Source organism: Bufo gargarizans, chromosome 7, assembly GCF_014858855.1.
Source record: "Bufo gargarizans isolate SCDJY-AF-19 chromosome 7, ASM1485885v1, whole genome shotgun sequence".
In the NCBI taxonomy this organism is placed as follows: Eukaryota; Metazoa; Chordata; class Amphibia; order Anura; family Bufonidae; genus Bufo; species Bufo gargarizans.
In genome coordinates, this window is record NC_058086.1 from 23,809,313 (window position 1) to 23,925,486 (window position 116,174).

A 116,174-nucleotide genomic window follows, 5' to 3' on the forward strand; every position below is an offset into this window, starting at 1 on the left:
TGCTGGGGTCCTGGGTTCGAATCTGACCATGGACAACATCTGCATGAAGTCTGTATGTTCTCGCTGTGTTTGTGTGGGTTTCCGCCGACACTCCAAAGACAGACTGATAGGGAACTTAGATTGCAAGCTCCTGGGGACAGCAAGTGATGACAAGAGCTGCGGAATATGTCAGCGCTATATAATAAGGAAAATAAATGAATATCTGCTGCAGCAAATACTCGTCTGATTTTTCCGCTGTGTGAATGTGGCGACGGCGTGGATTTTGAAATGTGCGGCACGTCAATTCTTTCTGCGGCTTTCACCCAGTGCAATGCAAAAGTGAAATCCGGGGCAAATCTGCGATGTAACACATGCGGATTCTGCAGCAGATTCACTGAGGAAATCTGCATAAAATGCATTCCGTGTCCATATTATCCGCTAGTACAGGGGTCGGCAAAACCTTTGGCACGCCAGCTGTTGTGAAACTGCAATTCCCAGCATGCTCCACTGAGAAGAGCAGAGCAAGTATGCATGCTGGGAGTTGTAGTTTCACGACGGCTAGAGGTTGCCTACCCCTGCGCTAATAAGTGCAATCTCTGCCGTCCTCCTCTCCTCCCAGCTGCTTTATCCAATCCATAGTTTCACCCAGTGACAGTGAAAGCAGATGCATCCGATATCAGTGAATTAATTGACAGTGCAGCGTTCAGACTAATCACATGAGGTGTTATTCTAAAGCAGGATATCTAGCAGACTGTTAATGGCATGGTGTCACCAGCACTGCACAGCGAGGAGGCGGGGGGCTAAAACCCTGCACGAATAAGGAAGGGCAGGAAAGGATTTTATTTCCATCCTAAACCAGGGCAGAATATGGATTGTAGTAATATAGCGGCTGCAGAAAGATCTGGAGCGAAACTACAACTCCTAGCATGACCTCATAGCTTAGGACTGTCAAGGCGTGCTGGGAGTTGTGGTCTCACAGCAGCTTGGCTCACCACACCCCTTCTCTGGGGAACACATACCTATTAATATGTATGTGGAAATCCACCCTGAATGGGAATGAATTCATCAAAAATCTATATTCTTCATTCTAAGGTCGTGTTTACATGTTGCAATTCTCCCCCTGTCAGACCGACGTCCGGATGATTAATTATCGGGCTGACCGCTGCAATTATAGGCGGAGATATTTTGCCAGGATGGAAACAAGATGTTGCCATTATAGCAGAAAAAAACCTAATAATATAGGAGCGCCCCCCCAATTACACTACCATGAGGACGGGGACTGGATCTGATGGACTGTCCATTTAATAGGATTGCTGATTAGATCCTACTAGATCATACATGCACTAAGGTTATATTTACACCAACAGTATTTCTGACCAATCAGACCAATAGTTGGTGTGTACAAAAGATCTGTGTGTGAACGGCCATCTGACCAATGATTGGTCAGAAAATATGTCAATCTTGCTGTAAATGCACCCTAAGGCCTCATGCACACGGCCGTTGTTTGGGCGGCTCGGATCAATGGGGCCGCAAAAGATGCGGACAGCACTCCGTGTGCTATCTGCATCCGTTGCTCCGTTCCGCGGACCCGCAAAAAAAATATAACATGTCCTATTCTTGTCCGCAAAACGGACAAGAATAGGCGATTATATCAATGGCCGCCCATTCCGTTCCGCAAATTACGGAAGGCACACGGGCGGCTTCCGTTTTTTGCAGACCTCAAAAAACGGCACGGTCGTGTGCATGTAGCCTAAGGCTGGGTGCATACAGTGCAGTTATGGTGCTGCATGCACGGGTCTGTATAAGTACCGTGAGCACCATATCAGGGATCCATGCAGCACAGATCTATAATACATGCATGCGACATTCCACTTATCTTTTTGGACCTGATCCTAACTTTGCACGCAGCTGCTTTATGGATCCTTGTAGTATGGTGATGTAGTAAAGCATCAACAGAATTCTATAGATCCGTACCCCGAATTTACATGGAGGCACGCTATATATGATGTCATCAAAAGTATTCTCCCCTTGCTGCGTATCTCCCCTAAAAACAAATAGATTGGGCATGTTGAAATCCAACTGCACAATCTTTCTCTCTCCCAACATCTCCTGTCGGGAGGCTACCATGCACATTAGCTGATCGGCTGGGTCCTGCTTGTTCGGCCAACATTAAAAACGTATTCCCTATCCACAGTGTCCGATTGGCAGGGTTCACCCACTTAGGCCCCCGCCAAACACGAGCCCGTGCTCTCTGTTTGAATGGAACGTCAGAGGCACAAGCATGTTTGCCGCTCCATGCAACTCCATGGGGCTGTTGGAGATAGCCGAGAACAAGCACTCATGCGTGAGCGCCGCTCCATTCAAGTGGGGGAGCATGGGCTCCCCGTTCTGGTGATTGGCAGGAGCCCCAGCAGTCCGACCCTCGCTAAACAGACGCTCATCCCCTAGATAGGTTGACTTACTGGGACAACCCCTTTATAATCTAATGTGCATTGATTAAGGCTACGTCTACACGGTGACAATAAGTCGCGCGACAATTTTTATAATGGCAGTCTATGGTGTTGCACTGCAACATGCTGCGACTGCGACGCAACAGTCGCAAAAAAATCCATCTCGAATGGATTTTCTGCGTGGTCGCAGCATGTTGCAGTGCGACACCATAGACTGCCATTATAAAAATTGTCGCGCGACACATATCGTCGTGTAGATGTAGCCTTAGTCTCTGTGCACATGTCACTGCTGTGTGCATGATTCCACATACAAAATGCAAAAGGATCAATAGTCAAACTGATTAGGTTCATTGGTTTCCCATTTTTTTAGTGTGAAATTAGATTGTCAGCCCTGCTGCCCGCTGTGGAATAGGTTGGCGCTATATTAATAACTGTAACAAGCGTACATATACCTTAGATTGTGAGCCCCATTGGTGACAGTTGGATGCTAATGTCTGCAAAGCGCTGCGGAATATAGTAGCGCTATATAAGTGCATAAAAGTAAATACATATAAAACTACCAACACTTAGCGCAAGGATTGGGGGGGTAGAAAACAACCCAATGACCTACAGGGAACATACTGTACATATGGCCAGTGCCATGCATTTTTCCCTACGGCACATGAATGATACCTTTTCAGTGGGTCCACTGGGGGAGGGTACAAAGGGTGCTGTTTTCTTGCCGAGTCCCTGCAAACCAGAGCAGGAAACCCCTTACAATAAAAAAAAAAAAAAAAAAAAGCTGTGACATCTGCTCTGGACTCTGCAGAGTCACTAGGAGACTGGAACCGTATGGCGTAGCATCCATTGGTATACCCATGTGCACAAAGAAATATAAGCTAAAAGAGCGGCTCTAATGATTTATTACAGGAGACCTCGTTCTCTACACAGCAAACATTAGGGGGATCATCGAACAGGAGACATACGGACATAGGGGTTGTTTCATGGGGGGCAAACTGACTGGAAATGGAAGTTCCTGCATTGCTTTTAGAGACATCATACACATAAAAGGAAGAGTCATTTATTATATGATATAATAATACAATATTCACAAAACTCCCATAAGTGATGTGGCAGCGGACTGGCATGCTGGTGTCTTCCTATGGGATTGAACGGATTAAACATTTTATTGACAATGGTTGCAAAAAAAGAAAAAAATATCCGTACGCGATACAAAAATAAGTTATTGCATATTACCCATGCGGAGAATCTGGATCAGCACAGATTTACTGGGGGGGTTGGGGGGGTCTCTGCATGTAAGGGAAGTAACAGGGCAGATCATTGACACAAGATGACGACCCAGTGCTAGCTATGGGAAGGAAAGATCTGGACACTGCAGGTCAGACCGGGGAGGTGGTAGGGTGGGGGTTAACGGTGCCTCACCCGGTGGAAGCCATGCCTCTTCCTGCCACGTAGACCTTCTCATGTCGCCCAAAACCGGATTTCCAAACCCGGTATAGAGGCGAAATACACATAAAAGAATATGAAAATGATCTGTGGAGATCAACAGTGCAAGCAAAGCAATATCCAGACGGCGATATTCCAGTGGAAGGAAGGAGGAGGAAAAGCTGGCCGTCTATCTGTCGGACAGTCCGTCCGTCTGCCTGTCACCACCCGGGGAGGAGGAGGTTCTGAGCGGCGCTGTGCCAAGCACGTCCTTATGAGGATCGTAAGGAGAGGTTCTGTGCCCGGATATAAAAAGCTACATTGTAGCCACTGCATTCATGCCACAAGGTTACTGTTGCAGCAACCCTGCGCAGCGCAGAAATGCAGTCACCCCCTTCCCTGCCCCTGCTGCGCTGCCTCGGAAACCCTGCGCCGATGGATGCTGAAAAGCCAAGCAAAGCTTGATATCCATAAAGGTGACCGGACAGTGCCATCCTCAATAGAGGGAGGTGGTCACTGACCCCACGCAGAACCCCATTTTGTCGTCCTCCTCCTCATCATATAGATGTTGCAGCAGGTTCCCTTTCAGAGCCCCCCCAACTCCTGCGTCCAACAGGGGAGGGGGAGCTGTGAGGAAGTGTGAGAAAAACACAGCGCTGGAGAAGGAGGAGGCGTTACATGAGAACTTCCCTCTAAGGTCCCCCACCCCCTCCTTTCCAGTCACCCATACTCCCTCCCGTACCAGGAAATTAGGGAGGGAGGGGGGTGGTGGGTGAGATCTTGCAGTTTACAATCCCAGTCTGGGGGTTTATGATAAGATCCATGGCTGTCAAGCCTCATGTTTTTTTCAGAGCAGGGCAGAGATTGCGGTATTTTCTGGAGTATGTGCTGCGGTGTGTTTTATTAGGGCTCTAATGTATGAAAATTATGTGTTATACAATGTATCCAGTCCGCTATTGTTCCTGCAATTATTTACCAATAATCAGACCATTTAAAAAAAATATATATGTTACCAAAATGACATCCTGAGGGAATAAGACGGATTGCGTCCGGCCCGGGACCCAGGGTGACGGCGTTTTGTCCTTCCATAGACTCTGCAACATACAAGATGATTACTTGCACCCTCCAGGACGATTCCTGGATAAAACTGATATTTTTCAGTAAAATAAAAGGATAAAATCATTGTATTCAAGAAAACCACCGTATTTAGCCACACTCACTCTTCCTGAAAATTCGCCACCCTGATCCTGCAGACGTACGTGCAGTTTTTGGAACCAAATTCGGGGTAAATTCAAAAGCAACAGGAAATGGAAAGGATGGACCTATACGTTTCCTTCCTGCCGGATCCGCTTCCGGTTTCTCTAAAAAAAATAAAAAATAATGTTTCCAGCCTTACAAATTTAAAGGTGTTATCTTTGATACTGATGGCCTATCCTAAGGATGGGTCAACAATATCCGATTTTTGGGGGTCCAGATTCCCACCACCCCTGCCATCATGGAGCTCTGCCGACCTCTGTCACATGGCCTAGGCGCAAATGGGGCTGAGCTGCGATACCAAGCACAGCCACTATACAATGTATGGCGCTGTGTTGGGTGACCGGAGAGAAGGCTGCGGCACTTACCGATGTGCCCCAGCCTCCTAAAACAGCTGATCGACAGGGGGTGCTGGGTGTCGGACACCCACCAATCAGATATTGATGACGACTCCTGAAAATGGGCAGCACGGTGGCTAGCACTGGGGTCCTGGGTTTGAATCCTACCAAGGACAACATCTGCATGTAGCTTGTATGTTCTTCCCGTGTTCGCATGGGTTTCCTCCCGCGCTCCAAAGACATACTGATAGGGAACAGATTGTGAGCTCCTGGGGACAGAGCGATGATAATGTCTGTAAAGCGCTGCGGAATATGTCGGCGCTATATAAGCAAGTATAATAATAAACCCTTTAAGCCTCAGAGTCCCTATGGTTCTGTATGAACTGACCCAGTCTGTGTGGCACAGAATATTGCCCCCATAAGGCACTGTACCCCAGCCTCCCCCCAAGAAGGATTCCTCCATTATATATAGTGTGTGATGGTGTGACTTGCACATTCAAAGTCTCCTCAAGAAAAGAGCACTTTTACAGGACACCCCTTTAGACGCAGGCCTGGCACTGTAATATACCAGTGCAGATACCAGCTGGGTGATAGGCCATAAAATGGGTCTATCCTCACGACCATAACCTAGCTCCCACAGTATCAGGTGCCATCGCTGAACCCCTATTAGGAGATACTTACACCGGATAGGTGACCACCCACCGTAAGATAGAATGGACAGCCCCTTTAAGGGACTCTAAGCTATACATGGACGGTCATTTAAAGCCCCGACCAGTCAGTCGCTCACCTATGAGGGGTTGTCTACCTACGGTAAGGCCTTTATTTCATGCTGTGGACTGGTTCATACAGAAATGATAGTATATAATCTATACACATGAACACAGGATGGTATAAAGCTGGTCCCCAGCAGCAGGCCATATGTCTGTCTACCTAAGGTGGAGGGTATTACATAAATAATTATATAATAGTTGTAAAATGGCAATATCATTATTATCAAAGACTACATTTCACAGCCAATGTATTATACAATATAGCAAACGAGAACATATACCTCCAAAGTACCTATATGTGTATATATACACGTATTCACACGATACATGGGCGTGAGGCCGCAGCAGAGGAGCAACAGCCCGTGCGCCTTCCTCGCCGCCTCTCCTCCTACTGTGGGAAAACAGCTCTCAGCGCGGGTACTCACTGCATCGCGTGACAGCCCTGGGATGATTGACACCGTCTGCCGCCCAGTAGGCGGCGAGCTGGGCTCCGTCCAACCAATAGGACGAAAGCCTATGGGCGTGGCCGCGGTCTCCGCCCCCCGTTCCCGCCGCCCCTGCCGCCGGAGCCGGGGATCCCCGTGTGGTCAGTCGCGTTTCCGCCCGTGGAGGTAGCAAGTCGGCGGGGGGAGGGGAAGCCGTGTGGAGCCGCTGTCGATGCGGATTGAAGGGGGTCGGGGAGAAGTTGTATTGTATCACACCCCCGAGCAACGCGGAAGAAGAAGGAGTCGGAGCCGCGTCAAGGCACTTTGCACCGACAACGGATATACAAAGTCTGGAAGTCGCCGAGCGCTGTCCCCTGCTGGAGTTTGTGTCAGGCGCTCGGCAGAGGCGCTCAGGAAACACCGCTGCTTCGGTTGAGGCCTAGTGTGTTTTGGGACTTTGGGACGTGCGGACGCGTTCCTGGCTCCGTCCATTGGGGCAGGCCTGGTCCTGCCAAGACGGGTAAGTGCAGCAGACGTTTCCCTGAGGAGACTTTGCCTTATTTTTGGCACTTTTCGCCTGGGTTTTCGTGCTTCGTCCTGAGGACGCTGCTGGAAGTGGCTGCTTGTTCCTGGCTGTCCGGGCTTCCCCGGCGGGCCGCTATAGGACGGGCTCGGGGGCTTTTCTGGAAGCTTTTCCACTCTTTTCTCCGGGATACGTTGCTTGGTGTTGGACATGGCTACCTGGAAGGGGCGGAGGGGGCCTCCTGTGCACCAGATACCGACTTCTACCGTGTGGTTTACCCCAAATCTGCCACCTTCTCCACACACAGCTGCCCTGCTACATGGGGTAGGCTCACAGGCAATGCAGCAGGGGGACTTCAGAGCAGATCACATGGGGAACTCATAGGGTGTCAGATCAGACACCACACAGGGTCCCAGAGCCCCAAACATGGCTCTTTAGGGTCCCAGACATCCTACCCCATAATATCTCACTGCCCCCTCCATAGAGACGAAATACTCCTGCTATTGAAGTAAATACCCCCATCATAGATATTACCACCCTCTCCACCATAGAGGTTCTTACCCCTCCACTGTGGAGAATAATGCCCCCTCCACTGTGGAGAATAATGCCCCCACCATAGAGATTCTTACCCCTTCACCAGGGAAAATAATGCCCCCACCATAGAGGTTCTTGCCCCCTTCACCAGGGAAAATAATGCCCCCACCATAGAGGTTCTTGCCCCCTTCACCAGGGAGAATATTGCCCCCTCCACAGAGGTTCTTACCCCTCCACCAGGGAGAATATTGCCCCCTCCACAGAGGTACTTACCCCTCCACTGTGGAGAATAATGCCCCCTCCACTGTGGAGAATAATGCCCCCTCCACTGTGGAGAATAATGCCCCCTCCACTGTGGAGAATAATGCCCCCTCCACTGTGGAGAATAATGCCCCCATCATAGAGATTCTTGCCCCCTTCACCAGGGAAAATAATGCCCCCACCATAGAGGTTCTTGCCCCCTTCACCAGGGAAAATAATGCCCCCACCATAGAGGTTCTTGCCCCCTTCACCAGGGAGAATAATGCCCCCACCATAGAGGTTCTTGCCCCCTTCACCAGGGAGAATAATGCCCCCACCATAGAGGTTCTTGCCCCCTTCACCAGGGAGAATATTGCCCCCTCCACAGAGGTTCTTGCCCCCTTCACCAGGGAGAATATTGCCCCCTCCACAGAGGTACTTACCCCTCCACCAGGGAGAATAATGCTCCCCTCCACCATTGAGAATTATGCCCCCTACACTGGTGCAGAATGCCCCCACCATAGAGGTTCTTGCCCCCTCCACCATTGAGAATAATGCCCCCTCCGTAGATTTTAATACTCTCTCCACCATAGAGGTTAATACCCCCACCATACAGGTTCTTATCCTTCCACCTTGACCCATAATACCCTACCATAGATGTGTTTACCCCCTCCACCACAGAGCATGATACTCCCTCTCTAGAGGTTAATACCTCATCCTCTATGGCATTAAATACCACCAACCTAGAGGTCAATACTCCCCTCCCTCACCATGGAGCTTAATACCCCCTCACATGAAGTTTTTTTTTATTACCCCCCCTCCCCGAGGCAGTAAAGTACTTTATGAAATCAGACGTGTCTTTGCTTCTACACTGTTACTTGTATTAGAGCTGATACTACTCCAAATCAGACTACTACCCCCATTATAGCAATGTAAACCCTTGAACATCTGTTACATAGGAGTCCAGAGTTGGGGGTAGATGGTCTTGTTTGTGAGGGATAATATTTCTTATGCCTCCAGTTCACTACAGGCTTGTGCTACGTAGACAGTTCTACATGGGTGATCTGTGTATACAATGGCACTACTGTATATAGGAGCTTAGGCTTCTAGTTTTAGGTTTGGGCACTCTATGGGGTCTTAGATTCTTACAGAGTGTATTGTATTGGTGAATTTTGGGCTTTTGAACAAGCACTGGGTATAGTTGTTATAACATTGGTGAGATTTGCTGCTGCTCCATAAGGCAGCTCTATGTAGGGGTGTGTGGAGGGGGGGAATATGATGGTCCCTGCAGCCTGTTTCATATGGTCCCTGCATTTGCTGATTTTTATGGTCCCCATGTAATGGGTTTGCATTGGGAGCTACATTAGACTAGGGGTTTGCCCCATAGTAGATCTCATGATTGCTGAGAATCCTATAGAGTCCATAGACTGGTTTACTCTTTACAGTATATTTAAAGGGCATGCTCGCAAATATATCGCTACGATGAGAACCGGCCATAGTTTAGATTAGCATCATTGAATTCTAGTGTTTTTGCATTGCCCCACAGGGGCGATCCTTGTCCGGCTGTTGTCAGATGGCACCATAGTAACAATAATGAGCACGAAAAATTTTGGAAAAGTATCTGAGATTTTAATACAGACCCAGTTTGGGGTGAGGGATGCTGTTTGGCAGGACTCATCAGCAACACACTGGTTCGGAAAGGGATTAAGCAGGAGTTTTGGGGTACCCATGTTCCCTGTGTTATACCATGGTGTATTGGCCGCAGAGGCAATGAATATAGGACTGGTCTGTTAGAGGATCCTTCCATGCTGTTGTGGTCCCTAATTCCCCATCATCCCCCATGGCTGTGATCCTCCCTAGTCTCCCTGTCTGTACCTAAAGGCTGCAGGGAATTCACCCCTCCTCTCCTCCTCCTCCTCCCTCTCCCTCCCCTCCTCCATCCTTAGCACAAGTATCCAAGAGGAAGAATCCCCTTTAACCACCATTTCTATTGTAATAGCAGCAGGGTCGGAGGGTGGAGTTCGGGCCTTGCATTCAGCTCTGTACTGTCTTTAAGAAAGTGATTTGCATGGTTAAAAAGTGCTGCAAAAGAATACAGAATGCGCCATTGTTCCTCCTCTGCTTTTGTTTTTGGCAACATAGTCACCTGTAAAGTTGTACATTGTTGGTCCGGGGCTGCAGAGTTGGAAGGTTTTACAGTTTGTTGTGTCCATTGTGAAGCATTTAGTGGAGTTTTTTTTCCTTAAATTCAATCTTTGCAGTTTTAATCTCAGTGCTGGTCCCCCCTGATCTCCCCTCCCAGCCAGTTCTCATGCCTAGGAATTCCTTTCATGCTCGCTCTGCCTGCTCCTTCTCAGCTTACATGCTACAGTCTCTGCTATATTTTTGGTTTCCCCCCGAAACTCAGCGTAAGAGAGTTTTCTGTTTGCTTAAGGGATTCTCTAGCCTTCTCTCCTCCGAACCCCTGGTTACCACCCTCTGTAGTACTGCAGGCTGCACGCTTACTGCTCCCAGCTGGAGGAGCCCCATTAGGAGGACTGGTGGGTGCTGGGGGTGTATTATGAAGCCTTTCTTCTGCAAATTAGCTCATATCGGCAAAACCATAGACCCCCTCCGAAAACTAGAGTGATGTGTAGACAGCTGTTTTAGGGTTCTCGTCCCCTTGTATGTGCAGAGCGGGGTGGTGTCTTAGATGCAACTCTACGGGGAATGGGGGGGGGGGGTACTGGTCTCGTTGTATGGAGACTTTTTATTTTAAGTTTTTCTTTCAGGCAATGCTCTATTCAGTTAAAGTATGACGCTTTTGGGTATAAAATGCAGATCGCCCAACCTTCCCTAAAGGGGAAATATGTTCTTTATGATCAGTGGAAAAGGACGTCCTCGGAATAACTTGCCTTTGTGGGTCAGGCAAGCCTTTCCTGAAATACAGTGTCTGATCCTTCATCCACAATTCCCCCCCCCTTGCTGGGGATACACTACCTGGCCACTAGATAACATTGTCTTGGCTGTGTAGGGGTTAATGTGTGGAAAGTAGACGTCTTGTAGCCAGGTGTTTTTCATTGCTGGTGGATTAGATAGAAGGGGGAAGCATGAGAGGTATCCAGGGTTAACCATTCACAGTCTGGGATTGTTTAGAACGGCCACTGGGTTTCCTTCCTGGTGGATTGCACGTGTTATATCCTGGGATATATATGTTTTATCTGCTTAAGGGGGAAAAACCCCACACGATTTCCTTTTCCAAGGTCGTGCAAAGCAGTGAAGTTTGCACTGGTGTGATTAGCTGTCCCTTGGAGCCGCCGGTAGGTTACCTCTTGCTAATGCCTGGGGTTTAGATTAGTATATGGGTACCTGTACCTGTTCATCTGGATTATGGTGAATATATGGGGGTTCTAGCTCAGTAGTGCGCCCTCGTGGCTATTTTTGGGGGACATGGTGCTTATTTTTTTTATATTTTGCTCTTCATATCCTTGTACTTTATATTTTTTATCTATAGAGTAATTCGTTATATTGGTCATATCTCTACAGGAACTGATCGCAGTTATGACCGTGGTGTGATCTCCGTTCGTTCAGTATGTACTTGTTAGGTGGTCACTACACCCCAGGACTGAGTTGTTTTGAGCTCTTGGTTTTCTAGTAATCTTAATATTTGCCCCTGCATTATTTTCCTGCTGTGATAAGTGCCGTGAAATATCTACTGTCCCTCTATGGAATGGACCTTGTGGTTTTCACAGGATGTGAGTAGAATCTGGGATCAGTCCTGTGAAGTGCGCATTACTATCCATACCATGCTTCTCCGGGAGATAAATGAGGAGCAGAAGGCTTGGTGCGCCGCCGCGGAGCTGCTGTTGCTACGTGAGACTCTCTAGCGGTGCTGTCCATCTCCAGGGATAGACACCACGTCCATTAGCCGAGGCTGCCTGCTCCTTGGAGAAAGGCAGTGGCTGAGCCTTAGTAATGAGATGGCTGTCTTGTTTTTCTTTTTTTTTCTTAACCATATTTCCTGTCATTCATTTTCAGCTGATTGTTTCTGGTTGAAATTAGTTTTGGTCTTACTCATTTCACTTTATGAACAATATGTTGGCTCATTCACTTTGAGACGTTGTTCTTTCAAGATGCTCAGTGGGTTGTACCAGAACTGGTTTTGGCACTGACTATAGGGGGAAAAACTGCATTACACTATATATATATATATATATATCCATATATCCATAAGAAAAGGTCTGGCAGCACTCCCTTGAAGTTTAGGATGTAGGGTGCCCGCGGTTATCCCTCGATTCAGGACGGCCAATAAGCAATAAAAGATCCGCAGCACTCCTTGAAGAATGGAAAAATGTGCTGTTTATTCACACATATCAAGTGACAACGTTTCGGTTCTCTCGCAGAACCTTTTTCAAGTCAGGTGACTTGAAAAAGGTTCTGTGAGAGAACCGAAATGTTGTCACTTGATATGTGTGAATAAACAGCACATTTTTTCATTCTTCAAGGAGTGCTGCGGATCTTTTATTGTGTGTGTGTGTATATATATATATATATATATATATATATATATATATATATATATATATATATATATATATATATATATACACATATATATATATATATATATATATATACACACACACACACACACACACACACACACACACACACACACACACGGCATTGGTGTACATTTTGGCCAAAGCGTAATAAGCCACTCGCCACGTCAAGGTCGCCTCCATGAGTGGTCCCTAACACTAGTTCCTACCTGTTATGGGCCATGACAGCCACACAAAGTCCAGGGAGCGCAGGTACAGCATGCACGCCAAGCACACTCTGCTTTTAACCACGTCCGGTGCCATTACAGCTTTCATCGGATGCCCCCCCACATAAACATACAAAAGCATAGAATTTCTATAAAGCTGTTCTCGTTATATAGTTAGATTAATAACTGCAGGTTCCACATACACTTTAAAGGGGTTATCCCATCTCAGACAATGGGGGCATATCACTAGGATATGCCCCCATTGTCTGATAGGTGCAGGGTACCAGAGGTGGAGAATGGAGCTGAGAAATTTGAGGAGGGCCGCCCTCCATTCATTTCTATGGAGCCAACGAAAATAGCCAAGCGCTGGCACGGCTATTTCCGTCGGCCCCATAGAAATGAATGGGAGCGGTGGCCGCGCATGCGTGGTGCACTCCTATTCACTTCAGTGGGTGAGGCAGGGAGCTGCGCCTGGTGGTGGACGTACCCCGGAAAACCCGGGGTCCTCCAGCCACAGCTCTCCCTGGCTCCATTCTTGTAGGTGGGACGCGCACCTATCAGACAATGGGGGCATATCCTAGCGATAGGATGGGATGGGAATACCCCTTTAAGTAGCTGTCACTGTTCTTCCCGACTTCCCAATACACATGCGTACTTGGCTGGTCCGGGTGTGCATGTGTTCTCAATGGAGACACTTCTGATGGTAAAATTATCTCCTGTTCTGAATATATACACAGCGTGCCCAATACTCCATTCTCCACCTACACATAATGAAGCTGCCTGGACCTGTTGAAATTGGGTTTGGATGACTTTACTGTTGTGTACGGGCACCTTTTAGGGCTCATGCACACGGCTGTAGTTTTGGTCCGTATCCATCCCGCTATTTTTGCGGATCAAATGCGGACCCATTAATCTCAGCAAAAAATGCGGACAGCAGACCATGTGCTGTCCGCCCCTGTAAGTCTGTTTCGTGGCCCAGCAAAAAATAGAACATGTCCTATTCTTCGTTTAACCGACAAGAATAGGCGTTTCTAACAGAGGGTAGGACATATCGTTCTATAAAATTTGGAACTCACACGGCCGGTATCCATGTTAAATGGCCTAAGGCTGGGTTCAGACCTGAGTGTTTTACAGCGCGTTCCTACGTGCTGTAAAACGCTCAACAGGCAAGAACCATGGGAATGGTTCTCACCTGAGCCTTTTACAGCGCGTACAGGAGCTTCTTTGGGGCGTCTTGTCGCGCGTTCCCGTACATAGACTTCAGCGGGAACGCGCGACAATGGGCGTTCGCTTTTTCCGGAGCCGCGATTGTAAACGCGCATACAATCGCGCGCCATCCCGAACGCTCAGGTCTGAACCCAGCCTAAATGCTGCATAGATGGCCACAAAAGACTGGACCGGATCTCTTTAGGGGACTGCTTTTGTGCTTTTCCCTTCCGAGATCCTGTTTTTGTAGATCCTTACACAGCTCCCACAGAAGTAACGGGCTGGATTCCCAGATTACATTTTTATTTTATTTTTTGCCAAAGCCAGTATTGGTTACCTAAAAAGTAAAATCCCAAAGGAAAGACTTAAGGGTTTTAGTGATAGTGAATATCGTTAGAATTTTCATATAATGTTTGAGCAGTTAGGCTCATGTAATGGCATGCAGTCATTGAATGACGATCAATAAATCATTTTCTATATATATATATATTTTTTTTTTTATTGGACAAATCTGCCTGACAGAAATATTATTAGTCGCTGCCACGTCCTCTCGTCTTACCAAAAATTCACCAGTCGTCAGGAACAACAGTCGTGATAACGAGTAAATGGCAAAAAATAATAGGGATATATTTGTGTTTGGATGTCTTTTGAATGTAAACGACTCAGTAAATTGTCAATTGCTGCTCAGTAATGAAATAACATAGCTGTGCATCTAATCAAGGGGTGCACAACCTGCGGCCCGGGGGCCACATGCGGCCCTCAATACCATTCTATGCTGCCCCCAAACATCTGGTAGCAGACATGTATGTCTCGTGGCTGCTCACATGAATCTTTCATGTATTGTCCCATTAGATGGGAGTACTAGAAGTGCAACTAGACATTTATGATATATACTGTAAGTTCAATATGACATAAATATAGTATTTCACTTGGTAATACCCCTTTAAAGTTTATTGTCGGCACTTGGAATTGGTTCAGGTTGACTATGTGGCCCCCAACCAGAAAAGGATTGTGCGCCCCTCATCTAATCGGACCCCTACCCATCATCTCTTTTGGATCTACTCCTAGCTCTGGCTTGAAAAAAATCCCATCAAAAATGGCGCGGTGACTCCAGCCATATGGCTTTCTGTAGAAACCTATTTCTAAGTCTTTGGCACTTGGGATTTCAAAGTGCGGTTGAATGTGATCCTACAATTGCTCTGTGTGTTTTGGTCAGCCCCTCGCTATACACACTCAGATTAGAAAGTCTCCCATTGATGAGCCCATTCTTTCCTTTTCCCATGACAAAGAAAGGCCAGAACTCCTGCCAGCTTCTAGCACATTGGGGGGTCTGTAAGGCATCTGCGTCTGTATGGCTGGACTTGAAACTTTTATCATACTTTGTCAATGGCTTACCTTGGGGTGGGTTTCAGGAATTGTGCAAGGCAGCATGCTGCTTAGGGAAGAGACCTGGATTTTCTTTGGAAATGTTTCGCTCGTAACTTGGCAGTCCTATACCAGTTTGCTTGACGTGGTGATGGCCACGAGCCGGTCTGAAACAAATGCGGTCACCGGGAGCAGGCAGTTCCGAGAACAGCCGCCGGGGGTTTTCATCAGGCTGTTCTCTGAACGGCCTACTCCCGGTGACCGCATTTGTTTCAGACCTGCTCACGGTGCAGGCACAGGTAAGGGCTTACCTGTGCATCGGCAGACTTGTGATTTAAGATGGCAGCCCACATGTGTTCGTTGGTGAACACTACGAACTGGCAATCACTAGCGATGGCTAATCATGTCTCTCGTACCAGCGACCTACATTGCCGTACCTGGAAGGTAAATAGTGATACACCTACATATGGCAGAAAATACCCCCCCTCCCCCCTTCCCCCCCCCCCAATCCCATTAATACTATTCTGTGAGGAAACAGAGCTCCCTGTTAGATAGAAGATGTACCCGGCCTAAGAGCTTGGCAAAGTTCTAATTGCATTTTTTTTATTTACCAGTAATGTGTATAGATGCAGACACACTGGGCCGTGTTCACATCTGCATCGGAGGCATCTTATGTAAAAAAGACACTGGAGAAATGCTGCATACAGGACTGTTATGTCTGGTAAAATGCCACTCCCGAACATAAACCAGACAGCCCCCGTTATCGTCAGTCGGGTCCATCTGGCACCCATTTTCTCAGTTATGTTCTGGGTCACCCGCTTCCATTTTTTTTTTCATAGTTATGCTTTTATAAAGGTGCATTAGCGCCGAATTGAACAAGACCAAACCTTTTGGCCTATTTCACACAAGTACGTTTTCTGTCTGGATGCGATGCGTGTTGTGAACGGACCTCATCCGGACCGAATGAGCGTTGTTTTTCACTGATCATCTCTGCAGCATGTCTCAGATTGTGCGTTTTTCACACAGCCCTGGTCCCGTATAAATTAATGGGGCTTGTGTGAAAAAACAAAAGGCATTTGTTATTCATTGATTGCTGCTTGGAGATGTTCAGTGTTAAGCCTCATGCACACGTCTGTGACACACGGACCGTATGATACCGGCCTGGATTTTTTCTGAGTGCAGGAGCGCACGGCGTCATTGGTTGCTATGACGCTGTGCGCTTCCTGCTGCCGCCGCAGTACAGTAGTACACTGATATGATCTATACCAGTGTATTACTGTACTGCGGCAGCAGGAAGCGCACAGCGTCATAGCAACCAATGACGCCGTGTGCTCCTGCACTCGGAAAAAATCCAGGCCGGTATCACACGGACCGTGTTTCACGGACGTGTGCATGAGGCTTTATTCTTCAGTTTTTCTTCATGCGTGTGAAAAACGCATCAAAAACTCATTGCAGCCGGCCTGAAAAACCGAAACGCTGAACGCTTAAACTTGTGTGCAAAACCACCAGTTTTTCCCTGAACCAACCCTGACTCATTCCTCATTGCTTGTATGAAATAAGCCTTATAGGGGTTGTGCTTAATGTCAGATAGGGGTGGGTTCCAGAGGTGAGACCTGCACCTTTCTCTAGAACGGAGCCCCCAAAGTGAAACGGAGCGCACCGTGCATGTGTAGCCGCCCTCTATTCATTTCTATGGAAGTTCGGAAAATAGTCGAGATCGGATGGAGAGGTGGCTTCACTTGCATGGTGCGCTCAACATTAATTTCTATTGGGCTTCGAAAGTAGCTAAGCATGCTTGCCTGGCTATTTTCGGAACTCTCATAGAAGTGAAAGGAGAGCAAACCCCGCATGCGCAGTGCGCTTTCGTTCACTGAGGGCCCCGTTCTAGAGATAGGTGCAGGTCCCACACCTATCTGACATCGGTGGCATATTCTAGCGCAGTGGTAGGCAACCTCCGGCTCTCCAGCTGTTGTGAAACTACAACTCCCAGCATGCTGCTCTGCTCTTCTCTGCTCACAACTTTCATAGAAATGAATGGAGCCTGCTGGGGATTGTAGTTTCAGAACAGCTGAAGGTTGCTGTCCCCTATCCTAGCAATATGCCACCAATGTGTAAGATGACACAACCCCTTTCAGAATATACTAGATAGAAATGCTACTCGATTAATAGTGCACCAGAGACAGAAGCGGCTTCTTGGCTTGTACTGGTGATGGGCCTGGAGAAGGCCTTGTGCACAATACAGTTGATCCGTGTGCTACAGATCCTTAATACAGCACCCATATTGTACCTCTGTATGCCTCCAATGTATTATTTGGAAGTACATAGATTCCATTAGGGGCCATCACACCTTCTTGGTGACAGTATGGTTGTGGCATCATCTAAGGGCACATTGGACTGTAACGTGAACCTCTAGTGGCCCCTCTGCAGGGTTTGTACATGTGGCTTTGCTCTGAGGAGCGTGTCCTGGACGCCCCATGCAGGAAGTTGCTTCCTCTGTGTGTATACGCCCTTGTGCTTCTGTGCAGCAAGAGCACATCCCCGACAAAATGGATTCCTGTCTTTTAAAACCTCTTTAAAGTTGCTCATGCACATTAGACTTACATCAGAGAGACTGGCAGATCACCCAATTCAATGTTGTCTGCGTAGCTTTCGTGTTTGTTAATTTTGTCATATTAGTGAAATTGGGGAGAACTGTTTAATAGCTATAGTTGCAATTCTTGTATTGCCACTTCATCTAAATACTTATACACTTGTATTAAAAGACATTTGCGTGTCAATCTCCTGGCCGTCTGTTAGGCTTCAGTCCACATTGCTGTCTTTTATAGCGCTCACCTATTGTTTTATGAAATGGGTGTGTGTGGGCTCGGTCATGTTGTGGCTTAAATTCATACCATTTGTTTCTCCTTTTATCCAGTTAAAGGGGTACTGTACCTATCTTTTTTTTTTTTTTATGTCGTATCGCATAACAGGCGCTCAATGGTTAGCACGGTCGCCTTGTAGCACTGGGTTCAAATCTCTGCATGGAGTTTGTATGTTTTCTCCGTGTTTGGGTCGGTTTCCTCAGATTTCCTTCCACACTCCAAAGACATACTGATTGAGAACTTAGATTGTGAGCTCCTGGGGACAGACGGATGATGATGTCTGTATATCGCGAATATGTTGGCGCTATATAAGTAAAATAAATACTTAAGCCACGTAAAAGCTGTATTTGGCCTTCGGAGATCCTTTGCATTTACATTTGGAAGTTGTGTTTTGAGAAGTGACCTAATGCCTAACTATTAGGGTACGACCACACGGCACAGTTATGTGGTGTTTGGGCGGTGGTCATACAGCTACAAGAACCCAGCGACCATACGGACCATGGCAGATCCTAAATAAATTAATTAGATCACTGTTTAAGCTGGTCTACATGGTTAATGGCCACACGGTATGACAAGGGCTAAACAGAGCGTTCTCGTTAGTTTACGTGTGACACGTTTGGTTGCGCGGTTCTTGATCGTAGCACAGCCATGTTCTGAACGTCACATGACCCCTCCATGTGACCATACCCTAAGCCAGTGTTTTCCAACCAGTGTGCCTCCAGCTGTTGCAAAACTACAACTCCCAGCATGCCCGCACAACCAAATGCTGTCCGGGCATGCTGGGAGTTGTAGTTTTGCAACAGCTGGAGGCACACAGGTTGGGAAACACTGCCCTAAGCCATATTGCTACCAGTGCGGGAGTGATGCAACTAACAGAATCTCATGCATCCGAAAAATAAATCTCTTGCAATTGCTCTACCTGGTGCCATCAGCAGAAGGCATCTACCGCTTGTGACAACGCTGTTCTTTCTGCTATAAGATGAGCACTTACATCAGGGAAAACGTGACCACGTGAAGCTTCATTATTGAGTCGAAGTTCATCTGTTTCTTCTTAACTGCAGATAAACTTGACTAAGTAGACCCTTAGTACAATCACTATAGGTCAGAGCTGTTGGAGTGGAACTAAGGTCCCAGCGGTCCTGGGCTCCATGCGTTTTGGGTATGCTCAGGGAATTTGCATCTGTGTTTTTAATTCTCTGCCGGATTTCCAAACCCGATTTAAACTGTTCAGTTTTGTCCCGATTCATTGTCAATGGGGACAAAACTGATCAGGATGCATAAGTATGCGTCCGTTCCGTTTTGTTACCAGCTAGCTGCAGTGTTGTTTGGTTTGCGAATTGGATTCGGCATGAAAATCGATGTAAGTCAATGATGCCGCATCTGGTGCCATTGACTTGGAGTACTTTCACACTAGCGGTTTTCTTTTCCGGCATAGAGTTCCGTCACAGGGGCTCTATACTGGAAAAGAACTGATCAGGCATATCCCTATGCATTCTGAATGGAGAGTAATCTGTTCAGGATGTATTCAGTTCAGTCGTTTTGACTGATCAGGCAAAAGATAAAACCGTAGCATGCTACGGTTTTATCTCCGGCCGAAAAAACTGAAGACATGCCTCGATGCCTTTTCCCATAGGAATGTATTAGTGCCGGATCCGGCATTCAAAATACTGGAATGCTGGATCCGTCCTTCCAGCCTGCGCATGCGCAGACTGGTAAGGCTACTTTCACACCTGCGTTCAGGTGTCCGCTCGTGAGCTCCGTTTGAAGGGGCTCACAAGCGGCCCTGAACGCAGCCGTCTGGCCCTAATGCATTCTCAGTGGAGGCGGATCCACTGAGAATGCATCCGTCTGCCAGCGCTCAGCCTCCGCTCCGCTCAGTGAGCGGACACCTGAACGCTGCAAGCAGCGTTCGGGTGTCCGCCTGGCTGTGCGCAGGCGAGCGGATCCGTTCCGACTTATAATGGAAGTCAATGGGGACGGATCCGCTTGAAGATGACACCATATGGCTCAATCTTCAAGCGGATCCGTCCCCCATTGACTTTCAATGTAAAGTCTGAACGGATCCGCTCAGGCTACTTTCACACTTAGAAATTTTTCTAAGTTATAATGCAGACTGATCCGTTCTGAACGGAGCCACCGTCTGCATTAATATGAGCGGATCCGTTCAGAATGGATCCGCTCGAACGCTAGTGTGAAAGTAGCCTAAAAATGTGAAAAAAGATACAAGACGGATCCGTCCTTGAAATGCATTTGTGAGACGGATCCGTCCTTGAAATGCATTTGTGAGACGGATCTGGATCAGTCTCACAAATGCTTTTAGTCAGCGGCAGATCCGGCAGGCCCGCCGGATCACACTGCTGCAAGTGTGAAAGTAGCCTCATGCCGGATCTGGTTTTCATTTAATACAACTGGATCTGGCCGAAACGGATGCATCCACATGTATTAAATTGCATGGATCCATTTAATTCCAGTTTTGAGGTCCTTTGACGGATCTCAATACCGGAATTGTAAAGGCAGATGTGAAAGTAGCCGTAGGATGGATGGGCCACTGCTGTGTGCTCTCATCTGCTATAGTCTTATACATTGTTACATTTCTCATCTTTAATGCCTCAGATAGTTGCAGACGCTCTCCCCTGTAGATTTCTGGAAAAGAGCGTCCTGTATTGTGTGCAGTCTCTTCCGTGGCCGCCATGTTTTGCTGTTGCATCATCTTTGCTTTTCTCTCACGCTCCCCTCCCTGAGCAGGACTGTACTTTCTATCCTGTGGATTGAACTCTCTTGTAATTGTTGGCACGCCCCTCCTTGCGGCCTGTGCTCTGTGTCACTACCCCCCACCACCACCCTGATTCATAGCAAAAGCAGTCAGGATGAGATCACCAGTCCTGGCTCCTCTGAGATAACCTGCAGGCTGGGTGGTGGGGGAGGGATCCTGACTTGTCGCACTTTTCTCCGTCCTTTTGTTGCTCTAGGAGGACAATGCAGCTCCTCACATGTCGCTCAGGCCTGTGTGTGTGCGCGTTTCTTGTGCTCGAGTTCAATGTGAAGAAAATGGTTTTAAGCTGAGATTACAGAACAGTGCTACTCGGTGACCTGAATTCTTTTTTATTAACTTTACCCTTCCCCTTTATAAAAATAAGCCTTTTGTTCCATCGGCTCTCCCTCTTTGAGGCTTTTCGTGACTCAACATTTTGCTCAACACTGTACAGTACATGTGGGGTTTGGTTGTTTTCCATTTTGAAATGCTTTACATCTGATAGTGTACATGGCCAGCTGAGATTCGGGAGAATGATGTGTAGCTTTTGTATGGTGCAGTTTTTTAGCCTAAGAAATAAATCCAAAGTAGTTTAATTTATTGTCCACTTTTCCTTTTTTTTTGTCCCCTCCCTGGTTTAAGCGCTGTGGTTCCTGTGATGTCTTCACAGCTATTCTGGACCCTCATATGTAAACTTCCTTCAAATGGTATCACATGCAGTGCTGCAGCCGGTGTATGGCCTCAGCGGTGACGTGTCCCTAAGTGGCGGCATATGACCCAGTTCTTCCCCTTATTACTGTAGCGCCGTAGCCAATGTAAGACATCCTGCATGGAGGTAAATGGATTCTCTGCTGCTTCACACTACATAGTCATAGGTACTGTGTGTACAGTGGTATAGTGCCTCCATAAAGCTCCATATTAGGGCTCAGTTACATGACCATATCCATTTATGCGGATCCGCAAAAAAACACAGTACTTTTCACATTTTGCCGATTGGAACCTCCTTCTCCACGATAGAAATGCCTGTTCTTGTCTGCAAATATGGACAAGAATTTCAGGGCCATGGAACGGAAGTGTAGCTGCAGACAGCACACAGTGTGTTGTCTGCATGTTTTGCGGTCCAATTGGAATGAATGGGTCTGCACCCAATCCCCCAAAAATGTGTACAAAATCAAATAACTCTGTGATCCCACATGAAGGAAGGCAGCTTATGTACCAGCTCTGCTTACTCTTCAAACAGATGATCAGCGCCGATCTGAGGATAGGTCATCAGTATAAAAAAAAACAGACAACTCCTTTAAAGGAGTGTGAGCTGCTTCACCTTAGTCTCTGTGAGATAGGAAGCTACCGAGCATGTCCGTCCACCTATGAATGCAGAGAGGAAAATATAACGTACATATGCAATAAAAATATATATTTTTTTTATATGTACTGTAGTAATTAATACTTTATTTGCAATGTCCACTTGATAAGGGTACTTTCACACTTGCGGCAGAGTATTCCAGCAGGCAGTTCCGTCGCCGGAACTGCTTGCCGGATCCGGCAATCCGGACGCAAACTGGCATTTGTCAGACGGATCCGAATGCAGATCCGTCTGACAAATGATTTAAATACCGGATCCGTCTCTCTGGTGTCAACTGTAAAAACGGATCCGGTAAAATTTTTTTTGCATTTTTAAAGGTCTGCACATGCGCAGACCGGAAAGCCAGATCTGTTTTTCCGGATCCGGCACTAATACTCTTCAATGTAAATGAATGCCGCATTCGGCATTCCAGCAAGTGATCAGTATTTTTGGCCGGAGAGAAAACTGCAGCATGCTGCGGTATTTTCTCAGTCCAAAAAAATTAAAAGGGACTGAACTGATGTATCCTGAACGGATTGCTTTCCATTCATAATGCATTAGGATAAAACTAATACTTTTCCAGTATTGAGCCCCTAGGACGGAACTCAATACTGGAAAACAAAAATGCTAGTGTGAAAGTACTCTTACATAGTAATATTTTTCATGGGATATCTCCTGTAATAAGGGATGGGCCTAACTTTGGAGCCAGACCTTTTGACGTGTGGTGTAAAGATTATTTTTTTTTCTTATGGCCATTTGAAAGTGGCCTTATTCCCGTTTTTTGTATTTTGCATTGGAAATAGGGATTTTTTTTTTTACTGTGCCAAGTAAACAAGATGCTAATCTTTGTATTAGTCAAGGAGCCCACAGTACATCTGTGATTTCTTCACAGCTGTCCCTAGTTTGTTTCCCTTTATTCTATGTCCCTAACTATCTGCAGGTAACATAATGGCGAGGCCGAGTGACACGGACATTAGAATGATGTACCAGACGTTGGTGCCAGCTCGTTACTTTGAGCCCTCCCTGTTGATGTCAATGAGATCACATCTTCCATGGGTCCTTGAAAGATACAGTTGGCTCCTGAATTATACATTACTTTGTCTATCTATGAACTTCATTAGACTCTTTTAATTTCAGCAGCCCTTGCTTTCAAGCAAGCACTACGACTGTGCAGCTCCCAGGGGGCATGTGCCTGCGGAAGCAGCTGCTGGTGCCTAAATTTAAGCTGCATGTCTTTTAAGGGGAGAGATGCCAGTCTGCCGTAGTCTGTTTTCCCCCCCCCCCCAGTGTTTTGTTGTTTTAAACGTTGCAAAGATTTAGGCCTTAAACAGGACTATAGCTTTTCATCTGCGTGCTGTCCGTGCACGCATCCGTATATATTGCGCAGATCTATGCTGCCCTTCTGCATGTTATAGAACTTGCATTCTTGTCCCTATTGATGGGAGTGAGGAACATGCGGGGAGTGCACATGGAAGATATCTGTAATGTGTGTGTTTTATTGCACAGGGTACTTGTGTAATAAGCTTTTGTTCAAATTTTTTTTTTTTTTATGTGACATATTAGCTTTGATCCATTCACTTGAATTGTGCCAAGCTGCCATAACGAACAAGTGCTATTGCCGCTGGAGAAAAGTACCATACATAATTTCTTTAAACGGGTTGTCCTATTTTGGACATTGGCGTTATATATCGTTAGAATATAAATTGCGGGTTCAAGTTGAAAGAGGAGGATATCCAGGATCTGTATATGACGGCTACCATGCCAGAGCGGCAACCTGTACGAAGCAGAGGGCGCTTGGTGTGACATACCCGTCTGCATCAATCACTATTGGGTAATACGTTTCCTTAGTATTCTTATGTTGAGCCAAAGCAAGATATTTCAATGGATCCATAGCATTTTTGGTTACTTATTGACATCTGTGTAAATTCCTATTGTCAGGTTGTTACAACTGGCCCTGGAATGAGCATTTGGCTGAAGGCTAACATGGGTGTATGGGAAAGGCAGCTTTGAAGAGATCTCCTTTTTAAGAAACGCTCATTTTGTTTCTGCTGCATGTATGCCTGTCTTTTATGTTTTATCTTGTTTCTTGCATTGCAAATATTTTTTTTTCCTATTTTTGCTGTTGCCATATAATTGATACTGTTATGTAACCGATGCACTAAATGCCTCGACCTTCGTTCTAGTGACGGCCCTGGTATCTGTGATAAATTATTGGAAATAATTATGGCAGAAATAGATGGAGATGTTGGGCTTGCCTGCGGTATTCACGTGACCCGTCGGCTCAGTCCTCCGTTCTTCCACTGCATTGTTACTATAGCAATATGAAGTTAAGGATCCCACTTTGCATCATGTTACGTTGCCCGTACGCTATGCTGGTTGCAGGCAGCCTATGTGACTACGTATATATCTGTAGGGAAATGGAAGTTTTACAACAGAGAAGTGATCAGCTTCAGAGAGACACTCTGTCCTAGATGTAAATGAAACGTGCCATTTCCTAAAAATGGAATAAGGAGTTAAAGGTCATCAGTGTCTGATCGGTGAGGGTCCGACTCCCGGCACTTCGCCCTCTTCTTAGACTGGTGACATTACATTCATCCTTCACATGGCCTAGACGCAGCTTAGTCCCGTCCAAGTGAATGGGTCTGAGCTGTAACATCAAGCATAGTCGCTATCCAGTGGACGGCGCTGTGCTTGGTAAGCTGTCAGGAGCCTGCAGCGGTCAGCCTCGTCCCTGCGGCCTCCTCAAAGAGCTGATCGGCGAGGGTGCCAAGTGTCTGACTCCTGACGATCTGATATTGATGACCTATCCTAGGAATAGGACCCTCACACCATCCCTCTCACACTATCTTATTTCTTGCAAGAGCGCTTTTCTTCCATGAACCTCAAGGATGCAGATTTTTTGTGTGTCACTTATTAAAACACTTGTATCTACGCAGCTCTGTCTGTATATTCTGATATCTGCGGAAAGTGAAGCTTGTACTCGTTGCACAAAACTTTGTAGACATTATTGGGATGTAGATGATATTGCGAGAGAATGGTTGACCCTGATGATAGATATTTGAGGGATTCGGTTATCTCGTACAGATTAGCCCTGTGCAAAACCTGTCCATGCCCTAGAACAGTGTTTGATAGACGTATTTGACTTTTTACATACAGCTTGACTGTCCTGTTTTGTGGGTTAAATTTTTTTTTTTTTTTTGCATAGTCTGGAAATTCTTTAAGTGGTTTTTCAGGCTCTTCATGATGGCCTATCCCGAGGATAGATTATCAATACCTGATTGGTCGGGGTCCGGTACCTGCACCCCCACTGATTAGGTGTTTGAGGAATCCGCAGCGCCCCCTAGAGCTCCTGTGACCACCGCAGCCTACCAAGCACAGCAATACCCATTTGATAGCTGCTGTATCGTGGATCAGCCCTACTCACTTGAATAGGACTGAATTGCGCCTGATGAAAGTGACATCACTTGGCTTAGTAAGAGGCTGGAGCGCCACTGCCTCTTCATACGGCTGGTCAGATCTCTGCTGATCTCATATTGATGGCCCATCCTGAAGATAAGCCATCACTATGAACATTTCTGAAAACTCCTTTAAGTAATTCTGATGTCATGAAAGGGGAAAGGACACTGACGTGGGTTTTCAATTTGTGGACTGTGCTTCCTTTCTGACCTCTTCCTTGCAGCTTTATTTTTAACTTGGAATCTGGTTTTATTGTCTGTGTTCATCCTGTTTCCTGCAAGGTTGATCCAGAGGAAGGCAAAAAAAATATAATAAACTCTATGAGGTGGATGCCAATCTTCCTGATCTCAGGGACATCATTCCTGCATCCATCATAACTGCAGGCACGGTGAGCTGATCGTGTACTACTTGCCTTTCTATATTGGTGTACAAACCTTCCTTCCGCCTACTGGTTCTTCTACTTTCACACTTGCGTTATGTGCGGATCCGTCATGGACGGATCTGTTCAGATAATACAACCGTCTGCATCCGTTCAGAACGGATCAGTTTGTATTATCTGTAACATAGCCAAGACGGATCCGTCTTGAACACCATTGAAAGTCAATGGAGGACGGATCCGTTTTCTATTGTGTCAGTGAAAACGGATCCGTCCCCATTGACTTACATTGTGTGTCAGGACGGATGCGTTTGGCTCAGTTTCGTCAGACGGACACCAAAACGCTGCAGGCAGCCTCCAGAGCGGAATGGAGACTGAACGGAGGCAAACTGATGCATTCTGAGCGGGTCCTTATCCATTCAGAATGCATTAGGGCAAAACTGATCTGTTTTGGACCGCGTGTAAGAGCCCTGAACAGATTCACACATAGAAAGCCAAAACGCGGGAGTAAAAGTAGCCTTATAGCTACAGACATGAGTATGTATAGATCTTGGGAAAGATCCCTGTATTAAAGGGGTTGACCAGTTGCCTATATTGTGCGCCCACAATCCCCCCCCCCCCCCCCTTTGGCGTACATGGAGTGGATGGGGAAGAAGTTGCAGATTCGGCCTGCAAATCCCCTTTGCCTCCAATTCTGCGACAGATATACGCCAGAAAGTGGCGTATATCTATTCATAAATGACTCCCACTGTCTTTACTGCACAGGCGCCTCCAGTGAGCACTTTCTGAAACACACAGGAACAATATGGTTGCAGGTAAAAGATATATCATGTTTTTTCGGCTAGTGACGACTACATACATGACCTCCTCTGTACTTGAATCTGTGCATGTGCTGGAGGCTTTGCCTTCAAGATGCGGTGATAGACTAGATCCTTGGTGGACAATTGCATGTGATGTTTGTAGCCTTTACCTGGATTTGCGGCTGATCATGTCCATGAAATTTGCTAAAGCCTCGTGTGAGGTTCAGAACTCGGGACTATTTTTTCTAGCATGGGATTACAGTACTTGAGATCTGTCCTTCGGTTCCTCCTTAGCGTGTTTTCGCAGGCTGCACATGCACACGGGTATGTCATCTGTTTCCTCTTGTCTGGAGCAGCGGCGCTGCAGCCGCTCAGCTAATGCTTCCCAGACCCGTCCTGAAGCTGATGAGTCATCCTCACGCTCCAAGTCTCTGTGTGCGCAGCCATCTTGTAATTTCCTTCCGTGTATCCCTAGTCAGCCATGACCCTAAAAGCAAGGAAATGGTGCCAGAGTCTTTTATGTACAGGCTCCTCGCCATATTCACCATTATTGCACCTGTGAAATGTTGCATTACACTTACAGTTTAATGTAATCAAAGGTTTTCAATGGATATGACCGGGGTTTGCATGTTCACATTATTTGAGTTTATATGCCGTGAGAAAAACGCAGTATTGTATGAAAAGTATAATGAAATAAAATATATTTTAACATAAATTGGGTTCATGAATTTCTGCAGTCCCTGCACGCTGCTGCCGGCTTGTTTTATTGGATCATGTGCCTATAAATTGCAGAGATCTGGTTCACATTAGTGTGAATTCACATGTGGCAGGTTTATTGCAGAAATGTCTGCAGCCGAGCATCAGTTCCATACATGTGAATGGGGTATTTTTCTGCAGCCATCAGATGGATTTCTGCGAGCCCTATTCAGGGGTGTCAGAAACTTCTGCGACAACTCGGCCAGGTGTGGACGCCCCCTTAGGGTACTTTCACACTTGCGTTAAACTTTCCTGGGATTGAGTTCTGTCCTAGGGGCCCAATACTGGAAAATAACTGATCAGTTTTATACTTATGCATTCTGAATGGAGAGCAATCCGTTCAGGACATCTTCAGTTCAGTCACTGTACGGTTTTTGGATGGAGAAAGTACCGCAGCATGCTGCAGTATTTTCTCTGTCCAAAATTCCGGAACAGTTGCCGGAATGCTGGATCCGGCATTATTTTACATTAAAATGCATTAATGCTGCATCTGGCCCGAAAAACGGCTCCACTTTTGTGGTTTGCGCATGCTCAGACCTTTTAAAAATGTGAAGATAAATACCGGATCCGTTTTTCCGGATGACAACCTGAGAGACGGATCCGTTCTTGCAATGCATTTGTGAGATGGATCCGTCTATAAATGGTATCCGTTTGCATACGGCAGGAAGTTCCGGCGACGCAAGTGTGAAAGTACCCTAAAGCGTCATAGTGACTGTTATAGATGAGATGAGCAAATTGAAATGTGTTCCTCAGCTCCGATGGGCTGAATAAGATTCCTCCAAATCCTCCCCCCGCCTCCCTCCCCGCTTCATTGACATGGACGGACAGCTTGCCCGGCACTGCCAATTTTCACGTCTGCGCTGCTCCTGCATGTACTTGCGCAAACGCAGAAGCTCTGCTCCCAGAGTAGCGACTGTGCGATGCTACCTGGAAATGTGAAACAAAAAAAATTGGCCTGGTCTTTAAGGGGTTAATTAAAAAAAAATAAAAGTATATGGCTATTATTATTAATGAACATTACATCTTGTCTTCCTGAAAAAGCATCATAAGACATGGCAGCGAGCGGATGGTTTTAGCAGTTTGCTCAGGAGCCGACTGCAGCATAAAACAGGACATTGCGTAGTGTTATCCACATGAGAGGCTGTCAACATGACTGTTACCGTGGAAACAGAGCGTGTTGCTTCTCCCGAGCAGCTCTCACCGATGTGGCACATCGCCATACGGTTCCAACCTTAATGTATATGTGCTTTTAATGGAATCTGCGCTTGAGGTGCGGGTCACCTATTATACCTGAGATCCTGCAACAAATCGTGGAAGAAAAAATAAAAAAAATGTTCCCCCTCTAAATGAAAATTCAGCATTTTATAATCTGGGTGACGGCCAGTATGACCACAAAGTCTGTGCTGCTCCTAGAGCTAATGGTGAGGAATGTACGGCTATGGTTTGTGTTAGAGCGGAGGATTTTTATTTTATTTATTTTATGCACTTAGCCTTGGTCTGATTTGAACCTAGGACCCCAGAGCTGCAAGGCACCAGTGCTAACCACTGAGCCACCGTGCTGCCCGACTTGCTTTATGACCTGTGTCGCTCTTAGGGTCCATTCACATGTCCGTTGTTTCTTTCCTGATCTGTTCCGTTTTTGCGGAACAGATCTGGACCAGATCTGTACCCATTCATTTTCAATGGGTCCTGAAAAAAAATCAGACATTGTGCTGTCCGATTTTTTTCAGGACCCATTGAAAATGAATGGGTCCAGATCTGTTCCGCAAAAAACTGAATAGATCAGGAAAGAAACAACGGACGTGTGAATGGACCCTAATATCTTTGCTCTTTATATAATTTATACAAATTATGTTCATTTTACGTTTGCTTGACCATGGAAGCGGTCATTTTGGTGCATGGGCCTTTAGTGGGTTCAGTCCTGTCTACGGGTTGTCGATGTCACAAGTTCCTAAGCTGTAAAGGGCTGACTGCTGTACGCACGATTATGCCTCGTGCATACGACCGTGGGTCCATAAAAAACATGAATGGTATCTTTATTTTGCAGACTGCAAAATGCATGCGATTGTACCTTATTTGACCGCCCCTTTAATTAAAGGAATATATGCAAGCACCTATGTAAGGTGCACCCATTACACAATTTGGGCTCACGAACATGAACATATTTCTTTCCCGTTTTTTTTTTTTTGTTTTTTTTTTGCGGCCTGTATTCACTCCAATGGGTCCGCATAAACGGAATTTACTCTGTGTGTATCCTGTTTCAGTATGTCCTATTATGGACGAGGATAGGACTGTCCTATCATGGGCCATATGTTCCGTTCCTCAAAATGCGGAACGCACACACCCGGTATCTGTGTTTTGTGAACCGCAAAACGGGCCATGGTTGTGTGCATGTGCCCTTACCAAGTCTCTTCACCTGTTCACTGTGTTGTCACCAGAAGTTTAGACATTATTGCAGGTCGGAGTCCTGTACCTGAACTGGTTGTGAATGCGGACCTACAAGCACACATTCAGCGATACTATATTATTTCTATCTGATCGGAACACGAAGGGTCCATTCTTCCCAGTGACATAACACGTAACCTCCTAGAAGACCTTGCTGACGGGTATTGGCATGCAGAGGGCGAGCGGGCAGATCGCAGCGCGTTTGTGTCCATAGCTACCTTGGCACATTGATCTGAGTGATTCACTTTGTTGTTGCAACAGGTACTATGTGAAAGGTGACATTCATGAAGGTTTAGACCTGGTTGCTTAGTTAAAAGGAGGCCTTGTGTGAGTCTCGGCCTGTGAACAGGTCTCTTAGGGCCCAGGAAGCACTGTCTGTGTGTCTGCCGATTCTCCCCCACCGGACCGCGGCTGACCTCGCCTGGACTGACTGTAACTTAGTGTTTTATAATGCAGTCAGTTCATACCTGATGGCCCCTGATGAGAGTCCAGTACAAGAGATCCACCATCAGATATGAACTGACTGCTTCATAAAACACTGAGATACAGTCCGTTCAGGGGAGTGTGGTCATGTGCATGAGCCCCAAGTCTACTTTCACACTGGCGTTTTCGCTTTCAGTTTGTGAGATCCATTCAGGGCTCTCGCAAGCGGTCCAAAACGGATGAGTTTGCATTCTGAATGGAATAAGATCCGCTCAGAATGCATCAGTTCAGTCTCCGTTCCACTTTGGAGGCGGACACCAAAACGCTGCTTGCAAACGGATCTGTCCTGGCACACAATGTAAGTCAATAGGGACGGATCAGTTTTCACTGACACAATCTGGCACAATAGAAAACAGATCCGTCCTCCATTGACTTTCAGTGGTGTTCAAGACGGATCCGTGTTGACTATGTTAAAGCTAATAGAACCGGATCTGTTCTGAACAGCTGCAGACGGTTGTATTATCCGAACAGATCTGTCCATGACGGATCTGCACAAAATGCGAGTGTGAAAGTAGCCTTACTCTGTAAGTGTGCTCTCACACGCTGTGGCAATTTCGGACAGAAAATCTGCAGGATTGGAGCAGATCTTTTAGTGCAGATTTCCTATATGATAATCTCTCCATTCAACTCAATGGCAGACGGACAAATCTGTATGAATTTTGTTGCCAGATTTTTTTTCCGCAGCGTTTTCCACTGCCTTAGATAATATGGTGGAAGCAGATTGTATGGTTGTTTTTTCCGCAGTGTGTGAAGGCACCGTAACAGTCTCAAAATCCAGGTGTATGTCAATACAGTAGACGCTCCCTCTGATGTCTGCCACCTTCCTTCCTGCTTTACTTTTTATTCCAGCTCTGACTTGCCTTTATTACTGTGTGATGTGTGCTCCGAAACTCATTGTGCTCGTCCCATTCTATTTTAAATGTCCTGTAATGGTCACATTGGACCTGTCACGGGTGTTGTCCTGCACACTGATACCATCATGAATTGAGTGTATATCCCACAACTCATTGCACTTACCCTAACCCTGGCCTTGCTGCTCAAGTTAGAAGAGCAAGGGCAAAAGCTCAGATTCTGCTTTAAAGCAGTGACTGCTCAGGCCCCCTACTCAGCAGTGTAGTGGCACCTGCGCAGTCGTTGCTGCAAAGCAGAGCCTCTGTCCTTGCTCTGCTACTTGGAGCAGTGGCGCAGGCATAAAATTCAGGGTCAAGCTAGATATCCGGCCCTGTCAATCTTGCAGCAGGTGGGCGCTTCTTCACCTGCGGGGACAGCCCCTCACAGGTGAAGTCCTGCTACTGAGACCCATTGATTTGCTTATCTCTAGAACAGCACCTGTGTATGAAGCAAAAGCACACAGGAGGTAGGTGATTGTCACCCCAGAAGCCAATGACCACACAGGACACGTCTGCTGTGCTAAATCCGTAGCTGCCCGAATTGCAAAAACCGGTGTGGCTTTTGCGGCAGATTTCATGGCGCACATCATGTCGGTTTCCCGTAGATTTCAACCCCTGCATCGCAAAGGTTGAAATCTGCATTGAAATCCCTCAACATTGTGCAGGTTCTGATGCAGAATTTTCCGCAGCGTGTGGATGATGATTTTTAAGATCTATTCTACTCACGCAGGGCCATATGCTGCCGACAGAAGGGGACGTTTGTACTTGCGCCTTCCCACGTGGCAGATTTTGTTGCAGGACCATTCATCCATGTTCTTGCCCCCAAAACAAGCCCCCGCTCACATACATGGAGCTGATTTTCACGTACAGTTTCTACAGCTAAATCTAACACGTGTAAAGGCACCCCGACACATGGGCCAGTTATTGGATTCGCTCCCAATATTTGTGCTCCTAGGCCCATAGTAAAGGGCCCTAAGATGGACGTTTCAGTGATTTATGTGTCTTGAAAATTCTTCATTTATTTCAAAGGGAAACTTTCCTTCTTGCATCATATTTAATAGCCACGGTAAAAGTAATATTTCATGCAGTGGTTTTATCGGACAGGATTCAGCTGACTGTTTGGATATCTGCTGTTAATTGCTGCCAAGAGTTGACTTCACAGTCTTAACCCAATATGCGCTGCCGCATATCAGCTTCCATATTCTCCATTTTGCTTGTTAACGATCCCCCATATTTTCGGATGAATATTGGTGGCTGTAGTTGCTTTTTCAAACCTATTTTAGGCCTCGGTATAAATGACTTATTGATGTTTTCTGTAGTGTTAGATTTTAGTATTGGAGGAGCATGTACAGATGTTCAGTAGCATTGCTGCAGAAAGACTATCCATTGTAAAAAGCACCTCTTAAATTTCCATAAATTATAATAATTTTTTATATATATATTCTTTGCATTCCTACTACTATGGAAAACGAGGCTGCAGCATTTACCTGGGGTCTTTTAGAAGCTTAGTCTGAGCTGGAAGAACGTGTGGATACCTGCACGTCTAATTGTAGCTTATTGAATTATCTGCTCCAAGCAACTGCCAAAGGTATGGCCTGATAAGGCTTTTCTAAGGATGCAGTCCGTGGCCATTTACTCATTGATTTTAAATGTTTATTTTTTTTTGTTTGTTTTTTATACTCCTCAGTGATTTTAAAGCACTATTGTGTTCTGTGATGCACCCATTGAAGTCTTTGGGTCCATGAAAACACAGGTGGCCTCCATGTTTGATCATTGGTTTTCACAGACCATTGGTAGGCGATGCTTTGGAAATCCCATTTTAGCCTTAAAGTGTCCGTGGAATACGGATGACATGGAGGGAAAAAACGGATCCTACACAGGCATCTTCGCTGATTAACCACTGACCATCTTGTCACGCTTGTCGACGCGGTCGTGTGGAAGAGGCCCATGTCAGAAAGCCTCTTAGGTACCTCCATATGCCTCTGGTGGTTTAATTCGGAAGTGTAAGGAGCCTTTTTTTTTTCTCTCAAATTCTGTACCAGGCAGAGAAATGAAATATTGTTCCAGCGTGTGATCTATGTATGGAGCAGCCGCGTCGTGGCCGTCCGGCATAAAGCAGCCGGCCTGGATAAATCACACGTATAAGGAGGAACTTGTTAATTCCACTTTACAGCAAAATGATTCTGAATAAATCCAGCGCAAAAGCTCTAACTCTTGGCCGTTGTCTGGTTTTTGCTATAATGAAAGGCGACTGATTTGCCAAGCGCAGTAAACGCCTATTCAGTCGTCGTCTTGTGTTCTAGGTTTCCACTTATTGGATAGGAATCCCTTTATCCTGATAATATCGCGGCGGGTCGGGGTCCGGTCACACTTCTTGCTTTTGCATCCAGCTCAAAAACTCGTGGAAATTAAACAGCGGTGTTTCCTATGGTCTTGTTCCTGCCCTCCCTTCATACAGTGTTGCATCAGCCATGTACTGTTTTCACATGTGAAGACTTAATGTACTTAAGTTTTTGAATATATATATTTATTTTTTTCAGCAGACAGGGGCTTGCAAAACAGGAAGCAGATTGTTTTATAGACTCGTCTTCGTATAGTCTAGGAAAAGAGAATTTCAACATAAAATTATGCAAATGACATAGAAATATGAGCACTTGGGCTTTCTTTAAGCGCTATGATTATAGTTAAAGGGGTTGTCCGAGATTTTGATATTGCATCAGTCGGGGTCAAACTCCCAGCTCCCCTGCCCGTTGAGCTCTGCGGCCTCTTCCTAGGGGTACTGAAAGGGGCTGAGCTGCAGTACCAAGCACAGCCACTATACAGTGTACGGCGCTGCGCTTGGTAAGCTGCGAGGAGCCCACACCGGAGCGCCGCAGCCTCTTCAAATAGCTGATCGGCGAGGGTCCTGGGTGTCAAACCCCGCCAATCTGATATCAATGGCCTCATCCTGAGGATAGGTTAACAACATCAACAATCTCGGAACCCCCCCTCTTTTAACTTGGTCCGGCAGTGGGTAGCAGCATATACTGTGTGACAACCACCGACGGCCACTTTTGTTATTCCAGTAGTCACCATTCCTTTCACACATCCTGAATGGGTAATAAGTCAGTGCTGCAGGTAGAGGTATCTGTACACTGGTATTTTCATATATTTTTTTTCTGTATTCTGCCAGAAAATCTGTGGCCCATTGTTTTTAGTGGGAATTCATGTTGCCACTTACCGGTATACGACTTCATTTTTTATTTTTATTTTCTGTGGGTCTAATCCACATTCAGACTCCAGATCCGTGGCAGAAATACGAGGGTCTGACTCGGTTTCTACCACGGCTTCTGGGTCGGATTTTCCATACATTTCGGCAGTTATATTTCTTGCATAACATCTGTTAGGTGCCCGGGCGGCCAGCGAGTGCTTTCCCCTAAGCATAAATGCATATATTGGTTGGTCGTGTGCCATGCACGCAGGTAATTCCCCTCCCCCGCCTATTAAATACACCACGATCAGCCGTTTTAATTGGCACCAGGACAGATGCAGCAGTGTCACACAAACAGGTTGAAGTGCTCAGCGCCGCAGTTATGTGAAAAGATCCAATTGATTAAAATTCCTCCCCGCCCCCCTGCTCCTCACTGCCGAGGACTCCCAACTGTGCCTCTCCCTGCGTTTTATAGAGGTCACGTATGGCGCAGAGCCTCCATGATAAGACTGGCAATCAGAAATGCCTTCTCCTGACTGTACGGCGCACGGGAGGAGGATGGGCTGTCAAGGGATGCTGTGAAAATGGAGAAGGCTGTTTGTCTCCACCGTGAGATTACATGTATGTTCTAGTAACCCCCTGACAAGCGCTGCCTTCTGTGTCCTGTCTCCATGGCAACACGGACCAAATCTTGGCAGTCTCTTCAGTGTGCACTTCTTTTTTTTTTTTTTTGCATTGATTTCCAGGGTAGATGAGACCCACCGCACCACAGATCCCTGTCCCCTCTGCCATTGTCGTCTCTGCCTAATGCAGCTTTACATTATCAGGCAATTTTTATTTTTGTTTTTGTTTTGTTTTTTGTTTTTTAGCGGGCACGTTGTATTACTCAATGTACAAGTCTGAGTTATACAGCATGCTGTATTGGGGTGCCTGCACACAGGGGAGGCGCAGAAGATCTGTGCAAAATTCCGTGAGCATTTCTGTGTGTTTCTGCACCCAAACCAAACCAAAAACAGCAATTTCTAAGATCGGGTATTGGTGCAGTTTTGCCGCAGATCTCGCCCTTCATTTGAAAAGGATCAAATCCGCAGCTAAAACTGTAAACATAATTGACATGCGGTTTTGTGAATTCACACGGCAGGGCTATTCCTGCGCAGAAAAAAATCCATGAAGTGCGCTTAAAATTTGTTTCATCTGTACGCTAGGGTTGGGCAATAACAAAAAATGTTCCTACGCTAACAATGAAGAAACTGAGACCTAATACTGTATAATCCTCATATGGTGTAATGTCTCCTTGTGGCCCCCATACAATATAATGTCTCCCCGATGGCCCCATACAGTATACAGTAATGTCTCCTTGTGGCCCCCATACAATGTTTCTCTGATGCCCCCATACAGTATACAGTAATAGCTCCTTGTGGCCTCTATACTATGAGGGCCACAAGGAGACATTACTGTATACTGTATGGGGGCTACAAGGAGACATTACAGTACGGCGGCATCAGGAAGACATACTGTATGGGACCTCAAGGAAATATTATACTGTATGGGGCTTATACAGTATGTCTCCCTGTTGCCCCTATACATTATAGTAATGTCTCCTTGTGGCGCCAATGTCTCACACCCTGTAATAAGGATCGGGCCGGGGAGTGAGCGGTGAACAGGGCTTTCACTCGCCAGCATCACCGCTGTTTTGGGGTTCATGCACACGACCGTATGTATTTTGCGGTCCGCAAAAAAACAGAATGCGTCCGTGTGCATTCCGTATTTTACGGAACAGCTGGCCCCTAATAGAACAGTCCGTAATGCTCACAATAATAGGACATGTTCTATTTTTTTGCGTAACGGAAATACGGAAACGGAATGCACACGGAGTACCTTCTGTTGTTTTTTTTGGGGACCCATTGAAATGAATGGTTCCGCATACGGTCTGCAAAACTAAACGGAACGGACACTGAAAGAAAATTCATTCGTGTGCACGAGCTCTAAGTCTGAACTCCCCATTCCTCTTGTGCAAAGTGTGTTGTGACACGAACTGACGTGTAACGTACACCTAACGCCGCGGCCGGGACGTGTTGTGTGTTGGCGCACGTAACAAAGTCAGTACTCGACACCTGTTTAGAAGAGGTCGGTGCTATCAAGTGTGACCGCCCCGATGACATCACTAAAGTACTGAGGTAATTAATAAATGATGATATTGCTGTTTCATAATACCTCGGTATATCATAGATACTGGTGTTTTGCCCAACCCTATACTACGCTGTGGTTTTTGCGCATAGTGAATCTTCGCATATTCCACAACGTGTGTGCAGGTTCCCTTGGTACTCAATATCAGGGCTAGCAGAGTTAAGGGTCCATTCACACGTCCGCAAAATGGGTTTGCATCCGTTCCGCAATCTTGCAGAACAGGTGCGGAGCCATTCATTTTCAATGGGACTGGAATGTGCTGTCCGCATTTGCGGATCCGCAAAAAAAATAGAACATGTCCTATTCTTGTCCGCAATTGCAATTGGCATACTTCTATTGCACGTCATCTATTGCTCCCTGTTATCAACCACCGGAGGACGGGGAGGCTGGCGGACAGGCAGGGATTTTCCTGTTTTTATTTTGTTTGTAAGCCCAGATGCGCTGCAGGAGTAAGATCAGTTGCACAGTGTAATGATCTTGATCTACTTACTAAACCACATATAGGTGTTATTCGGGGAGGAGGCTGCATAGCCTTGCATGGCGGCGCTGGGAGGAGGAGTGATTAGATTGAGGTCGCGGAAGGGATCACCAGAGCGGTTATCCATTATATTCCTGTACGTGTTTGGAACAGAAAGCAGCCAGTGAACCTTTGCGGTTCGAGCCCGTGCTGCATTTTTTAACTTGGGAAATAAGATTAATGCTTTCTGCATCTAGGACAGAAATAGGGCAGCGCGGGGAGACGGATGATTCCAGAAGTTGCCTGACTGATTCATGAGGCTGGAAGTTTGCTGCACCAAAGTATTTGGTGGATTTAAAACTGAAATGGGGGGGGGGGGGGGGGGGAGGAGAGAGAGAGAGAGAATCTAGGATCCAATTGTCTACATTTGCAGAATAGGTGGTGGTCGTTGCCTTCACACCCTACTGATGCATGGATCTTAGAGCCCGATCCTGTTGATGGTCACAGTTGTGTAGTGTTTACTCCTTGTGGGATCTGTAAATATATATATATATATATATATATATTATTAGATTCCGTATGCGGAACCATTCATTTCAATGGTTACACAAAAAAAAAATAACCGGAATGTACTCCGTATGCATTCCATTTCCGTTCCGCTGAAAGATAGAACTTATTGTGTGCAAATAACGATCCGTGTCTTTAAATAAGTCAATGGGTCTGCAAAAAATAAGGAATGCATATGGAACACATCCGTATGTCATCAGTTTTTTGCGGGTCCATGCCCACTTTGCCCATGTGTATACTGTTAAATACATTACATTAATGATTAGAAATGTTATGTTTCCATTTGCGATCCGCAAACAATGGATTGCATACAGAGATTTTTTTTGCCGAACTACGGAATGGAAACGCAACGGATCCTGTGAAAAACTGACCAAAAAATACAGAAAAAGCCATGCGGTCATGTGCAAAAGGCCTAAAGCTGTAGAAATAATGGGGTACAGATCAGAGTCAGGTTCACTAGAAGGGATGATTTGAGCAAAGCATTAGGAGCTCCTCTAACTCCGGAAACTCCTTTTATAATAGACCCCCTCAAAAAAAAAAAAAAAAGCATGACTTGTGCTCATATAGCTTGTTTCAGCATCTGTGTTTTTTTTTTTTTTGTCTTGCATTTATATACAGTGTATGTCTGTCTGTCACTTCCTGTGTAGAGCAGCATGGGCAATATTCATTGCTATAAAAAATAAAAAAAATAAAAATGCAACACACGTTGGTGTGATTTATTTTAACTTTTTTTAAGCAGTGCAAAAACCAATGGCTGGCTGTGGGACAAAAAACGCCAGACCTAGAGCATGCTGCAATAAAAACAAAACAAAAAAAAAACTCCAGGGACAGAAAATGCCACCACAAACCTGTTTGTTCTGCATGTCAAATTTCCCATAGACTTCCATGTATCATCTGGGGCTAAAATATCCTGCAAAAAGAGACAAACAAAATGTACCAAAAGCTGCAAAACATTTCAAAAATGCCAAAAAACCTGTGAAACCTGCCTTAGTCCAGCTCTTAGTTATAAGAGCTTTAGTTCTAGCCTTTGACTGCACATTCTGCGCTCTGCCCCGGCCGCTGGTTTGGTTATTTGTGGCTGCAGTAGGTAGACACAGTTATGACTTTCCTAATGAATGATAGATGAGTTTATTAGGGTGAAAATAGATGTTATACCAGTGTAATCTGGGCAGAGGGGTAGCGCTTTATTCTTTTCTACCTTGTAGTTCAGTTCCTATGAGCTTGACCTAGAAACCCACAACACTGTCACATAGGATGACGTGGACTCGGCCATGTGGCAGTGAAAGCCATGGATCAATGCCTCATTTTTTAAACATTCCACTTGCCAATTGGATTTTTTATTTTATTTTTTTGTGTGATCCTGATGGGATTTAATTGATCGCCTGCAAGTCGTCTTTACAGCATGAGCTGGTTGTAAGCATGCGGGCGCCTCCACATGCTGCAAGTTTTACTGCAGAAATATCTGCTTGGTAGCAAGCACATGGATTTTCACAAATCCAATTTAGGCCTCTTCCACACGACCGTATATGGCTTTTTCTGTATTTTGCGGTCCGTTTTTCACGGATTCGTTCCGTTTTCCTTGGGTTTCCGGTCCATTTTTCCGTTCTGTTTTTCTGTATGGCATATACAGTAAATTACATAGAAATAATTGGGCTGGGCATAACATTTTCAATGTATGGTTCAGCAAATATGGAACGGATATGGAAGACATACGGAGTACATTCCATATGTGTTCCGTGTTTTTTTTTTTGTTTTTTTTTTCCCATGGTAATGCAAACGGATCCGTTCTGAACGGATACAAGCGTTTGCATTATAGGTGCGGATCCGTCTGTGCAGATACCAGAAGGATCCGCACCTAAACGCAGGTGTGAAAGTAGCCTTGGATGAACGAAACTAATGCTCAGTCGCCGATGTTTCTGCAGGGTGTGAAGGCGCCCTGCTTCTCTGTGGTTGAGGCGGGATAAGTGGCTGCTAGACACCTCTGGTACAACTTGTCTTCATTGATAGTTTAGGATTGATGCACTTTAGGGGTGCCTGCACATAATTCGTATTCCATGCAGATTTTCGCAACGTAATACGGTATCAGCAAAGTATATGAGACTAGATAAGTCTCATGTACACTTTGCTTTTTCTTCAGCGGATTTTGAAATTTGCAGCATGTCGGTTCTTGTTGCCTTTTTTTCTTGTGCGGATTTCACCCCTTTTTAATGGAAGGGTGAGACCTGTGGAAAATCTGCACCATGTGCAGCCACCGTAAATCTGCACCGTGTGCAGGCTGCAGCCACCCCACAGGTGTGAGCTGTCTGCACAAATATCGGGAAGATTTCTGTGGGTTTCCACGCCAAAAACCACGTGTTACCTATGTTTTTTTAAATGGGGGGCATGCAAAGAATTGACATGCTGTAGATTTCACAATTCAACCGGCAGGTCAATTTCCACAGAACAAAAAAGCACAGTCTACATGAGGTTTGTGTACTCTCATACACTTTGCTGGTATTGTATATTACGCTGCAGATTGTATGTGTAGAGACATATGGCGTTTTGATCTGTGCGGTTCGGAGTGCAGAGGCCCCCCAGAACGAGGGGAGAGGAGCGCTCGCAGGGGGTGAAATAGAGAGACTTTCTGATGTTTGTCTCCATCCCCCTCCTGCAGTGAGGCTGATATGCGAGCGCTTCCCTCTCCTCATTGTAGGGATTGGTGAGCGTCTCGGCACTCAGACTTCCACTGATCAAAACTTTCAATGTGTCAATGCCCCTTTAATTCTATTCGACTGACGGAGGTCATCGTCTCATCACCATAGACGTGATGGATGCAGCCTCAACCCACGGTGTCCACTGATACATCTCATGGCTATGGCCAGGCAACACTTCAGGCCCAGTGATTTGCTTTACCATTATCTTTGGCTTTGATAAGACATACTTTACTGGTTCCATTAAACCAGTTTAGTAGGGCCTGCTGCCCTCCACAGGCACATAAACCAGCTGTTTGAAGTAAATCAGTCTCGGCGGGGACTGGACGGGTCCCAGGGGCCCCGTGGACAGTGCACTTAGAAATGTCAATAGTGAGTGTAATATTTAGCTGCCAGACTGACCTTATATCAACTATCAAACATGACCTGCAACAGGACAGGGAGGAAAAAAGTGTGTATTTGAGCGTGGGGGTGGGGGGGGGGGGAGAAAAAATGTTTTCCCTGCTAGCAGGCCACAAATAAGCGGTGCTTTAGTGCACAAGTCTCCAGTTCACATGGAATTTACCATCGGGTAGTGTCTTGCAAAGGAAGTAGTCGTAGAACAGGAAGGAGGACGTGTACGACTGATTGACAGCCCGTGGGGGGAGGTGCTGCCTAATGGTGGAAATAGCCTACGGGCACATGTGACGATAGGAGGTTAAAGGGAGACCTGCAGATTGTCCAATTCTCAGCTGAACGTGCGTAAAACGATAAATGATCCAATGTTTGTCACACACATATAGTGCACTTAGGGGTGATCTATAGGGAGCTCAGTCTATGGTGTTAGGAACGTCACCGGTGAAGCATTTTGCAGGTTGAGGCAGAGAAATCAAAATGTGGTTTAGCCCCTATGCTGCACCACTGGTTTGCCACCTGTATATATTGTCACAGTACATGACAGGACCCCGCGCTTAGGGAAAGGTTTAAGGAAACGCGTGAAGAACCCGGGGTTTCTACTGGATTATTGATCCTGATCTGTCTGCCGTGCACCAGGATTGCATCATCCATAGCAGCACCGCCGGCTCCTCGTCGCTGTACAGAGAGGGAGCAGACAAGGCCTCGTCTCTTCACAGGATTCCCCCCATCCTCCGGCCTCTTCAGGAAACCTCACTAAGCCCAGAGGCTCCTAAGAGTCACCTTTGTTCTGACGTTGCCCCTCCCTCATCTGCCTTATTCCAGTGCCATATTCAGATGGCTCATTTCCTGTTAACCCTTTGGCAGATGTGTTAAAAATTTTAATATTACTATTAAAAAAAAAAAATCTGCACAGTACACATACAGCTTTTTTTTTTTATAATGGTGCTGTCATAATGGTCATGCTTGGTATTTCCATCTGCCACATTTGAAACATACAGGAACATTATAGGATATATGTGAAGGGTGCAGCATGGCGGTTACCTGACTAGGTGTTGAGGGTAGTGTATTTACATTACTCACTTATATAGCGCTGACCTATTCCGCAGAGCTTTACAGGCATGATCATTACCTGCTGTCCCCAGGAGCTCACAATCTAAGTTCCCTATCAGTATGTCTTTTGGAGTGCGGGAGGAAACCGGGGAGAACATACAAACTCCATGCAGATGTTGTCCTTATTTGAATTTTAACCTAGGACCCCAGCATGGCACCAGTGCTGCCCCTTGCACATAATTTTGCAGAATCCCTACCATGTTGCTTGGACTCTTCAGGTATGGCAGCACTGATTGCGGCCAGGATTGCAGAGTGGTTATGATCTCATAAAAAATTAGTAGGATTGCTGTGCGATTCGCCCAGAAGTCCAGCAGTGTAGGATTTCTTGCGGCTCGTGTGACGAACCTTTTCATTTCTATGGGATCGCCGCTACTCTTCGACAATGGCCTCTGTAGCACACTCGGCACAGCAGGTGTTTTACCAAGGACTCCACCATCTATGTAGAAAATTGGCGGTTTTCTACCAAAGCGAGATTTCATGCTGACAAGATGTGTGCCATGTCCAGTCTAGCAGAAAGCTGGCCAGTGTGACCAGAAAATCGAATGTGTGCGGTCATTGGCCTGTAATGGGGCCGCCTGCCCCTTCGAAGGGGAGGTTCAGTGTTTGCTGCTGATCACATCTATTCATGTAGAGAAAAAACGGATATTGCCTATACGTATGGCTAACAGAAAATGCATCGCCCCGACGAGGTCTGCAGATATGTTTGCACGTCTGCGAAATTTTACAGTGTACGTGCTTTTGTATTAATCAAGAGAACTGCCTGCAGTAGGCCTGTCTTTTCACACATCTCTCTTCACATGCAAGAATAGTTCACATTGTTAACACTGTTCCTTCGTTCGTGCGGCTTGGGCTACTTTCACACTAGCGTTTCTATTTTCCGGTATTGAGATACGTCATATGGACTATATGAATACCGGGAAAGAACGCTTCCGTTTTGTCCCCAGTCATTGTCAATGTGGACAAAACGTAACTGAACAGAACGGAGTGCTCCAAAATGCATTCTGTTCCGTTCTCATACTGGAGAGCAGCATTCTGCCGTTTTCGTTCCATCCTGGGATGTGGAGCAAAACGGATTCTCTGACACAATAAAAAAACGGATCCGTTCCTCATTGACTTTCAGTCGGATCCTTCTTGGCTATGTTACAGATTATAATATCGGATCCGTTCATAACGGCTGCAGACATTTGTATAATCGGTAACGGAAGCGTTTTTCTGAATCCTGCTGGATCCAGCAAAAACGCTAGTGTGAAAGTAGCCTAAGGTGCTGTTCACATTTGCATTGGAGGATCAGTTGCAGATTCAAAAATGCCAGACAAAATAGTGCAACGAGATAACAAGCACCATTACAGGCAATGGGGTCTGCCGGGCACCTTTATCATCCATCATGAGATGCATCCGGCACGGCCGTCATTTTCATTATTCTGCTCCTGTGATGCAACAGACCAGTGGAAAAGATGAGTGCAGATGTGAACAGAACCTTACATCTGGTTCTTTGTTTTTTTTCCCATTAGCCAGACAATCCATCTGACTGATCCAGATTATAATATATTCCACGTCAGGTTATACTGTCTGACCGGGGCGTCTGTTTGGCAGACATCTGAGAAAGCGTTCATCTTACGGCTTTTAGATGGCCATTTTTGTATAGGTGGGGCAGGATAAATATGGCTGCAGCAGTATAATATTAGGGCGAGTCTGCACATCTGAGGGTTTGCTGCATTGGTATCCAGTCTAGACAATATTCCCTACATTTAGCAGTCTGGACTCCGAGCTGATACTTTGTACCTGCACTGATACATGGTAGCAGACTATCAGGACTAAGTTCTGTAGGTCTGGCAGGATTTCCTAGACTGGGTAAATTTGTAGCAAATTCTCAGCTCTGAGAAGTTATTTAAAGGGGTATTCCGGTTGGTTAAAGTTATCCCCTATCCACAGGATAAGGCATAACTATCAGATCGCACTATCTACTGCTGGGACCTTCACCAACCACGAGAACAGGGGCCCCGTACCCCCTGCAAAGAACGGATCGGCCGGTCGCACATGCACGTGGCCGCTACATTCATTTCTATGGGAATTCTGGAGATGGTGTAGCCCTGTACTTGGGTGGTATTTTCACGGGAATTATTGCACTTATTCCATGTTGAAATCTGCACACCATTCTTTTGCAATCAGATTGCACGTTGTTGTGCACGCAGCCCCGAATTTTGAAATGTGTGTGTCACTTCATGATGTGGTTTCCGAGCAGACACCACCGCAGTTCAGCTGCACACAGATTATCTCCATGGGAATGGGGCTAATCCATATGTGGACCTGGGACTTAGTATAATATTGACCTGTCTTTAGTATAGGTCATCAATATACTCCTGGTACCCCGCCGATCAACTGTTTTGAAGAGGAGCCACAGCACTTGGATGAGCACTACAGCCTCTGCATAGTGTACCCATCACAGCGCCCTACCTTGTATAGTGGCTGTGCTTGGTATTGCAGTTGATTTGAATGGGACTGAGCAGCACAAAGGCCATTTGACCAATGGACGTGGTGTCCTAGGTAGAGTGACAGGGGTCAGACCCTTACTGATCAGATATTTAATGAGCTATCCTGAGGATTGATCATCAATATCGAAGTCCTGTAAAACCCCCTATAATGCAAATCTCTGGCAGGAATCTGAGGCTCAGCTTCTGAAATATTTGCTATGTACGTACTCTAAGGGTTATCAATCAATGCACATAAATGGGAATATTTTCCATTCACACGGACAGCAAATAGATCTTGAAAATGAAAAATAGAATTATAAAGTTGCTGAACTTACTGTCGTACATTTATTAAAGGGGTGTCCAACTCCTGCAGGATAAATGGATGGCTGACGGCAGCTTCACCAGCTTTATGAGGCTGGGTCTGTGGTGGGCAGCAAATCGCAGGGGCAGCTTCAGCTGAATACATATAGAAATGTGTTTTTTCTTTTGATTGTGCAGATTCTGTATGATTTCTTTCTTTCTATATGCTTAAAAGACAGACTCCTAATTTAAAGGGGTTTTCCAGAATTTTGATATTGATGACCAATCCTCAGGCTAGGTCATCAATATCAGATCACTGGCAGATCAGCTGGATAAAGGCAGGCCAGCGCAGCCTTCCCTTCATAATTTATCTGCTCGACATCGCAGCGGTGAGCAGGTGTAATTACAAGAAGCCGTCCCATTATTTTCTATGGCGCGGCTCCTTCCTATACACTAGCTGTCTTAATAAAGTGAATAGGACGGCTTCTTGTATTACCTGCAGGTAAACCATGAAGGTAAGGCTGCGCTGGCAAGGTGCGTGGCCTTCTCTTCAAGCAGCTGATCGGCAGGGGTGCCGGGTGTCAGACCCCCGCCGTTCTGATATTGATGACCTATCCGGAGGATAGGTAATCAATATTAAAATCCCAGAAAGCCCCTGTAAGTACTGCACAGTGGATGAGGCTTAAAGCCTATGAAATGTCCTATAAACCCATTCACAATATCCCTGCTTTAAGGGGCATTTTCGGTCCAATCCACATTTTTTTTCAAACTAGATAGAAACCCATTCATTTCAGTGGGGCTTCAAAAGATGCGGACAGCGTGCCGTGTGGCCCCACAATATATATTTTTGGGTGGGACATGTAGATCCGCAAAATGTACACGGTCGTGTGAATGCCTCCTTATATATGCGCAATATATTGTGCATCCTTCTCAATAAGCAGACCTGTTTTAATGCTCTGCTTTCTGCACATTTTTCCTTCCTGTGCATCACTTGCTATTCATCCACAGAGGGATTGACTGACCTTTACCAGCCAGGTTGATGTGTTTCTTCTTGGATCGGTATCTTTTAAAGTGACAGGCTCATTTACTGAGAAAATAAAGCTAATGAATTCTGCTTCCCTCTTCTGACTCTTCTTTACTCCTTACCTTATGCAGGTGTTTCTGACTGGAGCGTCAGTTGTGTGCTCCTTGCCGTGCACAGAATCCCCTCTATACATTTTATGTTTTTTCCATAGGCTGGCTGAACCTCACTACCGCACAGCAGTTTTTTGTTTTTTTTTCTCCCTCTTCCCCAATCCCACACACTGCTGGAGAACGTGTTGTGATATGAAACCATCTGAGTATGTCTTGGTGGTAAGAGAGCACACAAGGAGGAGAGGGTGTGACGGAGCCGGCGAGAAAATCCTTCTACGTGGTAATGCAAGGGACGCCTCTGGTAGTGACATTAATACCAGCTCACTTGGATCTCTAATATGTCACACAGGCCAGCAGTGTAAAAATATCCTTTACCTGTCATGTATGTAAAAGGTGAAATTGGCCGCACAGTTTTGTATAAAATATCTTTATCAAATTTGAATGCTAATAATCAAGTGCTTATTCATGTCTCCCCTCTTGTAACCTGTCACATCTTTCTTTTTATTGCAGACTTCCAGAGGAACGCTGGAAGAAAAGATTATCGGACCCTTGCGGCCACGGGCCTGTCTAAAGGTAAATTTTACCGGATTGCACGTTGCATATCGTATCCTCCTCCTTTTGGTGTGCTGTTACAGGCCTTGCATGGGTTAATGCGTGCTCTCGGAATGAGATGCTCTGTTTAATTGAGCCACCTAGATGGCAGAGAATCCTCCACGGGAAGAGTTGGGGTCAATAGCATTTCCAGCCACACCAAGGTGTCTGATAAATCGCAGTGCCTCCTGGGGGACGGGATGAGGGAGGCAGTCCAGCCTGTCTGCCATTAGCACAGGCTGTCAGCAGCGCTGCAAATCTTACTATTGATTTAGAAGGAGCCGGGAGGTTAGGACGTGCTCGCCTTGTTAGTGCTGGGAGCCTTGCTGCAGAGTGCCAGCTGTGGACAGAAGCAGAGGAGGGGGAATCGATGAGGAAGAGCACAAGTGGTTTGGTGCATATTGCAGGAGATATAAAGGATATCTCTGTAATACGCACTGCACTAAACAGACAAAACTACATGGCATTAATGTTGCGATTCCTTATTTATTTATTTTTTCCCGGAAGATGAAAAAGAACCCCATTTTTTTCCAGCTTAAATATTCAGTGCAGACAACGGAGAAGACACTTCAGTCTAATATTCCTCTTATCCGTATGTTGCCTTTTATAAAGGAGACGTCAAGGGAGATTTATATAAACTGGTGGTCTCCAACAGTTATTTTGGAACTACATATTCCAGTATGCTGGAAATGATAGTTTTGCAACAGTTGAAACCTACAGATGTCAGACCCTTAGGGTGCAGATTACACGCTGATTTTGTGCGGAAAAAGCACAGCGTAATACAGTACCAGCAAAGTGTGTGTTGTTTTTTTTAGCTGCTTCTTGACCTGCTGTGCAGATTTAAAATGTCAGTGTCAATTGTTGCAGTTTTTTTGTGTGCAGATTTCACCCTTTTCAATGGAAGAGTGAGATGTGTGGCAAAACTGCATTAAATCTGCACTAAAAACCAAACAAGAAAACGGGCCAGACCGCAATAAATAGTGAGGGTTTTGGTGCAGATTTCTTGCATATTTTCTGCACTCAAATCTTCATCTTGTGCAGACACTGTAAGGGTCCATTCACACGTCCATATGTGTTTTGCGGATCCACAAAACACGGACACTGGCAATGTGGGTTCCGCTTTTTGCCGACCGCACATCGTCAGCCTTCTCATAGAAAATGCCTTTTCTTGTCCACAACTGCGGAGAAGAATAGGACATGTTCTATTTTTTTCCTGGACGGAAGTGCGGATCCGCAAATGCTGATGCGGACAGCACATTCCAGCCCCATTGAAAATGAATGGCTCCGCACCTGTTGCGGACCCATTTTGCGGACGTGTGACTGGACCCTTAGAGGCAGATTTGGCAAAGCAACATTTTAGTGGAATGGCCACGTTAACAAAACATTGCCTTCATGAAAAGATTGGTGAGTCGGCGGTATTCTGGTGCAGTGGTGGATGGACCAGCTTTGTACATAATTTCGGTAATCTAGTTGGTTTAATGCAGACTTGTGGGCCAAAGATGTATTCGTGTAGTGATGTGTAGTTCATGGTGTGGAGTTCAATTATCTTTATTTCCCATTTTGGGCTGGACAGATACGAGAAAGATGCTTCCAGCCGCTCCTTTTTAGGTGCTGTTTTAGGTTGATGCGTATAAACCCTCACCAGTAGACCATTAACTAGGCAAACTGGTCCAACTGGCATCTTAATGTCTTCAGTATATTGTCTGTATTTGGCTTCATTGATCTGACGTGATACAGCATAGTTTTGATCCTTAAGACCTACATCTCTGGTTAACGAACGTGTGATGGCCATGCCCATGCTGCGGACCGCAATTTGCGGTCCACAATGCACGGGCACCAACCGTGGGCCAGCTGCATGCGGATCGCGGACCCACTCACTTGAACGGGGTCCGCAATCCGTTCGTTCCGCAAAAAGATAGGACAAGTTCTATCTATTTGCGGAACGGAACCCCACGAAAGCACTCTGTAGTGCTTCCGTTCCGCACCTCATCTCCGTATTTGATGAACCATTCAAGTGAATGGGTCAGCATCCGTGATGTGGAATGTACACGGCTGGTGTCCCGTGTATTGCGGACTCGCTGTTATGTGGGCCGCAATATGGCCACGGGCGACACGGTAATGTGAAAGAGGCCTAAGGCAGTGTTCACACCTGTGTAACAGAGCCTGTCACAGATTCTATCACACACTTGATGGAAACAAAAAGCATTAAGTGCAGCACTGTCTTTTCCAGCAGAACCTGAAGAGCCCCATTATAATTCGGTGGGGTTCTTTGGGCACTGTTGGTGTCTACCGTGTGACAAATCTGGCACTGTGCGAACAGAGCCTTAGGTGCAAAGTGCATCAGCTCATTTTAAAACCCAATCGCTGACCAGAATGCAATTCTGAATGGTGAATAGTTAACATCTATGACAAGTGAAGATGGTGCCGCCATCCTGCTGTACCTTTCTTATGTTATTGTGTGGGCCGTTGGTTTTCAGTGAGTGTCGTCTTGCTGCTGTGTGAAGGCTGAATGGGTTTGCCTTTAACTTATATAAAGCAGCAGGAAGCTTTTCATAGGTGGACGGTGCACTGCTATACTGCATAGCAACTGATAACACAAGGTATAACCGCATTACCCTCATAGCAGTATAGAAATTACAATACATATGTAACACTATAAGGACACCTGCACTGCAAGATCTGCGTGGATTTGTGTGCATTTCTGCACCATATCCACACCAAAATCTGCAATTTCTAACAGCAGATTTGATGCACTTTTGCTGCAGATCTCACCCTTAATTGGCATGCTGCAAATTTGGAAATCCACACTACAAGTCTGCAAAGTGTACATGTGATTTGTGTAATCTCGTACACTTTGCTGGTAGTGCACTACGCTGTGGATTTTTCTCAGGGGAATCCACGTGGAAAAGTGCACGTATTCCGCAACGTGTGTAGGCGGCCTAACAGTGCAAATTAAAAAAATGACATCTGCAAGTTCTCACCAACTATGCGTGATCTGAAAGTGCCTGCCCACGGGTGCGGGTTTACAAACAGAAATTCCACATTGAATTCCAATGGGATCTCTCTGCATTTCCGCACCAAAATCCGAATATGTAACTTGTGTATTTGATGCGGTTTTGCAGCAGATGTCCCCCTTTGCATTGCAATGGGTGAAATCCGCACAGAAAATCCACCCAAACAATCGACATGTCGCAATTTCAAAATCTGCTCAGCCGATCAGTTTCCACACAGAAAGAAAAAGCAAATTGTACATTGTAGATTTATCGTTCACACAAGAATCTGCATGGAAAATTCGCACGTAATCCGCAACCTGTGCAGATAGCCTTAGGGCTGTATTGCACCAACCAATTTCTGTCCAGTCGAACCAATAGTTTGTGTGTGTATAACAAAAAGATCTGTGTGCGATTGGTCAGAAGATCTGTCAGATAATCTGTTGGTGTAATACAGCCTTTAGACTGAACACCTTTGATGTATGTGCAAACAAGGTCCCGGCTCCTTAATGATATTCATGTGACCTACATAAAACTGATCACAATCCCCTATTACTCCACTAGCAGAATGTGAATGGTGCTTTTGCTGAGGTCCCTTAATGGGAATAAGTACTGTTATATTAAGTTAGCATTCAGGCCTGAGATCCTGAGCGAGATACGGTACTTACCTGCATCTCGGTCTGATTAGGAAGAGGGTCCTATACCAAATGGAAGCAGAAGCAGCACTTTTCCTGCCCATCTTCTGTATTGTATTCCCAGACATTTATCACCGACCAGAAAATAACACTGCATCTAATTTTTGGGAAATATAGAGGGATTGTTTACCAGAACATCATCATGGGTCCCAGGATGTAATATATTATAGGTTAGGGTGGGTGGGAAGTGCTTTGTGTAACCTCACCTGCGGCAGCCATTGGCCACACGATTTAGCATTTAAATCTTGCATTTGCTGGCTGCCTCATGTGGGCATAGCTTTGGCAGATGAGCTGTTCCCTTACCCCTGTTTGCTAGTTAGGTGGGGTTGTTTCATGGGCATTATAAACAGGACATGGATTCTGATTTCATAGATGTTTTTTTTTTGTTTTTTTTTGTCTGAATTGAATCCGTGCGAACAGTGGATGATCACTATTATCATTGGCAGAATGATCCTGAGAATAAAGGGGTCAAAGCTTTCTTTTACTTCTGCGTCCCATTGACTGTTTTTCTTGCACACTGGTGCCTAGATCACCTTTTGCACATGTAACTGCAGCATCGATTCGCCACACTTAGGGTCCATTCACACGTCTGCAAATTGCAGATTTGCAAAACATGGACAACCAGCCATGTGCGTTCTGCATTTTGCGGACCGCACATGGCCGGCACTATAATAGAAATGCCCTTTCTTGTCCATGGCTGCGGACAAGAATAGGACATGTTCTAATTTTTCACGGAACGGAAGTGCGGATGCGGACAGCACACAGTGTGCTGTCCACATCTTTTGCGCACCAATTCCGCAAAATTGCAGAACGGGTGCTGGCCCATTTTGTGGACGTGTGAATTGGACCCTTAGGCCTCTTTCACACCGGCTTCACGGATTTGGTCCGGATAAGATGCGGGTGCGTCGCGGGAAAATGATAAACATTTTAATGCGTTTTGCACACGTGTGAGAAAATTGGCATGTTTGGTACCCGAACCCGGTGTTGTGTAGATTTTATTACTCTTCGTAGGCCAGTGGCGTGGCCTGAGGACTGGAGTTGAGGAACCCTGGTCTAAGTCATTGTTCACCTTAAGGTTACAGTGTTCCCTGAATTTCCTTGTGTTGGAGAGTGAGGGATTGTCCCAGATATGATGTCAGCCACTCTCCAGAAGGAAATGACGCCCTGGGCACCATGATCAGATCTTCTGTCCTGGGCCCTTTCTAAGGCTACTTTCACACTGGCGTTTCTGGGTCCGCTTGTGAGATCAGTTTCAGGGATCTCGCAAGCGACCCAAAACTGATCAGTTCAGCCCCAATGCATTCTGAATGGCTAAGGATCCGTTTAGAATGCATCAATTTTTCAGCGTTTGGTCTCCGTTGCGCTTTTCAGGCGGACACTAAAACGCAGCTTGCAGCGTTTTGGTGTCCGCCTGATGATGCGGAGCCAAACGGATCCGTCCTGACTTACAACGTAAGTCAATGGGGACGAATCCGTTTTCACTGACACGATATGGTGCCATTGAAAACGGATCTGTCCCCCATTGACTTTCAATGTAAGTCAAGACGGATCGGTTTGGTCTTAGACTTTTTTTATTTTATTTTTATGAATAATGCAAACTGATCAGTTATGAACAGATGCAAGCGTTTACATTATCGGTGCGGATTCGTCTTTGAATTAAGACTGATCCTCACCAAACGCGAGTGTGAAAGTAGCCTTACACTGCTTTTACTTTGTGAACATTTGTTTCCTCTTCGCTAGTTACTCATTTACTGGAACTTGTTACTAAAGGAGCAGTGAGGCTTCAGCTTGGCCTCGTGAATTTCTAGGCCTCAGTTTTCAAGCACCGTAAAGAAGGGTGTATCACCATTACAACATGTTTCTTCTTGATGCCTGTGGTATTTTTTTATTTTTTTAATAAAATAATCTTGCCTAATCAAGGTAAAGGTTATCGACTACGCCTGCAATGAAGGATGAGGCCAGGATTCCTGTGGGCAAACCGCTTTATAGATTTATAGTTACAGCAAAATGTGCGTCCTGCTGATTCCGGACAAGTTCTTTCTCTCTCGCTCGCTCTCCCCCTCCCTTGCCTCTTTTTTTTTTTTTTTTTTTTTTTACATAACGAAGTGTTAAATTGTTTTAAATGGTTTCTGTCACCTAAAAAATGGGTATTAAGCTGGCTGACATTAGCGATGTGCTAATGTCAGCTGAACATAACTATATTAGTGCAATCTCACTGCCTGCCGCCATTATTGAGAAAAACAAACTTTTATAATATGCTAAATAGCTTCTAGGAGCTTTGGGGGGGGGGGGCAGGGGGCGTTGCTAGAGGCTCCCTTCTCCCACCTCTGGCCCTGCTACACTAGATTGACAGGGGCAGGCAGCACTGGTCTCCTACCTCCAGCCCAGTCTGCAGTGTATTCGGCGCAGGCGCTGTGAGTCATGGGCGCTCGCCGGCTGCCAGCTTCCTCACTGCGCCTGCGCCAAATACCGAACAGCGCGAGATTTACACTGTAGACAAACGCTGCCTGTCAATGTAGTGTAGCAGGGCGTGGCCAGAGGTGCCCCCCCTCCTCCTAGAGGCTAATTAGCATATTATAAAAGTTTGTTTTTCTCAAAGGCTTCAGGCAGTGAGATGGCACTAATATAGTGTTATGTTCAGCTAAAATTAGCGCATTGCTAATGTCTGCCAGCTTAATACCCATTTTTCAGGTGACAGAAACCATTTAATGCGAGAAAAAAGTGCTTTTGGCTTTTTGTGTTTGTTTTTACTTGGATTGTTTCTTGGTTTACAAACTAGGAGGAGATTTGTAATAGCAGAGAAGAATTGCAGGCTGCCTGTTTGAGGCACAGAATGGGGGACCAAAGATGGAAGTGCATTAGAGAAACCTGTCTGCTTCTTCCCAGACACAGCCATGTCTTTCTATTATCGATCTAACCTCCGTAATCAACTGATATTTGTACAGAAAGCACGTCATCGCACAAGCTCAGTAAAAAGTTGTGTACTCAGTCTATGGTTAAAAAATATGTCAGCTTCCCTCTATAAACTGTAACACATCTGTCCATAGGTTGTCTGGTATTGCAGATCAGCTCCTTTGAAGTGAAGCTCCTATTAAGGCTACTTTCACACTAGCAGCACGGACCTCCGGCAGGCTGTTCCGTCGGGTAACCAGCCTGTCGGATCCGTCCTGCCGCTAGTGACCGTGTGCCCCCGGACTGCCGCTCCGTCCCCATTGACTATAATGGGTGGTGCGGTGTTTGCGGGGAGGCACAGCAGCGCACGGCCACAGGATGCCGGAATAAATGTCAGACATGTCGTAGTTTTATTCCGGCAGCCTCTCACCGGAACTCCGCCCCCACCCCCATTATAGTCAGTGGGGACGGAGCGGCAGTCTGGGGGCACACGGTCACTAGCGGCAGGACGGATCCGACAGGCTGTTCACCCAACGGAACAGCCTGCCGGAGGTCCGTGCCGCTAGTGTGAAAGTAGCCTAAGCCTTTGGTTACTAATTATTAGTGTTTAGGTGGTCATAAGTTGCATATTGAGTGTCTCTAGTATGCATGTCTTTTATATGAAGATGAGGCCGCTCATAGCCCTCACCTAGCCCTAGCCCTCATTTCTAATGTGTTTTGTATTGCTGGAGGATGGCCCGTTTATGGATCCTGCAGCTTAAAGGGAATCTGTCAGCAGTTTTGACCATGCTAAACAGCACTAGGTAGTGGCTGTACAAACATAACTTTTGGGGAATTTTTATCACCAGGAGTAGTGATAATATGAACATTTATTCTGCCAGATTCCGTTTCTGCAAGTGCCCAGGAGGCAGGAGCTTCACTGAATTGCTGTCTGCATTGGGCTGCTTCACAGCCCCTCCCCTTTGTTCAGAGTGACAGCTGTAATAATCTCCTGGTTGGATGCTACAGCTGTCACTCACAGCACTCCCCACTGCAACCACATTGGGTATATTTATTATTATTATACGCACTTATATAGCGCTGACACATTCCGTAGCGCTTTACAGACATTAGCTTCAAGCTGTCCCCAATAGGCTGCGGACTTTGTACAGATGGATGTGACTGACTGAACTCCATCCCTGCTGCCGTTCATTGTAGTAATCTCGATTGAAAGCTCATGAACACAGCCATATTATACAGATCTGTATGTTGGCACCGGATGTCTGATACATTCTCCATGTGCCTCGCATTTTATGTCTTATACAGGTATTTTCTGCTAGACGCATTCTTTCTAAGGGGGGAAGCTGTGCCCGTGGGACTGCACACGAATCGCCTATAGGTGTTCTGGATCTGTGACTCATATGTGATCCCCTAGGTATATTTTTATCATCCCTTGTACAAGAACTGTGGGGCTCACTGGATGGTAATATTGTTTATAAACTGCTTTAAAATCTGGTGACATGGCTTCATTGAGGTCCTTATGGGTCCCCCATGTTGTATTGTACGGTTTTAGACTGGTTTCCGCCTTGTGAAAGATTTGACAAGAAATAGACAGCAGTCTTTTAGCTACTATACAAGTGATTGTAATTGCTCAGACCCTCCATTCTAATGAGCAGGCCTTGTGATGGCGGAGGACCGCATCATGGTCAGGAGGCTTGCACGGTTACAGTTTTTCAATATGCATGTTGCAGTCATTTTCCTCTAACATTAGGGCGGTCTAATCGTTACCACCCTGAGCAGACACGGTTGCAAAATAGCTGATTGCATTAACTTGTACTTTCCAGGAAAAATGATGTGCAAATAGAACATACATGGCAGCATGCTAAGGGGGTTCGCCTCTCATTTACATGCGTGTTAAGCTCAATTGAGCATGTGTTTCAATAGCTACAGAGGAAGGAGGCTCATCAGCTACTCCATGTCTTTTGGAAGAGGGAGGCAGTAAAAGTCAAATTTTAGATCTGGATATAGTAAAGCCATCGATACATGTAGCTTGCTGTAGACATTGCTTGGTTGACTGCTTTGTTCCCCTCCGCTTCCCCAATGCTTAGAGGGAGATAAACAGATCTGTCGATGTTTATCCAGGACTTGACAGCTTAAAATATTGCATATTCTTGTTTTGCACATTTGTTCCTTATGTCTACAGCAGGCATGCTCAACCTGCAGCTCTCCAGCTGTTGTAAAACTGCAACTCCCACAATGCCCTGCTGTAGGCTGTTCGAGCATTCTGGGAGTTGTAGTTTTGCAACAGCAGGAGGGACGCAGGTTGAGCACGCCTGGTCTGCAGTCTACTTAATCGGGTTGGTTTAATATGGATTCTCTATCTTAATCAATGTTAGATCGTCCAGGGTCCAACTTCCTGTTGGAAGGGGCCCGTTGCACTTGGTAACTCTTCAAAGTCAAGTGACTTCATGTTCATCGGTCACATGGCGTAGGCACAGCTCAGTCCCATCAAGTGAATGGGTAAAGCTGTAATACCAAGCACAGCCATTATCCAGTCGACGGTGCTGTGCTTGGTAAGATGATCGGTGGGAATGCCAGGTGTCTGACCCCACACTGATCAGATATTGATTACTGATCCTGAGGATAGGTCATCCATATCCCTTATTTTTCCAGGTCCCAGCTAGTCTCTGCTCCCTGGTCCAGTCTCAAGACAGGAAATGGCCAATTAGCCAATCACTCGCTATAGTGGGGTCCCACGTCAGTCAGCGATTGGCTGCAGGGGCATTTCCTGTGTGAAAACTGGACCGAGAAGTGTCAGATTGCTGCCTGTAACAGCATTCTGAGGTTTTGTAAATAATTTGTACATCCCGGACACCCCCTTTAATTTCCACCAAGATTATACACCCAAGAGCATCTGGCAGTCGATCTGACGTGTATGGGGTTAGGGTTGCTGGCGTATGTGAGACGTGTTTGTAGCCAGTTACGTTTTCATGAATGGAAGAATATTTGCCTTTGAAGCCGTCTGGATGTTATTAGGAATCTAGGCCGGTCATGTTTAAAATGTCTGCTCCACAAGACAGCCTCGTATACTGGAGACCACAGGAATCTCCGCAGGCTTAGGCTTGATTTTGTTAGGGTTTTTTTTTTTTCTTTTTTACTTCTGTGCGACACCCCCTGTCCTCACAACACGGCTTCTCTGTCTGATACATGCAGTAATTAGTTCTACTGGTATGTAAAACGCGTCAGGCGAGTGATACGAGAGTTGCTTGCTGCGGCCTAAGATGCATAGAAGATCATAGCAACAAATTTTTATTTTATAATTTTTATAAACGCAATTGCAACATTATAAAATAAAAATCTCTAAATCGTTGTGTGTGTGTGTGTGTATGTATATGTGTATATATATAATTTAGAGCTCACCATCATTTGAGATAAAAATATGGCTCTCTATAACTAGCTCTCTAAAATAAAGACACCTCCAGTAACTGTCTACTTTTCCCTCAATAGGTTTCCTCATGACCGTGAAGAGTCTCTCGTCGCTTTGCGGCTCTCCACCCTCGGTGTGGTCAGTCGCTGCGATTCCGACCCCGTGATTCTCCCCGACCGTAGTGCCGGACGTCATGAGCATTGTAATCCCTCTGGGAGTCACCACACCAGATACATCCTACTCAGACATGGCCGCCGGATCAGAGTAAGTCCACTTCTGTCTAATAGTAATCCTGTTAATTGATGGGATAGAATCAAGAGCGCTATTGGTGGCATCGAGCATATAAACTTGAAGGATCATTGAATGTGTTGAGCGTCAGAAGCGGCAGCAAGTCAGTGGGGGACAACTGTGGGAGATTCGTTGCAGATCCTGAGGATGATGGGACACCACCTTCACTTGTGCTGCGAGCTTGACTGATAGATGTCTACATACAGCGAATCCCTTTCTCATAATTTCAATTAATAAAGTAATATATTACCACGCAAAAAAGTTAAGGGGTATTGCCATTTTGGACTAGGGCGGGTCAGCCTTCCATTTACTTCTAAGGGACTGCTGGAAAACTCCAAGCAATGTCTTGGCTGTTTCTGTAAACCCCACACAAAATGGAGCAGTGGCCGCGCTTGGGTAGTGCGCTCTCCGACACTTTGATGGCCTGCATTCTGGGACCCGCACTTATCAGACATTGGGGGCATATTTTAGCGATATTCCCCTAGTGTCCAAGATGGGAATACCCTTTTAAGCCCATCAGACAGTATGGCAGTATTGTCTGCCAAAAGTCACGTTCCAAGTCCCCGAGGGATCAAGGCTAATCTCTGTAGGAGTGACTAGGAAGATTGGGTTACTTGGCCAAATGGCACATAATTTAGAGAGGAGGGAAAAATCAAATACTGGAAGCTATTTGGCTGGTTTCGGGTCATGGGTGTTCTGTTCAAGGGCTGTTACTGTGTAATAGGTCGCCTGTCAGAAGGCATTTTATTTGTGTTGCAAATACAGCAGTGTTTCCTCATTTCTAAGAATGGGTTTTCTGGTAGGACATCTTAGCATTCCTCACAGTCAGGGCTGTGTCTGATCTGCTATAAGTCATATGGTCTTAGAGCGCCACCTAGAGGCACACTTAAGTATATACAGTTTTAAGGTTTCCCTTTCTAGAAACAGAAAACAGAACATACATTAAAGGGAGCCTGTCACCAGTGACCTCCCTATTAAATTGTTAGCATAACAGTGTTCTGTCTGTGGTTAAATTTGAAAATCTTCAATAAAAGTATCTGATTTAAAAAAATTGTTAGCATAGACACACAGCTGTGGTTCACCTGTTAGTGTAACAATGGTGTCTCCATGTTCTCTCTGCACCCAAGTGCCGCTCCTTTCTATGGCCAGCCCCTCCCAGTCTGCTTTGATTGACAGGGCCAGGCTGTGGTAATGCAGCTATAGAATGGCTAGCCACAGAAATTAGGTGAACTTTGGAGCAACAATATCAATAGTGACGCCCTCATTGCACCAAAAATGTAATTTACATATTATGAAAAAGTATCATAAACTCAAATCAACAGAAGAAAAAATTAAATAAATCATAGGGAGGTTGCTGGTGACAGATTCTCTTTAAAATTGCAGTGTCTGGCGGTAGAGGTTCTCCCGACATGTACAGTGGCATCCATCGCCTATAGGCTCCTATTGTTAAAAATATATATAATATATATTCTTTGCAATTCTTTTAAATGGCTTTAACTATATTCAGTAATGCAGCTGATGTATTTTAGCTTGACTGAGGCCAAACGGACATGGTGTCCTATGGATCCGTTGGACTTATGCGCTGGGAGCTTTCCCTTCAAATGGACGCTGCAACATGAAGCCTTCTATACTGGACGTTTTCACTGTAGAGGCTCCCTTTAACAGAGTTCTGGTACAGCTATGAGATCCCTTTTGCTACCAGTGCAGAATGGCATCGGGCAAGCCATGAGCCCTGTATGGGGAACATTATTCACAGCCATCAGAGTTGTAATCCTGTGTAACATCACAATGGTATTGAAAAGGGGGTTACTTTGTATTCCAAGACTATTCCATTAGGGTTAAAGCTGTTGTCCACTTTATTTATATTCCTCAGGATAGGTCATCAATATCCAATCGGGGCTGGGGGTCCCACTCCCTGCACCCCCCCAGGGAGGAGCCGTCCCATAGAAGTGATTGGGACGGCTTAGTTGTAATTATACCTGCTCCCTGCTAGCTTTGTGACGGCGAGCAGTGAAGAGAAGGCAGACCATGTACGGTCCAGATACCGGCAGTCAGACCCCCTCCAATCTGATATTGATGACCTATCCTGAGGATACATCATCAGTATAAAGCGAACAACCCCTTTTAAGCAACGTATTTTGCACCAGGCGACTACAAACTGTCACTGTCTTAGCAGGTGACGTCAGTTTGTCTTCAGTTGCTGAGAAGCTGTTGCAAAAGTGACAATCAATATGGAGGCCGCTCCTGTTGTCACTTATGCAAAACTTCCATCTGCACCCGGGTAGAAATATGTCATTGTAAGTAAAGAATAGCATAACTGACTGTTGCTTCAGTTTCTTATATTCTTAGGTAGTCCCTTTTTGAGGGGTAATTGGGAGGATAATTCTTTACGATTTAGCACCATTGATTTGAGTACTCGTTAAACAATGGGGAAAATTATGTCTTATTCAGCCAAAAAAAAAAAAAAGTCCAGTACATAAGTAAGCATCTGTAGCACAAATTGAGGTGATATATGGTTGGGTGGCATTTCTTGAAATTGATTGTAATGTGTTTCTTTAGCCCTGAATCAGTTGAAGCCAGCCCAGCAGTTACCGGAAAGAACATCTATGCAACTCACAATTACCCGGGCAGCCAGAGCCACGGATATCGGGGTCTGCCGTATGCAGTAAGTACAGGACTGCACTTTTCACAATGACACTGGTCATCCATTTACTAAAACACATGAAATCACCTCTCCAGCAGAGAACATCTGATACTGTGACTGAACTTGCCATAGCATACGTTACAGTCCAGTTGCATAGGCCGTTAAAAGTGGAGGACCTGTCGAAACATGAGAAACTGCAATTGATATACTGTAGTGTATATAAGAAAGGATTGCCATTGCACGTGAAAACTCTCTGCCCCTGCTTGTCTGCTACCTGTGCCCACAGCGTCCATGGCAGGCCTAATGTTGATGATGAAACAGCTGGGTGGATACCCAGTACCTGTCCCCTCTTCAGTCCGAATCCCACGCATGCTCAGTGATTGCCGCAGTGACCCATATGTAAGTAAATGACAGTAGTAGCAGTCGCCAGCAGCACTTTCTGCCACTTTTTAGTACAGGCCATCCTTATTACATCAGTGGGGCTCCAGCTCCCAGCACCTCCACTAGTCAGCTAACTGAAGGGGCCCCTTAGTGGCACAGCACCGTACATTTGATATTACAGGGAGTGCAGAATTATTAGGCAAATGAGTATTTTGACCACATCATCCTCTTTATGCATGTTGTCTTACTCCAAGCTGTATAGGCTCGAAAGCCTACTACCAATTAAGCATATTAGGTGATGTGCATCTCTGTAATGAGAAGGGGTGTGGTCTAATGACATCAACACCCTATATCAGGTGTGCATAATTATTAGGCAACTTCCTTTCCTTTGGCAAAATGGGTCAAAAGAAGGACTTGACAGGCTCAGAAAAGTCAAAAATAGTGAGATATCTTGCAGAGGGATGCATCACTCTTAAAATTGCAAAGCTTCTGAAGCGTGATCATCGAACAATCAAGCGTTTCATTCAAAATAGTCAACAGGGTCGCAAGAAGCGTGTGGAAAAACCAAGGCGCAAAATAACTGCCCATGAACTGAGAAAAGTCAAGCGTGCAGCTGCCAAGATGCCACTTGCCACCAGTTTGGCCATATTTCAGAGCTGCAACATCACTGGAGTGCCCAAAAGCACAAGGTGTGCAATACTCAGAGACATGGCCAAGGTAAGAAAGGCTGAAAGACGACCACCACTGAACAAGACACACAAGCTGAAACGTCAAGACTGGGCCAAGAAATATCTCAAGACTGATTTTTCTAAGGTTTTATGGACTGATGAAATGAGAGTGAGTCTTGATGGGCCAGATGGCTGGATTGGTAAAGGGCAGAGAGCTCCAGTCCGACTCAGACGCCAGCAAGGTGGAGGTGGAGTACTGGTTTGGGCTGGTATCATCAAAGATGAGCTTGTGGGGCCTTTTCGGGTTGAGGATGGAGTCAAGCTCAACTCCCAGTCCTACTGCCAGTTTCTGGAAGACACCTCTTCAAGCAGTGGTACAGGAAGAAGTCTGCATCCTTCAAGAAAAACATGATTTTCATGCAGGACAATGCTCCATCACACGCGTCCAAGTACTCCACAGCGTGGCTGGCAAGAAAGGGTATAAAAGAAGAAAATCTAATGACATGGCCTCCTTGTTCACCTGATCTGAACCCCATTGAGAACCTGTGGTCCATCATCAAATGTGAGATTTACAAGGAGGGAAAACAGTACACCTCTCTGAACAGTGTCTGGGAGGCTGTGGTTGCTGCTGCACGCAATGTTGATGGTGAACAGATCAAAACACTGACAGAATCCATGGATGGCAGGCTTTTGAGTGTCCTTGCAAAGAAAGGTGGCTATATTGGTCACTGATTTTGTTTTTGTTTTGTTTTTGAATGTCAGAAATGTATATTTGTGAATGTTGAGATGTTATATTGGTTTCACTGGTAAAAATAAATAATTGAAATGGGTATATATTTGTTTTTTGTTAAGTTGCCTAATAATTATGCACAGTAATAGTCACCTGCACACACTACATCCCCCTAAAATAGCTAAAACTAAAAACAAACTAAAAACTACTTCCAAAAATATTCAGCTTTGATATTAATGAGTTTTTTGGGTTCATTGAGAACATGGTTGTTGTTCAATAATAAAATTAATCCTCAAAAATACAACTTGCCTAATAATTCTGCACTCCCTGTAGCTGTTCCAGGTATTACAGCTCAGTCACATTCACTTGAATGGAACTGAGCATCTGCACCCCTTCAGTCATTTGAATAGTGCGGGTGCCAGAGGTTGACCCCACCAGTATGATATTAAAAGCCTATTTCAAGGATAGACCATCAATATCAAGTCCCAGAAAAGCTTCCGCTATGACTGACCTCTTTAGATGATATACCAGTGAGGGTCATTGCCTCCACTGAGCAGCCTCCAAAGTTCAAAACCTAAAGGGGTGGAAAGAAAGCATTTCTGACTTCTGTGCAGTCAGTCACATGGTCCCCGTTACCCGCTGAAAAATTTTTTTTTTAAAATCACATGATGTAATCTTACTCCTGTTTTAGCGGAGTGTATGTCACATGATCATTTTGAGTGTTTGACTGGCTGAAATGGGTCCATGTGACGCCACAGAACAGAAGCGCTTTTTTTTTCAGCCCACTTTGGTGCGTTGATTATTGTATGCAATTTTACTCCCCAGTATAACTAACAGGGTACTACACGTATGTCTTTATAAAAAAAAAAACGGATTGTTTTTACTTTAATACCATGACATCAGCACTTCTATAGGTTTGGCAAATGTTAAATAAATGGACGGGATTAAAAAAAAACACTTGGTGGCTCTCTTCTAAAGAAAGTGCTACACCTGCCCATGGATTGTGTGAAGTATTGCAGCTGCATTGAAGTGACCGGGGCTGAGCTTCAGTACCACACACAACCTGTGGACCAGTGTGGCGCTAGGGTTTCTTTCTTTGGTGGAAATCAGCCATGTTTCTTTAATCCTCTACAGCCTTTTAAGCTTCTTCTGAAAAGGGCCATCAGAAGGTGTGATTGGACTGCCCCCCGTTGGTATGATCTGTGCACTTCTTATATAGAGACTAAACCCTTGGAGTTGCCACTGTGTGAAGGACACTATTGAGCCAATGTTTCTTTCTGCCTTATTTATATATGCTCGATATAACTATTTGCTTTGCAGGTTTATTTATTAAAGGTGTTTTCTGAGATTCAAATATTGTTGATTCAGGATAAGCCATCAATATCTGAGCAGTGGGGTCCGACTCCCTTCTCCCCTGCCGATCAGCTGTTTGAAGAGGTTCTGCAGCCACTTCTTAGGCCTGTAGCATCATATCCGTCAGTCACGTGGCATTTTTTTCCAGCTCCGTACCATTCAAGTGAATTTGATTTCAGGTGCAGTACCAGGCGCAGCCTCTATGCAGTGTTTAGCGCTGTGCTTGGTATACAATGCAGAGATCGCAGCACTCATTGAACACTCGCCTTAGGACAAGTCATCAATATTTGAGTTTCAGACAATCCCTTTAATATGTTTCAGTTGTATTGGAAAGGAAAGTTTTTATTTTCATTTTTTACATTGTAAACTTTTGGGTTAAACTCCAGTCACCCACTTTACAGGATCACAATTACGGAGCTCCTCCACCACCAACACCGCCCGCATCCCCACCTATTCAGGCTATAATACCACGTGCAGAACTCAATGGCGTTCACTCACCTGAAGACGAGGAGAATTCTGGAGACAGCGATACTTCTTCTGAAGGAGATGGGATCACCAACTGGTGCCACTGCAATAACTCTGCAGATGGGTTTCTAGTAAAATGTGAGAAATGCAGGTAGGTCATAAATTTTAATAACTTCCAGGTAAATTGTACCGCTACCTTTAGGCTGACAAGCAATTTTGTTAAAAGGCTTTGCAGGTCCCTGATATTGACGATCTATCTTGGTATATATTGTTAATATACGATCAGTGAGGTTCTGACACCCTGCACCCCACCAATTAACTGTTCCCTGCAGCCTCTGGTGCTGGATCATGCTTAACCTGTTGCTCCCTCAGAACAGAAGAACAGATTGCGGGAGGTCCTGGCGATCAGCTAGTTATCCCCCATCATGTGGCACAACCCCTATAATGACTTATAAACACATTTGGTCCTAAAAGCTAACCAATTTCCCCTCTTCTTCCTACCACAGGGGTGTAAACAGAGGAAAAGTTATTCAGCTGAATCGTCGGAAGCAAGACAATGTCTCGGGTAAGTCTGCCAATAATCGGGTTTGTCTTATTTGATCTATTCCCTTCAGTTTTCAAGATCACTTTGTACAGTAACTGAACAGAAAACTTTACATGCTTAGTGCAGGCTTGTAGTGTATCAAAGCTCTTACATGGCTTTAGTAGTTAACTGTGCGGAATAATTTCACGGTAGTGTAGGTAGTTGCCATGTGTTTTATAGAGTCTTTTTGCATACTTTTTTGTTCTATACAGGGGGTGAGACCAGTGCTACGGAAAGTTGGGATGAGGAGCTTTCTCCATCAACAGTCCTCTATACAGCCACCCAGCACACACCAACAAGCATCACTCTCACTGTCAACAGAGTGCGGAGAAGTAAACCAAAAAAGAGGAAGAAAAGTACAGAAAAGGCTCGTAATACCCCCAAAACCAAAAAGATGAAGGTATGATAGCACACCTTTTTTTTTTTTTTTTTTTTTACAATAGTTCTACTTGTGTATAATTTAAATTAAAGTGGTTCTCTCACTTCAGCAAATGGCATTTATAATGTAGAGAAAGTTCACATTATACATTGCTCAGTTTCAGGGTTACGATCACCCTGTATCCCAGCAGCAGTAGTCGTGCTTGCACAATATAGCAAAAAGTGCTGACCTCTTTGGTGGCCTGGGACCGTGTGAGCACGCGTAGTCCAGCACTTTTTTCTGTAGTGCGCAAGCACGACCACCGCTGCTGGATTACTCTGTGTTCATAAACCCTGGATACAAGCAGTGATTAATGTGATGGGTAAACTAATCCAGCCAGCAAATGAGGCAATATGGACACTCACAATACATTAGTAAGTGCCAGGTATTAACTTTGTCGACATGATAAATGCCATTTACTGAAGTGAGACAACCCCTTTAAAGCCACAACATCTTCAAGCGGATCTGTCCGCTGAATACACTGCCCTATGTAGGGACCCAATTATAACTGGTATGAGTTTGTACTGCTAGTAGCCAAAAGAGCACAAACGTTTGTTTGGTTGGCTACTAGAAGCTCTGGACACATGTAAGTCTGGTGTGTTCATGATGAGTGCTGCCTTCAACATGGTCACTGACAGGTTTCTGCATGTATGTGACTGTGCACACCTCACCTGAGGGGCAGAGGAAACACTTACAGGAAGCTGACAAATCTACTTTAAAATGTATATTTAAAAAAACTGTCACTAATTGTCGGGCCAATTATCTGGAACGATTCCTGATAATAGACCCGTGTAAATGTGCTGCCAATTACCCTCTGAATGAGCAAAATGCTCGTTCGTTGGGTGAAATATTATATATGCAGCACATTAAATCATTGTTTCTGAGCAGCAAAATGTTCTCTGTACACAGCGATCTGCTGCCCAGAAACACTGAATCTGTGTGAGGACAAGCAGTAGCCATTGCTCGTCCCAATACAGTGGAGGTAATCGCTGCTTGTAAATGCAGCTCTTTACTTCCACTGACAAGCAGGCAATTACTGGGAAGGAACAGGTCCTTTGCTGATAATTGCCTGCTCAGTCAGAAAGTGTAAATCTGCCATTAGTTATGCATTATTTGTCACATGTTTCTTTTTAAGGTGATTGAAAGCACCTGTCACTTTGTCAACAGGGTCCACTGTCAAACCTTGTGTACAGTTGACAGCCCACTGTCACCCTCCAGGGGAACAGGAATCAGACTGTTAAAAATTTCTGCTCATTTGATGAGTTCGCTCAGAGACAATCAGGTGCTGGGCAACTCTTGTGTTGCTTATATTCTTTTCTCTTTAGGGTTTCGCCACATATTCAGGCTTTCTGATGCCATGTTTGAAGACAAAGCCAGGCGTATATATATAATGAAGGCGTATATATATAATGAAGAATTCCATGGCACATCCAAGGCGTAAAATCAGGAGAAACTTTTATTCACCAGAATATTCTCAAGCAGAAAGCTCACAGGAGGAAGATCGAAACGTCGCTGTCTGGTGAATAAAAAATGTTCCGGATTTTACGCCTTGGATGTGCCGAGGAATTCTTCATACTAACCATTTGAAGGGGGATCGCCTTCACAGCCGCTGGCACTCCGCTGATACTGCAGTGCCGCCCCAACCTTTATATATTTATATATATATATATATATATATTTCAATGGGGGACGGATCCGCTTGAAGATTGAGCCACATTGTGGCATCTTCAAACGGATCCGTCCCCATTGACTTACATTGTAAGTCTGGACGGATCCGCACGCCTCCGCACGGCCAGGCGGACACCCGAACGCTGCAAGCAGCGTTCAGCTGTCCGCCTGTCCGTGCGGAGGCGAGCGGAGCGGAGGCTGAACGCCACCAGACTGATGCAGTCTGAGCGGATCCGCCTCCATTCAGACTGCATCAGGGGTGGACGGCTGCGTTCGGGTCCGCTCGTGAGCTCCTTCAAACGGAGCTCACGAACGGAATACCGAACGCTAGTGTGAAAGCAGCCTAATGTGTGTGTATATATGTATTTTTTTTTTCTTTGTCTTCAAAAACTAACTATATGCAGAAATCTGACTTTTGTGGCAGTGCCCTCATAAAGAACATGCAGTGCAATCAATCCACACTGGTATAAAGATTGAGAAACATGGGTGTTAGCAGCACAATCATTAGATTAACGGCAGTATTCGTTTCAAGTGTGTGTGCTCTGTCCTATCTTCAGTTCGGTAGCATTGCTGTGTGGCTCCTATTGATGAGTATTTCAGCAAAATTGCCCTTAATGAATACAGGAGCCTTGGACACAGTCTGCACAGGTTTCCCCACTTTCTGCATAGGGAGCAGTATGGTTTTGCAAAGGTTGTATTGTATTTGTAACTCTTACTATGTTCTGATTGTTTTAGGCTTTTCGGGAAGGTTCCCGCAAGTCTTTACGTATGAAGGTGAGTCCCCCGTTTTCCTGGTAGTCTTTAACCATTTGACAACATGCGCCTTATATGTACGGCGCATGTTGTCTCTTTAAAGATGCGGAGCGGGCGCCTTAGCCGCTGGTGACCTTCTGTTTCACACAGCAGACACCCGGGGCTAATGTCTACAATTGCAAAAACGCTGATCGCAGACATTTAACCCCACAGATGCCGTGGTCACTTCCCAGGGCCCGAATGGCTTCTCCACACCAAGATTAGGGGGGGGGGGGGTTTTGTTGGTTGTGATGGGCTAGAGCCTGTGCAAGACAACCGTTCCTATCGCAGGTATATTATTTTGGAGGCCTGCAGGTGGCAGTCTTCCATAGGAATATGGTGCATTTCCCATTCACGGACTGATCTGTAGTTTTAACTGATTATTTTGGTCGGTGAGGCTGCTTTCACACTAGCGTTTTTGCTGGATCCGGCAGGGTTCAGCAAAAACGCTTCCATTACTGATAATACAAAAATCTGCATCAGTTATGACCGGATCTGTCATGAACTCCATTGAAAGTCAATGGGGGACTGATTTTTTTTTGACTTGCAATGGGGGTCATGCCGGATCCGTCTTGCTCTGCATCCCAGGACGGAAAGCAAACTACAACATGAGAACGGAACGTAATGCAATTTGGAGCATTCTGTTCTGTTCAGTTCAGTTTTGTCCCCATTGACAATGAATGGGGACAAAACTGAAGCGTTTTTTCTCTTTCGCCTATGACGGCACCCCTGGAGAGACAGACCCCCTCCTCCTCTGGACAGGAACCAGAACGCCTTTTTAAAAGGAGGAGTCCTCCCCTCCAGTTCTGTTTCCTGTCCTAAGAGGCAGGAAGGAATCGTATCGCCGATACACTATTAGAGCTGTGGGGGCCCCGGCAATTTATGCAAGTGAGGAGGGTTACCCCGAGCGGCGTAAGTCTCCATGGGGAGCCACTGCTAAGTCTGGGCTCCAGAGTCTGTCCCTCACCTTCCATCCCCTTCCCTGGACCTGGGGGGTTTGTACCTTCTGGGTTTTCTGCGGCCGTGTTCGCATGTTCGGCCGCCGGCCCGTGTGTGTCTGCACTTCCGGGTGCGGCGGTGGGAGGAAGCCGACGCTGCTGACCGGAAGGGGAGTGAGCTGGTGGCGTGCGCTGAGGACAAAATGCCCAGCCAGTCACTGTCATGCGGACTGAAGAGCTGGCAGTTTCCCATTCCGGCTGAGTTTGCTGTGTAAGGAATGGAGCAGGATTGGACCTCTGAGACCACCAATGATGCATCGGTACCACGGTGGGGGTAAGAGGGGTCATTCCCCAGCAGATTTTAATTTAGTATTGCTTATGGGATTGTTTGTTTGTGCCTAGGTGTCTAAAGAGTCTTCCAGGAAGACTTCCAAAGCTAAAGAGAGGGGGTGTGCAGTTTGTAAAAAGAAGCTACTCTGCATAGGCTAAACCCCTTTGTCAAGGATGTGTCAGCAAGTTAATGGAGGAGGAAGCTCCATCCTTGATAAGCAGTAGATCAGGGATGAGGTCAGAGAGTCAGTTGGCGGATTGATTAAATTTCGCCCCGGTACTTCTGCTGCTGCATCTAAAGATTCCCCCTCCAGTGACGGCGATATTCTATCTGGGTGGGAGGAAGAAGGAGAGTTTGTCATCGGACCATTCTTCTGAGGACGAAGCCACAGGGAAACCGCTGTTTCATACTGAGAACACTAACTCTCTAGTCAAGGCGGTTAGAGCTACTATGGGGCTGGATGATAATCGGTGCAAGACTCTGTTTGAGGACCTTGGTTCCTATAAAGAGGAAGGTGTTTGATGTACATAAGAACATTCAGGCGGTAATCGCCAGGGAATAGAAAATACCAGATAGGAAGTTTTTCGTTCCTTCCTCTGTTAAATGGAAATATCTGTTTGATATAGAGGTCTCTGTCCCCTGGTATATAGGGCCCCAAAGCTGGATGCTACTGTGGCTAAAATGTCCAGGAGAAATTCTCTATCCTTTGAAGATATTGGTTCCCTTAAGGACCCAATGGACAGAAGAGCAGAGGTTTACTTAAAGAAAAATTGTGAGGCCTCTGCAGCACCCTTTGAACCTGCTATTGCTGCTTCCTCTGTCGCTAGGTCCCTAAAGGTGTGGATGGGAGAGTTAGAGGCCCACATTAAAGGGGGTACCCCTAGGGAGCAGTTGCTTACCTCCTTCCCCATAATAAACAATGCCCTAGATTTCTTGGCCAATGCCTCTGCGGATTCCTTAAGATTCTCCGGCAGGGCTTCGGCCTTATCCAACTCTGTCCGTAGGGCTAAAGGGCTGGAATAGGGACGCTTCCTCCAAGTCTAAGCTTTGTGCTATCCCATGTCAGGGTGAGTTTTTGTTTGGCCCAGTCCTTGACCACCTTTAAAAAAGGCTTACTACAAAAAAAAAGGTTTTCCCTCTGCTAATCAACCCCCTAGGAGATCTTTCCATCCTAGATTTAATAAAGAAGGGTTTAAAGGAAAAAGAGCAAAGCAGTTTTCTGGTGTCACTAGAAAGAATAAGGGGTTTCTTTTTTCCGGGTCTGATGCCTCTAAGAAACAGTCCCAATGACACCATGCCCCCTGTCGGAGGTCGTCTGTCTGTTTGCACATCGGTGGCAGGGGATTTCCGACAGTGCTTGGAGATAAACTCGGTGGTAAGGGAAGGCCTAAGGTTAAATTTTCAGAGCATTCTAGAGGGGAGGTTTGTGGTCACAGATTACCGGTCAGATCGGCAAAACAGTCAGCTATCATTACAGACGTTCTCTCTCTAATAGAGAAAAAAATATTGATAAAAATCCCAGAGCAGGAAGTGTCAAAAGGGTTTTACACTCCCCGTTTCTTGTCAAGAAACAAAATGGTTCATTTCGGGCCGTAATAAACCTAAAGTGCTTAAATCAGTATCTGGTGTACGAGAGGTTTTGTATGGAGTCCATCAGGTCAGCAGTAAGCAATCTTTTTCTGAACTGCTTTATGGCCACTGTGGACCTGAGGGATGCATATTACCTTGTCCCTATCCATCCCAGCTATCAAAAGTTTCTGAGGGTAGCAGTCCAATCGGAGCAGGAAGTTCTTCATCTTCAATTTCAAGCCTTACCCTTTGGGCTTTCGCAGGCTCCGAGGGTGTTCACGAAAATAGTTTCTGAAATGATGGCCCATGTGAGGGAGAAGGAGATGGTCATCATACCTTACCTGGATGATTTTCTTCTTGTGTCCCAATCGTATTGGGCTATTCAGAGGCAGATTTCCTGGTTGAAGGAAGTTCTAGAAAAGCTAGGATGAGTGATAAATCTAGAAAAGTCCAGTTTATGTCCAAGTTAAAGGTGTAACTTCCTAGGGATCATTCTAGACTCCAGAGCCCAGAAGTGTCTGTTGCCCCTTCAAAAGGCCTTACAAATCAAGTTCAGGGTCCAACACATTCACTCGCACCAGTCTGTCACCCTAAGAGAGGCCATGTCTTTGTTGGGCCTCATGACTGCTGCAATTCCAGGAGTAGAATGGGCCCAATATCATTCAAGTATTCTACAATTTCAGATTCTACAGGAAAAAGACAAGTATACTCTCTCGCTGGACTCGGAAATATCTCTATCTCCTTGGACTCTGAGCTCCTTGAGGTGGTGGATGAATTTAGAGAATCTTCAAAAAGGGGTTCCGTGGATCAGAGAAGCGGTTCTTCCTTTGACTACAGATGCGAGTACATCCGGTTGGGGAGCCCATGTGGAGTCCCTTCTGTTGCAGGGAAGCTGGGACAGCAGAGTCTTATCCCAGTCTCACAATTTTAGGGAATTAAATGCGATCAAGTTAGCCCTGGAACAGTCTTCCAGTTATCAGGGGCAGAAATGTAAAGATCTACTCGGACAACACAACTGCCGTAGCATATATCAATCGGCAGGAAGGTACAAGAGCTCATTGCCTCATGTCCCTTACCCATCAGATGTTCAGTCTGGCAGAGGCTTCTCTATCTTTCTGCGGTCCATCTCAGGGGCTCAGACAATATAAAAGCGGACTTCCTCAGTCGTCACCACCTAAGCCAGGAGTGGTCCCTTGATCAAAGGGTTTTCAACCAGGTCACAGCATTATGGGGGATTCCGGAGATGGCTCTTTTTGCCACCAGATCAAACAGAAAGAGGGAATAGAAAACTTCTACATCTCCGGGGGGGAACATCTGAAAGCGGTGGGCGCATTGTCTCAATCTTGGAGATGGGGCCTTCTCTATGCCTCCCCCCCCTTAAAAATGTTACCGAGGGTTCTCAAAAAATATCAGAGGAGGAAGCCACTGTAATAGTCATAGCCCCTTCTGGCCGAGAAGAGTTTGGTTCTCCTGACGCCGCACGATGTTATCACCAGTTTCTAAGGTCAAAACCCCTCCTTGGGATTTAAACTTGGTCCTCTCTGCGCTCTCTTCTGACCCCTTTGAGTCAATTGATAGTATCTCCCCTAAGATGCTCTCCCTAAAGCTTGCTTTCCTGTTTGCAATTACCTCGGCTAGAAGGTCTAGGGAGGTCAGTTCACTCTGCTGATCCCCCTATTTGGTTATCTTGGGTACTGATTTCTCCTGATCCTTCTTTTTTACCAAAAGTCTCTTCTCCTTTTCACCGCTCTCAGGAGATAGTGCTACCTTCCTTCTGTGCCTCCCCTAAGGCTCCATTCACACATCCGTAAGTGTGGTCTGCATCCGTTCCGCAATTGTGCGGACCCATTCATTCTCTATGGGGACGGAATGAATGCGGAGCGCGCATTTCCGGAGCGCGCCCCTGATCTTCCGGTCTGCAGCTCCGCAAGAAAATAGAGCATGTCCTATTCTTGTCCGCAATAGCAGACAAGCATAGGCATTTCTATGGGGGTGCCAGCTGGGTGTATTGCGGATCCACAATGCACTACGGACGTCTCAAGGGACACTAAGAATGAGTAAGAATCAGAGTTCCATTGCCTAGATGTTAGGAGGTGTATTTTACAATATCTGAAGGTTACTCAGCCTTGGAGAGCCTCCTGTCTGCTGCTTTTGTTTCAGGGAGCTAAGCAGGGCTCTGCTGCCTCTTCTCAGACCATTGCTAGGTGGATCAGACAGGCCATTGCCTTAGCTTACTCTTCTAAGGGACTAGTTCCGCCCTCGGGGTTTGGGGCTCACTCTACAAGATCAGTCTCCACATCTTGTGCAGAGAGAGCTTCAGCTTCAATTGAGCAGATTTGTAGAGCAGTTCTCCTCATACATTTTTTAGGCATTATAGGCTACATCTACCCTCTAATGAGCGTCTTTCCTTTGGCCGTAAGGTGCTGCAGGCTGTAGTCCCGCCCTAGATAGGATTCTTGCCCGTTCTCCAGGGGTGCTGTCATAGGTGAAAGAAAAATATTGGATTACACTTACCGGTAATCGTTTTTCTTTGAGCTTATGACAACGCCCGGTTAATTCCCATCCCATTCCCCCCCCCCCCCCCCCCAAAAAAAGGGGAGGGGGGAGTTAAGATGTTATCTTTCTTAGTTCTTGAGAAAGGACTGAGGTGGAGGGGAGGACCACACTTTTAAAAAGGCGTTCTGGTTCCTGTTTCCTGTCCAGAGGAGGAGGCGGTCTCTCCAGGGGTGCTGTCGTAGGCTCAAAGAAAAATGATTACCGGTAAGTGTAATCCATTATTTTCCGGTATTGAGACCCTATGACGGATCTCAATACCGGAAAACTAAAACGCTAGTGTGAAAGTAGCCGGAAGTGACAAAAAAAAGTGAACTGGACATTTAAATAGTTTTTTCCACCCTTTATGGTCTTCACAGGGCCTGGATTAAATACCTTTGGACACAATGCCTATGATCTTTATTAGTTATTTGTAATATTGGGAAGAGGGGGCGATTTGCATTTTTATATATTTATATATTCATATATATATATATATATATATATATATATATATATATATATATATATATATATATATATAATTTTTATTTTTTTTATTTTACTTTTTTCAACTTCTAGCAAAACATCCAACAATATATAGAAGCACACTGGAAATAGATCTACCACTAGACCCGATATCATATATATTTTATTACAAAGAACAAGACGGGAAAAAATCAAACATCACAAATCCCTCAAATAATCCATGCTGTACTATTAGTAGCTAAAAGATGTATCCTCAACTCCTGGATATAACAGACAACCCCACAACTACAGAAGTGATATCCCAAATGAAATACATGTGTATGGAGAGAATAGATACATTAAATAACGGGAAAAAAAATGATGATAATTTCTTTATAAAATTGAAAACTCTTATTAAAACACACTTGCAAGCTCACAAAATAGAAAATCTGATGACTCCATTCCAACACAGACTGGTACAATGTAGAAAAGAGAAAAAAACGCCCTTGGGGAACTAAATATTTAAAACATTTATAAAATATGTGCGTATATTTTACACCTGTGTCGTAATAATAAGATATACCGTATTTTTCGCCCTATAAGACGCATCGGCTCATAACTCACCTAGGTTTTAGAGGGGGACAATAAGAAAAAAATATTTTTCATTACACCTCAGGTCAGACCACTAATCAGACCTCAGCTGACAGCCCCAATGTTAATAAGACCTCAGCTCAGACCTCAATGTGAATGACCCTCAATTAGACCTCAGATAAGAGTCCCAGTAGCCTAATTTCAGCCCCTAGCCGTGTTTAAGCCCCCATCAGCCTCATATGGGTTAAAAAAAAAAACCTCTCCTGCTCCGGATGCTGCCGCTCCTCTCCCCCAGCGTGCTCTGTCTTCCGGCTGTGCTGTGAAGGCTGCGCACAGCATGAGATCAGAGCGCAGTCACGCTGTGCACAGCCTTCACAGCCGAGGACCAGGAAGCGGTGAGTACAAAACCTTCACCGCTTCCCGATCCTCCGGTACTAATGAGCGCTTCCATAATGGAAAGCGTTCAGTTCATTAGTATTCGCCACACTTTGGGGGGGAGATGCGTCTTATGGGGCGAAAAATACGGTATGTATAATTTTATATTTTTTACGTGTATTTGGTATACCTTTTATTTATATGTACTGTAACTGAAAATTACCTGTGTTTTTCGCTTTATAAGATGCACCTGATGATAAGACGCACCCCAGGTTTAAGACGAGGAAAATATTTTTCATCAGGACATCAGATGAGGCCCCCATAAATATCAGGACATCAGATGAGGCCCCCATAAATATCAGGACATCAGATGAGGCCCCCATAAATATCAGAACATCAGATGAGGCCCCCATAAATATCAGGACATCAGATGAGGCCCCCATAAATATCAGGACATCAGATGAGGCCCCCATAAATATCAGGACATCAGATGAGGCCCCCATAAATATCAGGACATCAGATGAGGCCCCCATAAATATCAGGACATCAGATGAGGCCCCCAAAAATATCAGGACATCAGATGAGGCCCCAAAAAATATCAGGACATCAGATCAGCCCTTCATGTCAGAACCCCATCAGACCTCAGATTAGATTAAAATAAAAACCATCTCTTACATGTCCTACGCCGCGGCTCCTCTCCACCTCCGGCATAAGTCGCGCTCCACTGTCTTTCCGGCCTGCGCTGCTCTGTCACCTGACTGCGTGCAGCATCGGGTCATAGTGTGCGCATTACGTTCTGACGCTGTACGCGGTCAGGACTGTGCAGCGCCGGCCCCAGAAATGAAGACCCGAAGGGTGAGTATTACAAGCGCTTGCAGCGCTTCACTCCCTACTCTCCCGGCACCTAAAGCATACTAGTGAGTGCTTCACTAGTATTCACTTTATAAGACGCACACCCATTTCCCCCCACTTTTGGGGGGGGGTGAAAAAGTGTGTCTTATAAAGCAAAAAATACAGTACAATAAAAAGATTATTTAAAAAACAAACTTTTTTTCCCTTTTTTTTTTTTAAAGTCCCTCTAGGTGATCATCTGATTACTTCTCCAATAGACTGCAATGATTTGCTTTGTGGCAATGAGGGCCTGGGACTGCCATAACAATCAAATGTTTCCCTTGATCTCGGCATGAGGGGGCCATTCAGGATCCTGGAGCACACAATTGACCATGGCATCTGAGGGCTTAAATGTCCGAGATTGGCAGCAGAAACCCGTTCAGCTGCACTCCACACTATAAAGTGTTTAATTTGTATTTAATGGGTTTTCCAAATTTTTTGACTTGCCTATCTTCTGGATGGGTCATCAGTATCTGATCTGTGGGGTTCCCACACCCAGAGCCTTAATCATGTGAATTGGGCTGAGTTGCAATACCAATCACAGCCACTATACAATGTACGGAGCTGTGCTTGGTAAGCTGCAGGAAGGCTGCGGTGTTTAATGGAGCACCAGTGCCGTATCAAACAGCTGATCGGCGGGGGTCAGACTCCCACAGATCAGATACTGATGACCTGTTAACAACATACACCTTATGAAGCAGACCTCTCCGTGTACCCGAGGATATGCATCAGAGAAAATGACTAATGCATTGACTTAAAGTACTTGTTGGTGACCCAAAACAACTTCACCTCACTTTCTTTTTTTCAGTACTTTTTAAGCCTCAGCAGGTGATCTATTTTTACTATATTATTTAATATATTACTATATTCCTATCATATTATACTGTGTTCAGGTAGCTCTTACATGGTCGTGGGGATGCAGCCATCAAATTAATTTGCTGTTTTTTTTTTTGTTTCTCATCTAGACTTCACCTTCCGATGCTCACACATTGGATGAAAATACCACGGAGGGCTGGGAGAACAGGATCAGGCTTTGGACTGACCAGTATGAGGAGGCATTTACTAACCAGTATAGTGCAGACATGCAGAACCTTTTGGAGAGGCATGTACGCGCTAACAAAGACCTGGCTGGAAAAGTGGAGCTGCCTGAAACCATAAAAAAGGCAGAACTGTCGTGTAACAACACCGTCGTAGGATCTCAGATGCAGGTATAAGATTTATTGCAATTGCCCATTATGCTTGCATTTTTTACCATTATTTTTCAGTCCATGTCCTAGCCACATTTTTTGCGGATCACACGCGATCCCATTCATTTCTATGGGGCTGCCAAAAAATGCGTTCATGCAGCAGTACCGCAAAAGAAAAGCACCTGTCCTGTGCTTGTCTGTTTTGCAGACAAGAATAGGCATTTTGACAATGGGGCCCGTGAAAAGTGCTGGAGGCACGCAGCCAGTATCCACATTTTGAAGATCAGTCGTTCGTGAACTGAAAACTGATACCGCCATGTGAATGTAGCCATGTGGCCTTGCGCTCAAGAGGACCTGTCACCTCTCTTGACATGTCTATTCTAGTATTTTTACTTGTGTTCACCATGTAATAACAATTCTGGCAGCACCATTTTATATAACTATGTATGTTATATTCCTCTGTTATTCCTACTAGAAGTTTATGAATTGAATAGCCAGCAGTCTCCATTAGAGTCCAGTTTCGGGAGCGTTCCTGCACAGTCTGACAGTATCCAAACAATCAGTGCTGTCAATGGCAGACCGTGCAGGGACACCCATCTTTACCACAACTTGCACCCCTGTGTCGCTGTGAGTCCTAGCATACGGGTTTTATGAATCCTTTAGAATTTGTTACAGGTGTACTTGTGTATGTCCTTTGTATATCCTTTTTCCCATAGCTGATACATCTTTTTCTTCCAGTTTCAGCTTGGAAGGGTGGCCCGAGTGCAAAAGCATCGTAAGATACTCCGTGCGTCCAAGGATTTGCCAGTAAACACTCTTGTAATTGAATACCGTGGCAAAGTTATGTTACGGCAGCAGTTTGAAGTCAATGGACACTTCTTCAAAAAGTAAGTATATGGTAATTGGATAGAAGTTTATGCCCAGCGATGATTGCTTATTTTCCTCAATGTCTGTTTCTTGTTTGAAAAAGACAAAGTCTACCTGAGTGTTAGAACAGTGATCCCACTACAGAGTGAGCCCCATTTATTTATTACTGTCTGCAATTTTGTTAGCCTCCATTAGTATATTCTTTTTTTTATTTTTTATTTTTTCATTATTTGTAATTTTTTCTTCTGACAGACCGTACCCCTTTGTGCTTTTTTACTCCAAATTTAACGGCTTGGAAATGTGTGTGGATGCACGGACTTTCGGTAATGATGCCAGGTTTATCAGACGTTCCTGCACGCCCAATGCTGAGGTAAGTCCATAGTTTGTCCTATGTTTTGCAGTTGATTTGCAGTATGTCATTTTGAAAGCCACTGTTTTAGGAAGCTGACTGTAGTGTTACTCATGGCAAAAAAAGACACAGTCCTGAGCATGGACAGAAGGTGACATAGTAGAGGTCATAGCAGCAGAACACATCATGCGGAAGCAGCAATAGATTAGGATTTCTTTAAAGGGGCTATCTCACCATTGTATGATTATGTGAAAAAATGGTAGTGGACATGCATGCTCAGTCCCTGTCCCCACAGCCAGGACTCTGCATAGTGATCCTCTGTTCACTCCTTCGCAGCCAATAGCTTTCTGTCTGCTTGTCAGGGAAAGAGCAGAGCTTCTGCACTAATATGGCAGCATAGCTGAAAAAACTCCTTCTGTAGGAGAAGTATTATGGAGCAATATTGTCAGCTGCCAGAGGAGGAAGGAAGCTGACTTTGCCCAGAGCCTGTTCCCAGCAGCACCAAGGGGGATACATGGAAGCAAAGAATGATAAAAAAAGATATTTTTTATGCTACAGCAGTCAGTTACATAAGGGGATGTCCAGGAATTGATAATGATGACCTATCCTCAGGATAGGTCATCATCACATCGGCGGGGTTCCGAGTCCCACAGCCTCGCCGATCAGCTGTTTCAGGGAGCAGATGCTCTATTGAGCGCAGCCGGCTCCTGGTAGCTTTCCAAGCACAGAGCTGTACATTGTATAGCGGCTGTGCTTAGTATTGCAACTCAGTCCACTTGACCTGAACTCGGCTGAGTTGCAATTAGGCCGCGTGACCGATGTACGGTGACAGTCACAATGCCTAGGAAGAGGCTGCGGTGCTCACTAGGGATGAGGGAATCGACTTTGGAGGAAACATCCGAAGTCGTTCCGCATAAAACTGAGTTTGAATACTGTATGGAGCCGAAGCTCCTTACAGTATTAGGATGTATTGACTCAGATGAGCCGAAGTTATTACTTTGCGAAGTGTCACGAGACTTCGGGTAATAACTTCAAAATGTAATTTCTACTGTTAAAAACAGTTTCCCGAACTTGGGTTCGGTTCCAAGTGGTAACAATAGAAGTATTAACTTTGGGAAGTAATAACTTTGGCTCATCTGAGCCAATACATTCTAATACCGTATGGAGTGTTCGCTCCGTACAGTAGTCTAACGAAGTTTTATGCGAATCGACTTGGGATTCGCTCATCCCTAGAGCTCACGGATCGCCTGGCCTCTTCTAAGAACTGATTTAAAGGGTCTCTGGTGTCGGACCCCCACCAATCTGATATTAATTACCGTATTTATCGGCGTATAACACGCACTTTTTCCCCCTGAAAATAGGGGGCAAATGATGTATGCGTGTTATACGCCGATTAGGGCTGAAACATGTCCTCCGGAGGCCAGAGAGGCAGGACTGAGCCGGCCGGCACAGCAGAGGAAGGAGGAAGGAGGAGGGAGTCCCTCCCTCCCCACTGTGCGCGGCTGCCGCTGAAGACCAACGAGGACAGAGTAGGAGGAGGAGGGGAGGGACTGTGGCCACTGCGCCACCAATGAATGTGCCGGCCATATCCCACAGTTCCGATCGGAGTCCCAGCAGTGTAATGCTGGGGCTCCGATCGCTTACCATGGCAGCCAGGAGTCACGCTACTGAAGCCCTGGCTGCCATGGTATGTTAGTGAGCAGAGAGCAGCGCATTATACTCACGTGCGCTGTGGCCGCCGGTCGCTCCTTCTTCTGTCTGTGCGGCGGATTGCTAATGCTTACAGCATTAGCAATGCGCCGCACAGACCTATGAGAAGGAGCGACCGGCGGCCACAGCGCACGTGAGTATCATGCGCTGCTCTCTGCTCACTAACATACCATGGCAGCCAGGGCTTCAGTAGCGTGACTCCTGGCTGCCATGGTAAGCGATCGGAGCCCCAGCATTACACTGCTGGGGCTCCGATAGGAACTGACACTGCCACCAATGATGGGGGGGAGGAGGGGGACCCTGTGGCCACTGCCACCAATGATTAATACTGGGGAGGGAGGGGGGGGGGGTTTGCGTTACCAGAGGGGGCAGATCAGAGGCTTTATTTGAAATTTAATTTTTTTTCCTGAAATTTCCCTCTAAAATGAAGGTGCGTGTTATACGCCCGTGCGTGTTATACGCCGATAAATACGGTACCTATCCAGAGGATAGGTCATCAATATAAATTCCTTTTAAACAGCCATTATCAGCTGTGTATACATCGAATATCAGAAATTGTGTCACTATAAACTAATTTTGTTTCTTGCTTTGCTTTATCCAGGTCAGGCACGTGATTGCAGACGGGATGGTTCATCTCTGCATTTATGCTATTGCTGCTATAGCAAAAGATACAGAGGTCACCATTGCCTTTGATTATGACTACAGTAACTGGTGAGTAAAGCACTCATTTGTTGTATACATCTTACGCAAGCAGCATCCCATTCCTATGGTTATTGCAGAAAGTAGCAGAGTTTACCACCTTTATCACTAAAGTATGTAGCCTTCCAGCGCTGCAACCAGTATTGTTTGTGTTGACGTGTACTTGGCTGAACTCTGATCTGTCGATTTTGGTGGCTTAGTAGCTGATCGATGTGTCTTGTGTATTGCAGTAGTTACAAGGTAGACTGTGCGTGTCACAAAGGCAACCGTAACTGTCCCGTTCAGAAGAGGAACCCTGTTACTGGAGAACAGCCGCCTTCTACTCCCATTCCACTGTCCATAGGGGCAGAGACGAGGCATCGCAAGGCTCGGCGAAGGGAGTTAGAAAAGCAGGGTTTTGTAGTAGATGAAAGCACCAATCACGAGAATGATGAAGCGGCTGAAGCTTCTGCCACAGATGTCCAAACCGGTGACCATGAGGTAAACCCAGCTAACAACTGTAATTAACACCTTTCCATTTTGGATCTTAAGATGTCTCTATTTACATTACCTTACTCCCGATTTGTGGTTTTGTCACAATAATTATAATAAAATTATGTCCTCCACAGATTGAAGGGGACGTTGCAACTAAAGGTGAAGATACTAAAGAGGAGGAGGTGGGAATAGTGTCCAGGACGAGAAGGGTGAGTTAAGTAATTGTATATTGGGTATTATGTAGTTATGTATTTAAACCATGATAGTGCAGGAGTCTACATAAGTTTTTCTAAACTTCTTGCATTCCAGATTCATTCTCTCAATATCTGGATGGACTGTCTGCGGATCCTGCTGCGGGTTGCTCATGTGTGCGCAGTACGAGACACAAGGTCCTGCTCTGTCTCCTAGGCTCCTGTATAGAGTACAGCAGCTCGTGCTGTAGGGTATAATGTGATTCTACATAGCTCAGGAAACAGCAGGACCCTCTGCCTCCTAGTACATAGATAAGAGCAGCCTGCAGCATCTGCAGTACAAGTTGTTTAGAGAAATGAGTATGCACAGTCCTGCTATAAATGTTTCTCTATATAATTGAAGATACACTTTAATTTGTAACTTTCTGTGATATTCTGTCATTCAGTAAATGAGTTGCTCCATCTGGACAACCAGTTTCCTAACTGGACAATATTCCAGATACTTATCATTGCGTTTCTTGTAGTCAAGAGATGACAAGAAAGCAGAGCTTCCTCTGCACACGTCTGAAGGCGTGGATAGAAGAAGGCGACGCAAAGAACAGCCTGCAGAACAAGCTGCTGTTGAACCTGAGGCGCCTTCTGTTCCTGAAGTCCAGGCAGCAGTGGATCCGACCGCCCCAGCAGATGATCCAGAGCCAGAATCTCAAAGTCCCGTGGATGTAGAAGCTGCACCCAATCCTACCCAGGGTGTAAACACTCGGAGGTCTTCTCAGGCACAGGTGAGTAAATGTCCTTTGATTTGTGTCAGTACCAGGTGGGAAATTGTTAGGTTGGGCAAGATTTAGTTTGTTGGATGTCATATTAGATTATTTATTTAACTATACATTTCATTCAGTTGCAAGCTGCTTCGTGTGAAGTACAAACCACTGTAGTGTTCAGAAGCACGGCGTTTGCAACTAGCATGTTAAATGACGTAGAGTTTGCGGTTTGCAAAATGTTAGCTCTAGTTTAAATTAAGAAAATAAACCAAACTTTTTGTGAGTTCAGATGTTTAGTTATGAATTATACATTTTTTTTTTATTTGTCTGTTTTCGTAGGACACCAACTCAGAGAAACCTGCCCCTAAACCAGTTGCACCAAAATCCACTAGACCTCGCCCCAAAAGCCGCATGTCTAGGTACCGAAGTGCTTCAGCACAGCGGTTAAGAAGACAAAGGCAAGCTGTGGCTCAGCAAGTGGAGCTAGCACCCCCAGTGCCGGAGGAAGGGACTGCAAGTTCCTGCCACAACAGAGCCTGGCACTACAGAAAATCTAGGCTTAGGTGATGCACTGCAGGGCTCAGAGTCTCCAGCAGTTATCCAGTTGGTGACCCAGCCAACGCGTTCTGGCCTTAAATACCATAAAGCGAAAAAGGTGGGTAAAATGCAATGTTAAGGTGTCCTAATTAATGTATTCTCCGCACCACCATTTTGAAATTGATCATGTCTGTCTTCTCCAGTACCTAGTCAATGAGTGGCTAAATGATAAGGTGGAGAAGCAGGACTGTCCCATTGATCACCCTTTGCGGATTACTACGGATCCAACTGTTTTGGCAACCACTCTTAACATGCTCCCTGGACTATCCCATTCCCCGTCCATCTGCACCGCTCCCAAACACTACATACGCTTTGTGTCTCCATATATGCCAGAGAGGCGAAGGAGACCTCCAAAGGCGGATGGCACTTATGGGTCATGTAAAAAGGTTAGTGCAGTTCTTTTGAAATGCGTTAGTGTTTTGTTTATTTCACCGTTGCATGATTTATGTCAGAAGCTGATTTGCAGGAGTGCTTTCCAAACTAATTATAATCCGTTTGTAGCTATGGATTATTTCTATAATTAATATTCATTTCAAGCTGCAGTTACTTCAGTTATAAAGTCGTCTTTTTGTTTCTAAATCCAGCGCTGGATTAAGCAAGCTATGGATGATGACTTCTCACAACCTGAAAGCCCTGTACAGGAAAAAACCCAACCTTTATACCAAAGCAATGAAAACACCTCGTCTTCCAGTGATCACACTGGAACCAATACAGGTATGGGATTACCATAGTGTTTGAATGTACCCTAAGGGTAAAGCCACCAGTGGCATACTTTTTTGCAGACAATCCGCCATGGATTTAGCTATAGATCTGAAGCGCAGCAATGCCGCTTAAAAATCTGCATGAGTTACATGTGGATGAAAGGTGAGATTTTCAGCATAGTGATGTGCTGCAGATTTAAAATCCTCACTAGTTATGTGCAGATTCCATAGTGGAAAACTTCCACAACTTGTGGTAGATGTTTTTTTGTTTTTTATTTATTTATTATACTCATATAAATATCATCCTCTTTTCTAATACTGTAAATTCTGCAAGTTTTCTGCATGCAATTCTGCTGTGGAGAACATTTTCTGAGGAAAACTGCAGGGAGACTGGTAAAATAAAAACTCGAACTCTTCTTCTTGGTCTGCCTTCTATCCAGTGCTCCTTTCCCCTCCCCGGGAAGCAGTAGTAACCTCTTGTTTACTACACATGACTGCTGCAACCAGTCACTGACTTCGTCGGTCTCGTACCGTACACTGCTGAGGCCAGTGATTGGTTACAGTGGTAAACAGGACTTCGCCACTGTAGCCCAGTGGAGTGGGCAGAGTGTTGACGTTGAATAGGAGGATCTAGAAGGTAATTTTACAGTTTTCTTTACATTAACATGCTCTGCAGTTTGCCAAGAAATATTTTCACTAGGGCAACACCTTGAATAAACTGCTATTTTTTTGGACTGGGAACTGAAGTTGATGTTTTGCTTTTCTCCCTTATTTGACCTGGAATGTGTTATGGAGATCACTGATGATTGATATGTTTTACAGAAATCGCAGGCATCCCTTTAAAAAATGGAAGATGAAATACATCTTAGAAGAAAGTACAGCAATGTTATCAAGTCCTGTGCCGTTCCCCCCTGCACTTCCTAACTCTGTAACAACAGACTCTCTAAGTCCGATGCAGACGACACCGAGCTCTTCCCTTCCTGGTGAAGAGGAATCCCGATATGGATATGGACTTATGTTCTCTCCCATCCCTTCTCTTGCTGCTAGTCGTTGTAATACTCCACTACAGTTTGAGGTAAAGAAAATGATGGTGCTGCCCCATGCACTGTATATTTTTGAGGTGTTGTGAGATGATGCATTTCTTTAAGATGATTGACTCCTTGTGATTAATGATTAAAGATAATCACCAGGATACCTAAATACATTTGGGTAAAATTTGTTCTAGTATCATAAATATCTACTACATTAAATTTTAACATATTTTATATTAATGCAGATATTTTTTTATTTATTTTTTCTAAATTGCCAAAACCAACCATTCCTAGTCTTTCACTTTGCAAACTAACAGTGTAACAGATTATTGTTTTGTAATGACTTGTGGCTAAATGTGTTAATTTTCTATGACTTTTAAAGGGGTTTTCCGGGAATAAGGAAAATTAAAATACGTAAATATTACTTTATTATAACTATATTCCCAAATACCCTTCATTAGGTTATAATGGCTCGTTTTGTCTAAGGGAGCAATGATTAGGAGAAATAAAATGGCCGCTGTCCTATTAGTGCACACAAAACCCATCCTAATCACAAAGTAGGACAAGTTACTTCACAACACTGAGATAAGAGCTGCCTCATCCTCCTCTCCTACTTGTCAGGCATTATGATCCTGAATACAAATGAGAAGATCTTCAGCTGAATCTCTGTAGTAACAGGAGTTCATGAGGAGACATGAAGTACAGGGAGGACGGACAGGACAGATTGTGGTAATGGAGACTGCAGACAAGTGCTGCTGCTCATTAGCCACATCTGTTCATGAACTCCATTCCTACAGAGATTCAGCTGATGACCATATTAAACTGTATTCAGGATCATAATCCCTGACAAGCAGAGCGGAGAGGAGGATGAGGCAGCTCTCTAGGGCTGCGGCCATTTTTTTTTCCCCTAATGATTACTCCCCAGACAAAATGAGCCATTATAACTAATGTAAGGTATTTGGGAATATATTTATAATGAAGTGATATTTAAGTATATTTTAATTTTCTTAATTCCTGGAGAACCCCTTTAACTTTTTTCATTTTTTTTTTTTTTTTTTCAAATGCAATTAACAATTTCCTTTTTTCCTGCTAGAACATCTCCTCCCCTGAAAGCTCCCCAGCGCATAGGCCCGAGTCCCTGTCACCAGAGGTAGCTATCAGACTATGGCACTTGCTAGTATTAAGTGTGTGTGTGTGTGTTCTGGGGAATAATGACATTATGTACCTCCATGCCGATTGAAGATAGAGTATAGGGTACACAACGGGCAATACTCCAGTGTTAATTGTTGGGTCATCAGTGGATAAGGCTACTTTCACACCTGCACACCTGCGTTTAGGTGCGGATCCGTCTGGTATCTGTAGAGACGGATCCGCACCTATAATGCAAACACTTAGATCCGTTCAGAACGGATCCGTTTGCATTACCATGAACAAAAATTGAGCCGTTTGAAAATTGAGCCATATTGTGTCAACTTCAAACGGATCCGTCCCCATTGACTTACATTGTAAGGCCTCGTTCACATCAGCGTTCAGCCTTCTGGACGGATCCGCTTGCCTCCGCACGGCCAGGCAGACACCCGAACGCTGCAAGCAGCGTTCGGGTGTCCGCCTGCTGAGCGGAGGACAAACGGTGCCAGACTGATGCATTCTGAGCGGATCCGCATCCACTCAGAATACATTAGGGCTGGACGGATCCGTTCGGGGCCGCTTGTGAGAGCCTTCAAACGGAACTCGCAAGCGGAGCCCCGAACGCTAGTGTGAAAGTAGCCTAAATAATTGGGGTCCCCTTCCCACATCATACCATATGTAGCTTCCAATGTTTCACATTGTTGGTTTGCCTGTTCAGAGTAGCACTATAGAGGTTTGGAGCCATATATATATATTTATATATTCTACTGTGGAATTTTATATGATGGCATGTGGAGCTATAGTTTATAGGTTACTGTACATCTTTAGCATAACACGAAGTATTGATTTTCTGTCTCACTTTTCAGCCTTGCCTACGGACTGATGCAGATTTGCCAAAGGCCAGTTTCTTGGATATATCCATGGAGAATTGCCAGGAGCTCCAAACCACAGTTAACACCAGTCTCGGTGATCTCGCTTCACAGTCTCCAAGCACATCTTTGCCATACAGTGGCACATCAGAAGCAAATGTTTTAGGAAAAGGAGGGGAAGGATCAACGCTGCTAAGAACGTCTGAACAGACTTTCCGGACGGAGTTCAATTTAATGTATGCTTTCTCCCCTTTGAACGCAATGCCTCGGGCCGATGGCTCATTACGTGGGTCCCCTCTTGTTGGGGAAAGAAAGCCTTCCCAATCAGATATGTACTGTGGCTCTCCTGTAGAGGCCTATTATACTAGGTCTGTTCCTGGACTTTTGAAAGAATCTGCACAAGGATCTATGTCTCCTTGTAGTGATAGGACTTGTGAGGGGGTCAGATCTTCACCACAAAATCCACCTCAGAGGAAAAAGGTAACAGATCAAGAAAATGTACTGCGTTTTATGCATATAATCGCTGAAATGTATGTAGTGTGCACCTGGATAAAGATTGTTTCACATTTATTCACCAGAATCACTTGATGATGGATTTTTTATATTGCCAATTAAAGAGGTTGTCCAGCATAATTAAAATAAATCTTGGACAAGCCCTACAATAGCCTAACATTAAAAAAAATGCATCTTCTTACCACATTCTCTGCCATGTTGGTCTGTTCCTTCTTCCGCTGCTTGTTTACAAACTGCACAAGGCAGCCAATCATTGTCCTTAGTGTTAGCCTACGGAGGTCAGTGGCTCCAGCGGTGTCACACCGTAGACTGGTACATCCCTTGTGCAGTTTGTAAACAAGCAGCGGCAGGAGAACCGGACCGGCGTGGCAGAGAATGGCGCTGAAAAAAGGGGTCAGATTTATTTATTTTTGGGCTATTGCTGGGCTTGTCCAAGACTTTTAATTATCTTGGACAATCCCTTTAATGAGTTTGTTAAAATTCATAAGATCAGTCATATGTTAGGAGAAGCCATTAGGTTTTTTTTTGTTTTTTTTATATGCCCTGTCGTCTTGCGCTGTTAGGGTACATCCACACAACAAAGAAGGCTGTGCTGCAATTTTGGCAAGAATGTCTGCGTTTGGCCACAATTTTGCAATACTTTCATCGGAAAAAAGTGCAACATGAATGCACCATATAACTAGAACCTTACATTCTTGATCAGTTTGGTCACCGCCTTTCCCAGTATATTGGTGCCTTGATTCGTCTCTTATTGATTTGTAAAAACTTTTATTCCATTTTACACAAAACAGTCGGCTTTGAATACATTAGTATGAAAAGTGACCATGTAGATGCACGTGAACATTTTTTTGGACCCACACAAGTGATATTTACAGAGTATCTAGAAAGCTTTGTTCTCGACTGCTCTTTGGGGTCTGCGCACTGTAGACACTTTTGTCCATTCCGGTGTCTGCAATACTGGGACCAAAGTAGGGACTCTGCACTTACAATATTTAACATTGTGGTGAAACCATATCATAAGGATCATTGATCAGAGGGGCTATGCTGACTGAACTGCATTGAGAATTGCAATGCAGCCCCATTGTGTTGTACCCAGCATGAATTTTCTAGGGATACATTTTTATAGTATTTTTTGCCACAGCTGAGAATATGATATAGGAATACATAGCAGGTTCGCTGAGTACGTAAATGTGGTAGACCTGCTCTAATTAACTGTTAAATTTCAGAAAGTGGTGAGATGTCTCTGTGACGTCCTCAACCCATTTGTGGTCGCCCTCGCAGCAGGACTGGATAATTTCTTGAAGCCCCTGTTAGCGGTTCCTTCCATTTTGGGTTGATTTCTGTTCACGCCCATGTAGGTTATTTCAGGACTAAATTTGCGCCCGCAGTGCGGTATTTTGCCATCCTTCAGTATACGATTAGCAGCTTCCTTAATTCTGTCTGGAAAGCAATAAAATAAGTGTGACTTTTCACAGTGTGCATCTTACTAGTGATATATTAGATGATGCATTTTGTTGCACCCCCTGATTTTCCACCATTGTCTTTCTCTTCTATCCTTGAAGGTATCTTTGTTAGAATATCGAAAGCGAAAACAAGAAGCCAAGGAAGTCATGTCTTCTCCGGGAGGGGACATTATACGCTGTGCAGGGACACCAACACGCCAGAGCAGCAATGGGTCTATTTCTGATACAGACCTGTCGGGTGCTCTGCAGCTTCAAGCTCCATCTTCACCACAAAGTGGCTTCTCTTCTCCTGTTCACCCCTCCATGCCTCAGATTGAGGATATCAGCCCCACAGAAAGAACAGTCAGCGCTTCTCCCAACTGCAAGCAACCAGAGAGCATCAGCAGCAGATGGTAATGAGATCTTGTCACTTCATCCATTAACACAAGAGTTTTGTGCATACATTTTTGGAGATGAATGTAAAAGCTAAAAACGCTGTTGTAGCCTGATACCTTCCAAACACCTTCCAAACACTTGTGTCTGTTTATCCCCCAGCAAACCTTGTATATCTTTTGTATATTATGTAACCCTGCACATCCTAGCTATTTAGCCATTTTAAAATTTGTAGATTGGTAATTGTAGAAAGAGAATGCTTTACCTACTGATGGAGAAGGAAGGCCGCAATTTATCACCATTTTTAGGGTAATTTTATGCTTATACCTCAAAGATTGCTGTGACTAATTTTTATGCATTTATTAACAGGATGGTTCCAACATCGGTAGAACGACTACGCGAGGGGCAGGGATTCCTAGAGCGAGTTTTGAGAGGTGGGGTTAAGGTGTCACAAAGAGGGGAGATGTCGCCTTCTAGGGAGAGCAGTCTGGACAGAGAAGTCAGGTAAAGTTAAACTTTTTTAAAGGAAGCCTATCGCCAAGATATTCACCATTAAACCAGGTGCAGTGCATTGTAGGGTCTTAGTTATGAAGAAAGATTTAAAAGAATTGTAATTTATTTAGTCTTGAGAAGAGACGTCTAAGGGGGGACATGATTAACCTATACAAAAAATACAGAGAAAAACTGTTCCATGTAAAATGCCCTCAAAAGACAAGGGGGCGCTGCCTCCGACTGGAGAGTCAAAGCTTCTTTACTGTCGAGAACGGTGAATCTGTGGAATAGACTTCCTCAGGACATGGTCACAGCAGGAACCGTGGACGGGTTTAAAAAGGGTTTAGATGAATTCTTAAAAGTAAACAACGTTAATGCTTATGGAAACGTGTAGAAATCTGAGTCTCTCTTCCTTCTGGGATTCGAGTCACCACCTATACCTTGGTTGAACTTGATGGACGTATGTCTTTTTTTCAACCATATTAACTGTTACTCTGCTAAATGTAACGATACCTTTCACTTAGGGACCCGTTGCTTTATTCTGGTGAAAAAGTACTACTAATCCATATGCAAATGTGCAGTTAAAGGGGCTGTCCTATCTCGCTATTACTAAGTCGAGATGGGACCAAGTTTCGACCACCAGGTGGCCGGCAAACAGCGGAGCAGGCTTCGCGCTCCACTGTTTCAGTAGCTCCCTTAGTAATCGCAAAATGGGACAACCCCTCTAAGTTTCCCTACGGGTGATCATAGCCACTCTATGTGCCCTTGTTCATCCTGCGTTTTCTGCCAGCCCATCCCCTCTTCTTGATTGACAGGTTAGTTGACTATACGGAAGACTGGCCCTGTCAATTATGGATAGGGGGCAGCTGGCAGAGAAGCAATGGGATGAAGAAGGGTGCATAGAGTGGCTTGGGCCCGTCCATGGTGCACTTAACTGGTCATTTGCATATAGATTAAAAGTACATTTCCTTTAGAATGAAGCAACAGATCGCAGAGTGAATTGCATGAGTGAAAATCCCTACACAAAGCTTTGTGCCTGGTTTATCAGTGAATTTCTTGGTGACAAATTTCTCTTAATGGGGTTCTTTTATAATCTTGGTTGGGTCTCAGGTGATCAGTAAGGGTTAAAGGGTTATTGCAGTCTAAAAAAGTGATAACAGATCGCTAGCATATGCCATTGCTTTATCACTGGTGGGAGTGGGAGCGCCGTTTTAGTTCCGCATCTCCTTCATGGATATGTCCTGCACAGCCACGCCTGACCAGAACGACCACCCGCTGTGCAGGGGACTGCAGGACCTCCCCGTTGAAATGATTGTCAGCTGCATATTCCTGCACAGCCAAGTGACCTGGAGCACCAACATGTATGGAAAATGTAGAAAGGAACGTGGCTCCAAATCAGCACTGAAGCACTCCTTCGTTTTCAGAAAGTCCCAGAAGTTAGAGCCTCCCCCCCCCCCCCTCCACTGGTCATAAAGCGATGGCATATCATAGCAAATAGATTTTTGCCTTTTTAACTATTACATAAGAGAGAGCCAATCCACTTGACAGTATTGGTGCACAATGTACTTGTCAAAGGGATCCTGTTAAGGACACACATTTCATATATTCCACTTGTTATAAGACACATTTTATGTAATTCAATTTTTATACATTTCGGTGTTCTTTTACCCCTTCACAGAAGATGGAGATTCTGAGATGCTGAACCCAGCTGTTTCTAAAGGACCAATCGTTTACAGCCCTTCTAGATACAATTATCAGGTTAGTATAAATCAGTCACATATATACAGTCAGGTCCATAAATATTGGGACATGGACACAGTTCTAAAATTTTGGGCTCTATACACCACCACAATGGATTTAAAATGAAACAAACAAGATGTGCTTTACCTGCAGACTGTCAGCTTTAATTTGAGGGTATTTACATCCAAATCAGGTGAACGGTGCAGGAATTACAGCAGTTTGCATATGTGCCTCCCACTTGTTAAGGGACCAAAAGTAATAGGACTAAATAATAATCATAAATCAAACTTTCACTTTTTAATACTTGGTTGCAAATCCTTTGCAGTCAATTACAGCCTGAAGTCTGGAACGCATAGACATCACCAGACGCTGGTTTCATCCCTGGTGATGCTCTGCCCGGCCTCTACTGCAACTGTCTTCAGTTCCTGCTTGTTCTTGGGGCATTTTCCCTTTAGTTTTGTCTTCAGCAAGTGAAATGCAGCTCAATCGGATTCAGGTCCGGTGATTGACTCGACCATTGCATAACATTCCACTTCTTTCCCTTAAAAAACTCTTTGGTTGCTTTTGCAGTATGCTTTGGGTCATTGTCCATCTGCACTGTGAAGCGCCGTCCAATGAGTTCTGAAGCATTTGGCTGAATATGAGCAGATAATATTGCCCGAAACACTTCAGAATTCATCCTGCTGCTTTTGTCAGCAGTCACATCATCAATAAATACAAGAGAAGCAGTTCCATTGGCAGCCATACATGCCCACGCCATGACACTACCACCACCATGCTTCACTGATGAGGTGGTATGCTTAGGATCATGAGCAGTTCCTTTCCTTCTCCATACTCTTCTCTTCCCATCACTCTGGTACAAGTTGATCTTGGTCTCATCTGTCCATAGGATGTTGTTCCAGAACTGTGAAGGCTTTTTTAGATGTCGTTTGGCAAACTTTAATCTGGCCTTCCTGTTTTTGAGGCTCACCAATGGTTTACATCTTGTGGTGAACCCTCTGTATTCATTCTGGTGAAGTCTTCTCCTGATTGTTGACTTTGACACACATACACCTACCTCCTGGAGAGTGTTCCTGATCTGGCCAACTGTTGTGAAGGGTGTTTTCTTCACCAGGGAAAGATTTCTTCGGTCATCCACCACAGTTGTTTTCCGTGGTCTTCCGGGTCTTTTGGTGTTGCTGAGCTCACCAGTCCGTTCCAAACAGTTGTTTTGGCCAGGCCTAATGTTTTTGCTATCTCTCTGATGGGTTTGTTGTGTTTTTTTCAGCCTAATGATGGCTTCACTGATAGGTGACAGCTCTTTGGATCTCATCTTGAGTCGACAGCAACAGATTCCAAATGCAAATAGCAGACTGGAAATGAACTCTGGACCTTTTATCTGCTCATTGTAATTGGGATAATGAGGGAATAACACACACCGGCCATGGAACAGCGGAGAAGCCAATTATCCCATTACTTTTGGTCCCTTAACAAGTGGGAGGCACAGATGCAAACTGTTGTAATTCCTGCACCGTTCACCTGATTTAGATGTAAATCCCCTCAAAGCTGACAGTCTGCAGGTAAAGCACATCTTGTTAGTTTCATTTCAAATCCATTGTGGTGGTGTATAGAGCCAAAAATGTTAGAACTGTCCCAATATTTATGAACCTGACTTGTATACAGTTAGGCAAAAAAGTATTTAGTCAGCCACCAATTCTGCAAGTTCCCCCACTTAAAAAGATGAGGCCTGTAATTTTCATCATAGGTACACTTCAATCTATGAGAGAATGGGTGGAATGAATACAGAAAATCACATTGTAGGATTTGTAATTAATTGGTAAATTCCTCGGTAAAATAAGTATTTGGTCAGCTACAAGCAAGATTTCTGGCTCTCACAGACCTGTAACTTCTTCTTTAAGAGACTCCTCTGTCGTCCACTCGTTACCTGTATTAATGGCACCTGTTTGAACTTATCAGTATAAAAGACACCTGTCCACAACCTCAACAGTCGCTCTCCAAACTCCACTATGGCCAAGACCAAAGAGCTGTCGAAGGACACCAGAAACAAAATTGTAGACCTACACCAGGCGGGGAAGACTGAATCTGCAATAGGCAAGCAGCTTGGTGTGAAGAAATCAACTGTGGGAGCAATTATTAGATAAGACCACTGATAATCTCCCTCTATCTGGGGCTCCACGCAAGATCACACCCCGTGGGGTCAAAATGATCACAAGAACGGTGAGCAAAAATCCCAGAACCACACAGGGGGGACCTAGTGAATGACCTGCAGAGAGCTGGGACCAAAGTAGCAAAGGCTACCATCAGTAACACACTACGCCGCCAGGGACTCAAATCCTGCAATGCCAGACGTGTTCCCCTGCTTAAGCTAGTACATGTCCGGGCCCGTCTGAAGTTTGCTAGAGAGCATTTGGATGAGGTCTTTCAGCATGACAATGATTTTCAAACACACCGAAGGAGTGGCTTCGTAAGAAGCATTTCAAGGTCCTGGAGAGTCTCCAGATCTCAACCCCATAGAAAACCTTTGGAGGGAATTGAAAGTCCGTGTGGCCCAGCGACAGCCCCAAAACATCACTGCTCTAGAGGAGATCTTCATGTAGGAGTGGGCCAAAATGCCAGCAACAGTGTGTGAAAACCTTGTGAAGACTTACAGAAAACGTTTGAACTCTGTCATTACCAACAAAAGGTATATAACAAAGTATTGAGATTAACTTTTGTTATTGACCAAATACTTCTTTTCCTCCATAATTTGCAAATTCTTAAAAAATCAGACAATGTGATTTTATGGATATTTTTTTTTCTCATTCGGTCTCTCATAGTTGAGGTATACCTATGATGAAAATTACAGGCCTCATCTTTTTTGGCGGGAGAACTTGCACAATTGGGCTGACTAAATACTTTTTTGTCCCACTGTAGCATATATTTATATTTCTACTACTACTTGATGGGCTCTTGGAGACTTCAGTAATTTATTTATTTTTTTTAAATAGTTTTCTTCTTCTTTTTGCTCCTCAGTTCCTGCAGTGTGATAGTCCTCAGTCGGAGCCGGTCAGCGTCCTCTCCCAGAATTCATCCCCTTTCCGTGGTCCCGCAGCTCAGCTTGGTGGATTCAGCTATAGGACACCACAGAGGACAGGACACAGCCACACAGAGTCCTCTGTCATTTCTTCTTCTTTCTCAAGTCCTTCCCATATTACTTCCACAGACTCTCCCACTGCTCAGAGCTCTGGGTATTACAACAGCCAGCAGCTTTATGGAAGCAATGCTGGAACGTGTCCGCCAAGGAAAAGCTTCCATCACCGAGGCCCCAGCCGTGAGGCAAGTCCAGCGCGATTGCTCAGGACAGACTCTGTTTCCTCAGACTCTCAAGCCAGCACTGGGGCTTCTACTAATTCCTCCACCCCACAGGGGTCGAGATCAGACTCGAGAACTATAACCATGTCGGGCTCCAGGATAACAGCTGTGTCCAGTCCACAGCATTATTCACAACGAGGGTCTGGCGTTCAACAATACCGGCTGCAGCAAATGCAAGCCTCGGGAGTAAAAACTCAGACTGGCCTTTCCTAGGACTGCTAGAGAGGAAAGAACAGGATAGCACTATCCCTAAGCCATTCCTGGACCTACAGATGGCTCAGACCCGCACCTGATGGACCTGGTGTGCCGGTCTAGGACTGAGACAGGTGGAGGCTAAATTTGCTGATCACATCGGCTCCCCTCACTCTACACACTCATGTTGCAAGAAAACAGACAGACGTCTTGGGAAATCCACAAAACAACGATTAAAAAAAAAGTTGTGTAGACCTATTAATCAATACAATTACTCGGTTTCTCTCTCTGTATCAACAGAAACCACCTGTAGTCACTTGTGCAGTAAGGACAACGTTTATATGATTTAAATATAAAAAAAATAATAAATGGTTAAAATTTAAGCTGAATTATAAGGACAGGGAGAAGGGGGCTTAAAGAAGCGCCTAAAAATTGTAGCATCAGGTTATAACAATAATTTTTTTTAGGGGAAGGGGGATAAGCAGGGAAGGGGCTACTGTGTTCATATCCTCCTTACGTCTGCAGATCTGTCCTTCCATTCCTGTTTTGGCGCCACCACTACTGATTGGAATGACATCTGTGACTAGTATCAGAGAGTTTCTGAAGTGAGGTTATGGATCCAGTTCTATTTTTCACTTTTTTTCTTTTTTTTAGGAAGGGAGAAGTGTAACCTCTTGACAAATCAGCATGGTTGTAGAACAAGAGTACCTTAACCTGCGTCTCTCCTCCCAAAGCAAAACTACAACTCCCACCATGCTCTGGCAGCCACAGAATGTAGTTTTGCTACAGCTGGAGAGCCGCAGCTTAAAGGGCATTGCTGTAGTCACTGTTGAAAATCGTGTACCAATTGGTAAGCTTGGAAAATAGAAATGTTAAAATCCAGAAAAATGCATGAAATTGGCGGTAACCCACTGCTCGGTATGATCTGGCTTCCATGTTTTATTGTAGGCATTCCAGTGCTAGCACCAGTCGTTCCGTGTCATATTTTTTGTGTGTGTGTGTGTGTACACCAGTGATTCTACAGAATTGAGTTTCTACATTTTGATATTTATTTTAATATCGAGTACTGGATGGGCCAGTGACCATAACTGCTGTAAATATAGAGCAGACCCGTCGCAAGTGAATCCAAGGCGGTGCTACATCTGTTACTGCGCAGCCTGGCCGGTAGACAGATGGATGTGTGTGTGTGTATATATATATATATATGTATATATATGTGTGTGTGTGTGTGTGTATATATATATATATATATATATATATATATATATACACACACACATATATACACACACACATATATACACACACACGCTTGGTTATCTTGTAACAACTGTACACAGAATTTTCATGTTCCAGGTAAATGCTGCATTGTACTATGCTGTATAGTAATTGACACCATAATGGTATCTATATTTTTGTATGGAAAAAAAGAAAAAAGTTTTTGTTTTATTGCATCAAAATATTCTCTATTGTACATGTCGAAAGCAGGGCGTCCCGCGGCGTAACGTCTGGAGGCCTGTTAAAGTCCATGGTTGAATATTTGCATTGACTGCTAGGTATGGTCACCTGTAATCAAGTGTAGGCATTTTTGGCTGGGCAGATATTTGATCTGTTACTCTAACCAAATGCAAATGGTTTTCTATGTATCGCAGCTTACATAGACCTATATTGTGAGTAATAGGGAGATGCATGGAGGGTTACTTACCATGTCTCCATGGTACTTTGACCCGTGTAAACCCAAGCTCAGCGAACAGTGAAGAATATTGTGGTTTCTTTTTAAATCTTGTCAATATGGAGCTGACAGTATCCACTGACATTCAGCATCTAAGGTTAGGTTCGCCCTGACCATGTGTGCGTACTGTCAGCTTCAAGGAATCTCTTGCACTGTGAGTTGAGCTTTGCACTTGAAAATTTGTCAAAGACATCTGACAACGTTTTCAATAGAGAACCAGAGACCTCAGTCTTTTGCCCTATTGGGAGCCATGACAGGAATCTGAGTAGCAATGAAGGGGTTCAGATTCTACGGGAGACCTGCGCCCCTTCATTTTAAGGGTTCAAGTGAATTTCGTGAAATGCTAGTGAAAAATATTTAGGCGGAAAAAAAAAATCATAAAGGGGCTTCCTTAAAAAGTGCAAGACCCTCTGATCTTCTAGCTACCTCCCCCAGTCATGTACACAAAAGTAAACCACTTGAATCGTGTCAATCTGCAAATATTCAAGCGTCTGTCACAAAAAAAGGCCTCCAAAATCCAAGAAACATTGGAAATCCCGTAATCCATGTTTTATTTTGCTGCTTCTGTCTGTTCCCCCGACTGTAAAGTCAGACACTTATTATTATTTTTTTCTCCATAGATTTATTTTTTTATTGCTTTCGGGGAGATAAAAGCTTAAGTTATACCAAAAAGTCAACGCCCCATCCCCATCCGGGTCATTAACCCCCATTTACTTTTTAACACCGGGCAGATGCTTTTACGTTTTATATTCAGTTCTGAGCATTGTGTGCTATCTAGAAAACCCGGATGTTCTAATCTTCGGTGCTACATCGACTCCTTGTCACGCAAGATAATACTGTGAGTCTCTCCCTTCTCCGACTACCCCCTCCTCCATTCTTTTCTCTCTCTCCAGGTCTCCAAACAGCAGTTGTGCTATCATCTTTATTATTCCGGTTTCGTTTGGTGACTGTTACAAAGTATCGCCCATTGGATTAAAAATCATGTGTCCTTTCCAATAGCAAGAAGAAATTTCTATGAAAAAATGTAAGCAAAAATAAGGAAATAAGTTTATATATCCCCCCCCCCCCCCCCCCCCAATATTTTTTTAAACTGCCTGATTTCTTTCCAGGTTTGTACAACTGTGAGACTGGTTAGGGATGGAAATCACGTCACCCTTTTTTTTGGGGTCTTGTATACTGTATATTATGTGTGTATAAACATCACAGGGTCTGTATCGCAAGCCTCCACTTTCTGCCGGGTCTCGCGACGCGCGGCCAAATGCCTCAATAATGGCTGACATGGGGTTTTGTTTTTTTTCCGCATTTGGCAGCACATTTATAAAGATCGGTCCGTGGGGCGAGGTCACAGAAAGGAGCCGACCGCTGTCATCACTCACGTGGAGTTTTTACACAATGATGTAACATTTGATCTTTCAGAAGAGATGTAATAATTTTGATAATAAAATACTTACCTTAATCTCATCTCCTGTCGTTATTAAAGGGGGTTGTCCCGTTAGAACAGTGTGATTGGCGGGGGTCCAACCAGCTAGGGCGTCCACTGATCACAAAAACAGGGGCCTGTTCTCCCCCACTTGAGACGCTTGTGCCCTGACGCTCTATGGGGCGTCCGGAAATAGCAGAATACAAGTCCTTGGCTATCTCTGGCAGTCCCGTAGAGTGAAAGTTAGACTTGGTCAATTGGTTTAAGGGGGTTTTCCATGCTTCTGATATTTCTGACCTATTCTCAGAATAGGTCATTAATATCCAATCGCTGGGGGTCTGACACCACACACCACCACCGATCAGCTGTTCCCTGCTCCGGGCCTAGCTCTTAAATGGAGCAGGAAGCAGACAGCGCTGTTCAAAGTGTAGTGGCCGTGCTGGGTTACTGCAGCTTAGCTCCCTTTGAAGTGAATAGGAGCCGACCTGCTGTAACCCAGTACGGCAACTACACTTTCAACGCATCTGCGCTTCCTGTTCCATTCAAAGTGTTAGTTCTAGAGGCTGCCGGAAACAGCTGGACAGCCGGGGTGCCGGGCCCCCACTGATTGGATATTGATGACCTATCCTGAGAATAGGTAATCAATATCTGGAGCCTGGAAAATGCCTTTAAGAAAAATGAACTGATAAAGGTCCCTGTGGTATGTGATTACTGTACTGGTGATCAGAGGTCAATTAAAGTGGTAGGGCTTTGCTTGGTCTCCATCGAAGACAGAACAGTAAGGGAATGTTTGAGCAAAGGTGGCATGGGGAACTTGGGATAGTGTTCAGATGGAAGGGACCTGAATCTCCGAGTGTCTAAGAGCCCATGCACACTACTGTCATTTTCTTTATGCATTCCTTCTGCAATTTTGCAAATCTGATGTCGGCCTATTCATTCCAATGGGGCCACAAAAGATGCGGACAGCGCGCCGTGTTGATGAGGTCTGGGACCCCTGCTGATCAACTGTTTGAGAAGGCACCGATACTCCCAGTAGCGCTGCGGCCTTCTCCAGCTTTTCCTAGGCCAGTGACATCACGTTCATCGGTCACGCGGCCTAGGCGAAGCTCATCCCCATTGAAGTGAATGGGGCTGAGCTCGGAGACCGAGCATTGCCGCTATACAACGTACGGCGCAGTGCTTGGTAAGCTGAGAGACGGGGCGCGGTGTTACTGCATGTGCGGGTGCCTTCTCAAACAGCTGATCGGAGGGAGGGGGTCCCAGCTGTGAGGCCCACACTGATCAGTGAAAACCCCCTGTAAAAGATTTGTCATGGAAAAATATCATATAAGAACTGGATTCTTTGTGAACCACAATCGGATTTCTCCAGAAACCTCTGCAGGTAAAATCTTTAGGGAGTGACAAAGATCGAAAGAAAACTAAGAAGAGCGAAAAAATGGATCAAGAAATAAGTCTAAATGAAAGAGAATTGAGTGCTAGGGATGTGCTTGAGGGAATCCTTACAAGCTGCAGCTGACCCCTGATCCACTGGGCTGCAGTCTCTGTGCCTGTCTCTGTGTACCTGTCTCCTTCAGCTTTATTGCAGTCTCTTTGGTGCCTTGATTACAGGTTCCTCTCGCCGCTGGTTGTGATAGGTCATTGTTCACATTGCACAAGTCTCCTTAATTGGCTTCTGACAGCTGTGCCTTCCACCTCTTCTCATTGAGATGAATTGTCGGTGCACGGAGCAGATTCGCTCTCCCTTCACATCAGCGCAAAGGACAAACCTTGTGAGGTGAGATCAACGCTGACGCCTCCCACAGTAGTGAATGTGACAAGGACATTTTACCATTGGACATTGTTATTTTTAATCATTAAGACAAAGGGATATAGAGGACGGACGAACGGCGAGCTAAGCAACGTGCTCAGAAACTGAAGATTAGAGCTGGGTGCTCCGTTCATTAGCATTCAGCTAGTAGGAGGCCCGTGTGCTGCGTTCCTCTCGACTCCGAATTGGCTTTATAGGAGGTCGTCTGATATTTGATTTTGGAGCCTTGTCTGGGGCTTGTTTAACACCACGCAGCCTCCCCAATCGGCATTGCCCATCGTGGGGGGACAATAGACTAAAGCTTATTGAATGTGGTCAAATTCTTTAATGTATTCAAGTGGTTGTGCAAAAAAAATGGCAACTGTGCTCTAGAAACAGTACCGCTCCTATCTATGGTACTTGGATCCGCACCTTTAGGGCTTATGCACATGAACATTTTTTTTTTTTTCCATGTCCATTCCAGTTTTTTTGTGACCCATATGTGGAACCATTTACTTTAATTGGGGAAGCAAAAAATTGAAATGGCTGTGTGCATTCTGTGTCCATAAGGCCCTGCCGCCAAAAATTGAATGTCCTATTATTGTCCGCTATTACGGACAAGGATAGGACCGTTCTATTAGGAGCCGGCCGTTCCACAAAATGCAGAATGTACACGGCTGCCTATCCTTGTTTTGTGGACCGTGTGCATGAGCCCTTAAATAAACAGATACATGACATAAGAGGACACTTGGAGTGATTGGTAACCCTTTGAAATATATTTATTTTGTTAAAAAAATTCAGTGATGATAAAGGATCAGTCACCAGTCCTGACATTAGGGCATGTTGAGGACATGTCCTCGCGCTTATGTTTTTTTTTTCCTGATGGGAGTGCTCCCTTCCCCCGCTGTGCCCCCCGTTCTGCTTTCCTGCCCTGTATGCTAATCCATACCATCGGTACAGGGAGGAGGAGAGGTCTGCGTTCCTCAGGGGCCGTCTCCTTCTCCCTGCCGGTCAGCTGACCAATTGCAGAGCTTTTTTCTCTGGCTGTGACGCTCTCCGCTGCGATTTAGCCAGGGGGAAGGAGTCGCCCCTTGAGAAACGCGGCCGTCTCCTCATCTCTGTACTGATGGTATGGATTAGCATACAGGGTGAGAAACCAGAACGGGGGGCACAGAAGGGGAACGAAGCAGCCCATCGGGAAAGAAAATTAGTGCAAGGACATCTCAACATGCCCTACTGTGCCAGGTACTTATAGTGTAATGTCAGGACGGGTGAGAGGTCCTCTTTAACGTTATTAAATAATGTTTTAGGAGTCTGAGCTTTGTTTCGTGTCAAGTTCCCAATTTTCCTGGTTGCCATAAAGTTAAATGATACAATTCTGGCTGCCTATGGCCGCCACCACCAGGGGGAGCTCGGGAGCCTACTGCGTACTGGTCATGCATAGAATGTATTATTCTGTATGCAGTGAGCTCCCTCTGCTGCTGACTACAGATTATTTAATTTTAATATTTCATCTAAGCTTTTTTATTATTATTATTATTATAACAACTGTTCACTGTTCCTGCTGTGACCACGTCCTGAGGTGACTATTCCACTGATTTCAAAGTAAAAAAGCCTTGACGCTTCTGGAGACTGAACTTTTTCCTCTCCAGTCGGAGGCAGCGCCCCCTTGTCTTTTCAGGGCATTTTACATGGAACAGTTTTTCACCGTATTTTTTGTATGGCCCATTTCTATATTTGTATAGGTTAATCATGTCCCCCCTTAGACGTCTCTTATCAAGACTAAATAAATTCAATTCTTTCAATCTTTCCTCATAACTTGGACCCTCCATGCCCCTTATCAGTTTAGTCGCTCTCCTCTGTACTTTTTCCAGCTGCAGAGCATCCTTTCTATGGACTGGTGCCCAGAGCTGAACTGCATATTCCAGATGAGGCGGCACCAAGCTCTTTGTAAAGTGGTAATATTACATCCTTGCCCCGCGAGTCTTTATGGAAAACTATCGCCCATCTTGATTGTAGAAATTGCTTTCTGCAGGCAATAACTGCGTAGAAAAAGCCATATTTCTACAGCTCATCCCAGATTCTGGGTAGGATGCTGCAGTTGATTTCAACCCACCCTTATATATAAGATATGAGTGGGTTGAATATAGAAATGTCAGCCCGTTACAGGGCACGGCACAGATAGGTTCCTGTGGGTGATAGAATGCACGGGGCAAAGAAGATTTGCAATAGCTGTCTAGTCTTTTTTATTTTTTATTTTTTATTTTTTTTATTTAGAGAAACAACACAAATTTGATATATTTTTCTTCATGTTTTGATTTGGAATAGAATGTGTAGTGTTCCCAATGCATTTGTGTGTATGGAAATAACAGCTATTAAAAGGATTTTGAGCTTTATTCATTTTTTTAAACACACTGCTATTATTTTGAACACAACTGTATTAGGTATTTTCTCACCGATGACATCATGATTCCTGGGCAGAATTTGCCTATAACTGGCTCACAGAGATTGAGAAAAATGATCTTCCTTAAACAGCACCCCCCTTTTCTATAGGCAGCGTCTGGTATTGCAGCCCTCACCTATATCGCAGGGCTGATTTCATACTTAACATTTGGAGATAATTTCCAGGGACACTTTGTTGCTGAATCTATAATTAAGGCCGTTCTGTGCCATAGTGTCTGAGGACCCGGAGCCATCGGGTAATTGTACGTGTCATTAATTCTAAGTATTAACGTCTAATGCCCGAGGAGGAGACACGAGAAAGTAACTGGATAAAAAGCACATGTGGGTAAGATTTACAATGAAACTAAGCAATTTTTTTACAATTTGCATACCTTGCATCACATTTACTGTTTTACGCCTTTTTCTAAGCTTTTAGGGGGGGCGTGACCTAAATTGTGCCAAACTTTTGGCGCATTTTTGGTGTAAAACTTCGCCAACTTATGGGTGGTGTAAACTCAGTCTAGTCAGTTTTTTTTGGTGCAAAATTCTAGCATAAATCTAGCATAGGGAGAAAGGTCCATGCACCAGAATAGTTAGTTTGGTCTTATGCACACGGCTGTAGGTGTCCCGTTGGCGTATTGCGGATCCACAATACACGGGCACCGTTCCGTGTGCATACCGCATCACTGCGGACCCATTGACTTGAATGGGTCTGGAGATGTGGAACGGAAGCACGGACAAGAACCCTACGGAAGCACTACAGAGTGCTTCCTTGTGGTTTCGTCCCATACGTCCGTTCCGCAAAAAGATAGAACATGTCCTATCTTTTTGCGGATCGAAGACTCATTAAAGTGAATGGGTCTGCTGCCGCTGCCCCACGGTCGGTGTTCGTGCATTGCGTGCCGCAGCACGGCCACAGGGCGCACGCGTTCGTGTGCAGGAGGCCTTAGGCTGATTCGTATTCTTAGGCGGTGTAAAGTACAAAACTATTAGTAAATCTGTCCCTAATGTGTAGTCCGTTTTTGCGGGACCCACTGTAGTAATAAAAAAAAAAAACTATTATTGTCCGGAAAAGAATAGGACAGGTTCTGTAATTAGCGACAAAATGAATGGGTCTGTGTGTGATCCACAAAAAATGGGGATCAGATACGGACCAAAAATACTAAAGGCTCGTGCACATTTTTTGCGGGTCGGATGCGGACAACGCACGGTGTGCTGTCCACATCCTGTGTGTCCGTTCCTCGGCCCCACAAAAAATAGAACATGTCGTGTTCTTGTGTCTTCCGGCTAACGATAGGACAGTTCTATAGAGGGCGGAAAATTCCATTCCGCAAAATGCACAACACACGCGGCCTGTATCTGTTTTGCCGACCTTAAAAACGGCTATGGCTGTGTGTATGAACCCTAAGGGCTCATGCACACGACCGTATGTATTTTGGGGGTCTGCAAAACACGGATCTGCAAAAAATACGGGTGACATCCGTATTTTTCGTGGATCCATTGTAACAATGCCTATACTTGTCTGCAAAACGGGCACGAATAGGCCAGTTGGGACAGTGAGCCGTTCCCTCCAAGGAAGTAAAAGTGATCAGGAAGAAAGAACGGCGGTTGATCCCACCTATATCATCTATCTCGTATTGAGATCATACCTCTGAGAAAGACGGATCACGTCATCACCGCCACAGCCGAGGAGTCACGTGAGACGTCACGTTCAGACTCCATACCACGTGGGATGCCGCGTTTGGAGTAGGTGATCGGCTGTTCTCTGATACATCACGCTGAGTCCAGTAACAGAGCGGGGTAAGAGACTTTGTTGCCATCTTCTATCCATTTGAATAGATAGTCCTCCCAGAATTGGACATAATTGTCTGTCCCTCTGTATTTGAGCTCCGGAATTGGACACTTCACTACATCAGTAACATCTTACTGAAGTTGCAAGATTGTATTGCTTGGATTCCTTTTGAAAGCATTGAGATCTGCTCTGAATGACGATCACTATGGGGAGTGTTCATTCCTTATGAACTGTTTGGAACTTTATTGAACCTCTACCATCGTAGGCCATTTCTTAGACCCCTTTCCACTTTGTTTGTTTTATTTATTTTATGGATGTTTTTTAGAATATTTGATGCTATATTAAATAGTGATATCTACATTGCCGTCTCCTGTTCCCTTATACGGAGTGCCCCTCTATTTGTTACTACTATTTCTGTCTTCCGTACGGTTCGGGTGGACCGAGAGGTGAGCACCCATATCCATTCAGTCTAGAGGTGAGCCGCTGATTTCCACTACGAATAGGACATGTTCTATCTTTATTGCGGAACTGACATAACGGAAACGGAATGCATTTTGAAGTGAATAGTTCCGCATACGGGCTGCAGAAAAAAAAAACGGAATGGACACGGCTAAAAGAATACGTTGTGTGCATGAGCCCTAAGGCTGTGTTCACACCACCGTACACACAGTCTTGCGTTGTCCTCCTGATTAACTCCCTAGTGCCCATTACCCTCCGGTTCACCCACCTCCACACCATGTGCTGACGGAGCATCCAAGGTGCCAGCATCAGCATCGCCATGGCAACCACTGCAAAATCACCATGGCAACAGTATGCCTACAGCAATTTTTTTTTTTATAGCTGTTCAAGGTTTCTGCCCTGAATTTCATGAGCTCTTCACACCCCTCTATATACAGTGTGTACATATGTATTATACAATTTCTGCCCCCGCCCTTATGTGACAATACAAAAATAATCACGTCATACAGATTATAAACTCCGACTGCATTTAAAGCCACTTGTGAAAAAATAACTGCTCCCTTAGGGCTCATGCACATGTTCAGTTTTTTTTTTTTTGGCCCATATGTGGAACTATTCATTTCAGTGGGGCTGCAAAAAAATGGAAATGACTCCGTGTACATTCCGTATCCGCATGTCTGTTCCGCAGAAAAATAGATGTCCTATTCTTGTCCGTTTTAAGGACAAGCATTGTTACAAGGGATCAGCCCCCAAAAAAAGAGCTGTCATCCATTTTTTTTGGCCGATCCGTGTTTTGCGGACTGCAAAATACATACGGTCGTGTGCGTAAGCCCCTAAAGGGGGCTTCCTATTTCTGATTATCCTTTATTAGCTCACAGGAATCAGAACCCAAGTGATCACCTGTGATCGGTGGGGATTGCTGGCAGTACTTGTTTGCCTGCAGCACCGCCACAGGAGAAAATAAGTATTACACAGGGTCCATTCAAGTCTGTGTAGTCTGCAGTTTTACCAGGTCCTCCAGAGAGAGAGAGAGATGATATCTGAATAGGGAACCCCCCATACTTACCCAAAATCCCCTAATAAGGTCATTTCAAAATCAGACATTCCCTATTATAACAGGCCGCCCCGATTGCTACTTCACTTCTAAAATTGGACCTCACCAGGGATAACGTGCACTGTGACCGTCAACACACACAGGTCTTCATAGGAGCTGTATACACAAAACAATATGAAATTATTTGCACAGTTCTCTTTTTAGATGCATCATGGACAAAAACGTTGCATTAGTATACATACCCCTTTATCAGTCCTATAGGGTGCTTGCAGTTTGCGTTTCAAGTCCAATGCTGTCATCCGGTGCTAATGGCGCAAATCTGATGTCGGAGCTAGGATGCTGGTAATGAAGCAGGAGGTAGTACGGACATGTCGGGGTTGGTAACACGCTGGGATGCTTTGTCGCCTCCATGTTCGCTTTTCACCCCTGAGCCCATAATGTGACCTCGCTCAAAGAGTGGAAATATTTAATGGTGTCCGACGCTCCCATAATGCCTCTTCTTTCCAGCGCGCTGCCCATGTATATTATGTAAGGTCTGATCCCCACATACATAATGTAAAGGCATCCATATGTATGAGTGATATCTGGATCCGGCGTGCATATTAACCGCTCGGCACAGATTGTGTGTTGGAGGGATGAGCAAATTCTGACGACATTGCAGCAAAAACAACAGCGATCAGCAACCTCCGGCTGTTCCGAAACTACAACTCCCAGAATCCTCCTTTCACTTCTATGGGCGTTAGGCTACTTTCACACTAGCGTTTTTGCTGGATCCGGCAGGGTTCAGAAGAAACGCTTCCGTTACTGATAATACAACCGTCTGCATCCGTTATGAACGGATCCGGTTGTATTATCTGTAACATAGCCATGAACTCCATTGAAAGTCAACGGGGGACGGATCTGTTTTCTATTATGTCAGAGAAAACGGATCCGTCCCAATTGACTTGCATTGTGGGTCATGATGGATCCGTCTTGCTCCGCATCCCAGGACGGAAAGCAAACCGCAGCATGATGCGTTTTGCTCTCCGGTATGTGAACGGAACGGAATGCATTTTGGAGCGTTCCGTTCAGTTCAGTTTAGTTTTGTCCCCATTGTCGATGAATAGAGACTGAACGGAAGCGTTTCCCCCCCCCGGTATTGTGACCCTATGACGGATCTCAATACCGGAAAATAGAAAGGCTAGTGTGAAAGTAGCCTTACAAGAACAGCCAAATAAGTGTGCATGCTGGGAGTTGTAGTTTCACAGCAGCTGGCGTGCCGAAGGTTGCTGATCTCTGAGATAGACATTATATTTGACATATTTTATATATACTTGGGTATTTTAATACTCCCTTTATTCCCACTACCGGGGGGGATGTTTTTGAATCCTGGTGTCATGCTCCGCCCCCTCGGTCTCTGCACTAACACAGTGGGGCAAAGTCGTCATTGCTGTCTAACTAGACCAGGCAGAAGAGGCGCCAAAGTTATCATGGTGCAGCTTGCTAGACGCTTGACACTTTTCTCCTCTTTGCTTCCTTTAGACCATATTTTGACACAATTGTTGCACTATTTGGTGCATTTGAAGCCACGCCCTTTATCAAAACCCCCTAGTGAGGTGCAACACCTAATAAATCCGATGCCCGTATGCCTGTCTATTGGTGCAAATTTAGTAAATCCCCCTCTGCTATGTTTTTCTAGAGAGTATTTTTAAACTGACCTCTTTCTGGAGTGGGGGCGTGATAGTAGTGGCAGTGATACTCCGAAAAACTACCAGTCCCATAATGCCCCAAGGCTGCTCACTTAGCATGTGTCACCGCTACATGCATGCTCGGTCCCGTCCCGTCCCCCCGTCCCCCCGTCCCCCGGCCCATTGTACATCATCCTCTGATATGTCACACATGGGAGAGCATTGGTGACCAGTAATCTCGGACCACCGCTGATTTCCAGACTGAAAAGGCTCCATTGACCAAAGACCCCTCAGAGATTTCGGTTACTGGAAACCATTCCTTTATATCGCGGATGTCAAACGCATGGCCCTCCACTGCAACTTTCATCCTGCCCGCACACCCTACCGCTATCGGAGCATGCTGGAAGTTGTAGTTTTGCAACAGCTGGAGGGCCACGAGTTTGACCTGCTTTATATGAACGGCTCTTTGCTTAGGTTATTGTCACGCAGAAATCTCCGAGCAGTGCCAAAGGGGTCTGACCTCTCCGTAGAGCCTCTTCGTTCAATGGAGATCCCAATGCGATCCTCTCTCCTGGATCTTTGACAGATCAGTTCATCGTTTTTACACATTTATACATTTTTGCAGTTGATTTACTGCTCTATAGAAATTCCTTTTTTTGTGTGTTTTTTTTTTTTTTTTGCTTTGCACAAGGTTCCCTTTAAGAGCCGGCATTCCTCTGAGTAGCAGGACTTACCATAATGCTGCAGATCATGCATTATTTATGCTCGTGCTCCCGGGGTCACTACAGATGTATCTTCATCAGAGCCATTTCATGTACTGAATAATGTGTGCACATTAGAGAATCCTGCAGTGTACAGTACACCGGGAATTTCTTGAGCCCGCGCCTAGATATAGCGGTATTACTGTTAGCGCTGTCCGCTGGACAAAATGTAGGTTATGTTACGAATGATTTGATCCTTTATTACGTTGCTTTGTGCTGTATTTATAAATGTGTTTTCTTTGGTATTGTACAAAAAAAAACATCTATTGTGACCTGGAAACCATCAGCAAGTAGGCTGGCTGCCGCTGACAGATCTTATGACTTTATTTATTCCTATTGTGGCTTGCGTGATTATGAATACTTTAAGGCAGGCATCCTCAAACTGCGGCCCTCCAGCTGTTGTAAAACTACAACTCCCACAATGCCCTGCTGTAGGATGAGTCCTGTAGACTGTTCGGGCATGCTGGGAGTTGTAGTTTTGCAACAGCTGGAGGGCCGCGAGTTTGAGATGCCTGAATTAAGGGGTATTCCAATCCATCCATAAATGACCACCTCTGCTGCCGCGTGCAGGTGGGACGAGGTTGGTGGGGGAGCATTCCAAGATGGGGGAATACCTCTTTAAAGAAGACCCGTCAGCTCTCCTGACGTCTGTTTTATTCCTGTAGCCCAGGCATGCTCAACCAGCGGCCCTCCAGCTGTTGCAAAACTACAACTCCCATCATTCCTGGACAGCCAACAGCTATCAGCCTACAGAAGGGCATGGTGGGAGTTGTAGTCTTACAACAGCTGGAGGGCCGCAGGTTGAGCATGCCTGATGTAGATAAAGTGAATACAATGTATTGTGATTCTCCATGTTGCCTCCTTTGCTGCCTGGATTCATTTTTCCATCACATATGCAAATGAGCTGTTCTTCCAAAATGGAAAAGAAAGCTGCGCCTCTGATGCCACCAGATGTAAGGTAGCTATCTCATAAGGCCGAGCATTGACTTCTTCGAGGATAGCTACCTCACATCTGGCGGCATCAGAGACTCAGCTTGATTTTCCTTTTGGAAGGAGAGCTACAGTAATTTGCGGCTGGCGCGATCGTAGTGCCAGTCAGATGTCTCCCTTCTCCTCCCCGCGGCCTCACAGACACATCAGGAGACAGACTGCAGCAGCACCCCCCTCCTCTCCCCTCTCTCAGACACATCAGGAGACAGACTGCAGCAGCACCCCCCTCCTCTCCCTTCTCACAGCACACAGCCTCACAGACACATCAGAAGACAGACTGCAGCAGCACCCCCCTCCTCTCCCCTCTCACAGCACACAGCCTCACAGACACATCAGGAGACAGACTGCAGCAGCACCCCCTCCTCTCCCCTCTCACAGCACACAGCCTCACAGACACATCAGGAGACAGACTGCAGCAGCACCCCCCTCCTCTCCCCTCTGACAGACACATCAGGAGACAGACTGCAGCAGCACCCCCCTCCTCTCCCCTCTCAGAGACACATCAGGAGACAGACTGCAGCAGCACCCCCTCCTCTCCCCTCTCACAGACACATCAGGAGACAGACTGCAGCAGCACCCCCCTCCTCTCCCCTCTGACAGACACATCAGGAGACAGACTGCAGCAGCACCCCCCTCCTCTCCCCTCTCAGAGACACATCAGGAGACAGACTGCAGCAGCACCCCCCTCCTCTCCCCTCTCACAGCACACAGCCTCACAGACACATCAGGAGACAGACTGCAGCAGCACCCCCCTCCTCTCCCCTCTGACAGACACATCAGGAGACAGACTGCAGCAGCACCCCCCTCCTCTCCCCTCTCAGAGACACATCAGGAGACAGACTGCAGCAGCACCCCCTCCTCTCCCCTCTCACAGACACATCAGGAGACAGACTGCAGCAGCACCCCCCTCCTCTCCCCTCTCAGAGACACATCAGGAGACAGACTGCAGCAGCACCCCCTCCTCTCCCCTCTCACAGACATCAGGAGACAGACTGCAGCAGCACCCCCCTCCTCTCCCCTCTGACAGACACATCAGGAGACAGACTGCAGCAGCACCCCCCTCCTCTCCCCTCTCAGAGACACATCAGGAGACAGACTGCAGCAGCACCCCCCTCCTCTCCCCTCTCAGAGACACATCAGGAGACAGACTGCAGCAGCACCCCCCTCCTCTCCCCTCTCACAGCACACAGCCTCACAGACACATCAGGAGACAGACTGCAGCAGCACCCCCTCCTCTCCCCTCTCACAGCACACAGCCTCACAGACACATCAGGAGACAGACTGCAGCAGCACCCCCCTCCTCTCCCCTCTCGCAGACACATCAGGAGACAGACTGCAGCAGCACCCCCCCTCCTCTCCCCTCTCACAGACACATCAGGAGACAGACTGCAGCAGCACCCCCTCCTCTCCCCTCTCACAGATACATCAGGAGACAGACTGCAGCAGCACCCCCTCCTCTCCCCTCTCACAGCACGCAGCCTCACAGACACATCAGGAGACAGACTGCAGCAGCACCCCCTCCTCTCCCCTCTCACAGACACATCAGGACACAGACTGCAGCAGCACCCCCTCCTCTCCCCTCTCGCAGACACATCAGGAGACAGACTGCAGCAGCACCCCCCTCCTCTTCCCTCTCACAGCACGCAGCCTCACAGACACATCAGGAGACAGACTGCAGCAGCACTCCCCTCCTCTCCCCTCTCACAGATACATCAGGAGACAGACTGCAGCAGCACCCCCCCTCCTCTCCCCTCTCACAGACACATCAGGAGACAGACTGCAGCAGCACCCCCCTCCTCTCCCTTCTCACAGATACATCAGGAGACAGACTGCAGCAGCACCCCCTCCTCTCCCCTCTCAGAGACACATCAGGAGACAGACTGCAGCAGCACCCCCCTCCTCTCCCCTCTCACAGCACACAGCCTCACAGACACATCAGGAGACAGACTGCAGCAGCACCCCCTCCTCTCCCCTCTCACAGCACACAGCCTCACAGACACATCAGGAGACAGACTGCAGCAGCACCCCCTCCTCTCCCCTCTCAAAGACACATCAGGAGACAGACTGCAGCAGCACCCCCTCCTCTCCCCTCTCACAGATACATCAGGAGACAGACTGCAGCAGCACCCCCTCCTCTCCCCTCTCACAGCACGCAGCCTCACAGACACATCAGGAGACAGACTGCAGCAGCACCCCTCCTCCTCTCCCCTCTCACAGACACATCAGGACACAGACTGCAGCAGCACCCCCTCCTCTCCCCTCTCGCAGACACATCAGGAGACAGACTGCAGCAGCACCCCCCTCCTCTCCCCTCTCACAGACACATCAGGACACAGACTGCAGCAGCACCCCCTCCTCTCCCCTCTCGCAGACACATCAGGAGACAGACTGCAGCAGCACCCCCTCCTCTTCCCTCTCACAGCACGCAGCCTCACAGACACATCAGGAGACAGACTGCAGCAGCACCCCCCTCCTCTCCCCTCTCACAGCACACAGCCTCACAGACACATCAGGAGACAGACTGCAGCAGCACCCCCTCCTCTCCCCTCTTACAGATACATCAGGAGACAGACTGCAGCAGCACCCCCTCCTCTCCCCTCTCACAGCACGCAGCCTCACAGACACATCAGGAGACAGACTGCAGCAGCACCCCCTTCTCTCCCCTCTCGCAGACACATCAGGAGACAGACTGCAGCAGCACCCCCTTCTCTCCCCTCTCACAGCACGCAGCCTCACAGACACATCAGGAGACAGACTGCAGCAGCACCCCCTCCTCTCCCCTCTCGCAGACACATCAGGAGACAGACTGCAGCAGCACCCCCTCCTCTCCCCTCTCGCAGACACATCAGGAGACAGACTGCAGCAGCACCCCCTCCTCTCCCCTCTCACAGCACACAGCCTCACAGACACATCAGGAGACAGACTGCAGCAGCACCCCCCCCCCCCCTCCTCTCCCCTCTCACAGCACGCAGCCTCACAGACACATCAGGAGACAGACTGCAGCAGCACCCCCCTCCTCTCCCCTCTCACAGCACGCAGCCTCACAGACACATCAGGACACAGACTGCAGCAGCACCCCCCTCCTCTCCCCTCTCACAGCACACAGCCTCACAGACACATCAGGGGACAGACTGCAGCAGCACCCCCCCTCCTCTCCCCTCTCACAGTACGCAGCCTCACAGACACATCAGGAGACAGACTGCAGCAGCACCCCCCTCCTCTCCCCTCTCGCAGACACATCAGGAGACAGACTGCAGCAGCACCCCCTCCTCTCCCCTCTCGCAGACACATCAGGAGACAGACTGCAGCAGCACCCCCTCCTCTCCCCTCTCACAGCACACAGCCTCACAGACACATCAGGAGACAGACTGCAGCAGCACCCCCCCCCCCTCCTCTCCCCTCTCACAGCACGCAGCCTCACAGACACATCAGGAGACAGACTGCAGCAGCACCCCCCTCCTCTCCCCTCTCACAGCACGCAGCCTCACAGACACATCAGGACACAGACTGCAGCAGCACCCCCCTCCTCTCCCCTCTCACAGCACACAGCCTCACAGACACATCAGGGGACAGACTGCAGCAGCACCCCCCTCCTCTCCCCTCTCACAGTACGCAGCCTCACAGACACATCAGGAGACAGACTGCAGCAGCACCCCCCTCCTCTCCCCTCTCACAGACACATCAGGAGACAGACTGCAGCAGCACCCCCCTCCTCTCCCCTCTCACAGACACATCAGGAGACAGACTGCAGCAGCACCCCCCTCCTCTCCCCTCTCACAGACACATCAGGAGACAGACTGCAGCAGCACCCCCCTCCTCTCCCCTCTCACAGCACGCAGCCTCACAGACACATCAGGAGACAGACTGCAGCAGCACCCCCCCTCCTCTCCCCTCTCACAGCACGCAGCCTCACAGACACATCAGGAGACAGACTGCAGCAGCACCCCCCTCCTCTCCCCTCTCACAGACACATCAGGAGACAGACTGCAGCAGCACCCCCCTCCTCTCCCCTCTCACAGCACGCAGCCTCACAGACACATCAGGAGACAGACTGCAGCAGCACCCCCCTCCTCTCCCCTCTCACAGACACATCAGGAGACAGACTGCAGCAGCACCCCCCTCCTCTCCCCTCTCACAGACACATCAGGAGACAGACTGCAGCAGCACCCCCCTCCTCTCCCTTTTCATTTTTGGTTTCACCATCTTGACCCTGTCGCCCCGCTAGGAGCAAAATCCCGCGCCCGTTTCCATTTAAAGCTGTAGCCTCTCATTTTATTTCAATTCTTTATTTTATTTCAATGATAGCAGTTACTTGCTTTTTTTTTTGCAACCCGACAAATGAAGAACGAGTGTCTCTTACATCATGTTGATAAGAAAGTAGTCAGACCGTGTCTCCACTGACAGACGACCAGGAATACACAGGCTCTAGAGAGGACAAGACCATTGAATTTACGACACCAAAGAAAATTACAGTACTTGGTTTTTGCAGTGAATTATTTGGCACCAGCCGTAGCACAGTATCGGGTAAGGAGGAGACATGAGACGGGGACAAGCGGAAAGCGTACACCAGGGTTTGGGAAAAGAAGAGATGCTGGAGGGGGACAGGGTCCTGCCGAAAATAATCATCAAATGACAGCGAGGACGTCTCTGTACAGTGCACCGTTAGTGAAATTAACCACGAAATTTCCCAAAAAACTGACATGTATATTGCTGGTTATGATACAGTATGTACAACGGGTGGCTTCTCCAGCTGTGGTCTGTCCGGATCTCACATTGGCTTGACCCGCAAGCATTGCATTCGGGGGCCACAGAGCCACATATCGTTGGATCTTAAAGGGCAATTAAAGCTAAAGCCGGCAGCTTAGAAAAAGTGCAGCTTAGAAAAAGAGCCGCTGGTATCAATCGCAAGTAGACATGTAAGATGTTCCTGGAGGCTCTCAGAGCTGGAGATGTGTGGGATCTTGGGTGGTGAACACAATGGTGGAGGTGAGGCTTTTGTTGGTCATCCTACTACAGTCGTCCTTGGCTCGAAAAGGCTGATAACAGGGGACAATAGAGTAGATTCAATGGGGAGAAAATAGACTTGGCCATGCATGATCGAGGAGGTGCAGGAGAGGCAGCTGCTTAGGGCTGCTGGACATCTGGAGGCTCCATTGCTGCTGCATGTTATCAAGTAGGTGCATGTAGCCTTTCTGCTGCCTGAAACGGCACAATAAAAGTGCTCATTGCCCATGGTCCTTGCCCCTAACTGGTGCGATCGCCTCATTGGCGGTGCACCCCTGCCTCCAACTTGTGGCTCTCCAGCTGTTGCAAATCTACAAATCCCAGCATGCTCAGGGCATGCTGGGAATTGTAGTTTTGCAGCATGCTGGCACGTCCCCTGCCACATGGATCCCCCCCATGCAATGCATCTTTTGCTGCGCCGTGTTGGGATCGCGTCGTCGATGTTGGCATCTAATGTTGCTAAGTAGAGGGCACAACCAGAACGGTCCCAGTGTAACCGCAGCAGATTTGGCTCAGGTGTTCTGCTTTCCGATGGAATCTGGTGGACCTATTGTGCCGACCAATGACAGCTGACGGAGCCATCTGCCGCGCGAGGCTCTGGAGACGCTTTACAAGGCCATCTGCCCGGCATGGAACAATAGTACGCTGACAGCAAGGAAAGCAGAAGAAGAAAAAAAATAAAATCCTAGTCTGTGTCTAGTATTGCAACTCGCCTCCATACAAGTCAATGGGGCTATGCTGCAATACCAGATCCAGCCTCAGGATGAAGGTGGTGCTGTTTCTGGAAGAAAAAAAAAAAAGTTTTTTCTTATCCATGAAAAGCATTGCCCAGGACTTATCCCTAGGGCCGGTCATCAATATTAAATTGGTGGAAGTCAAACTCCTGGCTCTCCTGCCGATCAGCTGTTTTCACAGGTTTCTGCAACAGAACTCCACAGCGCCATTCACTGTGTAGTGGCCATGCTTGGTTACTGCAGCATACTGCAGAACTCCACAGCGCCATTCACTGTGTAATGGCCGTGCTTGGTTACTGCAGCATACTGCAGAACTCCACAGCGCCATTCACCGTGTAGTGGCCGTACTTGGTTATGGCAGCATACTGCAGAACTCCACAGCGCCATTCACAGTGTAGTGGCCGTGCTTGGTTAATGCAGCATACTGCAGAACTCCACAGCGCCATTCACTGTGTAGTGGCCGTGCTTGGTTACTGGAGCATACTGCAGAACTCCACAGCGCCATTCACTGTATAGTGGCTGTGCTTGGTTACTGCAGCATAATGCAGAACTCCACAGCGCCATTCACCGTGTAGTGGCTGTGCTTGGTTAATGCAGCATACTGCAGAACTCCACAGCGCCATTCACTGTGTAGTGGCCGTGCTTGGTTACTGCAGCATACTGCAGAACTCCACAGCGCCATTCACTGTGTAGCGGCCGTGCTTGGTTACTGCAGCATACTGCAGAACTCCACAGCGCCATTCACTGTGTAGTGGCCGTGCTTGGTTACTGCAGCATACTGCAGAACTCCACAGCGCCATTCACTGTGTAGTGGCCGTGCTTGGTTAATGCAGCATACTGCAGAACTCCACAGCGCAATTCACCGTGTGACGGCCCTGCTTGGTTACTCCAGCATTCAAGCGCTGCAATGACCAGGTACGGCCACTAGACAGTGAACGGAGCTGTGGAGTTCCGGTGGCGGAAGTTTTAAAAACAGCTGATCGGCAGGGGGAACTAGGAGTCAGACCCCCGCCTATCTGATACTGGTGACCTGTCCTAGAGAGAGATAATAAGTTACTCCCAGAGTACCCCTTTAAATCCTAATTTTGCAGGTCTTAACTCTTTGAATGGCTTGGCATACAATATGGTTTCCTCCACCATGTGCTTGTGATGGATGCACTGTGTAAATTAGGGGATTAGATTAAGGGAGCTACAGTTGCATGGGTATCGGTTGCTGCGGGGTGCTGAGTCAGGAGCTCCCCAAATATCTGCAAGATGCTTAAAGGAGTTGTCTATTTTTTGTTAGAAGGGTCCCTGGACAATATGCTAGTCATAAGGACCTCAGTAATTAGCTGTAATCTCTAGGGGGAACCTTGGAGTAAGTGTTCGATTTTCCTGCAGCACTCCCACAGGAGAAGTGAAGTATTACACATTTCCCACTGACATCAATGGATTGTCTGTGTAATGTGTGGACAGGTCGGGTCCTCCAAAGCAAGAGACTCTCTTTGAAGCCACTCTACACTCTGGCTAATAGATGAAGGTCCTGGACTGGGGGGACTCCCTTCTCTCTTCGCTAAGGGTTAGGCTGTTGTAAAGGGGTCATGGTCACTACAAAATGGTTTTCCCTCTAAGAGAACGTCTGTGTGTGAACTGATTATCTGAGTTATTACGGTGACGGCTACAACCATAGCCTCCCCCCTCATTATTTATATACAGTGTGATGACCTGGGGCCCCCAAGTCTTACTACTATAAAAGGGGGGCGTGCAGCGTGGCTCTCGTGGTTGTGCAATGTGAACCTATAGACACGTGGAGCCCATGGAAATGTTCCTACAGGCGAAGTGATCCCATAGGTGCAGCTTGGACCTCGCTCATACCTCCCCAAAAAAATCTGCACTGGATTTTATACACTAAGCCCAATGCGTTTATGTTATTTCGGGTCGGTTGCTCTTTTTTGACACCTTTTATACAACAGCATGTTCTCGTCTAATCCTCCACAATTTCTCAATAAAACCAAATTTACCCAAATTTCAATAGAAAGCTTCATAAATACATAGAAACAATGAGATTCCCTTAGTCTGGCATCTAATAAATCCAGAAAGCCTGATGATTCAGAATTTATTTTCAGCATCTGATTTTGTTTCCTAGTTTAAAGAGCATCTGTCAGCAGTTTTGCACCTATGACACTGGCTGACCTGTTCCATGTGCACTTGGCAGCTGACGGCATCTGTGTTGGTCCCATGTTCCTATGTGCCCGCATTGCAGAGAAAAATGATGTTTTCATATATGCAAATGAGCCTCTGGGAGCAATGGGGGCGTCGCCATTACACCTAGAGGCTCCGCTCTCTCTGCAACTGCTGTGCCCTCTGCACTTTAATTGACAGGGCCAGATAGTGTAAATGTGATCACAACTGGCCGGTCAATCAAAGTGCAGAGGGCGTGGAAATTGCAGAGAGAGAGCTGAGCCTCTAGGTGCAATGGAAACGCCCCCATTGCTCCTAGAGGCTAATTTGCATATAGTATAAAATCATTTTTCTCAGCAGTGTAGACACATATGAACATGGGACCAACACAGATGCCAAGCGCACATGTAACAGGTCAGCCAGTGTCATAGGTGCAAAACTGCTGACAGATGCCCTTTAATGTACTTAATGACCATTTAATAATCTAGAAAATCTGATAATCTGGCATCCAAAACTGGATTGACAGAATTACTGTGTTGTTCGGCACTTTATAGTCTGGACAAGCAGGATTGTGACGACTGACTCATAATTTTTTTTTTTACTAATAGTAGATTCTATAGTAACATTTGACATTGATTTTTTTCCTATAACTTCAGAATATCTGATAATTTGTTTTAATGCCGGATTAAAGGAATTTGCTTTCCTTCAGTACACTTCCTATAATCCGGCATACTGAGGTCTGACAAGGTGCCAGATTATTACAAGTGTCCTACCCCTGAATGCCAAATGTATCTATCAGGTAATTTCCTGCTAATCTAGAATTGGGATTAATATTCTGAAATGGTAGGAGTTCTGGACCATCGGATGTCAGACTACGAAACATAACAGGCTGCAATACATATCTCTACGTACAGTAAAATTCCTTTAATCTGGCATCAGAGGGACCTGATAGACCCCAGATTAGCAATATATTCCGGATTATTGGATGATCACACAAATATATAAAACCTTATTGTAAAAAGGAAAAAAAAAACAGAATAAATGTCATAGTCAAGCGGTAAAATTCCAAATTGTTCTGTGCTTGGGGCGTATTAACAGGAAGGCATGTGCCCTGCGAGCCAACGAGCCTCGACTCAAGCTATTTAGATGGGTAAAGGAAATACCGGATTATCAGATGCCGGATTAAAGGGATTTCTCTTATTTACATGGCTGATTCTGTTCTTGGTGGCTGTGCAGGACATATATAATGGAGCGAGGATGATCATGATGGGGTTTCACGTACATCACTGAACACCCCCTGCCGCTGTTAAC

At 45.8% G+C, this 116,174-nt stretch overlaps 1 protein-coding gene across 1 annotated transcript; it reads left to right on the plus strand.

Annotated features, from left to right (window-relative positions):
• The first annotated feature begins 6,814 nt into the window (after window positions 1–6,814).
• On the plus strand, window positions 6,815–96,050 carry SETD5 (SET domain containing 5). Its single transcript, XM_044302190.1, is given in 26 exon segments — window positions 6,815–7,161; window positions 46,430–46,492; window positions 56,574–56,757; window positions 59,341–59,446; window positions 62,959–63,173; window positions 63,529–63,587; window positions 63,818–64,005; window positions 66,427–66,465; window positions 75,144–75,386; window positions 76,104–76,252; window positions 76,485–76,602; window positions 78,893–79,002; window positions 79,221–79,470; window positions 79,599–79,673; window positions 80,180–80,434; window positions 80,753–80,934; window positions 80,936–81,068; window positions 81,154–81,396; window positions 81,595–81,712; window positions 82,536–82,786; window positions 83,836–83,892; window positions 84,737–85,219; window positions 86,815–87,107; window positions 87,457–87,596; window positions 89,258–89,337; window positions 92,332–96,050. Coding segments are annotated over 24 exon segments (4,410 nt in total). The 5' UTR covers window positions 6,815–7,161; window positions 46,430–46,492; window positions 56,574–56,686; the 3' UTR covers window positions 92,884–96,050.
• Window positions 96,051–116,174: the final 20,124 nt, after the last annotated feature.